Source organism: Symphalangus syndactylus, chromosome 7 (genome assembly GCF_028878055.3).
Source record: "Symphalangus syndactylus isolate Jambi chromosome 7, NHGRI_mSymSyn1-v2.1_pri, whole genome shotgun sequence".
Taxonomy (NCBI): domain Eukaryota; kingdom Metazoa; phylum Chordata; class Mammalia; order Primates; family Hylobatidae; genus Symphalangus; species Symphalangus syndactylus.
The window spans coordinates 71,574,139-71,718,317 of NC_072429.2; the positions used below are offsets into that span (position 1 = coordinate 71,574,139).

General features: G+C 41.0%; 3 protein-coding genes and 2 pseudogenes across 3 annotated transcripts; 1 reads left to right on the plus strand and 4 right to left on the minus strand.

Annotated features, from left to right (window-relative positions):
* Positions 1-20,285: 20,285 nt before the first annotated feature.
* Positions 20,286-20,974, minus strand: LOC129485745 (putative heat shock protein HSP 90-beta-3; annotated as a pseudogene).
* A 26,324-nt stretch (positions 20,975-47,298) lies between these two features.
* C7H8orf89 (chromosome 7 C8orf89 homolog) lies at positions 47,299-92,693 on the minus strand. The gene is made up of 6 exons (XM_055284793.2): positions 92,676-92,693; positions 92,443-92,579; positions 67,362-67,528; positions 65,011-65,164; positions 61,162-61,217; positions 47,299-47,475 (listed from the first exon to the last, which is right to left on the minus strand). The coding sequence occupies exons 1-6, from the start codon at positions 92,691-92,693 to the stop codon at positions 47,303-47,305; spliced, it is 705 nt and encodes a 234-aa protein (XP_055140768.1). The 3' UTR covers positions 47,299-47,302.
* Positions 84,881-85,913, minus strand: LOC129486503 (peroxiredoxin-like 2A; annotated as a pseudogene).
* Positions 92,694-97,555: 4,862 nt separating the features above from the next.
* RPL7 (ribosomal protein L7) lies at positions 97,556-100,974 on the minus strand. The gene is made up of 7 exons (XM_055286508.2): positions 100,541-100,974; positions 99,638-99,746; positions 99,191-99,357; positions 98,672-98,809; positions 98,451-98,560; positions 97,954-98,163; positions 97,556-97,620 (listed from the first exon to the last, which is right to left on the minus strand). Exons 1-6 carry the CDS (start codon positions 100,633-100,635, stop codon positions 97,955-97,957), a joined length of 828 nt encoding a protein of 275 aa, XP_055142483.1. The 5' UTR covers positions 100,636-100,974; the 3' UTR covers positions 97,556-97,620; position 97,954.
* Positions 100,975-101,542: 568 nt separating this feature from the next.
* RDH10 (retinol dehydrogenase 10) lies at positions 101,543-131,077 on the plus strand. Its single transcript, XM_055286507.2, has 6 exons — positions 101,543-102,527; positions 104,164-104,399; positions 125,615-125,713; positions 127,436-127,581; positions 129,185-129,316; positions 129,419-131,077. The coding sequence occupies exons 1-6, from the start codon at positions 102,239-102,241 to the stop codon at positions 129,540-129,542; spliced, it is 1,026 nt and encodes a 341-aa protein (XP_055142482.1). The 5' UTR covers positions 101,543-102,238; the 3' UTR covers positions 129,543-131,077.
* The last annotated feature ends 13,102 nt before the right edge of the window (positions 131,078-144,179 follow it).

Genomic DNA, 144,179 nt, shown 5'->3' on the forward strand with positions numbered 1-144,179 from the left:
AGGAACTCACAAGATATATTATAAAATATTTTTAAGAAGATGAAAACAAATAACATATCAAAATTGGAGGGATATAGCTACAGCAGTTCCTAGAGGGAAATATATAACATTAATGCTTATGTTAAAACATAAGAATGGTCTCAAATCAACAATCTAAGCTTTAACCTTAGGAAATGAGAGAAAGAAAAGAAAATCAAACCCAAGCAAGCAGAGGGAAGAAAATAATAGGGATAAGAGTATAAATCAGGTAAACTGAAAACAAATAGAGATAATTAATGAAATAGCAACTGGCTTTTTGAGATGATGGACAAAATGTATAAACCTTGAACCAATGTAATCGAGAAAAAAACAGACAGAAGACACAAACTACCAATTTCAGGCATGAAAGGAGGGGAATCACTATAGATCTTATAGACATTAAAAGATTAAAAGATTATAAAATTAATAACAAAAAGTCTGGTAAAAGATAAAATAGATTCAGTTCTTGAAAGATACAAACTACAAAGCTCACTCAAGAAGAGTAGATGACTGGAATAGTCCTATATGTATAAAAGAATTGGAATTTGCCATTAAAATTTTGCTTACAAAGAAAAGTCCAGATCCAGATGTGCCACTGGTAAATTCTGGCAAATATTGAAGAAAGAAATCATTGCAACTGTGCACAAACTCTTGCAGAAAATGGAAGTGGAAGGAATATTTCCCAAACTGTTTGATGGAGTCAGCATTCCCCTAATACCAACCTAGACAAAGGCATTAAAGAAAAAACTACAAATCAACAACTGAAAACAATTCGAATGTCATTAACTGGTGAATGAATAAACAAATTGTGCTGTACTATCAAATGGAATACCACTCAGCAGCCAAAAGGAACAAACATGCGACAATGTGCGTAGAAAGCATTATGCCAAGTGCAAGAAGTCAGACATAAAAGGTAACATTCTGTATGACTTCATTTATATGACTTTCTGGAAAAGGCAAAATGAAGACATCAGATTAGGTTGCTGGGGTTAGATTGAGAAAAGGGGATGGACTACATAAAGATCACAAAAGGACTTTTTGTGGTGATTGAAATATTGTATGTCTTGGTTGTGATGATACTACATGCATCCATTTGTTAAACTCATCAGACCACACACCTCAAAAGGGTGACTTTTACTGTACTGCACGTGAATTATTCCTCAATTAGCCTGACTTGGAAAACCTCTCAAAAAAAAAAAAATAAAAAAAAGTAGGGGGTGAAGAAAATCTCTCTAGGGAATTCCCACTGTTTTCAGGAAAAATCTAAACCCCTTGCTGCAGTCTATTAGAATCTATTCTTTGCATGTTTCTCCAGCTTCATGCTTTTCAAGAACATTTAATGAGATGAGGAAAAAAATCTCGTAATAGAATATTAAGTGAAAAATGATGTATGCAAATCAGCTTTTACAGTGGGATATCAACTTTGTATGGGATGTACACCACATGCACAGAGAAATACCTATTGGTAGGAAACATACCAAAAGAATAGCTTCCTTTGGGAAGTACACTTCGTGATTTTTATTATCCTCTTGTGCTTTTGCTTTTGTGTGTTTTCCAAATTTTGCCATGAATTTAATAATAAAATATTAATTTCATTTGTTTATTATGATTACTACTTCTACTGTTATTATTATCTTTTGATCATGGCCTTGGCTTCTAGTGGAATGGTCCATGATCTTTAGCTCTTTCTCTCCTGGGGCTTCTCTTCCCTCCCCTTTTCTCTGATTCTTTCCCACTAGCCCCCACCCTCACCTCCCTTCACCAAAAGCTTCTGGAGCTCCAGGGCAAACACTGAAGACATCTTGGTGTTTAAATTGATGTGCTTTTAAGGTTGACATTTCTAGGAACTCCACAGGGGGCAGGCAGGGAGCAGGGGTGTGGATGTGGGTTCTGGCCTGGCAGAGGGAGTTGCAACCTGCCACGCTGGGGATCTTTGTAGGTAACAGATTGGGGAATAATGAGATCAAAGTGGAGCCTTGACCAATACCATGAAGTTACTTTGTGTATCTTGTATTTGTTTTAAAATCAATGTCTTCAAAGAATAATATTTTTTGGAATATGTGACTTTGTAAGAGAAGTTGCAATGGAGTTTTTTTTTTGCTATTTTCCAACACCTAGAACAATGCCTGCACCTAGCTTCTGATCAATAAATACTTGTTGAATGCAATGGATGGATGAACAAATAAACAAATAAATGAATGACAGTGGAGGCAGTAAACAGAAACTAGACCCAGGGAGGTTGAGGCATGAACAGGACTTGAGGAAGTTGACATAGGAAATGGGGATCATTGTTCAAAAAAAACTTTCCAAAGGAGAAGAGAGATTGGCTAGTAGCTAAAGAAGGACAGAAAACCAAGAGAAGTTTTGGCTTGTTTTTGGTTGATTTGTTTAGGATAGGCGGGTCTTCATCATGTTCATAATCTGAGGAGAATGAGCCAGCAGAGAAAGATCAGAGATTATGAGAGAGGCGATTACTGATGAAGTAGGGTCCCAGGGGATGGCAGGAAAAGAGGTGGAAAGCTTGGTAAGAGTGTTGGTAGCAGGAGAGGCTCCCCAGCCTCTTCAGACCGGAGATCAGTGCAGACTCACAGGAGCCAGGAGGGGATGGCAGAGGGGATTTGACAAATTGTTTAGGTGAAGTAGAAGGTGAGGGCATCTGCTAAGAGGACTGAGTCAGTAATGAACAAAGAACTGATAAGACCAAAGAGAGAGCTTAACAAAGAGAAGCCAAAAAACTGAATGGGGCCAGGCACGGTGGCTCACGCCTGTAATCCCTGCACTTTGGGAGGCCAAGGAGGGTGGATCATCTGAGGAGTTCAAGACCAGCCTGGCCAACATGGGTGAGACCCTGTCTCTACTAAAAGTACAAAAAATTAGCCAAGCGTGGTGGTGGGCACCTGTAATCCCAGCTACTTGGGAGGCTGAGGCAGGAGAATCGCTTGAACCCAGGAGGCGGAGGTTGCAGAGAGCCAAGATCACACCACTGCACCCCAGCCTGGGCAACAAGAGTGAAACTCCATCTCAAAAACAAAAAACAAAAAACTGAATGGCAGCACTGAGGGCCCAGCTGAGCCTAGAAGTGTGAATTTGTGGCCACCCCATTTGACAAAGCTGTGTGGGCTTTTCCAAGAGTTCACTACCACCTGAAGGTAGATGGGTTAGGGTGGCATTGATTCCAGGCTGGAAGTTTGCAAGAGGCATAGAGACAAGAGGCTGGAGAGCAGATAATACTGCAGAGGAAATTCAAGATGTGCTTCTGAGAACCCAGCTCACAGGCTGGTTGCCAGACCACCAAAGTCCTTACCAGGGTGATGTCTAGGAAACTTTGTTCCTGTGTCTCCTGTGAATTCAAAGATAACTCAAATCAACAGATGTGTCCAATGATACTGAGAAACCGTTACTTTTCCTTTAGTCTTTGATTCATTACGGTTAAATTTAATCCTAATTCTCCAATAATATTGGCTACCAATTTGCTGCTGCCCTGTTATGAAATATGAATATGACTCATCTGAACTTGAGTTTCACTTCTTGACATATGTACCAATCAAAATAATGAGAAAAACAGCAAGTCAAATTCCTTTCTAATAAGCATTTGTGAGCTCTTAATTAGTATATAAGGTGAGGTGGTCCAAAAAAGAAGGCCTTGTTATATCTGGTGAAGTTGGTAACACCTAAGAGACTACTTCTCACAATTAACAACAAATCAGAGATAGTCTGGCACAGTAAAAAGAAAACAGCATTAGTAATCAGACAACTTGGATATTAGATTCAGTTCTATAATTAACAGGCTGCACAACCTTGAGAAAATCACCCACTGAACTAGTTTCCTGACATACAAAACAAAAGGATCAAGCAAGGGGTTGGGTGAAATTCCTTCCAATTTTATAGATTTATATTTTCGGGATCTGTATAAAATTTTGGACCCCCATCAGTACATGACTTATAACAGATGCTTCACAGATGGCATTGAACCAAACTGAGGTGAACATGAGGAAATCAAATAGAAAACACAGAGTTTTCTTCTGATAAAGTCATGGCCAAACCTGTGCACACACGTAATGCTAGAAACAATCTTAAAGGTAATCACCAGCCTCTCTCTCGCTCTCTCTCTGTCTTTATTATATTTTGAATATAATAAAAAATATATTTTACATATAAATAAAAACAATATATATTTATATATTATTTAATATACATTTATTAAAATACATTAAAATAATCTTTTATATATGAATAAATAATATAATAAAAATATATATTTGTATATAAAATATACATTATTTTTATAAATAAATAATTGTGTAAATAAATATACACAATTATTTATTTATCAAATATCAGTTAAAAATTTTAAAAAATATGTTTTATTTCCCTCAGTTGTAACTTGATGCATGCTCATGGTAAAAAAAAGAATTTGAGACTCAAGAGTAGAGCAATTTTCCTAGAAGCTCCATTGACTAAAGGCTTTGCTCCTAAAATCCCTGAATCCTAGAGAATAGAGTTAATCCTCCCTGTACTTGAAAGAAGTAATAGAAAGGAAAGTAGAAAGCCATTCATTAATCAGAATCTTTGTAATAGCCAAGCTTATGAACACGTTCAAAATGGGCTGTATCAGTGAGAGTTGCTCAAAGAAGCAGAACCAAGGAAGTGACTTACACAATTGTGGATCTGATGTCTTAGCATGTTCTGCTGCTATAACAAAATACCATAGACTACACAGCTTAGAAAAAATGCTGGTTTATTTGACAAATTTTTACCCAGGTAAAGTAAAATTAACCTGCCCCTTTGCAAGAAAGATGAAATTAGTCGATTAAGATGTGGAGAAAATGTAATTTCCAGTTTAGTTAAATCCAAAGGTGTAAGCTGAAGATACTCTGATTAAACTTCAAGTCCACTCTTGGTGTTTGAACTGTGCCACTGCCTCTCTGTGGAAGTGCTTCAGAATTTTATTGTTACTCTTATTGTTAGTGCCAAATACTGGTGTGATAGTGCTTATATGGGTCATAACCATCATTTTAAAACTTATTTTTTTGTTTTGTTTTTATTTTTTTGAGACAAGGTCTCTCTCTGTCACCCAGGCTAGAATGCAGTGGTGCAATTGACTTCCTGGGCTCAAGTAATCCTCCCACCTCAGCCCCTGCAGGGACTACAGGCGTGCACCACCACACCTGGCTAATTTTTTTTTTTTTTTTAAGAGACGGAGTTTTGCCATGTTGCCCAGCCTGGTCTAAAACTCCTAGGCTCAAGGGATCCGCTGGCCTTGGCCTCCCAAAATGCTGGCATTACAGGCATAAGCCACCATGCCTGGCCAAAACTTCAATTCCAGACTCAGCGCATGTCCCCTTGCCTACCTTGCTACCCTGTGTGTCCCTGAAGAAAAGTGTCTGGAACAGCCAGCTCAGAGAATGGCACATAAAGGCTATCAGTGCCTATGTGTAGAATTGAACTGAATTTCTACATCATTGTACACAGATGGAATGTATCTAAAGACTAAAGCACGAACTAAAATCAATTAAAAATCATTTATTAGATCTGTCATCTGAAACCTTTTTAGAAAGAACTAAAGTGTAAATTTAAAAAAATAAATGTTATTTGCACTTCTATTTTTGACATGAATCATCATTATAATGAAAGTCTTCTGCCTCCTTCAGAAGTATGAATAACAGCTGCTAAATCTTTCCATCAATATTTTCACATTGCAACAAAAGCAAGCAGGATCTGGGGGTTTGTTTCATGCAAAAATACCTTTCACTATATCAGCTAAACTAAAATCTACTCATGAATTTGTTAGCAAGTCTTTCCTGTTGTGGATATTACCTTTGTTTGGTCTTTAACCATATTCTTCATTCATCCAAAAGTATTTACGAGGGCAGGACAAGTGTTTGCTGATGACTGCAGGAGGCCAGGTGCTATGGGCAGAGAAACGCACAGGAAGAATCTCACTCATTCAGACACACGTGGGGCCAGTTTACCACACTATGAAAGCAGTACATCACAGTGGTTAAAAGCCCTGGCTTTGGAATCAGGAAGATTTGAATTTGAATTGCAGCTCTGCCACTCATGCTATGTGAGCTGGGGCAAGTTACTTAACCTCTCTGAATCCCATCTGCAATATCAATATCATATTTACATTTTCCTCCCAGGGCTGGTGAAAGATTAAATAAGACGCATATAAAGCATTTCGCATCCTACTAAAAAAAGGTTTAATTGAAGATAGCTGTTATTACTTAATGAAGGGAAAAGTCTGAATTGTGAAATTTTTATTATGGATTTGTTACTTTTATATACATTTAATAACAAGTACACATGATGACCAATATCATAATTTTTAACATAATTATCAATAGATGTTTCTTGAAACCTGGAGAAAGGAGGAGGTAAGTAATTATTTAGCTGAATAAAGTGGTATTAATATAGCCTAGTAAAAGACTTGAAAGAATCATCTTAAATGATTTAGGTAAAAAATGATTTAAATTTGCATGTTGTTTCTGTGTTAGCTAGAGCTTAAAAGTACTTGAAAAAAAATTTCCTGCGTGTTTTATTTACAATTTCCTTTCACTATTAAAATTTTATGACAACTCATTTGATTAGAGGTAGTACAAAACTAAATTCTAGCCAGTACTAGTGTGAATGGCACAAGATTTAAAACCAGCAGAATCCAAGTGGATGTGGTTTTTCTCCTTATGTGCGTTCCCGTGTGTGTAGCATGACATTTATACCCAGCCCACCCAGAGACCAAAACAAAGAGCTCATAGGAGAACCAAGCATCTTGGGGTCAGTCACTTTTAATCAAATTAATGTAAACTTAGCAGAACAAAACCTTCTCTACTAGATAAAAGCTGTTGGGCCTTTGGGCTACTTGGGTTAGAAACATTCTTCAACCTTTTTACAACCGTAGTATAGAACTATGTTTTTATTCCCCTCCCAATAATTCTGGGCATATCTTTGGGTAAGGCACTTATTCTCACGAAGTAGTATCCTGGAGAAAATATCTCCTATTTAGGGTTCAGGAAATAGATCTTTTTTAAAATTCTGGGTTACCACTGAGTACAGACTGTGGGAGAGGAATGACACGACCCCACGCCGTTTACTTTGTCTGTCCTTGGCTGTGGCTCCTCCTTTTGATGGAGTCAGTAATTAGGAATCCAAGTCGGCGCAGAGTTCAGCATTCATAAGGGTTTGGGCGGGCAGCGGCATGGAGTACCCAGGGATTCCAACATATTCTCATGACTGAGACACTTTGAGGGAGCCTGACTGGGTAACAGAGAACAGCCCTGACCTTTCAACCCGATGAATTCAAATGCAATTTGTCATCCAATGTAAAATGAATCTGATCATGTGTAATCTCGTAGGATGGAGAGGCCTTGTCCTGGAAAAACTCCAGAACATGAAAGAGGGGCATTGAAAAATAAAACCCACCAAATGGTTAAGGGCACACATCGATATGCCAATAACAAATTCCTTTTTCCAAAATAATGAACAGCCCTGTGATTCCTTGGGCAGGGGAGACACCATGAACACACACAGGAGTCGAAGTGGGGAGTTGCTGCTCTTTTCTTCTCTCCTTGGAATTTGAAATACGTTTTTATACTTGCTTTTCACTCTCTCCTTTTTAACGTTTAAAATTAAGCCATCCTGTGCTGGTTATTGTGTTCTACTCCTCTTTGTAACCACCAAAGAAGAAAGGTTGAATTGTTACTGTCTCTCTCTTATTTCTGAAACTGCTTTCTCTGGGGACCTTTCTGAATGGATCAGGGCCTGGATCAGGGCAGGATAGAACACACCCTCTGGGAGAGGCTGAGAGAGCCAAACCTGAGATCAAAGCACCCAATCTCTCAAACTCTCTGAGGAAGTGTCCTGGTAGTTCTAGGACCTACTCTGTTTTTTCCACCCAGGGAGCTTTCAGTTGCCTTAGCATTATTTCAAAGAGTATTTTCAAAGTAAATCTACTGGAGCTGGGTGCAGGGGCACATGCCTATAGTCCCAGTTTGGACTGCTTGAGCCAAGCAGTAAGTTATCAAGGCCACAGTGAGCTATGATTGCACCACTACATTCCAGCCTGGGTGACAGAGTGAAACCCAAACTCTGACCGCCCCCCCACCACAAAAAAAGTAAATCTATTTTCTGCTATTGTTTCTAGTATGCTTAAGCGTCACCATTAATTGGGTAGCAGTTATAAAGGCTGGAATGGCCTGCAAGCCCTGTGAATTATGGCATGCATTGTTCCTTTGGCATTTGAATTTCATCATTAATGTCCATTTGAAAGCTTACAATTATGAAATAGAGTGATCTTGTAAATAACTACAAATAATTCACTGTGTGTGAGCACAAGCACACACTTATTCCTAGAAGTCATTTGGTCGATAAGAGTAGAGAAACAAAAACTTCTACAGCTTTGACCTCTGTCCTCTCTGTTTTCTCTTGAAGTGTTTTTGAGTGTCTTCCCTTGCAAGATCAACAAAATATTCAAGTCTGGGGGAGGGGAGAGGCGGAAGACAAGTGGGTTGAAGGGTACAAACATACAGTTAGATAGAAGGGATACATTCAATGTCTGAGGGCAGAGTAGGGTGACTACAGTTAAGAAAAATGTTTTATACTCGGATGATGGATACCCTAAATACCCTGAGTTGATCACTATGCATTATATACATGTAACACAATTTCACATGTACCCCATTAATTTGTATAAATTTTTTTTAAAATTCAAAGATCTCACTCCAACCTGTCAGAGACATTTCTTAAGCCACAGTAAGTTATCATCAGTCTTGCCATTTGTAATTATAGAAGTATCTCCACTTTCTAGACTTTTACTTTCATGAGAAGCTCAGTGGTCAAGAATGGACCATGACCCAATGGAATTGTTATGCTTTGGAATATTTGAAAAGGTGAACTTTTATCTAAACAGAGTGGTCATGAGAACTATGCTGCATTATTTTCTTTCCTGCTTTTATTGTTAAAATAATTGAATTTTGTTACTGTTAAAATATAACAGGAAGAGATTTGCTGCATATCTTTGTTATAAAATATGTTTGCGGCCAGGCGCAGTGACTCACGCCTGTAATCCCAACACTATGGGAGGCCGAGGAGGGCAGATCATGACGTCAGGAGTTCGAGACCAGCCTGGCCAACATGGTGAAATCCTGTCTCTACTAAAAATACAAAAACTAGCCGGACGTGGTGGCAGGTACCTATAGTCTCAGCTTCTCAGGAGGCTGAGGCAGGAAAATCGCTTGGACCCAGGAGGTGGAGGGTGCAGTGAGCCGAGATGGCATCACTGCACTCCAGTCTGGGCGACAGAGACAGACTCCGTCTCAAGAAGAAAAAAAAAGAAAAAAGAAAACCTGTTGGCCTCCCTTCCCCATCTTTCTCACCTCCCCATACAGAGCTGATGTCCCAGTCACTAATTTTTCACAATCCTGCAATAATGACACACATATTCATACCTTCAAGCCAACCAATGGGCTGTGTTTCCTCGACTTGAAATGACCTTCTTGACCTAGCAAAGCCTCCTCCAAATGTTCATACTCTCCTGTAACTCACAAACAGAATTAGGTGCTCTGACCTGTTTTCTCACACAGAATTTCACACACACTTCCATGTCTGCACTTAACCTCTCGATTTGACTTGGCTCCTTACGGGTCTTTCTTTCCCTCAGTGAAGAGCCAAAACACCTATTCATCTCAGCATTCTTATTTTTTTAATTTGTGTCATTTTGATAGAGTATGTCAACCTAAATAACAAACAGAGGGAAACTCTCTAAAGCAAAATGACATTTATTTGGGAATGGGCATTGCAATGGGAATGCATGTGCCATAGTAAACTGTGTGTATTCAGGGAGATAAAGGAAGATTTTTAAAGAAAAAATGAGGAGGATTATATAATTATTTTGCGATAATTATCCTTGGCCACACAGATCAGTAACAAGGTGGTACCAGTCCGAGGCTGGATAGGAAGTTTTTGGGCAAGTGTCCTCAGCAGAAGTTTTTTTTTTTGAAATGTAAGGTTGCAATGGCCTTTGTGCAATGAAAGGTTGTGGTTTTGGTAGAGTCTTGTATTACTTTTTTGCTGTTTTTGCTTTTGAGAAAAGGTCTCACTGTGTTGCCCAGACTGGAGTGCAGTGGTGCAATCACAGCTCATTGCAGCCTCGATCCCCCAGGCTCAAGCAATAAAGCAATCCTCCCACCTCAGCTTCCCGAGGAGCTGGGACTAGAGGTGTGAGACATCACACCTGGTAATTGGTAAATTGTTCTGTAGAGACAAGATTTCATTGTGTTGCCCAGAGTGGTCTTGAACTCCTGAGCTCAAGTGATCTTCCTCCTCGTGCTGGGATTGCAGGCATGAGCCACCGTGCCCGGCCTTGATAGTTCTTGTTATCAGGCATTTGTGCATGAGATTCCTTCCTTCATGGCCTTCCCCAGCTCTGTTTGTCAGAGGTTTTAACCTAATTGACTCCACTTTGATTCTGACAACTTTCACAAGTGCAATGTGATGTTGTGAGATATATATATATACACACACACACAATGTGGAGTGATTTAATAAAGCTAATTATCACATCTATGATCCCACTTGACTTTTTTGTGGTTATACATTTGAACTTTACTTTCTTATTTTGAAATATACATTATTACTGACAATAGTCACTTGCTGTGCAATAGATCTCAAAACTGATTTGTCCTGTCTAACTGAAACTTTGTACCTCTGGACCAGTAATTCCCCATTCTCTCACTCCTCTCCCCCATCAACCCCACCGCCAGCCCAGGTAACCATCATTCCACACTCATTCTATGGTTTCTACTTCTAGATTTCACATGCAAATGAGATAATCAGCATTCTTAATTTCTACCATAGTGCCTACCCTATGTTACCTTCTATAACACAGCTAGTGGTAAATCGTTCTCTGATGGAAGTAAATCAGCAATAATTAGGGAAACCCATCACTCTATCACACTACGGGGTCCACAGCTTTGCTGCTCCTGACGGAAACTGTACTATTCATTTTATAAAAACATATGCACCGCATAACATTTCAGTCAACAATGGACCACATATATGAGAGTGGTCCCACAAAATTATAATGGAGCTGAAAAATTTTTATCGCCTAGCATTTACTATACTATTCTTTTTATCTTTATGACTGTACTCCTTCTACTTATTAAAAACAAAAAAATGAACTGTAAGTCTCAGGCAGGTCCTTCAGGAGGTATCCAGAAGAAGGCACTGTTATCATAGGAAATGACAGCTCTATGCCTGTTAGTGTCCCTGAAGACCTTCCAGTGGGACAAAGAGGTGGGGATGGAAGACAATGACACTGATGATCCTGGCCCTGTGTAGGCCTAGGCTAATGTGTGTGCTTATGTTTTCATTTTTAACAAAAAAATTAGCATAAAAATAGAAAAAAGCTTATAGAATAAGATATAAAGAAAGAAAGTATTTTTGTATAGCCATGCAATGTGTTTTAAGCTAATTGTTACGACAAAACAGCCAAAAAGTTTTTTGAAAGTACAGGCGCATGCCTGTAATCCCAGCACTTGGGGAGGCCGAGGCAGGTGGATCACTTGAGGTCAGGAGTTTGAGCGAGCCTGGCCGACATGGTGAAACTCTGTCTCTACTAAAAATACAAAAAAAGTTAGCCGGGCATGGTGGCGGGAGCCTGTAATCTCAGCTACTCGGGAGGCTGGGGCAGGAGAATAGCTTCAACCTGGGAGGCAGAGGTTGCAGTGAGCAGAAGCTGTACCACTGCACTCCAGCCTGGGTGACAGAGACTCAGTCTCAAAAGAAAAAAAAAAGAAAAACATGTATAAAGTAAAAAAGTTACAGTAAGATAAGGTTAATTTATTATTGAAGAAAAAAATTTTAAATAAATTTTGTGTAGCCTAAGTGTACAGTGTCTGTAGTCTCCAGTAGTTCACGGTAATGTCATAGGCCTTCACAGTCACTTGCCACTTTCTCATTGACACCCAGAGCAACTTCCAGACCTGCAAGCTCCATTCATGGTAAGTGCCCTACAGGTGTACCATTTTTTAAGCCTTTTATACTGTATTTTTACTGTATCTTTTCTATGTTTAGACACACAAATACTTATTGTTGTGTTACAGTTGCCTACAGTATTCAGTACAGTAACATGCTGTGCAGGCTTGTGGCCTAGGAGCAACAGGCTATACCATCTAGCCTTGGTGTGTAGCAGGCTCTGCCATCTAGGTTTGTGTAAATACACACTATAGTGTTTGCATAACGATGAAATTGCCTAAGGACACATTTCCCAGAAGGTATGCCCAATGTTAAGCGATGCATGACTGTATTGAAATCTGTCTGCGACATCTCACAAGCCAAATAATTCCCTCATGCCCAGCCTACCCCAGTCCCCAGGCCACCTTACCTGGAGGTACTACACTAAGTATATCACTTGTGCTTACAGAATAAACATTCAAGCTTCCACACCATTGCCTTTGGGGGAAGTGAATCTAAAATACACTTTGGGAAGTAATTCTATCCGTGTGGATCTTCCCCTGCATGACAAAATCAATCATACTCCATGCATTTTCTGTTGGAAGAGATTATTGGTGAACAGATAGTGAAAATAATTTAAGGTAGAACAGCAAGATACTATTGCATACATACAGTCTAGTTCATTCTAGACTATAAACAGCTTGAGAGAAAAAAGTATATTTTCTATAATCCCACAGAGAGTCCCATGTCCCGGAAGGCTGCAGAGTAGTTAAGAACACAGGCTTTGGGCCTGGCACGGTGGCTTATGCCTGTAATCCCAGCACTTTGGGAGGCTGAGGTGGGTGGATCACAAGGTCAAGAGATTGAGACCATCCTAGCCAACATGGTGAAACCCCATCTCTATTAATAATACAAAAATTAACTGGGCATGGTAGCGCACGCCTGTAGTCCCAGCTACTTGGGAGGTTGAGGCAGGAGAATTGCTTGAACACGGGATACAGAGGTTGCAGTAAGCCGAGATCGCGTCACTGCACTCCAGCCTGGCGAGTGCATATCCAAACAGTACCTGGGCTTGTTGCAAGGAATAAAAGAAATGTTTGTTAAATGTGGAGAAATAGGAATGCTTTTACGTTGTTGATGGGAATGTAAACTAGTTCAACCATTGTGGAAGACAGTGTGGTGATTCCTCAAGGATCTGGAACCAAAAATACCACTTGACCCAGCAATCTCTTTACTGGGTATATACCCAAAGGATTATAAATCATTCTACTATGAAGACACATGCACATGTATGTTTATTGCAGCACGATTTTCACTAGCTAAGACTTGGAACCAACCCAAATGGCCATCAATGATAGACTGGATAAAGAAAATGTGGCAGGCCAGGTGTGGTGGCTCACGCCTGTAATCCCAACACTTTGGAAGGCCAAGGCGGGTGGATCACAAGGTCAGGAGATCGAGACCATCCTGGCTAACATGGTGAAACCTCGTCTCTACTAAAAATACAAAACAAAAAAAACTGGGTGTGGTGGCGGGTGCCTGTAGTCCCAGCTACTCTGGAGGCTGAGGCAGGAGAATGGCGTGAACCCGGGAGGCGGAGCTTTCAGTGAGCCAAGATCGCACCACTGCACTCCAGCCTGGGCAACAGTGCAAAGACTCCATCCAAAAAAAAAAAAAACAAAAAGGAAAGAAGGAAAGAAAATAAATGTGGCATATATACACGATGGAATATTATGCAGTCATAAAAAAGAATGAGTTCATGTCTTTTGCAGGGACATGGATGAAGCTGGAAGCCATCATTCTCAGCAAACTAACACAGGAGCAGAAAAGTGGGAGTTGAACAATGAGAACACATGGACACAGGGAGGGGAACATCACACACCAGGGCCTGTTGGGGAGTGGGGGGCAAAGTGAGGGAGAGCATTAGGACAAATACCTAATGCATGCTGGGCTTAAAACCTAGATGACAGGTTGATAGGCACAGCAAACCACCCTGGCCTATGTATACCTATGTAATAAACCTACACATTCTGCGCATGTATCCCAGAACTTAAAGTAAAATTTAAAAACAAATAAATAAATAAAAAGAAATGTTTGTTAAATACTTAGTACAGTACCTGACATATCAGACAAATGACAATAGCAGTTACTAATCCGTACATCCTCTAGGTTTTAACTGCATTGGACCTATGCTTCTCTCACAGGCCTCAATGGAGATGTCACACTCCTTCTTAGCTATCTAGCAGCTCTATGGTCTACTGTTCTCGGACTCTTAGCACTACTCCCTTGACAACTGGGAGGGCCAAGGGGGATGTCAGTGAAAGTTGTCATCTTCAAGATGGAGGCAGAATATAATAAGTCACTCACGGCTTGACAGTTTTGAGTGCATTACATTTATACGTGTCTTTCCTGCATCAGTGTTAACTACTGGGCAATAAGGCTGTGAATGAAGGAAAAAAACATTGGAAGGAAGGAGAGAGTCATTCTGAAGCTGGCAGAAAGTGGGGTATGGGAGGTAATCTTAGATTCTGTGTGGTTTTCTTGAACCAAAATAGTACAGAAGTTACATATTGGTATTATTTACTTGGAACATAAAGGGAAAGGAAGGGGCCAGTGTAAACACTTATTTAAGAGAATAATATGTATGCACATTTTAATTAAACTCTAATATGAACATTTACTCAGTCTCTTTCAAAAACAGAGCTAGCAATATATGGTTTTTTCCTAAGTCAACTCTAAACTGTTATCAGGCAGTTTAACAAACCAGAGCTGCCACCCTGCTGGAATAGAGCTCAGGAATGTTCACAGGAGTCTTTCTAAAACACACGTATACCACCCACCCCATTTAAACAGCAGCAATTATTGAAAAAGGACTCAAAGTTGAGTTCCTTTTCCCCCTCCTTCATCCCCCTATGGGGAAAGCGAGGTCTTGTTGGCATGCACCAATGTCATCCCTATACTGCACATTCATTAATCTGGATTCCTCAAGATGATCTGAGAAGCTGCAGACACACAAGGGTGGCCTGTGATAGTCTTTGTTATCAGGAGCCTGCAAGCTTCCTTTCATCTTATTAAAATTATACCCTTTCTGCTAAGGTTGAAAAAAACTAAGAAATGTAATTGTACGCCACTCAACCTCATCTGAAAGAGGGGAAAGTGGCCCATCAGACCATCTCAAGTTACAATACGATTCATGTGGTATTTCTATTTCCCACACCAGCCCGGGGACTCCAAGGGTTTTACTCAATCCCTGGGTGGTGGGAACCCCCTTGAAGGGTTTATAAACCTAACATAATTAAGCACCATGTGACAGACACTGTGCTAATGGCTTTACATGCATTATTTTACTTACGTCTCCCAACACCCCCAGCATTATTATTATTTTGGGTTTTTTACATCTCCATTTTGACACTTGGAAAGGCAAAGAAACCTGACAACAGTTAAACAGCTGGCAACTTCCAGAGTGGGAATCTGCCCCCAGGGCATGAATCACAGCCCATGTGGTTAACCTGTATTCTAACATGAACTTCAAAACTCCAGCCTGCTGTGCTAGGGACTAAATGTTCGTGAACCTCCACAATTCATATGTTGAAGCCTTCTCTTCAATACTATGGTATCAGGAGGTGGGCTAAATTGATTAATTAGTGATTTTCTTAGTGGATTTCCTCATAACTCTATTTCATGAGGGTGGTGTCCTCATAAATTGGATCAGCACCCTTTTAAAAAGAGGAGGAGACACGAGATTCTCTTTCTCTCAGTCATGTGAAGACACAGGAAGAAGGCTGTCTCCAAACAAGGGAGCCAGCCCTCACTAAATGCCAGGTCTGCTGGTACCTTGATCTTGGATTTCCCACCCTCCAGAACTGTGAGACAGAATTGTTTGCAACTAAAGCCTCCAGTTTATAGGATTGTTACAATAGCCTGAGCCAAGACATGCTTGGTGAAGATGCCCACTATGTTGCTAGAAGGCCCATGATATTCCACTCAACCCAGCTGCTCTGAAAGCAACAGATGTGGCACTCAGCAACCAGCCAGCCAGGTGAGGCTCTAGTCTGGTCCCTAAGGCTATCTCCCTGACCCCTTGGTTGGACTTCAGAGGGAATGGAAATCAACTCGGGCTGTAGCCATATCCTGTTGGCCTTCCCAGGGCATGGACAAGCTGTGATAATCCTGCAAATAAATAGGGTGGGGAAGATGAATTCAACTGTAGGGTTCACAAACATTCGCAGGCCACTTAGAAGAGCTGCAGTTTTAACCATGCTTTCTTAGAGAGGTTTCAACGTGGCAGAGTGGGCATTGGTGGTGACATGTTCAGACACTTGGAGAATTATCTTCCTTTCTGCCCTTTTTTGCACTGCCCTTCCTCATCCTGTCTACCCAAGCACCATGGGGTTGTGCCTCTCCTTCAGTGATTTTATTAATCAGGATGCTCCAGTGTCCAAGTGGTCCTGGAAATTCCACCCCAAAAAAGGTGTAAAGTCAAGTGGGGGCTGATGCCTCTCCTGATACTGCATTGCCGATGGCTGTCAGTCTCCCTGTCCTGTGTGGCAGCCTTGCAAGAACAGGGACCATGCTTATTTTTCTTTAGCTTTTCAATGACTCAGTGCCTGGTACATGGAAGATCAATATATGTTGAAATAAACTGATTAATTAGTGATTTTCTTAGTGGATTTCCTCATAACTCTATTTCATTTATTGACTTAATATGGCCTCCATGCCAGAAATGAAGTGTTAAAGAAAGTCAGTGCTGTGTATTTACATTAGTTCACAACATTTATGCCATCCCATCACACAGGTATCCATGCTCACTTATCCACACTATCCTGTAAAATCCCTGAAGGCAAAGACCATGTCTTACCCAAGCTTGAATGTCCACTGCAGTTGCCTTCACATGGTAGGCTCGATGGTTTTTCAGCTGATTTGAATAATCTCTCTGCAAGCAAAAACTGTATGTTGAAACAGAAATCTTCACCCAAGACCATTTACAACTTCTGCTAACGAGTTCAGGAGTGCATTTCTCTCTAATCATGCCAAATTATAAGAAATATTTCTTGAGCTACTGAGACGTTCACAGGAATCCACAGGTTCACAATGCAGTGTAACAAGGCTGTCTACTCCCTTTTGCTCTCCTGCTTAGGGGCTCTCCATAGGGCAGAGGCTTGCCAAATCTCTCCACTGTGCGTTGAGCTTTCATCTCAGTATATGACTAGGACTCTCTGCCTTCAGTCCCATTCTGTCTATGTAAGCAATACCAGAGAGCCTCCATACTCTGGCAGCTGGCAAATTTCTCTCTAAGATCAATTTCCATCTATGTTGAAATTATGATAACTCTACTCTTTCCTAAAGCTGTGGGGTTGAGATGGATGGATCCTCTCTGATCTAGCCACTCCTCCTAGGCAGCAGCACAACATTTCGCCAGTCCCAAGCATCTTAGGCCCTATGCCAACTATCAGACCTGTGTCATGTTGGGGTTCGAGCACCTGCACCTCAGGATATAGAAACCCTCCTTCTCTTTCTTCTAGTCATTTTCAGATCAGAGTCCTTCAACACTAAACATCTTATTCCTCTCCTCCTCCTCCATAGAACCTGAGGGCCCATCGGTTAGAGTTTGGCAGTAGAAGAGTCCCAAGGCATAAAAAGGTCTATTTAGCTTCCATAAGGTTGAGGACAACCCTGCCATAGAAACAGAAAAGGCTTCTACCTTTTTCTGGGAAGTTGATGCCTTTCCTCCTCCCACTACTGCCCAGCCCTCCAGCCCCACTGCAGCCCAGGAGAGGGTCCTCCTGCTACCACAGCAGAAGGCAGGGCACAAGTAAAGGCCCCAGCAGCTCACTCCTCCAGTTTCTGAGGAGATAGCCTTCCACAAGTCCTATCGTTCTCTTTCCCCTTTTGTACCAAGCTTCAGAATTTTTTGCCTATTTGTTGGAATGGTAAGAAAGAAGTCAAGAAAAAAAAAATAAACTAAGAGAGAAGAAAGGAAGTCAGTCCTAAACAAAACACCAAGAGAACTCAAGATTATAGATGTGAACATGTTTTTTTTTTTTTGAGACGGAGTCTCGCTTTGTCGCCCAGGCTGGAGTGCAGTGGCGCAATCTCGGCTCACTGCAAGCTCCGCCTCCCAGGTTCACGTCATTCTCCTGCCTCAGCCTCTCCGAGTAGCTGGGACTACAGGCGCCCGCCACCACGCCCGGCTAATTTTTTGTATTTTTAGTAGAGACGGGGTTTCACCGTGGTCTCGATTTCCTGACCTTGTGATCCACCCGCCTCGGCCTCCCAAAGTGCTGGGATTACAAGCGTGAGCCACCGCGCCTGGCCTTGAACATGTTTAATACCACTGAATTGTACACTTAAAAATGGTTAGAATGGTAATTTGGGGGGTTTTTGTTTTTTGAGACATGGTCTCATTCTGTTGCCCAGGCTAAAGGGCAGTGGCACATAGCTCACTGCAGACCCAAACTCCTGAACTGAAGAGATCCTCCTGCCTCAGCCTTCTGAGTAGCTGGGATACAGGCATGCAACACCACACCTGGCTAACTTTTTTTATTTTTTGAAGAGATAGGGTCTTGCTATGTTGCCCAGGCTGTTCTCAAACTTCTGACCTCAAGCAATCCTCCTGCCTCAGTCTCCCAAAGTGCTGGAATTATAGGCGTGAACCAACGTGCCTGTTAATTTTATGTTTTGTATGTTTTATCACAATTAAAAAAAAAAGATTGCAGAAGCACAACCTTAGTTGGAAGGAGAGGGGATAGTTGTCAGAAATTGTTTCAAGTATATATGCCAGGTCTTCTAAAGTGTAAATCAATTTGTGAATATATTTAACCTGCTAAAATACTTTTTTTTTTTTTTTTTGAGATGGAGTTTCGCTCTTGTTGCCCAGGCTGGAGTGCAATGGTGTGATCTTGGGTCACTGCAACCTCCGCCTCCCAGGTTCAAGCAATTCTCCTGCCTCAGCCTCCCTAGTACTGGGATTACAGGCACGTGCCAACACACCTGGCTTATTTTGTATTTTTAGTAGAGACGGGGTTTCTCCGTGTTGGTCAGGCTGGTCTGGAGCTCCTGACCTCGGCCTCCCAAAGTGTTGGGATTACAGGCGTGAGCCACCATGCCCAGCCTAAAATACCTTTATATTAAATGAAATTGGCTTGTTATGAGCCAAAGGCATTTTTCCTTCCATCATTTTTGTTGTCACCAAAACAACACTCTATAAGCCTAGACTCCAAGTCTGTCAGCTACCACAAAAATTATAAGTTCTAGGATAATGTCCCTGATAGTATTATTTCACCAGGCCCAGTTTTTAGAAGGTAGGTTTTTGGTCTCTTCGTGCACACATTACCTCAGATTATACTTAGGCTTGTAGAGTTGTAGGAAAATTACACACTGATGTCTCTTTAGTTTCAGGTAAAAACATGGCACCAGCAAAACACTCTCAATAATCAAAAAGCATTCCTCTCTTTACACATCTATTTTGTGTAGATATCAGCTGTATTCCAAGAACTATAAATTGTGCCCGTAACTGTGAACACACACATTTTCTCTGTTTAGCTTAATATTCTGGTGGGATCAGCAGGTACTGATGGCAATTTCTATACTTCTTTAAACATAAACATCAATCAGGGTACAGACTGTAAGCATTTTGAAAATGCCATACATTAAGAGAAAAGAACTGCTTGAGGAATCACAAATATTTATTCTAAAGCCGGTCTTAAATTCAGCTTTCTTCTGACTTGGACTGTCTGCTGAAATCTGCCCTGCACTCAACATTCTAAGCCCATTCAATTAGAAGCCAGCTCTTCATAATTCCAGGTAGCAGTCCCCCTCATTTTCAAACGCAGAAAAATTCAAACAGAAAAACCAGAGGAATGTTAAGCACTTGAAATTCTATGGCTGATTATATGAGTCTACGATGGACCTAATGGAGGTTTGGAAAGTGTTCCCGATGGCAGTGTGCTGTGGAGAGCGGCCACCTAGAAACCACGTGACACCAAGGGAGCCTCTGGACTTAGGAACACACTTTTGTCTTTATTCACAAAATCACTCATGTGTTTTGGGTTTTGTTAAATAAAAACAGCATATTCTTTATTTTGCATACTTTAGATTCAGAACAAAATGATCAAACAATAAACCCACAATACATAACATCCAATCCTGCTGTCAAAGAAGGGAGGGAATGGGGCTTGAGGCCCTTGTTTCCTGCCTTAGACACAAGGACAGGAGAGGAAAAAACACTAGACATTAGCAGAGGGAGCCATGTAGGACAAGGCACCAAGGCTGCGGGGAGAACCGTGGGGACATTATATGAAGACCCAAGGTATAAACTCCTAATCTTCTATGCGAGACGCATTTTCATTGCCCTCAAAGCTGGAGAATCTCATCAGGAACTGCAGCACTGGGTTCCTCTGCTGCCACTTCATCCTCGATAGACGTAGCTTGATCCTGCAGTCAATCTAGTTGGAGTGAGTTTGGGGGATCCTCAAGGAAGAAGCCAGAAGAGAGCAGCACAGTTTCAAACAGCAGCACCATCAGGTCCTTGACTGCCTTGCTGTTCCTGTCAGCCTCAGCCTTCTGCTGCAGCATCTCCACAATGGGGTGGTTGGGGTTGATCTCCAGGTGCCTTTTGGCCATCATGTAGCCCATCATAGAGTTGTCCCGAAGTGCCTGGGCTTTCATGATCTGCTCCATATTGGCTGTCCAGCCATAGGTGCTGGTCACAATGCAATAGCCTATTGAAGATTGTCATCTTCTCAAACTTTTTATCTAAGATTTTTTTCATGAGCTTGCAGAGATTCTCAAACTTTGCCTTGCTCTCTTCCATTTTCTTCTCCTCCCCATCCTCAGGTAGCTCCACACTCTCCTTTGTAACTGAGACCAGGCTTTTCCCATCAAACTCCTTGAGCTGCTGCACACAGTACTCATCAATGGACTCGGTCATAGAGACTACCTTGAAGCCCCACTTCCACACTCGGTCCGCAAAAGCAGAGTTGGCCACCTGCTCTTTGCTCTCACCAGAAAATTACTCATATGTTACATCCATGTGTAACTTCATTATCCAAGGCTGAAATGAAATCATGTGATTTGAATGTTTCCCCTTCAAAATTCACGTGCTGCCAATGGGATAGTATTAAGAGGTGGAGACTTGGCTGGGTGCGGTGGCTCACGCCTGTAATCCCAGCACTTTGGGAGGCCAAGGTGGGTGGATCACTAGGTCAAGAGAACGAGACCATCCTGGCTAACACAGTGAAACCCCATCTCTACTAAAAATACAAAAAATTAGCCAGGCATGGTGGTGGGCGCTTGTAGTCTCAGCTACTTGGGAGGCTGAGGCAGGAGAATGGCATGAACCTGGGAGGCAGAGTTTGCAGTGAGCTGAGATGGCACCACTGCACTCCAGCCTGGGCCACAGAGGAGACTCCGTCTCAAAAAAAAAAAAAAAGAGGTGGAGCCTTTAAGAGGTGATGAGGCCATGGGGCTCCTGCCTTATGAGTGAGATTAGGTGCCCTTATAAAAGAGATTTACAGAGGGAGTTTGTACCTTTTACCCTTCCACCTTCAGCCATGTGGGCAAACAGCACTCCTCCCATCTGGAGGAGACAAAAATGAGGCACCATCTTGGAAGCAAAGACCAGGCCGTCACCAGACACTGAAACTGCCAGCACCCTGATCTTGAACTTCTCAGCCTCCAGAACTGTGTGAAATAAATTCCTGTTTTTTATGAACTAGCCAGTCTCAGGTATTTTGATGTAGCAGCATAAAACAGACTAAGACCATGATGGAAAACCTTTATTAAACCATAAATAATTGTACAGATGCCAGTAATCACTAATATTTTAAACTATTACTTAGGGTTCTACAATATTTTAACCTATTTTCTGAGATACGGAAGCTAGACTTTTCCTCTTCTAAAACTTGAGGCCCTCAATGCGGTGAGGAAAGGAATTAGTGACAATCAATTTTGTATCCACAGCACTAATTTGATGCCCAACACAAATAGCCCATTAATTATAGGCAAACCTCAGAGATACTGCAGGGTCAGTTCCAGAACACCACGACAAAGTGAGTCACACAATTTTTTTTGGTTCCCCAGTCATATAAAAGTTATGTTTACACTATACTGTAGTCTATTAAGTGTGCAATAGCATAATGTCTTTAAAAGCGAACATAACTGTGATATTATTTGATATGGTTTGGCTCCATGTCCCCGCCCAAATCTCATGTTGAATTGTAATTCCCAATGTTGGAGGAGGGACTTGGTGGGAGGTGATTGGATCATGGGGGCAGGTTTCCCCCATGCTGTTCTCATGATAGTGAATGAGTTCTCACGACAGCTGGTGGTTTAAAAGTGCGTGGTACTTTCCCCCTTGTTCTCTCTCTCTCCTGCCACCATGTGAAGAGGTGCTCATTTCTCCTTCACCTTCCACCATGATTGTAAGTTTCTGACACTATCTCGAGGTAGATAGTGCCAGAATTAAATCAGAGGATACTCAGTTCGTATCTGCAGCAGAATTGATTGCTTATTTTTTGGTGGGGAGTAATCCCCCACATTTGGTCACAGAACTTTTCTGTGTTGATTGTTGTTGTGTTTTGAATGAGAAAAGAGGAAAAACATGGTTTGAATTTTTCCCTACCTTAATTTAAAAATATTTTATTGCTAAAAAATGATAATAATCATCTGAGCCTTCCGTGTGTCATCATCTTTTTGCTGGTGCAAGGTCTTGCCTTGATTCTGATGGCTACTGACTGATCAGGGTGGTGTATCAGGTGAGAGTGACTATGGCAATTTCTTAAAATAAAACCACAATAAAGTTTTCACATTGATTGACTATTCCTTGATTGAGTTCTCTGTAGCATGAGAATGCTATTTCATAGTATTTTCCCACAGGAGAACTTTTTTCTTTTTTAAAAAACACTGTTTTAGTTTTTTTATGTTCCAGGGTACATGTGCAGAATGCAGGTTTGTTACACAGGTAAACATCTATGTAACACAGTTTTGCCGCACCTATCAACCCATCACCTAGGTATTAAGCCAAACATGCATTAGCTCTTTTCCTTAATGCTCTCCCCTTCCCCCACCCTCCCCCAATAGGCTCCAGTGTGTGTTGTTCCCCTCCTGGTGTCCATGTGTTCTCATTGTTCAGTTCCCACTTATAAGTGAGAACATGCAGTGTTTGGTTTTCTATTTCTGCATTAGTTTGCTGAGGATAATGGCTTCCAGCTTCATCCATGTCCCTGCAAAGGACATGATCTCATTCCTTTTTATGGCTGCATAGTATTCCATAGTGTATCATTGATGGGCATTTGGGTTGATTCCATGTCTTTACTACTGTGCATAGTGCTGCAATGAACATATGCATGCATGTATCTTTATAATAGAATGATTTATATTCCTTTGGATATATACCCAGTAATGGGATTGCTGGGTCAAATGGTATTTCTGGTTCTAGATCTTTGAGGAATCACCACACTGTCTTCCACAATGGTTGAACTAATTTGCATTCCCACTAACAGTGTAAAAGCATTCCTGTTTCTCCGCAACTTCACCAACATCTGTTGTTTCTTGACTTTTTAATAATCACCATTCTAATACGAGATGGTATTTCATTGTGGTTTTGATTTGCATGTCTCTAATGATCAGTTATGTTGACCTTTTATTCACGTGTTTGTTGGCCACATATATGTCTTTCTTTAAGGCATGTCTGTTCATATCCTTTGCCCACTTTTTAATGGGGTTGTTTGTTTTTTCTTATAAATTTAAGTTCCTTGTAGATTCTGGATATTAGACCTTTGTCAGATGGATAGACTGCAAAAATTTTCTTCTATTCTGTAGGTTGTCTGTTTACTCTGATGACAGTTTCTTTTGCTGTGTAGAAGCTCTTTAGTTTAATTAGATTCCATTTGTCAATTTTTGCTTTTGTTGCAATTGCCTTTGGCAATTTCATCATAAAATATTTGACCATGTCTATGTCCTGAATGGTATTGCTTAGATTTTCTACTAGGGTTGTTATGGTTTTTTGTTTTACATTTAAGTGTTTAATCCATCTTGAGTTAATTTTTGTATAAGGTATAAGGAAGGGATCCAGTTTCAATTTTCTGCTGGATCTGGCTAGCCAGTTCTCCCAGCACCATTTATTGAATAGGGAATTCATTCCCCATTGCTTGTTTTTGTCAAGTTCATCAAAGATCAGATAATTGTAGGTATGTAGCCTTATTTCTGGGTTCTCTATTCTTTTCCATTGGTCTATGTGTCTGTTTTTGTACCAGTACCATGTTGTTTTGGTTACTGTAGCCTTGTAGTATAGTTTGAATGTAGTATAGCGTGATGCCTCCAGCTTTGTACTTTTTGCTTAGGATTGTCCTGGCTATATGAGCTAATTTTTGGTTCCACGTGAATTTTTAAATAGCTTTTTCTAATTCTGTGAAGAATGTCAATGGTAGTTTAATGGGAATAGCAGCATTGAATCTACAAATTGCTTTGGGCAGTATGGCCATTTTCACGATATTGATTCTTTCTATCCATAAGCATGGAATGTTTGTCCACCTCCTTGTGTCCTCTCTGATTTTATTGAGCAGTGGTTTGTAGTTCTCCTTGAAGAGGTCCTTAATTTCCCTTGTTAGCTGTATTTCTCGGTATTTTATTCCTTTGTGGGAATTGTGAATGGGAGTTCATTCATGATTTGGCTCTCTGCTTGTCTGTTGTTGGTGTATTTCTGCACATTGTGATTGTGATTTCTGCACATTGATTTTGTATCCTGAGACTTTGCTGAAGTTGCTTATCAGCTTAAGAAGCTTTTGGGCTGAGTCGATGGGGTTTTCTAGATATAGGATCCTGTCCTTTTCAAACAAAGACAATTTGACTTCCTCTCTTCCTATTTGAATACCCTTTATTTCTTTCTCTTGCCTGATTGCCCTGGCCAGAACTTCCAATACTATGTTGAGTAAGAGTGGTGACAGAGGGCATCCTTGTCTTGTGCCAGTTTTCAAAGGGAATGCTTCCAGCTTTTGCCCATTAAGTCTGACGTCGGCAGGAGGTTTCTCATAAATGGCTCTTAATATTTTGAGGCATGTTCCTTCAATACCTAGTTTATTGAGAGTTTTTAGCATAAAGGATGTTGAATTTTATAAAAGGCCTTTTCTGCATCTATTGAGATAATCATGTGGTTTTTGTCTTTAGATCTGTTTATGTGATGAATTATGGTAATTGATTTGGGTGTATTGAACCAGTCTTGCATCCCAGGGATGAAGCCAACTTGATCATAGTGGATAAGCTTTTTGATGTGCTGCTGGATTCAGTTTGCCAGTATTTTACTGAGGATTTTTGCATCTATGTTCATCAGGGATATTGGCCTGAAGTTTTCTTTTTTTGTTGTATCTCTGCCAGGTTTTGGTATCAGGATGATGCTAGCCTCATAAAATGAATTAGGGAAGAGTCCATCCTTTTCAATTGTTTAGAATAGTTTCAGAAGAAATGGTACCAGCTCCTCTTTGTACCTCTGGTAAAATTCAGCTATAAATCCATCTGGACCTGGGCTAAGCTATTGGTTGGTAGGCTATTTATTACTGTCTCAATTTCAGAACTTGTTATTGTTATTAGTCTCGTCAGGGATTCAACTTCTTCCTGGTTCAGTCTTAGGAGGGTGTATGTGTCCAGGAATTTATCCATTTCTTCTATATTTTCCAGTTTATTTGGATAGAGATGTTTATAGTATTTTTTGATGGTTGTTCGTATTTCTGTGGGGTCAGTGGTGGTATCCCTCTTGTCATTTCTGATTGTAAGTATTTGAATCTTCTCTCTTTTCTTCTTTATTAGTCTCATTAGCAGTCTATCTATTTCATTGTGTGTTTCAGAAAACCAGCTCCTGGATTCGTTGAATTTTTGAAAGATTTTTCATTTCTCTATGTCCTTCAGTTTCCCTCTGAGCTTTCTTATTTCTTGTCTTCAGTTAGCTCTGGGGTTTGCTTGCTCTTGGTTCTCTAGTTCTTTTAGTTGTGATGTTAGGGTGTCAATTTGAGATCTTTTTAGCTTTTTGATGTGGGCATTTAGTGCTACAAATTTCCCTCTTAGCACTGCTTTAGCTGTGTCCCAGAGATTTTGGTATGTTATCTCTTTGTTAGGAGAACTTTTTTCAAAATTTCAGTCAATTTTCTCAAATCTTGCTGCTGCTTTATCAACTAAGTTTATATTACATTCTAAATTTTTTTTTTTGAGACAGAGTCTCGTTCTGTCTTCCAGGCTGGAGTGCAGTGGCACGATCTCGGCTCACTGCAAGCTCCGCCTCCTGGGTTCACGCCATTCTCCTGCCTCAGCCTCCTGAGTAGCTGGGACTACAGGCGCCTGCCAACATGCCCGGCTAATTTTTTGTATTTTTAGTAGAGACGGGGTTTCACTGTGTTAGCCAGGATGGTCTCGATCTCCTGACCTCGTGATCCGCCCACCTCGGCCTCCCAAAGTGCTGGGATTATAGGCTTGAGCCACCGCGCCCAGCCTCTAAATTTTTAATTGTCGTTTCAACAATGTTCACAGCATTTTTGACAGGCGTAGATTCCATCTCAAGAAACTACTTTCTTTGGTTATCTATAAAAAGCAACTCCTCATCCATTCAAGTTTTGTCATGAGATTGCTGCAATGCCCTGGCAAGTACCACATCTGCAGTTACTTCCTCCACTGAAGTCTTGAACCCCTCCAAGTTACCCTTGAGGGTGCAAATCAACTTCTTCCAAACTCCTGTTAATGATGATAGTATGACCTCCTCTTGTGAATCATGAATGTTCTTAACAGTATGTAGAATGATGACTTTCTAGGAGCTTTCCAATGTACTCTGCCCAAATCCAAGAAAGGAATCCAATCTATGGCAACCAAAGCCTTACTAAATATATTTTTTAAATAATAAGACTTACAATTCAAAATTACTCCTTAATCCATAGGCTGCAGAATGGATGTTGTGTTAGCAGGCATGAAAACAATGCTTATTTCTCTGTACATCTCCACCAGAACTCTTGGGTAACTAGGTGCATGGTCAATGAGCAGTAATATTTTGAAAGAAATCTCTATTTTTTCCTGTGGAGTAGGTCTCAATAGCAGACTTAAAATATTCACCAAACCATGCTGTAAACACGTGCTGTCATCCAGACTTTGTTGTTCCATTTCTAGAGCACAGGCAGAGCAGATTTAGTGTAATTCTTAAGGACCATAGGATTTTCAGAATGGGAAATGAACAATGGCTTCAAGTTAAAGTCACCACTATATCAGTGCCTAACAAGAGAATCAATCTATGTGTTGAAGCTTTAAAGCCAGGCATATTAGGCTGGTCTTATGTTGCTATAAAAAAATACCTGAGGTGGCTGGGCATGGTGGCTCATGCCTGTAATCCCAGCATTTTGGGAGGCCAAGGCGGGTGGATCACTTGAGGTCAGGAGTTTGAGACAAGCCTGGCCAATATGGCAAAACCCCATCTCTACTAACAAAAATTAGTTGGGCGCGGTGGCGCACATATGTAATTCCAGCTACTTGGGAGGCTGAGGCAGGAGAATCGCTTGAATCCGGGAGGTGGAGGCTGCAGTGAGCCGAGATTGCACCACTGCACTCCAGCCTGGGTGACAGAGCGAGACTCCGTCTCAAAAAAAAAAAAAAACTGAGGCTGGGTAATTTATAAAGAAAGGAGGCCTAATTGGCTCATGGTTCTGCAGGCTTTATAAGAAGCATGGTGCTGGCATCTGCTTGCCTTCTAGGGAGGCCTCAGGAAACTTACAATCATGGCAGAAGGCAAAGCAGGAGAAAGAGAAGGCAGGGGAGGTGCCACACAATTGTCAACAACCAGATCTCGTGAGAAATCCCTCACTATTACAGCAACAGTACCAAGGGTATGGCACTAAGTCATTCATGAGAAATACACCCCTATGATCCAATCACTTTCCACCAGGCCCCACCTCCAACATTGGGGATTACATTTCAACATGAGATTTGGGTGGGGGCAAATATCTAAACTATTTCACCAGACATCAACTTCTCATTTGTAGCTATGAAAGTCCTAGATGGCATCTTCTCACAACATATGGTTGTTTCATCTACATTGAAAATTTATTGTTTAGTGTAGCCACCTTCATCAATGTCTTAGCTAGATCTTCTGGATAACCTGCTGCCCCTCCTCCATCATCACTTGCTGCTTCACCTTGCACTTTTATGTTATGGAGATGGTTTCTTTCCTTAAATTTCATGAACCAACAACCTCTGCTAGCTTCACACTTTTCTTCTGCAGTTTCCTCACCTCTCTCAGCCCTCATGGAATTGAAGAGAGTTGGGCCTTGCTCTGGGTCAGGCTTTGGCTTAAGGGAACGTTGCAGCTGGTTTGATCTTCTATACAGACTGCTAAAACTTTCTGTATATTCGCAATAAGACTGTTTCACTTTCCTACTGATTGTGTGTTCACTGGACTAGCACTTTTAATTTCCTTCAAGAACTTTTCCTTTGCATTCACAGAAGGGCTAACTGGTGCAAGACACCTAGCTTTCTACTTATCTTGAGTTCCGACATGCCTTCCTAACTAAGCTTAATCATTTCTAGCTTTTGACATAACTCTGACATGTGATGCTTCTTTTCAGTTGAACACCTAGAAGCTATTGTAGGGTTATTAATTGGCCTAATTTCAATATTGCTGTGTCTCAGGGAATAGGGAGTTTGAGGAGAGGGAGAGAGATGAGGAATGACTGGTCAGTGGAGCAGTCGGAACACACACAGCTATCAATTAAGTTCACCCTCTTATATGGGTGCAGTTTGTGATGCCCCAAAACAATTACAATAGTAACATCAAAGATCACTGATCACAGATCACTGTAACAGAAATAATAATAAAGAGAAACTTTGAAATATTGCAAGAGTCACCAAAATGTGACACATAGACATGAAGTGAGCACATGCTATTGGAAAAATGATGCTGATAGACTTGCCCAATGTAGGGTTACCACAAATCTTCAGTTTTTAAAAAGTGCAGTATCTGTGAGATGCAATAAAGCAAAGTGCCATAAAGTGAGGTGTGCCTGTAAATGTTACTGAGTGAATGAGTATGACTGGGGCAAGCAGAGATGTGCCCATGAGTCAGGACTGCAGAAGAGCACTTTTTGCATGGAAAGGACATCAGAAATGAAATACTCAAAGAGAACTGCATCATGAAGGAGAAACTTGGATTTGGGATTCAGGCAAGTCCAGGTTCAAATCCTGGCTCTGCAATTTACCAGCTGCAGAAACTTGGGTAAGTTACTAACTTGCAATTTATTTGCCTATAAAATGGGGGAAAAAATTCCTTCATCTTACCAGTCACTGTAAGGATTAGAAATAACACATGTAAACATTAGTTTTAGATTCCTAGAGCCACCAAAACCAATAAACACAAACTGGGTGGCTTAAAACAACAGGAATTTATTCTCTTGAAGTTCCAGAGGCTAGAAGTGTGAGATCAAGGGGACATGCTCCCTCTGAAGGCCATAGGAGAGAATCACTCCCCTATTCCAGCTTCTGGTGGTTTAGGAGATCCCTGGCTGGCAGTTGCATCACTTCAGTCTCTTCTCCTGTCTCCACATGGTCTTCTCCTCTTCTCCTGGATCCCTTTATCTGTCTCTTATAAGGGCACTATACTTGTCTTTGGATTTAGGGTCCACCCAGATAATCCAGGATGATCTCATTTTGAGATCCTTAACTTAACAATATTTGCAAAGGCCCTTTTTCCAAATAAGTTTACGTTCATGGGTTCTAGGCGTTAGGATATAAACATATCTTTTGGGAGGGCCACCATTCAAGCCACAATAGTACAGGTTGAGTATCCCTCATATTCAACTTGTGGAAGTGAGTTGGGACCAGAAGTGTCTTGGATTTTGAATTTTTCCAGATTTTGGAATATTTGCATTACCCTATGGATATCATGCAGCCTTTTTTGACATTTTCAACAATATCTTTATACCACAGAGCATACACCAAAAAACAGTGAACAATGCACGTAAGCCTTAGCCCCACGTGGGGCATCATGAGGAAGCTGCTGTTGGTGTGTCCAGCTGGCACACGTACCATTTTATTGCTTTTTGTGGTTGTGCTTGCATGGGGAATTTGAGTCTGCACAGACATATTGCAGCTGAAATGGACTGGGTCTTTTTTTCCTTGAGGACACCGAATACACTGTGTCACGCACCAGTGTGTTGCCTGTGATCCATCACATGAGGTCAGGTCTGGGATTTTCCACTTGTGGGGTCAGGTCACGTCAGTGCTCGAAAAGTTTTGGATTTTGCAGCACTTTCAATTTTCCCATTAGGGATATTCAACATGCATTTAATATGTACCTGACATAGAGTAGCCACAGAATAGATGAACCACTGCTCAATAATAGCCCACTAGAGTAATAATTATTATCACTATTTTTCACGTGGAAGGACAAGGCTTTTCTCTCCCTCACCACCACCCCCCAGCCCTCCACCACCACCCTTTTTTTGGCTCCTGCCCTCACCCTTGTTTGGAAGGGAGCTTCACTTGAGTAACACATCAAAGAAGTGTGTGGGAGCGGCCTCATTTGCCAGGAGGGAAATGTGTTTGTCTTCTAGGTGTTCCACTGTGAAAAGACTAAAAGACCAGGATTACCTCTAAGGAGGAGGACCATTTACAAGCTGCTGCCGTCCCATCTCCTCAGGAAAAATAATCTCCAGAACCTTGATCTCCCCTGCCAAGGCGGGGGAGCAGGGAGGCTACAGAGGTTAAAAACAAAGAGGGAGGACACCAGGAAGACAGGATTCCTGGATGCCCAATTCACTCCGACTATATGAGTAAAGTCAAAAGCATTTTCCACTACCATTTGGCCTCCATAAGTGTTGATTACCGGATGCTCACAAGACTTTTTTATGGTGATGGGCAGTGACACACGGCCTTTCCATAGGAAGATGTTGCTCCCATCCAGCCCAACTCCTTACTGTAAAGGTTCCCTTCTCTCCCCACTCCCTCTCCCTGCATTTCACAGGTTGTTCAGGCTGAAGGGCACTTCCAAGTTCACTAGTTCAAGTGCCCCTGGAAGGAAGATCTGGTCCTCCATCTGATCTCTGTGTTAGAGACCTCAGCTAGAACCAAACAAAAACAACAGACTTGGTGGGACTGGAGGCAACGTCAAATGGCCTCAGGGTTCTGTGTGGGTTTCATTGAGTTTTTGCTTTCTTGGGCGTCATATTCTCCTCCTTGTCTCTTTTCCCCTCTATCCCTCCCACCTTCCCACCTGGGAACACTTAGCCATGCCTACCACTCAAAATTGCCCTCAATTTTGCATTCAATCCTCACACTAGGGACCCATCCCCAACTCAGCCACACCCAGACTCTACTTCAGCCTCAGTCTCAGTCAGTAGAAAAGCCTGGAAGGCAGAGCAGAGTAGCGTCTCAGATGCACCCGTGGCCCCCGGTTCCAATACCTGTACTGCTTTTACCTTGTGATCTCTGCTGATTATTCTCCATCTCCTTACCCACATCCACTCTCTGTTCACCCTGCTCTGCACCCCAAGAAGCTGACTCCTGTGGAATGAAGAACCCGCGCTCCATTATCAACAGACTGTGAACAGGGGTTGGCCACAGGAGGCACACAGGCAGGAGGTGGAAAGAGGGAATAGAAAGAGTCAGGAACTTCCCTGCTCCCCGTGCGGCACCATCTCTGGCGTCCCTCATAACCACAGCTCCTACCAGGCAGCGCTTCTTCTGCAGTGCCTGTTCCTACTGGCTCTCCCTTTGGCCCGTTAGCCCTAAGGGTGGCAAGAGCTTTTCACTGTGTTAGTCTCCAGGTACATCACAATCGTGTCTGCTTCTTTAACCCTGTCCATAAAGTCTCTTCATTTGAGCCATTTCCTAAGTGGAGCCCTACCAATACATGGTCAAGCCATCTTCTTCTTCTACTCCTGGGTGCTTATCTTCATTCCTACCTAATACTGTACTTTGGTTTCTCTGGGGAGAGGTGTAGTGAATACTGCAGTGTGCCATCCAGATTGCATCTTGAGAGCTGCAGTACTTGCTCCTCAGTTGCCGAGAGTGTTCACAAGAGAGGGCCTCCTGAGAAATTTCCCTCGGCAGAAGAGAACCACCTTGCCCAGGGTCGCACCCCATGATCCATGATCCCACAATCTTGTGGCTGACCAGTGCAGGGAGGGGTGGAGTTTATAAAGGTGAAATCTCCTTGCCTCACAGCAGGAAAATCTTGAAGGTCTTTTCCAGTTCCACAGATCCATGTGGGATTGGTGAAAGCCTTCACTGACGCTGCACTGCTGTTCAAGTCCTCTGCCCAATCATTTTGCTTGCCCACCCTCCTTGAAACTGTTATTGAAGGCATACCCAGTAAAATTCTGGCACATGCGGAGTTCTCTTCCCTGGGAACATGTCCTTAGGCAATGAGTTCTTGACTAAAGACCAGGAAGTGGTCTCTCAACTATATGCTCCTAGTCTTTGAAGACAGGGCCTGCCGGACTAGATTCAATTTCCTTCTTCCATCTGGTCCTACCCTACGTTTGCCGCTTAGCTCTCCAGGTCTGCTACCTGTTCTCCACCCTTTGGAAATTCCATCCCATTTCCCTCACCTTACTCAGAGTCCAGCATCTCTGATCTGAACCATCTCATCGCCAACTAACATCCTTTCTTGCAAAATAATAAAGATTCTTCTCAGTTCACATGAGGTGCTGGGGATAGTGCTAGGTACTAGAGACATAGAAATGAGTAAGAAGCAGTTTCTGCCTTGGAGGAGTTCGAATCCCACATGTGCCAATTTGCCAGCTGTAGACTTTGTTAAGGAGAATGAGAAGAAGTGGCTTGAAAAGTAAAAGGAGAAAGAAAATAATGCTCTGGAAGCCTCCTCAAGGAAGAGAGATGCACTGTGTCAAAAGGTGCTTGACAGGGCAAATAAAGACTGAGAATTGTCACTGGCTTTGGCCACATGGAAGTTACCAGAAACCTTGACAAGAGCTGTTTTAGTGCAGTGGTGATGCCAACTGCCTAATTGGAGTGGGTTCAAGAGAGCCAGGAGGTTGAGGAAGGAAGACTGAGTCCAGGGCACTCTGGAGTTTTGCTATAAAGGGAAGCAAAGAAATGAAGTAGCAGGTGACAAGAGGGATGCTTGTTCATTTAAGACAGATTTTGTAGCAAGTTTCTATGCTGGTGGAAATGATCAAATTCAGAGGAAAAACTGTGATGGTCCGGGGATACATTGCTGCAGCAAGAGGAGATCGAGATGTATTTGCTGCACAAGTGAAGAGGTTGCTCTTGGGAACATGGGTAGTGCATGTCCGAGAACAGAAGCAGGTAGGGTTATAGATTAGCATTTGGGGTGCTGGAAGTTCTCTTCTGACTCCGTCTATTTAATATTTTCTTAGTGAAATAAAGAGATGGGTCATAAGCTCAGAATAGGAGGCTGAGGGAAGGCATTGGTGATTTGAAAAGAAAAGAAGTGCCTAATAGTCACCCAGGGGAATGGAGTAAGGATGAGTTGACTAGGAATTGTAAAATTGGGTTGCTGGGAAGTTTCAACAAGATAGTAGATGAAAAGCATTTAGTGCAATGGCCTGTACATAATTCGCCTGCAACATTAGTTATTATTAAATCAACCTGGTGATGATCATGCTGCCTGTAAACAAAGTGTTCTGAGAACAGAGAAGAAGCATCCACTTTAGGAAGAATTAGGAAACTATCCCCAGAGGCAGTGAATTAAGAGCTGGTCTTGAAAAGAGGGAGGAGGAAGATTACAATTACTTAAAGAACACTATGTGCTAAACATACTACTGCCACTGAGAATGAGCTAGCCAGCAGCTTGTTTTTGTAAATAACATGTTATTGGAACACAGTCATGCCCATTAATTTACAGATTGTCTGTAACCGTTTTCATCCTATAATGTCAGAGTTAAGTAGCTGCAATAGAGACTGTATGGTCAGCAAAGCCTGAAATATTTACCCTCTAGCCTTTTACCAAAAAAAAAGTTTGCCAATCTCTGGACATAGAATTAAATAAAGAGTGATTGTAGATCTAAGAAAATAAATTGGACTCACAATATCATTACAGAATTAATAAATTAGAAACAGCAAGGAAGAAGAGTCACAACTAGAAACTGAACTGCTGACTTAGAAGAAATGCAAGATAATCAACAGTGAATGCACCCGTGGGAGAAAAAAATTCCACAGATTCAAGGAATCAGAAAGAAAATAGAAAATATTGACAAATTCTTGTTCTCCAATTCTCTAGATATTTAGAACAGATGAAGATGATCCCAAATAAGGATATTTGGTGTCCCTGAAGTAGAGAACTCAAAAATATGGAATAGAAAGAGTGAGTATTCAAAGATTTAATAAAAGAAAAATTTCCAAAAATGCAGAAAGAATTGACTGTACAGCCTTGAAAGAATACACCGTGTTCCAGGACATCTTGAACTGATACTACCTACAGTGAATCATACTTTAATTCGGTTTCAAAAATCAAGAAAATCTTGAGGCATCCCCACAGAAACAGCCAATAATCTACAAGGGACAAAACATGGTGAGGAATCAGATTTCTCCATGGTAACAATTAATACCAGAAGACAGCGGAAAACATCCATATAGCTCTGAAGGGAAGAAAAATGAGACGGAGTTTCGCTCTTGTTGCCCAGGCTAGAGTGCAATGGCGCGATCTCGGCTCACTGCAACTTCCACTTCCCGGGTTCAGGCAGTTCTCCTGTCTCAGCCTCCTGGGTAGCTGGGATTACAGGCGCCCTCCACTATGCCAAGCTAATTTTTGTATTTTTAGTAGAGGCAGAGTTTTGCCATGTTGGCCAGGCTGGTCGTGAGAAGAGCTTTTAAAAATTACCCCAGTTCAAGAGGCCACCCCAAACCAATTAGACCAGAATCTGTGGGGGTAGAACCTGGACAATGGTAATTCGCAGATGTTCGCCAGGTGATTCTGAGTGCAGATGATTCTCAAGCAGGTCTATGGAAAGTGTGGTCTGTGGACAGGCAGCGTCAGCATCACCTGGGAGTCTGTGAGAAATGCAAGTTCTCAGACCCCACTCCAGACCTACAAGTCTGGATATTAACAAGCTCTCCAGGAGATCTGGAGGCATCCTTCAGTTTCAAAAGCCTTACAGAGGAATCTTTAAGGAAAGAAGACCTAGATCTAGGTTTGGAGATAAATCTAAAAATTGACCTAAATATGAATCTATAATATATAATTTTAAAAGTAATAATATTTGAATTTAAGCAATGTCACATTTTTACTGAAGTTTTTCTTATAGCAGAGTAAAAATTAAGTTGAACAACTTTAAGTATAGCATACATAGAATCATCCAATTTTAAATGACATCTGATGTTATTTATGAGTGATGAGATTTGAGGTGCTTTTTAGACTCCTTTTTTGTACTATTCCAAGTTGCTGAAATTCCTAAAAATATCTTTCAAAATTAAATTAAATTCCTAAAAATATCTTTCAAAAAATATTTTTCAAAATTACTAAAGTGATTTTTCTCATTAAAAAAACCCTCTATAATGTTAATCTGATGAGGGTGATCATGATCTGTGTATCAATTCACACCAACCAAATTCACACAGACTGTGAAGCAGAATAGCAATTCATTAATTAACATACTCATTCCCAGATCTAAAACATGTCATGAAGAGAAGGCATCTGATTTTTAGTGGACATATGTACTCGAGAGTCTAAATTACACACTAGAAGGCTGCTTGGTAAGCAGAAAATTACAGAAAAGGAAGTGAGCTGTCTTAGGAAATTTCTTTGAAAATATCACTGCTAATGATTTGTCCTTCACCAAAGTAATTATTCTTTGTAAAGAATTGTTTTCTCGGTCTATGATCAGGAGTCCATCTTCCCATCCTAAATATTTATCATAAGGTACAGTTTCCCAAGGTTATGATTGATATTGCTTACACTGGAGGAATTTCTAAACCACAAATGCAGAAGAGTCATTTTGTTCCATCCCAAGGATGAACATCCATGGCATCTGCAATATCAGAAGTTGGCATCTCATGCTTATCTCTAAATCTTGAGTTTATCTTACTTGAGGGTGATCTGAGCTTTCTGTGAATAAAATATACACTGGTTTTTCTTAAAACTTCATGAGAAACGAAAAGAGTAAATGTGAGGTAAGGAAGTAGAGCCTGTGGTTAAAAAAAAATTAATGAAAAACATAAATCCAATCCCAAGGCTAAAAAGGTGATTAATTATTAATGTCAGCACATCCTGTTTATTAAAAAGAAATAAACATTCCATAAACATTCCACTCCTTTCTTGAATTGGCTTCAGTTAACTCTTTCCTAGGGAAGACTGGGGCAGGGAGCAGACCTACTTTTTCATGTATATGATCCCTGCTTTCCATTCTACCAGTGTAAATGCTCCGTGATGTGTTCGTGTCAGGAACTCAGCTCAATCTTGATTTTTTTTTAAGACAACCTCTCTCTGTCACCCAGGCTGGAGTGCAGTGGCGCAATCTCAGCTCACTGCAACCTCCGCCTCCGAGGCTCAAGTGATTCTTGTGCCTCAGCCTCCTGAGTAGCTGGGATTACAGGCATGTGCCGGCACACCCGAGTAATTTTTATGTATTTTTAATAGGGACAGGTTTCTCCATGTTGGCCAGGCTGGTCTCAAATTCCTGGCCTCAAAATGCTGGGATTACAGGCATGAGCCACCACCACAAGTCCCCGTGAGAGATATTTTTATCTGTGGAAGTGAAACCGACCCATTGGTCCCATAGGTAATTTTATTTTGGATAAACATGGAAATTGATCCTTCTAGTCTTAAAACTTGAAACTTATATTTGTTTTATCTGAATTCCTTCCTCAGGGAAGGACCTTCAATCATCTCAAAACAGAAAGTATCAAAGAACTGAAACTCATCAGATCACCACATCCAGACAGTGAGTCTGGACCAGTAATTCATCATGATTGGTTCCATGCTCCTCCCTAGTTCCCAGTTTCTGTTTTCTTGCATATTGTTACATTTCTTCCCTGCTATATACACCTCTAGTTTTAGTAGTTCAAGGAAGATGGATTTGAGACTAAACTCCCATCTCTTTGGCTGTAGCACCCTATTAAAGCCTTCTTCCTTTGTGATAATCCTTGTCTCAGTGATTGGCTTTCTGTGTGGCAAGTAGCAGAATCTAGACCGAACCCCTGGATTTTCAGTAACAGAAGTACTATCTTGCCCTAAAGTTTAAGTGATTAAACCATTATTACATGTATCAGCTAGGTTTAAGGTTTTAAGAATTATTATTCCATGGAGTTTATTATATCTGCTTTGAATCCTAGTAGATTGAAATCCTAGTTCTCCTGCTTTCTGGCTAGAGACCTAGTGTAAAACAGAGACTCCAAATTTATCTTATTTATGAAGCAGAAATAATATCACCTACTTATTTTTTAGAGTTTTCATAAGATTTATAAATAATATTAAATGTTCAGAGTACATAGTAGGAGTTCAATATTAAATCCATCTGATAATCAAAGGTGTTTAGGAGTGTTCATCCAAAAAATAGTTAAAATTTTCTCTGAAAATTTTCTCCTGCTTCCCATTTCTTAAATCATTGACCACACTTGGAAGAGGTGATCAGAAGATAGAAAGGTAAATCTAAATCATTCTTAACCAAAAATCAGACATAAGCAGAAACATGTCCATTTAAGTGTAGTTAATTATTCTCCTAGGAGCTAATGTATCATAATGCATACAAACACATATGTATTAATAGCATTATATATAAATTAATATAAAGCATGCAAGGACATAGAATATGCTCATTCTCCTATATCTGTGATAGCTGATGCTGCTTCTCCTTCTCCTTCCTCCTTCTTCTTCCCCCTCCCCCTCTTTCTTCTCCTCCTTTTTTCCTTTTCTGTCTTCTGTGTCTTCTGTCTTCTTCCTATTTCCTCTCATCCCTCATGAATTTGGACTCCTTCTCTCTCTACATTTTTATCATGGAAAACTCAGTCTTGGCCGGGTACAGTGGCTCACACTTGTAATCCCAGCACTTTGGGAGGCCGAGGCAGGCGAGTAACGAGGTCAGGAGATCGAGACCACGGTGAAACCCCATCTACCAAAAATACAAAAAAAAATTAGCCGGGCATGGTGGCGGGCGCCTGTAGTCCCAGCTACTCAGGGAGGCTGAGGCAGGAGAATGGCGTGAACCCGGGAGGCGGAGCTTGCAGTGAGCCGAGATCGTGCCACTGCACTCCAGCCTGGGTGACAGAGCAAGACTCCGTCTCAAAAAAAAAGGAAAACTCAGTCTTTGCTGTGCAAATATTTCTCAGAGGTCCAACTCTAGTCAGTGTCTTTTTTCCATAACTACAGAGCTGCTTTTCAAATACCTGCTTGGCATCTCTGTGTGGACATCCTGACGGCACCTTAAACCGAATATGTCTGAAGTTGCATTTATGCTCTTATTCCCCCACAAATTAGCATATCCTTCCTAGATTCTTATCTCTAAGATTGGAAACTTGAGTTTTGATTCTTCCTTTCTTGATATTCTATAGCTAAACATTGATCTTAAGTCCTCTCCCTTGATATCCTAATTATCCAGTCCCTCCTTCCCATTCCTGCTTCCCAATGGTTTCCCAACCTTCACTGTTCCCATTACCATGTAGCCTACAAATTATACTTAGATGAACCTTCATCCTTAATCACTGAAGCAATAACTTACTTGCATTCTCAAAATCTCCCACTGGGAAACATTAAATATAAACTCATGCTTGGCATCTGAGGCTCTCTACCACAGATGATCAAGTTATCTTCTGGGACCTATTGCCCTCTATTCCTTTGTCCCTGAGGTTGTGCATGAATGGCCCCACAAAGCCAGATCTAGCTTGCAGATACAATTTTCTTTGGAAAACAATGGCTTTATGAATTTTAAATTAGCTGCTTATTTCAAATTAGTTGCTAACATTTATACATTGGAAGGTTTTTTCATGTAGAAATCCGGATTCTGGTTTCTGGATCCCAACATGAAAAGTTGGGATGTCTGGCAACTTTGAACCTGCATGGCACAAAGGGCTGAGGGTAGGCAGCCAGAGCCATTTGAAAGGAAGAAACAGGCCCCAGTTCACTACAGCCTTCACCTGACTGGTGTCACTCAATCTGGTGCTGGCTTGGTGCCTTCATGCACGTGGATTTATGACACTTGCTCTAGAATACCTAGTGCTCCAGCCAAGTGCGACATTCCCAAATGCATAGCATCTTTACTTCTGTTTCCCCCTCTTTCTGAAAACGCTCTCTCCTTCCTTCTTTCCTGTCTTTACGGCCCATTTCCAACACCATAGCTTCCTTGAAGCTTTCTGTGAGCACCCTGCTGGATGTGACCGCCCGTTTGTAAACCTCTGTAACACTCTGTGGCTCTCTTATGGCCAGAGCCCACCCTCCTTGGCATCACAGTCATATCCTTGCTTTCTCTCTGTTTCTCAGGAAGGGATAGAGATGTACACTTTTCCCCACTCCTCAGGCTTTTTCGAAAAGGGGTTTTCCTCTTGACCTAGACTTTCTTTCTCCTCTCCATAGAGATGAAGAGCATCTGTCCCCACCTCCCTTTCTCCTCAGGGACCTGCCTGTCTACACAGTGAAGAGGCCCTGTTATGCTTGGCAGTAAAGGCGCTGATGTGCAGGTGAGACTGAGGGTGTTCACACTACCTGTGCGTGTCCATCTGCCCAATTCTGAAGGCCAGTGGGAAGCCCCTTATTGCTACACATCTAAGACAGGGCTTCCTATCCTGCGTTGATCAGCAAACCAAGCTAAATTTTCATTGTCATCTGCTTGAATACTTATCTAGCAACTGTTTCCAAACTCAAGCAGGGAAAAAGAAGAAATTGTTATGACCTCAACAATAAGACCTCACTTTTTATTATTATTATTATCATACTTTAAGTTCTAGGGTACATGTGCACAAGGTGAAGATTTGATACATAGGTACACATGTGTCATGTTGGTTTGTTGCACCCATCAACTCGTCATTTACATTAGGTATTTCTCCTAATGCTATCCCTCCCCCAGATCCCCACCCAGTGACAGGCCCTGGTGTGTGATGTTCCCCGCCCTGTGTCCAAGTGTGCTCATTGTTCAATTCCACTTATGACTGAGAACATGCGGTGTTTGGTTTTCTGTCTTTGTGATAGTTTGCTGAGAATGATAGTTTCCAGCTTCATCCATGTCCCTGCAAAGGACATGAACTCATCCTTTTTTATGGCTGCATAGTATTCCGTGGTGTATATGTGCCACATTTTCTTAATCCAGTCTATGATTGATGGACATTTGGATTGATTCCAAGTCTTTGCTATTGTGAATAGTGCCACAGTAAACATACATGTGCATGTGTCTTTATAGTAGCATGATTTATAATCCTTTGGGTATATACCCAGTAATGGGATTACTGGGTCAAATGGTATTTCTAGTTCTAGATCTATGAGGAGTTGCCACACTGTCTTCCACAATGGTTGAACTAATTTACACTCCCACCAACAGTGTAAAAGCATTCCTATTTCTCCACATCCTCTCTAGCATCTGTTGTTTCCTGACCTTTTAATGATTGCCATTCTAACTGGCATGAGATGGTATCAAACAAATTTACAGGAAAAAAACAAACAACCCCATCAAAAAGTGGGCAAAGGACATGAACAGACACTTCTCAAAAGAAGACATTTATGCAGCCAAAAAACACATGAAGAAATGCTCATCATCACTGGCCATCAGAGAAATGCAAATCAAAACCACAGTGAGATACCATCTCACACCAGTTAGAATGGCCATCATTAAAAAAGCAGGAAACAACAGGTGCTGGAGAGGATGTGGAGAAATAGGAACACTTTTACACTGTTGGTGGGACTGTAAACTAGTTCAACCATTGTGGAAGTCAGTGTGGCGATTCCTCGGGGATCTAGAACTAGAAATACCATTTGACCCAGCCATCCCATTACTGGGTATATACCCAAAAGACTATAAATCATGCTGCTATAAAGACACATGCACACGTATGTTTATTGCGGCACTATTCACAATAGCAAAGAGTTGGAACCAACCCAAATGTCCAACAACAATAGACTGGATTAAGAAAATGTGGCACATATACATCATGGAATACTATGCAGCCATAAAAAATGATGAGTTCGTGTCCTTTGTAGGGACATGGATGAAACTGGAAAACATCATTCTCAGTAAACTATCGCAAGGACAAAAAACCAAACACCGCATGTTCTCACTCATAGGTGGGAATTGAACAATGAGAACTCATGGACACAGGAAGGGGAACATCACACTCCGGGGACAGTTGTGGGGTGGGGGGAGGGAGGAGGGACAGCATTAGGAGATATGCCTAATGCTAAATGACAAGTTAATGGGTACAGGAAATCAACATGGCACATGGATACCTATGTAACAAACCTGCACATTGTGCACATGTACCTTAAAACCTAAATTATAATAAAAAAAAAAAAAAGAGATGGTATCTCATTGTGGTTTTGATTTGCATTTCTCTCATGACCAGTGATGATGAGCCTTTTTTCATGTGTCTGTTGGCTGCATAAATGTCTTCTTTTGAGAAGTGTCTATTCATATCCTTTGCTCACTTTTTGATGGGGTTGTTTGTTTTTTCTTGTAAATTTGTTTGAGTCCTTTGTAGATTCTGGATTTTGGCCCTTTGTCAGATGGGTAGATTGCAAAACCTTTTTCCCATTCTGTAGGTTGCCTGTTCACTCTGATAATAGTTTCTTTTGTTGTGCAAAAGCTCTTTAGTTTAATTAGATCCTATTTGTCTATTTTGGCTTTTGTTGCCATTGCTTTTGGTGTTTTAGTCATGAAGTCCTTGCCCATGCCTATGTCCTGAACAGTATTGCCTAGGTTTTCTTCTAGAGTTTTTATGGTTTTAGGTCTAACATTTCAGTGTTTAATCCATCTTGAATTAATTTTTGTATAAGGTGTAAGGAAGGGATCCAGTTTCAGCTTTCTACATATGGCTATCCAGTTTTCCCAGCACCACTTATTAAATAGGGAATCCTTTCCCCGTTTCTTGTTTTTGTCAGGTTTGTCAAAGATCAGATGGTTGTAGATGTGTGGTGTTATTTCTGAGGCCTCTATTCTGTTCCATTGGTCTATAGCTCTGTTTTGATACCAGTACCATGCTGTTTTGGTTACTGTAGCCTTGCAGTATAGTTTGAAGTCAGGTAGCGTGATGCCTCCAGCTTTGTTCTTTTTGCTTAGGATTGTCTTCGCAATATGGGCTCTTTTTTGGTTCCATATGAAATTTAAAGTAGTTTTTTTCCAGTTGTGTGAAGAAAGTCATTGGTAGCTTAATGCAGATGGCATTGAATCTCTAAATTACCTTGGGGGGGGGGGTATGGCCATTTTCATGATATTGATTCTTCCTATCCATGAGCATGGAATGTTCTTCCATTTGTCTCTGTCCTCTTTAATTTCATTGAGCAGTGGTTTGTAGTTCTCCTTGAAGAGGTCCTTCACATCCCTTGTAAGTTGGATTCCTAGGTATTTTATTCTTTGTAGCAATTGTGAATGGGAGTTCACTCATGATTTGGCTCTCTGTTTGTCTGTTATTGGTGTATAGGAATGCTTGTGATTTTTGCACATTGATTTTGTATTCTGAGATTTTGCTGAAGTTGCTTATCAGCTTAAGGAGATTTTGGGCTGAGACAATGGAGTTTTCTAAATATACAATCCCGTCATCTGCAAACAGGGACAATTTGACTTCCTCTTTTCCTAATTGAATACCCTTTATTTCTTTCTCTTGCCTGATTGCCCTGGCCAGAACTTCCAACACTATGTTGAATAGGAGTGGTGAAAGAGGGCATTCATGTCTTGTGCCGGTTGTCAAAGGGAATGTTTCCAGTTTTTGCCCATTCAGTATGATATTGGCTGTGGGTTTATCTTAAACAGCTCTTATAATTTTGAGATGCGTTCCATCAATACCTAGTTTATTGAGAGTTTTTAGCATGAAGGGGTGTTGAATTTTGTCAAAGGCCTTTTCTGCATCTATTGAGATAATCATGTGGTTTTTGTCGTTGGTTCTGTTTATGTGATAGGTTACATTTGTTGATTTGCATATGTTGAATCAGCCTTGCATCCCAGGGATGAAGCCAACTTGCTCATGGTGGATAAACTTTTTGATGAGCTGCTGGATTTGGTTTGCCAGTATTTTATTGAGGATTTTTGCATTGATGTTCATCAGGGATATTGGTCTAAAATTCTCTTTTTTTGTTGTGTGTCTGCCAGGCTTTGCTATAGGGATGATGCTGGCCTAATAAAATGAGTTAGGGAGGATACCCTCTTTTTCTATTGATTGGAATAGTTTCAGAAGGAATGGTACCAGCTTCTCTTTGTACCTCTGGTAGAATTCAGCTGTGAATCCGTCTGGTCCTGGACTTTTTTTGGTTGGTAGGCTATTAATTATTGCCTCAATTTCAGAGCCTGTTATTGGTCTATTCAGAGATTCAACTCCTTCCTGGTTTAGTCTTGGGAGAGTGTATGGGTCCAGAAATTTATCCATTTCTTCTAGATTTTCTAGTTTATTTGCATAAAGGTATTTATAGTATTCTCTGATGGTAGTTTGTATTTCTGTGGGATCAGTGATCTATCATCTTTTATTGCATCTATTTGATTCTTCTCTTTTTCTTATTAGTCTTGCTAGTGGTCTATCAATTTTGTTGATCTTTTCAAAAAACCAGCTCCTGGATCCATTGATTTTTTGAAGGGTTTTTTATGTCTCTATCTCCTTCAGTTCTGCTCTGATCTTAGTTATTTCTTGCCTTCTTCTAGCTTTTGGATTTGTTTGCTCTTTCTTCTCTAATTCTTTTAATTGTGATGTTAGGGTGTCAATTTTAGATCTTTCCTGCTTTCTCTTGTGAGCATTTAGTGCTATAAATTTCCCTCTACACACGCTTTAAATGTGTCCCAGAGATTCTGGTACATTTTGTCTTTCTTCTCATTGGTTTCAAAGAACATCTTTATTTCTGCCTTCATTTCGTTATTTACCCAGTAGTCATTCAGGAGCAGGTTGTACAGTTTCCACGTAGTTGTGTGGTTTTGAGTGAGTTTCTTAATCCTGAGTTCTAGTTTGATTGCACTGTGGTCCGAGAGACAGTTTGTTGTGATTTCTGTTCTTTTACATTTGCTGAGCAGTGCTTTACTTCCCAATATGTGGTCAATTTTAGAATAAGTCCGATGTGGTGCTGAGAAGAATGTATATTCTGTTGATTTGGAGTGTGGAGTTCTGTAGATGTCTATTAGGTCTGCTTGGTGCAGAGCTGAGTTCAAGTCCTGGGTATTCTTGTTAACCTTCTGTCTCGTTGATCTGTCTAATATTGACAGTGGGGTGTTAAAGTCTACCATTATTATTGTGTGGGAATCTAAGTCTCTTTGTAGGTCTCTAAGGACTTGCTTTATGAATCTGGGTGCTCCTGTATTGGGTGCATATATATTTAGGATAGTTAGCTCTTCTTGTTGAAATGATCCCTTCACCATTATGTAATGGCCTTCTTTGTCTCTTTCGATCTTTGTTGGTTTAAAGTCTGTTTTATCAGAGACTAGGATGGCAACCCCTGCCTTTTTTGCTTTCCATTTGCTTGATAGATCTTCCTCCATCCCTTTATTTTGAGCTTATGTGTGTCTCTGCATGTGAGATGGGTCTCCTGAATATAGCACACTGATGGATCTTGACTCTTTATCCAATTTGCCAGTCTATGTCTTTTAATTGGGGCATTTAGCCCATTTACATTTAAGGTTAATATTGTTATGTGTGAATTTGATCCTGTCATTATGATGTTAGCTGGTTATTTTGCCCATTAATTGATGCAGTTTCTTCACAGCATCAATGGTCTTTACTATTTGGCATGTTTTTGCAGTGGCTGGTACTGGTTGTTTCTTTCCATATTTAGTGCTTCCTTCAGGAGCTCTTGTAAGGCAGGCCTGCTGGTGACGAAATCTCTCAGTATTTGCTTGTCTGCAAAGGATTTTTTTCTCCTTCACTTATGAAACTTAGTTTGGCTGGATATGAAATTCTGGGTTGAAAATTATTTTCTTTAAGAATGCTGAATATTGGCCCCCACTCTCTTCCGGCTTGTAAGCTTTCTGCCAAAAGATCCACTGTTAGTCTGAGGGGTTTCCCTTTGTGGGTAACCCAACCTTTCTCTCTGGCTGCCCTTAAGATTTTTTCCTTCATTTCAACCTTGGTGAATCTGACAATGTCTTGGGGTTTCTCTTCTTGAGGAATATCTTTGTGGTGTTCTCTGTATTTCCTGAATTTGAATGTTGGCCTGCCTTGCTAGGTTGGAGAAGTTCTCCTGGATAATATCCTGCAGAGTGTTTTCCAACTTAGTTCCATTCTCCCCATCAGTTTCAGATACCCCAGTGAAACATAGATTTGGTCTTTTCACATAGTCCCATATTTCTTGGAGGTTTGTTTGTTTCTTTTTATTCTTTTTTCTCTAAACTTCTCTTCTTGCTTTATTTCATTAATTTGATCTTCAATCACTGATACCCTTTCTTCCACTTGATCAAATCGGCTATTGAAACTTGTGCATGTGCCACGAAGTTCTCGTGCCATGGTTTTCAGCTCCATCAGGTCATTTAAGGTCTCCTCTACACTGTTTATTCTAGGTAGCCAGTCATCTAACCTTTTTTCAAGGTTTTTAGCTTCCTTGCGATGGATTTGAACATGCTCCTTTAGCTCAGAGAAGTTTGTTATTACCAACCTTCTGAAGCCTACTTCTGTCAACTAGTCAAAATCATTCTCCATCCAGCTTTGTTCCATTGCTGGCAAGGAGCTGCAATCCTTTGGAGGAGAAGAGGCGCTCTGGTTTTTAGAATTTTCAGCTTTTCTGCTCTGGTTTCTCCCCATCTTTGTGGTTTTGTCTACCTTTGGTCTTTGATGTTGGTGACCTACAGGTGGGGTTTTGGTGTAGATATCCTTTTTGTTGATGTTGGTGCTATTCCTTTCTGTTTGTTAGTTTTCCTTCCAATAGTTAGGTCCCTCAGCTGCAGGTCTGTTGGAGTTTGCTGGAGGTCCATGCCAGACCCTGTTTGCCTGGGAGGTCCACTCCAGACCCTGTTCACCAGCAGAGCCTGCAGAACAGCTGCAACAGCTGCAGGTCTGTTGGAGTTTGCTGGAGGTCCACTCTAGACCCTGTTCACCAGCAGAGGCTGCAGAACAGCAAATGTTGCAGAACAGCAAATATTGCTGCCTGATCCTTCCTCTGGAAGCTTAGTCCCAGAGGGGCCCCCACCTATATGAGGTGTCTGTCGGCCCCTATTGGGAGGTGTCTTCCAGTTAGGCTACACGGGAGTCAGGGACTCACTTGAGAAGGCAGTCTGTCCCTTCTCAGAGCTCAAACACCATGCTAGGAGAACCACTCCTGTCTTCAGAGCTGTCAAACAGGGACATTTAAGTCTGCGGAAGCTGTCTGCTGCCTTTTGTTCAGCTATGCCCCGCCCACAGAGGTGGAGTCTCCAGAGGCCTTGCTGAGCTGTGGTGGGCTCCGCCCAGTTCGAGCTTCCTGGCTGCTTTGTTTATCTACTCAAGCCTCAGCAATGGCAGACGCCCCTCCCCCAGCCAGACTGCCACCTCGCAGTTAGATCTCAGACTGCTTCACTTGCAGTGAGCAAGGTTCCGTGGGCATGGGACTTGCCAAGCCAGGCACAGGAGAGAATCTCCTTGTCTGCCAGTTGCTAAGACCATGGGAAAAGCACAGTATTTGGGCAGGAGTGTCCCATTTTTCCAGGTACAGTCTGTCACAGCTTCCCTTGGCTAGGAAAGGGAAATCCCCTGACCCCTTGCAATTCCCGGGTGAGGCGATGCCCTGCCCTGCTTCAGTTCATCCTCCATGGGCTGCACCCACTGTTCAACCAGTCCCAATGAGATGAACCAGGTACCTCAGTTGGAAATGCAGAAATCATCCGTCTTCTATGTCAATCACGCTGGGAACTGCAGACCAGAGCTGTTCCTATTCGGCCATCTTGCACTGCCCTCAAACCTCACTTTTTCTTCAATCTTCCCCAGCAGCTAGCCAAGGTCATTGCACAAAATAGACGCTCAAGAGTATCAAATTGAATCAAAACACACAATCAATGTACATAAAATTCACAGAATAAAATTTATCTTATGCTTATTTTCCCATAAACCATAATTTATTGCCCTTCAACATAAATAAGGAAAAAATATAATTTGTCTCTGTAATGTTAACAAAATACAAATGATTCATCTATAACATAAAATATCTATTTCTTATTTCCATTTCCATTTTTATATAAATCATTTTGCATCATATCACATAAAAAAAGAAAATATAAAGCTTAAAGGTCACTGAAGACAGCATCACATTGTACGACATTTTTCAGCAGTCTCGGAGGTCTCGTTTCTTGCTTTTTTTTGATTTTTTGGTTGTTTCCTGACGAATGGTATCATATTCCAATATGGCTATTTTGGAAAGTCTCTCTAAGTATTGAGATGGTGCTCCAGTGAGAGGATCACTGAAGCCAGAACCTGGAGGAGTAAGTGGGGAGTCAGCTATAAAAATGAATTAAGCTCACATGAATAATATTCTATTAAATATAATGTGACTGAAATATTTCTTCCACAAATGACTATTACACACTGCTAGTTCTTATACTACAGAGCTATACAAACCAAAAAAAAAGCATGGTACTGGCATAAAAACAGACACACAGACCAATGGAACAGAATAGACAACCCAGAAACAAATGTATACATCTATAGTGGATTCATTTTCAACAAAAGTGCCATGAATATACACTAGGGAAAAGACAGTCTCATCAATAAATGGTGCTGGGAAAACTGGAGATTATGCAGAAAAATGAAACCAGACCCCATCTTTCGCCATATAAAAAAATAAAATCAAAACGGATTAAAGACTTAAATCTAAGACCTCAAACTACGAATACTAAAAGAAAACATTGGGGAAACTCTCCAGGACATGGGAGTGGTCAAAGATTTCCTGAGTAATATCCCAGAAGCACAGGCATTCAAAGCAAAAATGGACAAATGGGATCACATCAAGTTATTAATAAAAAGCGTCTGCACAGCAAAGGAAACAATCAACAAAATGAAAAGAACCTACAGAATGGGAGAAAATATTTGCAAACTACCCATCTGACAAGGAATTAACAACCAGAATATATAAGGAGCTTAAACAACTCTATGGGAAAAGTCTAATAATCCCATTTTAAAATGGGCAAAAGAGGTGGCTCACGTCTATAATCCCAGCACTTTGGGAGCCTGAGGTGAGCAGATCCCTTGAGCTCAGAAGTTCAAGACCAGCCTGGGCAACATAGCAAGACTCTGTCTCATTTAAACTCTCATGTTAATAATAATTAATTAATTAATTAATTAAATGGGCCAAAAGACCTGAATAGACATTTCCAAAAAGAAGACATGCAAACAGCAAACAGGCATATGAAATGTGGTCAACATCACTGATTATCAGAGACATCAAAACTACAATGAGATATCATTTCACCCCAATTAAAATGGCTTTTATCTAAAAGACAGGAAATAACACATGCTGGCGAGGATGCAGAGAAAAAAGGGAACCCTCATTCACTGTTAGTGAGAATGTAAATTAGTACAACCACTGTGGAGAACAGTTTGGAGGTTTCTCAGAAAACCAAAAATGGAGCTACCATATGGTCCAGCAATCCCATTGCTAGACATACACCCAAAAGAAAGGAAATCAGTATATCAAAGAGGTCTCTGCACTCCTGTGTTTACTGCAGCACTGTTCACAATGGCCAAGATTTGGAAGCAACTGAAGTGTCCATCAACAGATGAATGGATGAAGAAAATGTGGTACATATACACAATGGAGTACTATTCAGCCATAAAAAAACTGAGATCCTGTCATTTGCAACATTATGGTTGGAACTGGAGATCATTATGTTAGGTTAAATAAGCCAGGTACAGAAAGACAAATTTCACATATTCTCAGTTATTTGTGGGTGCTGAAAACTAGAACAATTGAACTCATGGAGGGAGAGACCAGAAGGATGGTTACCAGAGGCTGGGAAGGATAGTGGTGGAGAGATGGCAGGGAAGAGTGGGGATGGTCTATAGGTACAAAAAATACAATGAATAAGAACATGTATTTGATAGCACAACAGGGCAATTATAGTCAATAATGATCTAATTGTACATTTAAAAATAACTAAAAGAGTATAATTTGATTGTTTGTAACACAAAGGATAAATGCCTGAGGGGATGGATACTCCATTCACGTGAATGTGATTATTACACGTTGTACACCTGTATCAAAATATCTCATATACCTCATAAACATATACACCTACTATGTACCCAGAAAATTTAAAAAAAAAACCATGACTAGTTTTTGATATAACACATATTTTGAATTAAAAATGTCATGTTTACTTTCTTTTTCTTTTCTTTTTTTTGAGATAGAGGATGGAATCTTGCTCTGTCACCCAGGCTGGAGTGCAGTGGTGCAATCTCGGCTAACTGCAACCTACACTTCCCAGGTTCAAGTGATTCTCATGCCTCAGCCCCCTGAGTAGCTGGGACTACAGGCGTGTGCCATCATGCCCAGCTAGTTTTTGTATTTTTAGTAGAGATGGGGTTTCACCATGTTATCCAGGCAGATCTCAAACTCCTGGCCTCAAGTGACCTGCCCACCTCAGCCTCCCAAAGTGCTGGGATTACAGGCATGAGCCACCGCACTTGGTTTTTTTTTTTTGAGACGGAGTCTTGCTCTGTCACCCAGGCTGGAGTGCAGTGGTGCGATCTCGGCTCACTGCAAGCTCTGCCTCCCGGGTTCACGCCATTCTCCTGCCTCAGCCTCTCCGAGTAGCTGGGACTACAGGCGCCCGCCACCACGCCCAGCTAATTTTTTGTATTTTTAGTAGAGATGGGGTTTCACTGTGTTAGCCAGGATGGTCTCGATCTCCTGACCTCATGATCCGCCCACCTCGGCCTCCCAAAGTGCTGGGATTACAAGCATGAGCCACCGCACCCGGCCCGCACTTGGTTTTAATGCTACTTTATAAAATGACTATGTGCCTCAAAAAATATTTATCTAAAAAACCTTTAAGGCTTGTATTTAATTACATAAAATTACGTTGGTGCAAAAGTAATTGCAGTTCTAAAAACCGCAATTACTTTTGCACCAACTTAATCTGATTTTGTACAATACTTTTTAAAATATGGGACAACTGTGAGATTTATTTCAAAGTAAAAGGCATAATCTCCATAAATAATTAACTCATTTCATATTTTACATGCCTATCAAGTTGTTTCCTTCAAATAAAAACATTTCTCATAAATGCTAAAGTGAAGTAAAATTGTAAAGTAAAATAAAATCGTTCACTTAACTGAAATAGCGTTAATCAAGTTTCTATCATAGCGTGGTAGTAATAACAACAGATAGCATTTGTTGAATGATCTTTGTCAAGTACTTCACATCTATTTTATCCATACAACAACACTATGAAATAGTCATCTATACTATCTCGAGTTACAGATTTTAAAAAGACAATTTAGGGATGCTAAATAACTTGCCCAAGTGCATATACTTAATAATTATCAGAGTTAGGATTTGAACCTAGATTCATCAAAGTTCCAATCACTACATATTACCCCTAAAAACATAAACATGTAGAAATATTTCTATTTAAAAACATATATGCAGCTTTGAAAATAATATACTGACCTATATTGCTTTAAAATATTATTATTTAACTTCAGTTTCAAGTGTCAAAAAAAGCACTATCTTCAATTATCCAATGTAGTTGTTATTTTTCTGTTTGTTTTGTTTTGTTTGCAGGGGTAATATGAGTGAGAAGTTCAGAGAGAAACAGCTGAGAGTTAAGAATATGATCAGGACTTCTGTTCTTAGCAGTACAATGGACTTGACACTTTAAAAGACCCTCTGGCAGCAAAATAACTAGATTCCAGGCATTAGGCAAACCTGAAAAAACTTCAAAGAATCAGTATCATACGCACAAATGCAATTAAGTTGGAAGTTGTTAATAATAAGATAAATTTAAAATTCTGAAATATTTAGAAATTTGTACACATGTATTAGTCCATTTTTATGCTGCTGATAAGGACATAACTGAAACTGGGTAATTTGTAAAGAAAAAGAGGTTTTTGTTTATATGCTGGATTACATTTATTGATTTGCGTATGTTGAACCAGCCTTGCATCCCAGGGATGAAGCCCACTTGATCATGGTGGATAAGCTTTTTGATGTGCTGCTGGATTCGGTTTGCCAGTATTTTATTGAGGATTTTTGCATCAATGTTCATCAAGGATATTGGTCTAAAATTCTCTTTTTTGGTTGTGTCTCTGCCTGGCTTTGGTATCAGGACGATGCTGGCTTCATAAAATGTGTTAGGGAGGATTCCCTCTTTTTCTGTCGATTGGAATAGTTTCAGAAGGAATGGTACCAGTTCCTCCTTGTACCTCTGGTAGAATTCAGCTGTGAATCCATCAGGTCCTGGACTCTTTTTGGTTGGTAAGCTATTGATTATTGCCACAATTTCAGAACCTGTTATTGGTCTATTCAGAGATTCGACTTCTTCCTGATTTAGTCTTGGGAGGGTGTATTTGTCGAGGAATTTATCCATTTCTTCTAGATTTTCTAGTTTATTTGCATAGAGGTGTTTGTAGTATTCTCTGATGGTAGATTGTATTTCTGTGGGATCGGTGGTGATATCCCCTTTTTCATTTTTTATCGCATCTATTTGATTCTTCTCTCTTTTCTTCTTTATTAGTCTTGCTAGCGGTCTATCAATTTTGTTGATCTTCTCAAAAAACCAGCTCCTGGATTCATTAATTTTTTGAAGGGTTTTTTGTGTCTCTATTTCCTTCAGTTCTGCTCTGATTTTAGTTATTTCTAGCCTTCTGCTAGCTTTTGAATGTGTTTGCTCTTGCTTTTCTAGTTCTTTTAATTGTGATGTTAGGGTGTCAATTTTGGATCTTTCCTGCTTTCTCTTGTGGGCATTTAGTGCTATAAATTTCCCTCTACACACTGCTTTGAATGTGTCCCAGAGATTCTGGTATGTTGTGTCTTTGTTCTCGTTGGTTTCAAAGAACATCTTTATTTCTGCCTTCATTTCATTATGTACCCAATAGTCATTCAGGAGCAGGTTGTTCAGTTTCCATGTAGTTGAGCGGTTTTGAGTGAGTTTCTTAATCCTGAGTTCTAGTTTGATTGCACTGTGGTCTGAGAGACAGTTTGTTATAATCTCTGTTCTTTTACATTTGCTGAGGAGAGCTTTACTTCCAACTATGTGGTCAATTTTGGAATAGGTGTGGTGTGGTGCTGAAAAAAATGTATATTCTGTTGATTTGGGGTGGAGAGTTCTGTAGATGTCTACTAGGTCCACTTTGTTTAGAGCTGAGTTCAATTCCTGGATATCCTTGTTAACTTTCTGTCTCGATGATCTGTCTAATGTTGACAGTGGGGTGTTAAAATCTCCCATTATTATTGTGTGGGAGTTTAAGTCCCTTTGTAGGTCACTGAGGACTTGCTTTATGAATCTGGGTGCTCCTGTGTTGGGTGCATATATATTTAGGATAGTTAGCTCTTCTTGTTGAATTGATCCCTTTACCATTATGTAATGGCCTTCTTTGTCTCTTTTGATCTTTGTTGGTTTAAAGTCTATTTTATCAGAGACTAGGATTGCAACCCCTGCCTTTTTTTGTTTTCCATTTGCTTGATAGATCTTCCTCCATCCCATTATTTTGAGTCTATGTGTGTCTCTGCATGTGAGATGGGTTTCCTGAATACAGCACACTGATGGGTCCTGACTCCTTATCCAGTTTGCCAGTCTGTGTCTTTTAATTGGAGCATTTAGCCCATTTACATTTAACGTTAATATTGTTATGTGTGAATCTGATCCTGTCATTATGATGTTAGTTGATTATTTTGCTCATTAGTTGATGCAGTTTCTTCCTAGCCTCGATGGTCTTTACGATTTGGCATGTTTTTGCAGTGGCTGGTACTGGTTGTTCCTTTCCATGTTTAGTGCTTCCTTCAGGAGCTCTTTTAGGGCAGGCCTGGTGGTGACAAAATCACTCAGCGTTTGCTTGTCTGTAAAGTATTTTATTTCTCCTTCACTTATGAAGCTTAGTTTGGCTGGATAGGAAATTCTGGGTTGAAAATTCTTTTCTTTAAGAATGTTGAATATCGGCCCCCACTCTCTTCTGGCTTGTAGAGTTTCTGCCGAGAGATCAGCTGTTAGTCTGATGGGCTTCCCTTTGTGGGTAACCCGACCTTTCTCTCTGGCTGCCCTTAACATTTTTTCCTTCATTTCAACTTTGGTGAATCTGACAATTATGTGTCTTGGAGTTGCTCTTCTCGAGGAGTATCTTTGTGGCGTTCTCTGTATTTCCTGAATCTGAATGTTGGCCTGCCTTGCTAGATTGGGGAAGTTCTCCTGGATAATATCTTGCAGAGTGTTTTCCAACTTGGTTCCATTCTCCCCATCATTTTCAGGTATACCAAACCACATGATTATCTCAATAGATGCAGAAAAGGCTTTTGACAAAATTCAACAACCCTTCATGCTAAAAACTCTCAATAAATTAGGTATTGATTGGACGTATCTCAAAATAATAAGAGCTATATACGACAAACCCACAGCCAATATCATACTGAATGGGCAAAAACTGGAAGCATTCCCTCTGAAAACTGGCACAAGACAGGGATGCCCTCTTTCACCGCTCCTATTCAACATAGTGCTGGAAGTTCTGGCCAGAGCAATCAGGCAGGAGAAGGAAATAAAGGGTATTCAATTAGGAAAAGAGGAAGTCAAACTGTCCCTGTTTGCAGATGACATGATTGTATATCTAGAAAATCCCATTGTCTCAGCCCAAAATCTCCTTAAGCTGATTAGCAACTTCAGCAAAGTCTCAGGATACAAAATCAATGTACAAAAATCACAAGCATTCTTGTACACCAATCACAGACAAACAGAGAGCCAAATCATGAGTGAACTCCCATTCACAATTGCTTCAAAGAGAATAAAATACCTAGGAATCCAACTTACAAGGGATGTGAAGGACCTCTTCAAGGAGAACTACAAACCACTGCTCAATGAAATAAAAGAGGATACAAACAAATGGAAGAACATTCCATGCTCATGGGTTGGAAGAATCAATATCATGAAAATGGCCATACTGCCCAAAGTAATTTATAGATTCAATGCCATTCTCATCAAGCTACCAATGACTTTCTTCACAGAATTGGAAAAAACTACTTTAAAGTTCATATGGAACCAAAAAAGAGCCCGCATTGCCAAGTCAATCCTAAGCCAAAAGAACAAAGCTGGAGGCATCACGCTACCTAACTTCAAACTATACTACAAGGCTACAGTAACCAAAACATCATGGTACTGGTACCACAACAGAGATATAGATCAATGGAACAGAACAGAGCCCTCAGAAATGATGCCGCATATCTACAACTATCTGATCTTTGACAAACCTGACAAAAACAAGAAATGGGGAAAGGATTCCCTATTTAATAAATGGTGCTGGGAAAACTGGCTAGCCATATGTAGAAAGCTGAAACTGGATCCCTTCCTTACACCTTATACAAAAATTAATTCAAGATGGATTAAAGACTTAAATGTTAGACCTAAAACCATTAAAATCCTACAAGAAAACCTAGGCAATACCATTCAGGCCATAGGCGTGGGCAAGGACTTCATGTCTAAAACACCAAAAGCAATGGCAACAAAAGCCAAAATTGACAAATGGGATCTAATTAAACTAAAGAGCTTCTGCACAGCAAAAGAAACTACCATCAGAGTGAACAGGCAACCTACAGAATGGGAGAAAATTTTTGCAACCTACTCATCTGACAAAGGGCTAATATCCAGAATCTACGATGAACTCAAACAAATTTACAAGAAAAAAACAAACAACCCCATCAAAAAGTGGGCAAAGGACATGAACAGACACTTCTCAAAAGAAGACATTTATGCAACCAAAAAACACATGAAGAAATGCTCATCATCACTGGCCATCAGAGAAATGCAAATCAAAACCACAGTGAGATACCATCTCACACCAGTTAGAACGGCCATCATTAAAAAAGCAGGAAACAACAGGTGCTGGAGAGGATGTGGAGAAATAGGAACACTTTTACACTGTTGGTGGGACTGTAAACTAGTTCAACCATTGTGGAAGTCAGTGTGGCGATTCCTCAGGGATCTAGAACTAGAAATACCATTTGACCCAGCCATCCCATTACTGGGTATATACCCAAAGGACTATAAATCATGCTGCTATAAAGACACATGCACACGTATGTTTATTGCGGCACTATTCACAATAGCAAAGAGTTGGAACCAACCCAAATGTCCAACAACAATAGACTGGATTAAGAAAATGTGGCACATATACACCATGGAATACTATGCAGCCATAAAAAATGATGAGTTCATGTCCTTTGTAGGGACATGGATGAAACTGGAAAACATCATTCTCAGTAAACTATCGCAAGGACAAAAAACCAAACACCGCATGTTCTCACTCATAGGTGGGAATTGAACAATGAGAACTCATGGACATTGGAAGGGGAACATCACATTCCGGGGACTGTTGTGGGGTGGGGGGAGGGGGGGGGACAGCATTAGGAGATATACCTAATGCTAAATGACGAGTTAATGGGTGCAGGAAATCAACATGGCACATGGATACATATGTAACAAACCTGCACATTGTGCACATGTACCCTAAAACCTAAAGTATAATAAAAAAAAAAAAAAATAAATAAATAAATAAAATCATAGTACTTATTGTAGTTTAAAAAAAAAAAAGAAAAAGAGGTTTAATGGACTCACAGTTCCACATGGCTTGGGAGGCCTCACAATCACACCAGAAGGCAAAAGGCATGTCTTACATGGCGGCAGATAAGACAGAATGAGAACCAAGCAAAAGGGGTTTCCTCTTATAAAACCATCAGATCTCGTGAGACTTACTCACTACCATGAGAATGGTATTGGGGAACCGCCCCCATGATTCAATTATCTCCCACGGAGTCCATCCCACAACACATGGGAACTACGGGAACTAAAATTCAAGATGAGATTTCGATGGGGACACAGTCAAACCGTAACAACACATTTTCTAAATTATCAGTCAAAAAACAAATCATAATAAACATACAAATATTTGTTGCTACATGATAAATATCACAAAAGTTGTGTAATGGAGCAAAAGTTTTATACAGAGAGGTTTATACCCTAAAATGTCTATGTTAGAAAAGAAGGTTGAAAATTTAAAACATAGGTATTAGATACACAGTAAGAAAAGAGTAAACCCAAAGAACATGGAGGAAAAAGATAATATAGGAAAGGGGAGAAATCAATGAAGTAGAAAACCAAGTTACAATAAAAGGGATTTTTTAAAAAGACAAAAGCTCTTCATTGAAAAAACTAATAAAAAAGGAAAGCCTCTGGTGACATTACTTAAGAAAATAAAAGAAGGCACAAATATATAGTATTGAGAAAAGAGGAACAGAATTACAGATAAAGCAAAGACTAAACTTTATGCTAATAAATTTTTAAAACTTAGATAAAATGCAAGTTTCTAGAAAATATAACTTACCAAAACTGATTGAAAAATTAGAATACCTTAACAGCCCTAAATTTAAAATGATTGAGCCAATATTAAAAGATTCTCCCAAAGAAAACAACCCAAATGAATTTTACAAACAAATTTCCTCAAACTTTCAAGAGAAAAATCATTCCAATTTCAGGTCATATACTTCAGAGAATAGAAAGAGAAGGAATAGTCCCCAATTCATTCCACAAGGCCATTATAATGTGGACACTGAATCCAGACAAGGACAGAACAAAAAAGAAAATTCATGGCAATCTCACTCCATTTACCAGCATTGGTAAAAAATTCCAAATGAGATATTAGCAAATTAAATGTGGCAGAATATAAACAAATAATAAATCATTTCTAAATTGGGTGTATTTCAGGAATGCAAGAGTGACTTAACATTAAAAAATCTGTAAATGTTATTCTTCACATTAAAATAAGTAATAATAAGTATTTACTGAAGACTACTTTGTTGCAGAAACTAGTGTAGGCACTGTAGGCATATGAAGGTGAGTGAATAAGACACAAAAGCCATAATGTTAGAAAAGAGGCTGGCAAGTGTTCGTTTGGGCAGAGATTCAAAGCAATGTCTTTTGGGTTTTTTGTTTGTTTGTTTGAGACAGAGTCTCGCTCTGTTGCCCAGGCTAGAGTGCAGTGGCACAATCTCGGCTCACTTCAACCTCCGCCTCCCAGGTTCAAGCTATTCTCCTGCCTCAGCTCCCTGAGTAGCTGAGATTACAGGCACACGCCATCACGCCCGGCTAATTTTTGTATTTTTAGTAGAGACAGGGTTTCACCATGTTGGCCAGGCTGGTCTCAAATTCCTGACCTCATGATCTGCTCGCCCCGGCCTCCCAAAGCGTTAGGATTACAGGCGTGAGCCACCGCGCCCAGCCAGCAATGTCTTTTGTTCTAATTAACATTTATATTTTTATTTTACACTGTCTGTTGATTACAGAAGTTGTTTTAGTATATGAAATTAAGAGAGAGAAAACATCCAAGGAAAAGTTCATGAACATTTAAATTTATAAACTTCCATAGACTGAGCTTGCAGAGCTACTAACAAGTCAATTCTGACAGCTACCTATAATGTCAATAGAAGCATTACTTAGTAATGTTAGTTTTGGTTGTTTGTTTGGAGGTGTTCAGTTAACTCCATTATTCCATAAGCCAAAGTCATGGAAGTATGAGTGTATTAGAGGAAGACAAGTATGATTATAATAAAAATTTAAAATAAGGTTTTAAAAATCTTTAACTTTCTTTTTAACTTTTAAGTTCAGGGGTACATGTGTAGGTTTGTTATATAGGTAAACTTGTGTCACAGGGATTTGTTGCATAGATTATTTCTTCACCTGAGTAATGAGCCTAGTACCCACTAGTTATTCTTCCTGATTCTCTCCCACCTCCCACCCTCCACACTCAGGTAAGCCCCAGTATCTGTTGCTCCTGTCTGTGTGTCCATGTGTTCTCATCACTTAGCTACCACTTATAAGTGAGAACATGTGGTATTTGGTTTTCTCTTCCTGCGTTAGTTTGCTAAGGATAATGGCCTCCAGCTCCATCCATGTTCCTGCAAAGGACATGATCTTGTTCTTTTTTATGGCTGCATAGTATTCCATGGTGTATTTGTACCACATTTTCCTTATCCAGTCTACCATTGATGGGCATTTAGGTTGATTCCATGTCTTTGCTATTGTGAATAGTGCTGCAGTGAACATACACATGCATGTGTGTTTATGACAGAAGGATTTATAGTCCTTTGGGTACATACCCAGTAATGGGATCTCTGGGTCAAATGGCATTTCTGTTTTTAGGTCTTTGAGGAATCACCACACTGTTTCCTACAATAGTTGAACGAATTTACATTCCCACCAATAGTGTATAAGTGTTCCTTTTTCTATAAGTGTTCCTTTTTCTTTTTAACCTCTCCAGCATGTTATTTTTTTTACTTTTTGATAGTAGCCATTCTGACTCACGTGAGATGGTATCTCATTGAGGTTTTGATTTGCATTTCTCTAATGATCAGTGATGTTGAGCTTTTTTTTTCATATGCTTGTTTGGCTGCATGTATGTCTTCTTTTGAAAAGTGTCTGTTCATGTCCTTTGTCCACTTTTTAATGAGGTTATTTTTTTCCTGTAAATTGTTTAAATTCCTTATAGATGCTGGATATTAGACCTTTGTCAGATACATAGTTTGCAAAATTTTTCTTCCATTCTCTAGGTTGTCTGTTTACTCTGTTGATAGTTTATTTTGCTGTGCAGAAGCACTTTAGTTTAATTAGATCCCATTTGTCAATTTTTGCTTTTGTGGCATTGCTTTTGGCATCTTCATCATGAAATCTTTGCCTGTTCCTATGTCTAGAATGGTATTGCCTACGTTGTCGTCCAATGTTTTTATAGTTTTGGGTTTTACATTTAAGTCTTTAATCTATCTTGAGTTGATTTTTGTATATGGTGTAAGAAAGGGGTCCAGTTTTAATCTTCTGCATATGGCTAGCCAGTTAGCCCAGCATCATTTATTGAATAGGGAGAGCTTTCCCCATTGCTTGTTTTTGTCAGCTTTGTTGAAAATCAGATAGTTGTAGGTGTGTGGCCTTATTTCTGATCTCTCTATTGTGTTCCATTTATCTATGTGTCTGTTTTTGTAACAGTACCATGCTGTTTTGGTTACCATAGCCCTGTACCATGGTTTGAAGTTGGGTTGTGTGATACCTCCAGCTTTCTTCTTTTTGCTTAGGATTGCTTTGGCTATTTTGGCTATTTTTGGTTCCATATGAATTTTAAAATAGTTTTTTCTAGTTCTATGAAGAATGTCATTGGTAGTTTAACAGGAATCACATTGAATCTATAAATTGCTTTGGGTAGTATAGTTATTTTAACTATATTGAGTCTTCCTATCCATGAACATGGAATGTTTTTCCACTTGTTTGTGTCATCTCTGATTTATTTGAGGAGTGTTTTGTAGTTCTCCTTGTAGAGATCTTTCACCTCCCTGGTTAGCTCTATTCCTAGGTATATTATTCTTTTTGTGCCAATTGTAAATGGGATTGTGTTCCTGATTTGGCTCTTGGCTTGACTGTTGTTGGTGTATAGGAATGCTATCAATTTTCGCACATTGATTTTGTATCTTGAAATTTTGCTGAAGTTGTTTATCAGCTTAAGGAGCTTTTGGGCCAAGACTATGGGGTTTTCTGGATATAGGATCATGTCATCTACAAACAGGGATAGTTTGACTTTCTCTCTTCCTATTGGAATGTACTTTATTTCTCTCCCTTGCCTGATTGCTCTGGTCAGAACTTCCAGTTGTGTGTTGAATAAGAGTGGTGAGTGTCTTGTGCTGGTTTTCAGGTTTTCAAGCTTTTGCCCATTCAGTATGATGTTGGCTGTGGGTTTGTCATAGAGGGCTCTTATTATTTTATGGTATGTCCTTCAATACCTAGTTTATTGAGAGTTTTTAATAGGAAGGGTGTTGAATTTTATCAAAAGACTTTTCCGCATCTGTTGAGATAATCATGTGGTTTTTGTCTTTAGCTCTGTTTATGTGGTACATCACCTTATTGATTTGGGTATGTTGAAACAACCTTGCACTGCAGGGATAAAGCCTACTTAATTGTGGTGGATTAGCTTTTTGGTGTGCTGCTGGATTCAGCTTGCCAGTATTTTGTTGAGGATTTTTACATTAATGTTCATCAGGGATATTGACCTGCAGTTTTCTTTTTTTGTTGTATCTCTGCATATTTCAGTATCAGGATGATGCTTGTCTCATAGAATGAGTTACAGAGGAACCCCTCATCTTCAAATTTTTAGATAGTTTCAGTGTGAATGGTACCAGCTCTTCTTTGTACATCTGGTAGAATTCAGCTGTGAATCTGTCTGGTCCTGGTCTTTTCTTGGATGGTAGGCTATTTGTACTGATTCAATAAAAAACTTAAGCTTTTAATGAAATAATTGTTGCACACAGGAAAGGATGAATCATTTGATAGACTGAAGGACAAATGGCAAATAACATACACCTTAGTACCATAAACCCTTTTAGTCACCATGAACTTAGGAGTAACTTGACTTAAAAGTAATTTTTTGGGACCAAAACTGTTGGTATATAGATAAGTTTCTGTATTAGATATCATAAGTACACAGGATTCACAAAAATAGCAATTAGAAGATAAAGCTAGAAAGGAAAGCTGAGGGAAGATGGTAAGGGGTTCAATGTCAAGCTAAAGAGTTCATACTCAGTCTGTGGGTAACGAGGGAGTCATTGTTTTTGAAGAAGAGACTAATGTGATTAGAAGTCAAAGTTTTAGGCTTTTTTTGTGGCATTGAAGGATTTGAAAAATCAGACATTCAAAACAAGAAGACCAGTTTGCAGGCACTAAATGGCCCAAGCGAGATATGATGAGGGCCTACCCTTGAGTCCTGAAATTATAAAAGTATGTTTATAATGAACCCAACGTCCACTTAGTTTATAAAATAAACAAAGCTTAAAAGAAGTAGTAACAAAACAAAGATAATTAAATCAATGAAAGGAAAGGAATTTTTTTTTAAAAAAAGATAAGGTATATGACACCCAAGAGAGGTGGTAGAAAAAAGGACGAGCCAGCTTACCTTTTGATTTCTCCCAAAGTGGTGCCACACTGCATGTCTCCTTAGTCTTCTTTAGCCTGAATATTATATATTATCATAAAATTACTTACACAGAAATTCAGGGTACAGTGAAACACTTGTTGAATAACATCACATGGACATTAAATAAATGTTAAGGAAAGGAAAGTCTTTCCATTATAACTAATTCCATCAGAAGCAGATATGAGCCAACCCAACATCTTGCTAGCAAATTTTACCAGTGGCTGAGTGCCAGGTCTAACTTCTCCCACAGACCTTTATCATACCTCTCACTAGTCATGACTCAAGCAATGCTAAGTGGGAGGGAATCAAGATAAACAGGCCGTTTGGACATGTTGAATACCAACTATCACTTTTTTTGTACACTTTTTACCTATCAATCACTTCAATCTGAATTTTGTCATAATTTTGTTCCCACTGAAATACATCTAGATAATAAGTAGATTATTAGGGGAAATATATCATGATTGAATCTGCCGTGGGTGAGATAATCCATTATAAAAATCCCAAATTTCGTGTAACAATATATTTTTTTGAGACAAGGTCTCACTCTCTCCCAGGCTGGAGTGGCACAATCATATAGCTCACTGTAACTTTGAAATCCTAGGCTCAAGCAATTTTCCTGCATCAGCTTCTTGAGTAGCTGGGATGGTAGGTGCATGTCACCACACAAGGCTAAATAAAAAAAAAAAAGTTTGTAAAGACAGGGTCTCACTATGTTACCCAAGCTGGCCTCAAAATGCTGGCCTCAAGCAATCCTCCTGCCTCAGCCTCCCAAAATGGGTTTCCAAGCATGAGCCCCTGCGCCCAGCCTCTTGAAACTATTTTACACTTTAAAAGTCAGCAGCAACTTTTAAGTACTCCACCTCTAGGATTACTATTATTATTTATATTACTAGAGTGTGCTTTGAGATTCACTAAAATATTTTGCTTACCAATAAGGAAATTTGAAAAAATATTACACTTTCAATCAAATATTCACACAAGGAGGGAAAAAAGAGAGTAAGGGGTTGTACATAAAATGAACAAAAATGAGTACTTCTCTGCTTTTCCAAAACCACTCCTTCACAGGCCGCTGTGCCATGTGCACAGGAGAATAAAATACTTGCAGGCAATTTGACATGTTCTCACTACAACAGCTAAAATGAAGACACTTGAATTAAAGGCAGGGAAAAGAACTAACATTTATGTTTGCCAAGCACTTCATATACATTATGTCACTTAGCCATTACTATTCCACTTTATATATGAAGAACACTTGTCATAACATGAATAAAATATATTCAATTATCCTTCATTGACCTAAGTGAATTCACACTCAAATCAATGTAAAATGTTTAGAAATAATTTCACAGTGAAATCACAAATGAAAAACAGAAACAAACAAACAAAAACCTGAATAGGGTGGAAACAATGAGAAGCAAAATAAAGACTCCAAATTAAGAGTCAGAAAGGGCTAATTCATGGGTATTTTCCAGGCTTCCAGTATCTTTGAGATCATCACGTTACCCTTTGAGGAAGGGTAACAAGACAGCTCCATACTGATACAAAGTCCATTGGCACAGGCAGCCCTACACACTCCTACCTCCTCCCCAAAGGGCACTGTGACCCTTGATGAAAATGACATAAGTCGACAGTCAGGGACACAAGTGTCTTGGTTACAATGTAACTGACTGTCCTTAGTAGCTTTATAGTCATGTTTCAAATGGTCCCTCTTTTTTCTGCACCCCGCCATTTTCCACTTTGACTTCAGTTACCATCTGGTAGCAACTCTCTCTCTCTTCCATTTCTAATTCTGCCTTATTTTATTCTAACCTTACTTCAGAAAGAACAATTTTGTGTTTTATATGTTTATAGCTTGAAAATGTTTCTTCAGATAATATTAAAAATGATGAGAAAAGCTATATGTATGATATTGTTTATTGTGATGTTACTTACAAAACCAAAAAAATCAAAGCATTTTAAAAATCCAACAATAGGAAGTGATGAAGTAAACTGTGGATCCGTCAGTGAAATATAATGTGGTTGGTAAGACTGTTAAAAGAACATATAGTTGGCATGACAAAATGCATATATATAAAGTTTTTTAAAAGGCAGGATAAAAATTTTAAGTACACTAAAATCACAACGAAAATGAAATCCATGAAAAAGAATTTTTTCTTTCTTTTGAAAGAAGGGAATATCCAAACAATAAAAATGGATATGTTATGATGGGTAGATTATCAAATAATTATTTTTCTTTTTTTCTGCAAAGTTCTTATTCTTAGTTTCATAATTTAAATAAAAATTATCAACTTTTCATTTTAACCTGTTCCAGCTCTCTATTTATATTACCAGAATTTATTTCAAGAGTACTTAAAAAGAACAATAGTATTAGCTGGAAAACTCAAGAAACATATTTTGAAACTTCAATCTTGTGTGCTAGGCATAACTGGATGACTTTAAAGTTCATTATAATAGGAAGATAATATAAAAATATAAATCTTCCCCTAAAGAGAGGTGCAACTCAGACTACTATAAGTGCTTCACTTTTTTAAATACTACCAGAGTGAATAAGAACTAGACATTCGGCCCGGCGCGGTGGCTCACGCCTGTAATCCCAGCACTTTGGGAGGCCCAGGCGGGTGGATCATGAGGTCAGGAGATCGACACCATCCTGGCTAACACAGTGAAACCCCGTCTCTACTAAAAAAATACAAAAAGTTAGCCGGGTGTGGTGGTGGGTGCCTGTAGTCCCAGCTACTCGGGAGGCTGAGGCAGGAGAATTGCTTGAACCCGGCAGGCAGAGCTTGCAGCGAGCCAAGATCGCGCCACTGCACTCTAACCTGGACGACAGAGCTAGACTCCGTCTCAAAAAAAAAAGAAAAAAGAACTAGACATTCAACAAATATCTGAAGAACAAATAAATAAACCAAAGCAGAAGCTGAGTAGAATGTGAGACTATCTTACTAACTTAGAGATCCCTTTGGAGAGTTTTCTTTTAATGGTATGTCAGTCAGTCTGATTTCCAGCAGGAAAAGTATTTGTAATAATGTTTTCAAATGTCAGTATTCAAAGTCAGGGAGACTATTCTGGCTGAAAAATTCATTTCTGATAGTCAGTGCAGGATGTTAATTATGCCAACATCTCATTCAGAATCTTCCTTCACATTACTTCAGTCAGACCAGAAATGAAGAACAAGGTTCTATATACAGGGTACAGAAACTTTTTAATATTGCAGAGAGTTATTTTTTTTTTCTAATGCTAAAAATTCCAGTGCTCTCATGGGCATGATCTAGGCTAGGGCAATCAAGGTTTTTTTTAAAATGCCCTTAAATCGGGGCCGGGTGCAATGGCTCACACCTGTAATCCCAGCACTTTGGGAGGCTGACGCGGGCGGATCACGAGGTCGAGATCGAGACCATCCTGGCCAACTTGGTGAAACTCCGTCTCTACTAAAAATACAAAAATTAGCTGGGCGTGGTGGCGGGCGCCTGTAATCCCAGCTACTCAGGAGGCTGAGGCAGGAGAATCGCTGGAATCTGGGAGGCGGAGGTTGCAGTGAGCCGAGATCACACCACTGCACTCCAGCCTGGCGAAACAGCGAGACTCTGTCTAAAAAGAAAAAAAAAAGCCCTTAAGTCTTTTCTGGTAACATCATTCGAAAACAGAGAAAAGTGCCGAGTTGTCAAACTGAATAAAATGGCTGAGATTTTAAAAATTAAATCCTTTATGTAAAAAAAAACAACAGGCAAAAATGAATGCAATTCACTGGCCAGAAAAACCTCTACATTCAGCAGTATTACTACAAATACACATTCAACAAATGAGAATTAAATAGCAATGATCTACCTGACTGCAGACACCTCGGCATCAGCATGTGGCAGTCTTTTAGGAACCTCTAGTGGAGTTGAACTTATGCTTTTTTGGCAACTTTGCGGTCCTGGTAAATATGGCATTTTGATACATTCTTTGAGCTCTCCTAGACCAAATGCTGTGGTATATTCTGGTTAAAAATATGTAAGAATCATCTTGATTAAATGCATACTACTTGTTTTACTACATACTAAAACACATAATAAAATACATAAAATCAGTTATTAAGTAAAGAAAATTAAGCAACTGTAATTTATCTAGCATCTTTCCCAAGAGAATGGCTTTCCTTCTACATCCTGACTATAGGGACTGCAGGAAGGAGTAGATTAAGGGGATGATTAACAGTGGAATAAGGAAAAAGAAGAGCTTCACAGATCTTCCACAGTCGTCACTATCCTCTGCTTTCATTATTTCATATAGTTAGAATTCCCAGAATATTAGATACCTTCACACTGAAATAAAAGGCACTTTCAAGAGTCTGATAGTATCTAGCACTTAGAGTCTTTCCATTTTCCTGCTTTTATGTAAATAAGAGGTGTAAACACATGATTGTCTTAGCTAGCAATGAAAGTCAAAGAATTCTACTTGAGGCACTGATTTTAATTTTCTGTCCACAAAATTCCATACCAAGTCTGTAAACTATAACCTTGAAGAATCAAGATTGTTTCTTCAACTAACCTCACATATCCATGCACAGAGAGACGGTCAAATTATTTTTAAAAATTTTCAAGGCATTAAATGAAAAGAAAAAGGAGATTAAGAGGTTAAAGTTTTGAGTATTCTTTGAACTAAACATAAAGAATTTTTTTAAAAGTATTCTCTACAAAGCAAGTGTAGCACAGCAACAAAAATGGTATTTAATGGGACTAAAATTATTATATTGGATGTTCAAAATGTTACTTTGTAACTTTTGATTTTTTCCTCTTTTGGAAAAAATAGTTTCTCTTGGTCAAAAAGCATATAGACTCTCTTTTCATCAATTAGATTTGGGGGGTAGAAGGGTGGATAAACTGTTGTCTGAGTACCTTTAATGGGAACCTGGTAAGAAAGTTGAAGAAAAAGTATAGCAACACATTGAAAGCCAAAGAGGGATAAATCATTGAGTAGTTTGCATTTTACTATTTTCAAGAATTATTGGCTGGGCGTGGTGGCTTACGCCTGTAATCCCAGCACTTTGGGAGTCCGAGGTGGGCAGATCACAAGGTCAGGAGATCGAGACCATCCTGGCCAACATGGTGAAACAAACCCCATCTCTACTAAAAATACAAAAATGTGCTGGGCATGGCAGCGCGTGCCTGTAATCCCAGCTACTCAGGAGGCTGAGGCAGGAGAATCACTTGAACTCAGGAGGTGGAGGCTGCCGTGAGCCAACATCACACCACTGCACTCCAGCCTGGTGACAAAGCTAGACTCCATCTCAAAAAAAAAAGAATTATTTCTCCATTAATAAAGATGGAAGTAGAATTCAGAATAAACAAGAAATATAATTAACTTGAAAGTAAGGGGGAATAACTATTAATGTACTCATCTACATGTCAAAAGTTCTCGAACTAGTCTTCATTGAGCAACTATGGGATGTAAGATACTCTCCACATAACTCACTCAAAAATAAAGTTTTGGTTAGAATTTTTTTTTTTTTTTTTTTTTGAGACAGGGTATCACTTTGTTGCCCAGACTGACGTACAGTGGCATGGTCATGGCTCACTGCAGCCTCACCCTCTCCAGGCTCAGGTGATCCTCCTACCCTCAGCCTCCCAAGTAGCTGGGATCACAGGCACACACCAACACGCTCAGCTAATTTTTGTGTTTTTTGTAGAGCTGGGGTATCAACATGTTGCCCAGGCTGATCTCTAACTACTGGGCTCAAGCGATCCACCTGCCTTGGCCTCCCAAAGTGCTCAAATTACAGGCTAAGCCACTGCGCCTGGCTTTGGTTAGAATTATTAATACATAAAAGCACTGGTAAAGATTTGGATGTCTTAAAATATACAAATCTCCTTGAGTTATTTAAAAGAAAATGCCATTTATAAAATGGAGTGTGATTCAACAGAGACTACTGCAATGGATATTAAGAAATGCAGTTCTTTCAGACAAATTTGAGTTTAAAAAAAAAGAAATGTAGCTCTTTAAAATTTGTTTCCATCATGAGTCACAGAATTACATTAACTAAATTAATTTTAGTTTGCTTCCATTTTTCTTTTTCATCAACTTAAGATATAATTCTTATATAAATGTCACAGAAAATGTCTCTTGCCTGATGAAAAAATACATGTAAATTCAAGGCACTATTTCTGTTTTCTTAAGGAAAATGATAATAATAAACTTACCTTTCTTAATCTTTTGTGTTTCTAAAACTGCTTTCTTCCAACTACTCTCAAAAATAAAACAACTGCCAAAGGAACTTCTGGTGACTTTAGAAGTCTCACATTTGATTTCAGGAGATAGCACTGACGTTTTTTCTTCTTTCAAGAGTGCTGACGAGAGGGAGAGGCTGCTGCAGAGACAGGAGACACAAAACACAAAAAAAACAAGGCACGTCCGAGACAAGGCAAACAGATGTGTCATAATGTTTCTCTTTCAAACTTTGAACATTTTAATGAATTCTTTCAAATTCTAGGTTACAGACATTGGGTAATATTTTAAAAAGTAAAGTCCAATAGCAAGTTATCACCTATAAGACAATGGAATACTTGGATTCTCTCAAAAACATTATCATTATAAAATGCATTTGTGCCCAAAAAAAAGACAAATTTTATCCTCCATGGAAAATAAACGTGTTCTCTAGATAATCATCACTTTTATACTAAACATGTACACAGAAGGAAAATCAATCATGTACTCTGCTTACTTAATATATTAAACACATATTCAATTCAGTCATATACATTATCTATTACATGCAAGGCATGACTACATCCAAAGAGTACAACCATGAGCAACTCTGAGGAGTCCCATGGGAATGGTGAGGAGTGACATCACCATGACAGCTACCATTTGTAAAATGCCTATTTTTCCAGGATCCTTGCTGGGCATTTTGCATCCATTTTTTTTCAGTGATCACAACAAAGAATTAGAGATAGCCAGATTCAGCTATGCTTATTCATTCATACAAAATAAATTATTTACTGAGTGTCGATTTTATGCCAAGAATTACACAAAGCCTTAGAGAAACATGCTAAGCAAAACAGTTCCTGCCCTTGAGGAGCTTAGAATCTAGTAAAAGAAACACAGATAAGAAAATGGATAATACAGTTTTAGTAAATTCTATGATGGGGGGCAAAAAATAAGGGTGCCATGGGAGCACACAGGAGGGATTCCCACCCCAATCTTGGGCATTAGGGAAGCCTTTCTGGAGGAAGCTGACAAAGCAAGGACATGGGAGAGCAGAAGGAGGAGGATATGGCTCCCAGCAGAGGAAGAGCATTGCGATGGTTAATATTCAGTGTCAACTTCATTGGATTGAAGGATGCAAAGTATTTTTCCTGGGTATGTCTGTGAGGGTGTCGTCAAAGGAGATAAACATTTAAGTCAGTGGACTGAGAGAGGCAGATCCACCCTGAATCTGGGTGGGCACGATCTAATCAGCTGCCAACGTAGCTGGAATAAAGCAGGCAAACGCGGAAGGACTTGACCTGTTGAGTCTTCTGGACTTCATCTTTCTCCCATGCTGGATGCTTCCTGCCCTCGAACATTAGACTCCAAGTTCTTCAGATTTTGGACTCGTGGACTTACACCCAGTGATTTGTCAGGGGCTCTCGGTACTGTCAGTTTCCCTACTTTTAAGGTTTTGGGAATCAGACTGGCTTCCTTGCTCCTCAGCTGGCAGGCAGCTTTTTGCGAGACTTTCCCTTGTGATCGCGTGAGTCAATACTCCTTCATAAACTCCCCTTCATATATACATCTATCCTATTAGTTCTGTCCCTCTAGAGAACCCTGACTAATACAAGCACATAAAAAGCAAGCCTTTCTCAGGTGAGAGACAGCAGGGTTCCAGAATGTAGTTTAACACAGCAGCAGTGTGTGTGCTGCACACCAGCAGGGAGGCAAGGGGAAAAACAAGAATGTGGCCCAGAACGTGGGGAGAGAGGGCAAACGGTGAGGGCAAAGGGGAGAAAAGAAAGAGGGAGAAGGGGAGGGAAGAGAGGAGGGGGAGACACAGAGGTAGCCTCAGTAATGGGGGAGTAGGGAGAGGCAAGCCCTCTCCAAGAAGCTACTCCTGAGGGGCCACTGCCTCAGATTCTGGAAAGTTATTTATTACAAAGTGAGAAATTAGCTAAAAATAAAGGAGGGAAAGTCTTTAGATTTTGTGATGAGATCTTGGACATGCTTTTTACACTGCTTGAAATGGCAGTGTTGGGAGTTAAAAGTGAGGATGGAGATCAGACAGTAAGGTGCTACAGAGCACAGGTGAAGAGCATTAGGAAATGTAGTAAGCGGCAGCAAAGGGAAGGGGAGAATCCAGCTCAGCCCTGGTTCCAAAGGCTCGTTTTGGCAGCTCCAACCTGTCCTGCCAGGTCCTCTAGGCCCAGCCCACGCTTCCTTCCCTGCAGCAAAGCTCCAGGCTTGTTCTCTAATGCTGCCACCACCCTCTCTATTCTTGGGGTTGATCCTCTTTCCAAGCAACAAAGAAAGAAGGTGGCTCCTTCTTTCTTTGATGTACTTGAAGACAAGCTCTTTTGATTTCACAGAATTTGTTGCTAAAGACTTGAGAAAACAAGTAAGACAATTATGAGCGCAACAACAATAATGAAAATGACAACAAAACTAACTAAACTATGGAGTAAATTATAATTTCCAGTCTTAAAGAACTCAGAATCATGATCCAGACTCTATTCTAACAGTTTCTTTCTCATTTTATTTGTAAAGGTGAAGATGACCAGACAACTTTCTTTGAGCTTTAAGTCAGCCTCTTCTCCCTCTTCAAAGCCCCTCTTCTAGGACAGAAGAGGCCATCAGGGACTAACAATAAATGCCTCACACCCTCCAGTGGACATCTGCATTTCTGAACATTCCAGACCAAGGTTACACCAAAGAACAGCGCTCTTAGTGGCATTTTATTCTATCAGGCCAAGATAAAGCTTTCCTAAAACTGGCTTTTTAATAAAAGTTCACATGATAAATACACATTCATTATACTGTTGTTATATTTATGCTTTTGTATTTGAAATTTTCCAAAATAAAAAAAATTATTTTAAGTAACAACTGGCTGGGCATAATGGCTCACACATGTAATCCCAGCACTTTGAGAGGCTGAGGCACGAGGATGGCTTGAGGCCAGAAGTTTAAGACCAACCCAGGCAACATAGTGAGACCCCCTAATCTACAAAAAATTTTAAAACAGCCAAGCATAGTGGCATACATCTGTAGTCCCAGCTACTGAGGAGGATGAGGTGGTAGGACTGCTTGAGCCCAGGAGTTCTAGGCTGCAGTGAGCCATGATCATGCCACTGCATTCTAGCTTGGGCAACAGAGTAAGATCCTGGCTCAAAAAAAAAAAAAAAAAAAAAATGAAAAAATCAAAATAAAAGAACCACATCTGCAAGAATATATAACTTAAGGAATATGCTGAAATCATGAAAAACCAAATATTTTTGATGTGATGTTTCCTGTAAACATGGTCTCTACCTAATTCTAGTGGAAAGAGAAAAATTAAAGATACTTTACAGAACTAATAAAAAGGCCATTTAAAACATACACACACGTATGAAGAGATAATAAAAAGAACAAAGTACTTATGTTCTAGGGCAAGCAATTAAAAACTCACTGAAAAAATGCTTTCTCAAATTACCAGTAAAGAGAATTAGTGTTGAGATAAACTTGTTTAACACTAACAGCTGTGAAAAAATTACTGTATTTTTAAGGCACCCCCAAATATGAGTGTGAACATTTTAAAAATATTTCAGCTGGGCATGGTGGCTCATACCTGTAATCTCAACAATTTGGGAGGCTCAGGTGGGTGGATCAGTTGAGGCCAGGAGTTCAAGACCGGTCTGGTCAACATGGCAAAACCTCATCTGTACCAAAAATACAAAAATTGAGCCATGGGTGGTGGTGCACACCTGTAATTCCAGCTACTCAGAGGCTGAGGCATGAGAATTGCTTGAACCTGAGAGGTAGAGGTTGCAGTGAGCCGAGATCACACAACTGCACTCCAGCCTGGGTGACAGAGAGAGACTTCATCTCAAAAAATAATAATAAAATATTTCAAATATTTTTAAATTAAGATTTCCTTTTATCACCTAGCTTAGAACTCAAAGGAAACGTTAAATATTGGCTCACATATTTATTATTCATCCACCCATTCGTTCACTCACTTAGCAAAATGTATTGAACATCTGTCATGTCAGGCATGGAAGATGTAATAGTGAACCCAAGGTGATGAGGTCCCTGCTCTCCTGAAGCTTAATTGGGGGAGTCAGACAATAGGTAAGTAAATGAATGAACCAAGTTTATTTCAGATAAAGTACAATACAAGTAGAGTTCTATATTGGTGATGGTTAAGTTCTATAAAGTCAGTGTGAACACTGAATTAGCACATACTGAACCATTGTTCCTGGGGGAATTATAAGGGTAGGTTCCTATGAGCCTCTGGTCCCAACATTTTCATCAACCAGTCCATACATAACTTTGTTATATTTGTGTTTCTGTTTAAAGACACCTTATTTAATGTATACATTATTGATTCATTAACATGGAACTCATGGTCAAAGAAGTTAATCTCACACACGTATTTTTTCCCCAAGATACATCACAGCCTTCTTGTGCTTAGGAACGCTGCACAGCACTTCAGTGTAACTATACTCGGGGGTCTTCTTAAATAGAAAAATCAGCAGAAAAAGGACAGAAATGCAAAAAACCTGGTACTAAACAGTGAAAAAGACACTTGTTTGCAGTATGGGAGCTAAAACGAGCACTGCCTTGTTCGACTTCAGCTGGGAAAGTATACATCTGGTGAATTTTTCACTGCTCTGCACATGTCTGTAGGAGACCAGGAAAGCACCACAAGTATTGACTTTGGGGTTACAAATACATTTTAGTGAGCAGATGAATCTGTAAGGGCAGAACCTGTGAATAATGAGGGTTGACTTGGCAATGTGCTGAGGGGCAGGAAGCTCTTCAGACTCGGTGGCTAAGGAAGGTCTCATTGACAAAGTGATCTTTTTTTTTTTTTTTTTTTTTGAGAAGGAGTTTTGCTCTTGTCACCCAGGCTGGAGTGCAGTGGTGCGATCTTGGCTCACTGCAACCTCCGCCTCCCGGGTTCAGGTGATTCTCCTGCCTCAGTCTCCCCAGTAGCTGGGATTACAGGTGTCCACCAGCACACCCAGCTAATTTTTGTATTTTTAGTAGAGACAGTGTTTTGCCATGTTGACCAGGCTGGTCTCAAACTCCAGACCTCAAGTGATCCACCTGACTCAACCTCCCAAAGTGCTGGGATTACAGGCGTGAGCCACCACACCTGGCAATAAGGTGATCCTGAGCTGAGATCTCAATGGACCAGAGTAGCCACAGATATCTGGAGGAATATCTAAAAGTGAAGAGCTCTCTTCACAAAGAGAACAGTGAGTGCAAAGCCTATAAAACCAGAATGAGGCTGGCATGTTCTATAGGTAGACAAGCTCTGTGTATCACAGCTATGGTATCCAATATGGTAGACCCTACTCATAGGTGGCTACTGAGCACTTAAAACATGCTAGTCAGAATTGTGATGTGCTATAAGTGTAAAATATACATCAGATTGCAAACACTTCTTGTGGAAAAAAAAAGAATCTAAAATATCTCATTAATAATTTATATGCTGTATTGATTTTATGTTGAAATGATACTAGTTTGGATACGTTGGATTAAATAAGGTTATTTACATTAATTTCACCTGTCTCTTTTTGCGTTTTTAATGTGGCTTTCAGAAATTTTTAAATTACATATGAAGCTAGCAAAGGGGAGAGGAGAATAAGACAAGGTTTGAAAGATAGCAGATATCAAGTATTTTAGGGCTTTATAAGTCATAACAGAGTTTGGATTTTATTCTAAGTGCATCAAAAATCCATCAGAAGGCTTTGAATAGGAAGAAACATCTTAGAGTTGGGTTAAAAGCAAATCTCTGGTTTAAAGGCACATAAAGGATACAGTGGAACACAAAGAAGGGAGTTGTTAATTCTCAGGAAAGGCTTTAAGGAGATGACCCCCCTAAGCTAAGTCCAGGTTGGAGGACTGATCAGACCTCTTTATAGAGTCGTTGCTGGGCAATGACACAGAAGTATCAAAAGAACTTCTCTGTTCAAGGAATGTAAGCAGTTAAATATGGCTAGCATGGTGATCTCTCCCATGCCATTCTTCAAAGAATCCTAAATCTGTATCTTCAGGCATCTCTTCTGAGCAATCAGCATACAAAAAGAACTGCTTATTAGAGAGCTTTACCTGGATGTCTCAAGGGCATCTCAAATTCAGAATGCCCCCAAACTAGCCACGTTTTCCAACTGAAATATGTTTCCTTCCAGATTCCCTAACAGTACCTGACATTATCATGCTCCAGTAACAAAAGATAGAAACCTGGATGCCAACATGGACACCTCTCTTTCCTCCTAAATGTAGGTTCATTTTATCTCTTACATATCTCTTAATCTGTCTACTTCTCTCCATCTCCACCCTACTCCAAGCTACTGTCATTTCATGCCTGGGTTGTTGTATTAGGATTTAACTGATCTCCTCACATCCAGTCACATTCCCACAGTCTAAAATTTGAATTTCAAAACACTAATGAAGGTATCTTAACTTTTAAAAAATGATTCTTACCTTTTCTTGTATCTCCATTCATCTGGAGAACAGAAAAGAAATTGATAAAGAAAGAGACAGAAGAGTGAAAACCTTCGGCCACCTCTGGCTCATTTAGGATGACTGTGTACCTGGCAGGCAGCCTTCTGGGCTTTACAGTGAGTGAATGGACCTGCTCATGGTCCCTCACAGAACTCTGAGATGGAGCAGTCTATGAAGCCCTTCTATCTTGGGATAGATTGCTCAAAGTTTCTATCCACTCATTTGAGGTGTCATCATGACATGGGAAATGATGGTTGGAATATGAATGGCTTACACAAGAATATTTTCTCCCATATAAAAGCCTGGCCAGACCTCTCAGGGCTGGTGCCAGGATGTCAGGGAGCCAGACTACTTCTATCTTACTGCTCTACCTCCCTGAACATACAGGATCTACCTTATGGTTCGAGATGGCTTTTCAGTAAGTGAATGTTTATATGGTGCTGATGGCAACCAAAGTTTCCAGTGTTGGAGAAAAACATAAAGATTTAAGATCAATAAGATTAAGTGAAAACTCCCAAAGTCCTAAACATGAATTGGAAGTATCATTATACTGGCTTTTATTTAAAATAACCATGAAAAAATGTTTCCTAGCACTGTCCACTGGACAGCAGGGGCCCAGAAACAATCACCAAACCAAGAGCATTAAAAACCCCTAATAACCAGGCTGTGATCTCATTCCTGAAAAAAAAAAAACTAGGGCCCCTGGAAAAAGTAGCTGATTCCAGGTCTGTGGTAGGAAATATACAAAATGAACGTGTAATAACTTGTCATTTCGGAAGTCTAGGAATCTATCAAAGACAACTGCAATCATGGCAGTCACCAATTTAATGAGGCGCCAACTGACCAAAGATACGACTATAAACATTAATAAGAATATTAACTTTAATGGATTAAAATATGTTAAGCATGTAGAATACATAAATGTGTAAATATACAGTAATCCCCCCTTATCCCTGGGGAATACAGCTCAAGACTTCCAGTGTGTGGCTGAAACTGTGGATAGTACTGAACCCTATATATACTATGTTTTTTCCTATATATACATACCTATGATAATTTATAAATTAGGCACAGTAAGAGATTAATCACAATAGCTAATAATAAAATAGAGCAATTATAACAATGTACTATAATAAAAGTTATGTGAATGTGCCCTTTCTCTTTCTCTCAAAATATTTTATTGTATGTAATATTTTCTGACCTCAGTTGATGATAGATAACTAAAACCAGAAACTGAAGATGAGGGGGAACTGCTGTACAGCACTTAAAAACAAAACAACAACAAAAACAAATGAAAACTTTACTCATCTTTGGAGGATACTAAAGAATCAACTTAATTTGAAACCCAATACATATCAGGAAATAACCAAGCGTTTATTCAAATAAATGATGATAGGAAAGTTTCTCACAGTATCTCAACTAATAAATGAAGGAATTAGAGTATTATTATAAAATATTACCATTTTGCAAACCTTAATAAGTGGAGCTTGGCAATTATGAGGGTTAATGTTTTGTTTCAGCTTGATTAGGCTACATAGTACCTAGTTATCTAATTAAACACTAATCTAGGTGTTGCTGGAACAGTATTTTGTAGATGTAGTTACCATCTACCGTCAGTCGACTTTAAGTAAAGGAGATTTTCCTCAATAATCTGAGTGGGCTTTATCTAATTAGTTGAAAGTCCCTAGAGAAAAACTGATGTTTCCTTGAGGAAGGAAATTCTACCTCAACACTGCAGTACTAACTCCTGCCGAAGATGTGTCTCTGGCAGAACACCACCATCCATATAGTATTCTTGCCAGAAAAAAAATCAAACCCAACTCTGATGAAGCCTTTAGATCTAACTCCTGATTTTAGAGGACTAGAGAGACAAAACAACATATTATATGGCATCGCGGAGATACAATCAGCAAAATCAGACTGCAGTTTTGACTTGAGACAAATAAACTGTTTCTTTCCACAAATAAATTACAATTAATCAGCCAATCATCAGTAGAGGGGGAAGGGATAATCTATAGATTAAAAGAGATTTAAGAAACATAGCAGGCTGGGCATGGTGCCTCATGCCTGTAATCCCAGCACTTTGGGAGGCCGAGGCAGGCAGATCACGAGGTCGGGAGTTTGAGACCAGCCTGGCCAACATGGTGAGACCCCATCTCTACTAAAGATAAAAAAAATTAGCCAGGCATGGTGGCATGCACCTGTAATCCCAGCTACTTAGGAGGCTGGGGCAGGAGAACTGCTTGAACCTGGGAGGCAGAGGTTGCAGTGAACCAAGACTGTGCTATTGCACTCCAGCCTGGGTGACAGGGTGAGACTCTGTCTCAAAAAAAAAAAAAAAAAAGAAAGAAACATAGCAAACAATTGCAGTGTATGAACTTTGCATGAATTGCTTTTTAAAAGATACTCTATGAGACAATCAGGGTAATCTGAGCACTGACAGGATATCTGATAACATTAAAGAATTATGATTAATTTTTTAAGATGTCATAATGGCTTGTGTTTTCAAAAGAACTCTCATCTTTCCAGATATATATGGAAATATTTATGGATAAAATGATGCAATGTTTGTGATTTGCTTCCATATAATGGGCGTGGGAAAGAGAGGGTAGTGGTGACAGTATGGGTAAAACCACATCAGCCATGAGTTGCTAATTGTTGCAATGAGTGACTGGAACATTGGGCCTTATTATATAACTCTTTCTACTTTGGGATGTTCTGAGCATATTCCACAATTGAAAAACAAAACAAAACAGCTTGAGCTCCTGCCTACAGGAAGAAGGAACAGGAGAGACATTCTCTTTCCCTTTAAGGTCACTTTCCAGAAGTCATACAGAGTTTTGATTATATGCTGTTGATTAGAACTTAGCCATGTGGTCACACCAAGCTGCAAAACAAGGTGGAAAATGTAGACTTTATTGTGGGGATCGAGCATCCAGCAAAAATGTCAGGAATCTTTTTACTGAAAAAAAAGAAGGAACAGGTAGTGTGAGAAAACTTTAGCAATCCCTGTTACACTGGCTAGGGCAAAATCTCTATTTAAAAATTAGTCTAAACATGTCATTCCCTCCCTTTATGTCTCATAATATAATACGGGGAATACTTAATAATGGTCATGTCGAATTTGAGGAAAAGTGATTACGAGTATAACAGATATTTTGTTGTTATGCCACAATCTCCCTAAAAAACTGACAGTAAGTTTTTGCTCTCCTAAAATGAAACGATGAAAACCTCTCGGTTAACCACTACTGTCATAAATCACATTGAAACAATAGTCTCTGCTCTAATACAGAATTTTTCCAAACCTAATACAATATAAAACTTTGAACATTCATTACAGTCTGATCTGCACTGGGTGAGAAGCAATGGCAGATGCACAATGTTCTTTTCCATTAGCAGAACCACCAACCGTTACAGGGATGCTGGGCTGCCTCAGGATAAATTCATCCACCCAGCAAACCTTCAAAGCACTTAATATATGCAGGTAGCTTTAAGCAATCATGTATTGTATTCAGCATTCCTGCAGGCTGTGCACTAAGATACTACTGTCTGCCTCCTCCAATAATGCAAAACAAACCCAGCTCCTTAGGGGCTCCCATGACATAATAACTCAATATAGTATGTAAACAGAGTAAGCTTCAAAAAGCTGTAGCTTTCACTGTTATTTTAAAAATCAGCACTACTCAGCACTTGACACATATTGTTGTAAAAGCAGAATTCTTAAACAAAAATTTTAAAATGTATTAAAAGGTGACCTCAACATAGAGATCTGATTATATTTATCTATATTTTTGAAGATATTAAGAAGGTAAGGGGTTCCTATTTATGGAGATTAAACTCACTGAAGCAACACTAGCATGTTAATGGAAAGTTGTTCCTGTTAATATAAGAACCTTCATTAAAAACTTACAGTAGCAAGAAAATCTTCTATTACTTAGTGAAAGAGAATAGAATCATTGAGTGAAATGAAAAACAACAAAGTTTTTTTTTCAAATCTTCATTTTTAAAACCTCAGTCATTATAATAAAAATGTATTTTGTGCAAGATTTCTGGAATTAGAATTGCCCATGCACCCCCATCCCAATACCAAACGTCTAAAAATAAGCAAGGAGATAAGTGAAAGTCATTGAAAATTTAATAGCGTACTAACCAGTTTTTCAAAGTCAGGTCTACATATCTGTATAAAAAGAATATCTAAATCCTGTCTGAATTGAGATCCTTACTTGAAAATTAACAGAATAGTTCAGCAGAAATCACTGATTAAGAGACCTAATCCCCTAATTTTTTAGTTAAACAAACTGGGATTTGGGGAGGTTAAATGGTTTGCATCAAATGTTATACAACAGAAAACAAAACAAAACAAAAACTATTACTTTTATCAAATTATCTTTCAGGAAGGAGGGGAGATGGCCGAAGGAACACAACTAAAGAAGAAATATTAAAATGAAGCTCTAACAAAACTTAAAAAATAGTCCAGACGTGGTGGCTTACACCTGTAATCCCAGAACTTTGGGAGGCCAGGGCGGGCAGATCACTGGAGCCCAGGAGTTCGAGCCCAGCCTGGGAAACACAGGGAGATCTGGTCTCTAATCTTATAAATAAATAAATAAATAAATAAATAAATAAATAAATAAATAAATAAAAATTAACAAAATAAGCAGCATTCAGAAAAATTAGGAAAAACACTTGCAAAGTGCTTATCTGAACAAAAATATTTCCCACTTCCAAAATCTGAAAGCAATTAATTTGCTTATTTGTGTCTAAATATTCAACTTATAGGAAAAGTTACATTTAAGCTTTCCTTAAATAAAGTTCTGTGAAATAAAACTTCACAGCCTGTGAATCAATAAATGAACTGACGAATGAATGTAGATGCAACGGTGAGTGATATATACATCCCCATCCATGCCACCTCAAAGCCCTTTGCAATCCCCAATTCCTGCCACCCCTTCCTGGATAGGGCAGCCATTTATTTTCATGTCAACCTGTCTATGCCTCAGTCTCCCAATCTTGGGAACCAGCACAGAGTCATTGCTAGTTCTGCCTTACAGAGTAATTGTGAAGTTTAAAGGTAACTTAAGGAAAACACCTGCTGTGGCTTGAATATGGTTTGTTTCCTCCCCAAATCTCATGTTGACTTTTACCCCCAGTGTGGTGGTGTCGGGAGGTGAGGCCTAGTGGGAGGCGTTTGGGTCATGGGAGTGGATCTCTCATGAATGGCTGGGTGCCTCTTCTCCTGGCAGTGAGTGAGTTCTCACTCTTATGAGACTGGATTGGCTCTGGGGAAATGGATTACATCTCAGGAGAGGGAGTTGTGATAAAGCCAGGATGCCCCTTGGGTTAGGTCCCTCTTTGCACGTGCCCACTTCCCCTTAGACTTTCTCTGCCATTTTTTGATGCAACACAAAAGCCCTTGCCAGAAGCCAACCAGATGCCAGAGCCACACTTCTTGTGCAGCTTGCAGAAACATGAGTGAAATAAACCACTTTCCTTTATAAATTACCCAGCCTCAGGTATTCTTTTATAGCAACACATACTAAGACAGCACCTAACTAAATGCCTAGTGTATTAGTCCATTTTCATGCTGCTGATAAAGACATACCTGAGACTGTGCAATTTACAAAAGAAAGAGGATTATTGGGCTTACAATTTCATGTGGCTGGAGAGGCCTAACAATCATGGCGGAAGGTGAAAGGCACATCTCATATGGTGGCAGCAAGAGAGAGAATGAGAATCAAGTGAAACAGCTTTCCCCTTATCAAACCATGAGACCTCGTGAGACTTATTTACAACCATGAGAACAGCATGGGGGAAACCACCCCCATGATTCAAGTATCTCCCACCAGGTCCCTCCCACAACATGTGGAAATTATGGGAGAACAATTCAAGATGAGCTCTGGATGGGGACACAGAGCCAAACCATATAACCTAGTACACTGCTTTAATTCTCAAGTAAGAATCTTCATTTCAGACCACAGTAAGGGATCCTTCTTATGCACAGAAACAAATGACAGCTGCAATTATTATCATAATCATCATGATTATTATTATAGGCCAATAATCAACTAATGGCTGGAGTAGGGGAGGTATAGCTTGACTCAGTGCCTCTTCCTCTTTCCTTTCAGGGTGAAACTACAAACTTAGATCTCTACCTTTTCCCCCTTTACCACTGGCAATTCAATTAATTCCTAATGAGAGAAGTATATCTTTCTTGCAGATTAAGAAACATTTTCTAAGTTCCTTTTTCCTTTCTCCTTTCTCCCACCTTTGACCAGTTAACTCAGGAAAATTGTCCATTTCTATGCCCATTTGTGAAAGGACCTAATCAGGGCTTAATATACTTATTATTGTAATCATAATAAAATTAAAACATCTAACATTCCTTGAATACTCACCATACCAAGCACCATGACATGTACATTATATCAGCCCACTTAATTCTTTTTTTAATATATATATATTTTGATTATACTTTAAGTTCTAGGGTACATGTGCACAACGTGCGGGTTCATTACATATGTATGAATGTGCCATGTTGGTGTGCTGCACCCATTAACTCGTCATTTACATTAGGTATATCTCCTAATGCTATCCCTCCCCACTCCCCCCACCCCACGATAGGCCCCGGTGTGTGATGTTCCCCTTCCTGTGTCCAAGTGTTCTCATTGTTCAATTCCCACCTATGAGTGAGAACATGCGGTGTTTGGTTTTTTGTCCTTGTGATAGTTTGCTGAGAATGATGGTTTCCAGCTTCATCCACGTCCCTACAAAGGACATGAATTCATCATTTTTTATGGCTGCTTAATTCTTGTAAAGTGTTAATATTGAGCCTACCTTGGAGGATGGCACTATTATTATTATCATCTCTATTTTACATTGAGAAACCTGGGGTTTAGATAACAAAATCCCATAGCTACTAATTGTTTGAAATGGAAATCTAACTCAGGCCATCTTCCCTACTGCAAAGACGATGCCCTTAATCTCTCTCCTATAATGCCAAGGAAAAAGGCAAGTAAAATCAGAGAAATTAGGAGCCTCAAAAGTTCTCAGAATTTTGTTCAAAACTTCTGATGGCAGCGGCAACCGGTCTGGAGTGGTCACTGCCATGATGCCAGTTGCAGTGGGGGAGGTGCAGCCAGGGCTGCATGCTCCATGGAGCCAGTGGGAGCCAGGAACAGGCAGAAGCCATGCCCCTTTCTGAGTCGGCGGGGCAGAAGCCCCATGTTCCTGGGCACGGCTGCAGCCACCCAGCCATGGCTGCAGACCTGGGCATCCCTGCACTCTCAGGGCCCCGGAAACCACTTGCCCCTTTAGGCTTGAAAGTGCTTGCTTCCCCTGCCTGGCCTCTCCCAGCTCCCAGTGCCCACTCTGCTTTTAGAGCAAAGTTATGGCCGAGCCCGGGCACTGTCACAACCTGGCTGGGCGTGTGCTCACTCAGGGTGGCACTAATATGCCAGCCGCCTGCCACCTTGGCCCTCTCCAGACTGTGGTCACTGATGAGCACAGGAGGGAGGCCGAGGTGGGGCTGAGGGCAGCTCAGTTTGGCCCTGCAGGAACTCCTCTGCATGAATAGCCTGGGCGCCATGGGCACCATGGATGGCAGGTTGATGGCGGCAAGAGTCAGGCTCCTAGGTGAAAAGAGGCGGTCCCCAGTGCAGCCTGAAGCCTGGGGCCCAGGCTGTCAGTTCCACGTGAAGTCTGCGCTCAGAGTGAGAACTTGTGGTGCTTTTTTGTTGGTGATGCCAGTTTTTTTTTTTTTCTGAAAGATACTTCAAACTTCAACATTTAAATGGGAGATTGATACATAAGGTGGTCTTCTTAATATCCAACTGTTTATCTTGCTTAACCTTAGTAACTATATGGAATGTATTCTAATTATTTTATTTCTTAGTTAAGTATATTTTGTGACTCTTAAAACTACTAAATAGAACTAAGAAATACCATTAAAAGGTCAAAATGTTATATTTTGTAATGATATATCATCCAAATTATGCTTTTCTGAAACGTTCATCTAATTTTTTTTTACCACCTTGAGATAACTGTTAACTATTTTCTTTTTTATATTATGTTGCTTGTCAAAAGGACTTTTTTTGGATGGGGGGAGAGAGGTGCTTACCTGACACTATAATATTATTTGGTATGCAGCAGACCATATTTCATCTTTTTTTTTTTTTTTTGAGTTGGAATCGCTTTGTCGCCCAGGCTGGAGTGCAGTGGCGCGATCTCGGCTCACTGTAAGCTCCGCCTCTGGGGTTCACGCCCTTCTCGTGACTCAGCCTCCCGAGTAGCTGGGACTACAGGCACCCGCCACCACGCCCGGCTAATTTTTTGTATTTTTAGTAGACATGGGGTTTCACCGTGTTAGCCAGGATGGTCTCAATCTCCTGAACTTGTGATCCGCCCACCTCGGCCTCCCAAAGTGCTGGGATTACAGGCGTGAGCCACCGTGCCTGGCCATTTCATCTTTTTTAGGTTATCTTTTGTTTGTTTTAAAAAATGCATTGGTACAGAGAGAAATGTAGCACTTTTTTCCCTATAACCCTAATATTATGCTAAATATATGCTAATATTTGCTTAAATATTAGCAAAATTTAAGAATTTGCATGTTTGCTTCCTATGTTTTTAAGGGAAAGACAGCAAATATTTTTCCATCCCCCTATCATGCTCCTTTTCCAGAGGCAACCACTCTCATAAATTTGGTGTGAATCCTTGAAGTCTGCTTTTATACTTTAACTGCAGGTAGGTATAGGAGAAAAGATACTGAGTTGTCTGATATTTTATTAGTTTTACATAAATAAGTTACATATATCTTCTGCAACTCTTTTTCACTTGAGATTGAGTCATTGAGATTGAGTCACATGAGACTGAGATTGAGTGTACATATAGATTTAGTTTATTCATTTTAGCTGCTGTCTACATCATATCAATTATATGAATATGTAATTATCCATCTTCCTACAGGTGGTCAGGTGAATTGTTTAGAATTTTCTAATATTACAAACAATATGACAGTTAATGTCTTTGTATATGACTCCTAATACACATGTGTTTCTGCAGGGCAATATACCTAAAATTGGATTCACTGGTTTGTAAGATGTGCAGATATTTAACTTTACTTACTACTAATAGATTATTCACCATGTACTAATCTTAATTTATACTGAATAAGTGGTTATCTCTACCTGTATTCCTGTAATTTTTGTTTACCCACATTCTTATGTACACTTGTACTAGTTCTTTTTTTTTTTTCTTTTCTTTTTTTTGAGACAGAGTCTTGCTGTCACCCAGCCTGGAATGCAGTGGCTTGATCTCAGGTCACTGCAACCTCTGGCTTCCAGGTTCAAGCAATTCTCCTGTCTCAGCCTCCCGAGTAGCTGGAATTACAGACATGCCCCACCACACCTGGCTAATATTTTGTATTTTTAGTACAGACAGGTTTTCACCATGTTGGCCAGGCTGGTCTCAAACTCCTGACCTCAAGTGATCAACCCACCTCAGCCTCCCAAGTGTTGGAATTACGGACATGAGCCACTGTACCCTGCCAATTAAGCTATTTTAATTTTTGCTAATCTTTGGATGTTTATTGGTACCTTGTTAATTTTTATTTCCCTAAAAGTGTTTATTTGCCACTTAGGTTTCCTCTTCTGTGAAATGCCTATTTCTATGCTTTGCCCATTTTTGTACAGGGTTTTGCTTTATTCTTATTTGTAGTGCTTTATATTTGTGAGTACTAATTCTTTATATGTTAATATGTTGCAAATATCTCTCCCACTATTAGTTTATTTTTAACCTGTTTATATCTTTTAGTTTATCAGAAACTTTCAATTTTGATATAGTCAAATTTGTCTATTTCTTTTTCTATAATATCATATTGAAGAAATCCTCTTTCCTACTCTAAGACAAAAAGATAAAGCCAAGATCCCCTAATATTTGAGTCTCATTTTGATACTGTTTCTCTGATCTTATTAACTACCCCTGAGACAATATCACATTGCCTTAATTTCTAAAAATTATGTATGCATTTATGTGTGAACATAAGCTTATTTTTGTTTGGTTTTTGTTGCTCCCTTGTTTTATGAAGCTTCCTGAGAAAGCGTTCATAGGAAGTAAAATTTTTTATGGTAAATATATTTTTATTATTAGTTGTATCAGAAAAGCTTGTACATACAGGTGATTTCTGATGCTTTTTTTTTTTTTTTTTTGAGACGGAGTCTTTCTCTGTCACCCAGACTGGGGTGCAGTGGTGCAATCTCAGCTCACTGCAACCTCCACCTCCCAGGTTCAAGCGATTCTCCTGCCTCAGCCTCCCAAGTAGCTGGGATCACAGGTGCATGCCACCACGCCCTGCTAATTTTTTGTATTTTTAGTAGAGACGGGGTTTCACCATGTTGGCCAGCCTATTCTTGAACGCCTGACCTCAGGCGATCCACCCGCCTCCCAGAGTGCTGAGATTACAGGAGTGAGCCACCACACCCAGCCTTCTGATACTTTTATTAAAGCCAGAGAAGGTTATTTATTCTAGAGAAACAAATCTCTGAGGTTAAAATGGAAGACAATGAAACAAGATGTTTCACTTTATAATTTACCTTTGTCAAACTATCCCAGAGCATGTCAATTCTATTATGAAATTATTACTTTGACATTATATAACAAATTATTAGTAGAAAACACACAAGCCAAAAAACCTTAAATTCTGTAATCTTCAAGTCAACCATCAACTTTTCTTAGACTTTTGAAGACCTGAAAAGAAAAATAATTTCAAACAACAGCACCCAAACACCATATACATTTGTAATGAGGCACAGCAGTCAATTTTTTTTTTTTTTTTTTTGAGAGGGAGTCTCAGTCATCCAGGCTGGAGTGCAGTGGCGTAATCTTGGCTCACTGCAACCTCCACCTCCCAGGTTCAAGTGATTCTCCTGCCTCAGCCTCCTGAATAGCTGGGACTACAGGTGCACGCCACACCATGCCCCGGCTGATTTTTGTATTTTTAGTAGAGGCAGAGTTTTGCCATGTAACCCAGGCTTGTCCAGAACTCCTGACCTCAAGTGACCTGCCCACCTTGGCCTCCCAAAGTGCTGGGATTACAGGCATGAGCCACCGCGCCCATCCCGGCAGTCAATTTTAAGCCTCAAATCTTCCAGGTTTTAGCTTAGTAATCCTCATTAGTTTTTTAGATTTTTGTCAGTTGGGGCTATTTTGCCTTACTGGGCCTAAACAGAATATTAAAATACATTAATAATCCATACTGAGAATAGAGTATAAATGGGTTTCTCACTCCTTAGGGACACAAGTGGAAGCAACACATCCAATGAACGCAGATGAATGCCCCTGGTTATCCCTGAGCTGGGCAGTTTCACACGATCATTTTTTCTCTGAGGCGAAAGTCTGTGGTTTGATCATCTTAGCAGCTTCCAGAACCAGACAAAGTAGGTTTACTTTGTCTCCAAATTCTTTTCCTTGGTGCGTGAGAAGAATCCCCTGGTTTCCTGATGCCACCACGAAAACTTCCCTGAGGATGAAGCCGCCTCCTTCCAGGTTTCCAGAGAAGCCTCCATTCTAGGCTCAGAAGAAGTACCACACTCCCAGACAGATAAATCCCATAAACATCATCTTCTGCCTTTGTGGACCATAGAACTTTTTCTTTTCATCCAGGAAGATTTCTCTTTTAAAATAAGGCTGGAAATCCTTCACTTCAGTCCTGATGTGCTCCTTTACCACTGCACAGAAGGGGACACCCAGCTCATCCAACATGGGTTTCAGGGAGGAGGGATCCACAGCTTCCTCTCAACAGAGGAAACAGCCTGGCCTCCGCACAGCCATAATCACAGATCCATTTTTTTTTTTTTTTTTTTTTCCCATAGCTCCTTTGCTTTCAAAGTCCTTGGTTCCTTCTCCAGCATTTTCAGGTCTATATCCTCCAGGTACTCCAGTGCCGCTTTCTGGGGCTTAGACAGAAACATGTCTGTGTTGGCCAGCAGCAATGCCAAGGCAGCAGTCCCCAGGGCTCCTGCACCAATGGACCACATGCCCATGGTGAGGAAACTTGGGTCCTGGAGGAAAGACATTTCTGCCTCAGTCTCCAACTCTCAGCTCTGCTCCTTGGGGTGTGTGTCTGCCTGGTTCTGGCCCAGCCCTACTCTCAAATGCCAGATTCAGAAACCTCTGAATAGATGCTTACAAAAAGTGCCAGAATACGATGTATAATTCTTTCTCATTTCTAAAACAATGATTACCCCCTAAAACGTTATTTGTACACAAAATGGAGAGTTTTCTGATGAATGAGTATGGTAAGGAGTCAGGGCTTGCAGTCAGAATCCCAATTCTCACTCTCCAAGGCTGAACCTAAGCAGGAGCATTCAAGACTATTCAAGCTGACTCCTTCACAATGCTTTTCAAAATAAATCCTCATTATTTTCTTTTTAAAAACCACCACAAGTGCCTCCCTTCTGCTAGCCTTCTCCTACCCTGATGCTCAGGTGCTGAGGGGCCAAACCACCTGGCCCCAAGGGTCCCAGGGGTAGGCCCCTGAAAGTAAAACTTTTTAAGATCCTGTGTGTCTGAAAATTTTCTATGTTTTACCCCCATACTTATTGATAACTTGGGAGGAGAACAGGATCTCAGATTATAAATTGTTTTTCCAAGAATGTTGAAAGGACTATTCCATAGTCTACATGTTTTCTTATTGTTGAGAAGCCCAATACTGTTCTGATTCCAACTTCCAAATTTTGTTGATACTATCTCTATTATTCTCTAAGTTCTTATAAATCCATGCTATTAAAAAGTTTTTTAAACCCTTTCCTATCATTTCAATAGAATTTTAGAAGGAAGTGAGTTAATGAGTGTGTTCAGTGACTATCTTTAACTATAGTCATTTTAGTGATCCGTAACTCCCCCTACTTTCTATACTGAGAGTCTCAACCCAAGCATCTTAGATAGGACAACTCTTTTTTTCATTCTTTTTTTCCCCCTTTTTAATTCTCATTTTAGCTACCCTGTTAATTAAAAGGACAATTCTTTGTTGTACCAAACTGTCCTAAGTATTACAGGACATTTTCCCAGTCCTTCTGCTCTTCTTCATATGGTCTTGTTCTTGTCTTATGGTTTCCATTCCTTCACCTTCTTGAATATGAAAACTTTAAATTTTTTTCTATGCCATTCTATTTAGTTTTAGGGTACAAATCTCCCGTTTGCAGCATCTGTGAAGTCTGCTTCCTTGCAGTTAATTTCCTTACATATTCTGTAATCTTTACAAACTCATCTGTAGAGAGATCGATATCTACAGAAGTTAAGGATTCCTTGAATTACGGGAACTTTGCTATACAGAGAGGTTTTCCATTGATCATTGCCTGGCCCTGGGTGTCAGAGATACCAGACCAGCTAAAATGTCAATTTCTTGGACTACAGTCGTGACCATGTAGTAATATGAATTCAGACCCCAGACTTGAGCTAGTATGGACTATTAATCTCTAATCTCTAGCAGCTGACTCTTTTCTTACCATAGCTCAAGTAGATGGCAAGCTTCCTTCTATCCTCCTCAGGTCAATAAGGTGATGTTTTTCTAGTTATCATCTTAGGGTCAAAGGGTCCTTGTGGTAGATTTTATTTTTCAAAGATAGGTGTACTAATGCATATGCAGTCCCACATGCTCTTTCTTCACTGTGATGTTCCTCCTCTCCTCCACCAAGAGGTGAGATCTGTTTCTTTCCCTGAAACCAACTTCCTCAGCCAAACAAAAAACAGCAGAAACCACACTATGTGATTTCCAAAGCTAGGTCATAAAAGTGATATGACTTCCACTTGGAATATATATATTTTAAGATATATATATCTTAAAATCAAAAAATAAAAGAAAAATAATCCTACTGAGAGTGCATTTATTAAAGACCAGGCAACTTATTGCAGAGAAAACACAGTCAATAAAAAATTCATTCTCTCTAGTACTCACATAAAAGGCAGAAAATAAAATGAGCTACTTTCACCAATCAAAATGGCAGGGATTTTTTTCTTTACTATTAATAGAGTAAGATGGAGTGCAAGGAATAAGGTTTCAGTGGGAGTATATATTGGTGTAATATTTCCAGCGAATAATCTAGTAATATACATGTCCTTATAACTGTATATATTTTTGACCCAGCAATTCTACTTCTGGGAATTTATCCTAAAGAAATAATCACTGGCCAGGTGTGGTGGCTCACACCTGTCATCCTAGCATTTTAGAAGGCAGAGACAGAAGAATCTCTTGAGCCCAGGAGTTTGAGACAAGCCTAGGCAATATAGTGAGACCCTGTCCCCACAAAAAGAAAAAGAAATAATCATTGATACATGAATATCAATTCCTGTATTTCTTATAATAGAAAAGAGAATGAAAATAACTCAAATGTCAAACAGCAGGTGGCAAAATAATCTTTAATTTTAGGGTTTGAACCAAAATAATTACCAAGTGAACATAAAGAAAGATGAGTTATAGATTCATTGAGAAAGATATTTATTTATTCATGTCATGCATTGTGCTAGGAGTTGTAATACAACAATGATTAAAAATAAAGCATACAGTCTATGGGAGGGAGTGGGGAGGAGTAATTAGTTCATTATGATAAAGCTACTTTCAAATTCTATGGCACAACAGAACTTTTGCTGACCTTAACCAGACTGGAGAAGTAGGAGGGTTTTTTTTTTTTGCTTTTTGAGCAAGTGATGTTCAAGCTAAGTCCCAAAGGTTTTCACAAGTAGAAATTAACTGTGGGAGAGAAGGTTGTTTGTCCACTAAAATCTTGGCTCCTCCTCCAGAGAACAGCATTTGTTCTAGGAAGTGGCTGCCTCCTTGTGACTGGAATGTGAGCGAACGTAATATGTAACACTGCAAAAAGCTTCTAAGAAGCTAAGCAAGTATGCTTTCTTCATACTTTCTCCTTGCCTTTCTGCTGACTGGATTTAGACAAGAGTGAAGTGCTGACGAATGGCAGAGTCTGGGTCCTTCTACCAAGTGAAAGCAAGCCGCTTTCTGACCAGGGACGCTTACCCTGAAATTGTTATGTGAGCAAGAAATAACTTTTCTATGTTAAATCAAGAAAATGTTGGGATCTGTTTGTCACTACAGCTAGCAATAGGCTAATACGTGTGACTTTTTAATTCTCAAATAATGTAGTAACTAACTTAAATATATTCATTAAGCATGTACGATATACACATAAATGTGTCACATGCACAAAAAACACAAAAATAACTAAAGAGAGATTCTGCCTGCACAGAATTTCCAGTCCAGAAGAAAAAACAGTAGCCACTTATACAACTATAATACAAAGCGGTGTGTATAAATTAAATCCTTAGGAGATATATAAAGTAGTAGAAGAGTTAAAAGGAGGGAGATATTACTTTCAGGGGGAGATTAAAAAAAGACTTTAAAGAAATTAGAAAATGGCATTTAAATAAGATTTAAACAGCAGAAATATAGGTAGAGGCATTCCAGGAAAAGATATAGATGGGAAAGATGTCACAGGGGATGTAATGTAAGTACTCTGGATTGCCTGGAGGGAGGGGTTCAGATAAAGGCAGTGTGAGAAATAATGAAATGATAAATTGGATGAGATTACAGACAAATCTGAATGCTGGACAAAGTGGTCTATATTTTCTTGAGTAACATGGAACCACAGAACAGACATATGGTATATATTCTGAACAGAGGTATGGTTTCTATTCACAGCTATGCTTTAGAAAAATTAATATGGCAGAGACTGGAGCCCAACAGAGAAATTACAAGGCAATCATAATAGTCCAGAGTATTTAGAGTGGTCACAGTGAGAATGCAAGATTGATTATTGAATTTGGGAGATTCGGCAGAGAGAAAGGAGACAAAGCTGACTGAGGCTGGGAATTGAGGTGACTGAGAGAATTATGGAACCATGAATTAAATTCAAAGAGGACATGCTAGTCTGGAGGTGGAGGGCAACAAGGAGTTCTGTTTTAGAAAAAAGTGGGTACAGGACATCCAATGGAGATATATTATCTGGATCTATGCAGTACGAATTGAGGTGCACAGGTTTGAAGATGCAAATGTTAAGAGTTATCTATTTATGCGTGAGAAATAAGGCCAGAGACTGTAATAAAGTTGGCAAAGGAGATTTGAGAGAAAGAAGAAAAGCCAGAGATTTCCTTAAAATATATGCAAGGCAGGAAGAAGAAAAGGCAGAGAAGGAATGGAGAGGCAGACAGTTCAGGGGAACCAGCATCATAGGAAGCATTGGACCATGTCCAATTGTGCAAGTTCCTGGAGAAGGGAAATATTAATGACATTACTGTAACAGCAAATACACAATCCAATTTAATCCTTAAGTCACCCAATGAAATACAGATTCCAGTCAATGACTGAGCAGGGATTCAGACCCTGCAAAGAACCCAGGCACTGAAGCAAAATGAACTTGGATTCTAATCTTAAATGTGCCCCTCAAGAGCTACAGAACCACAGGGTCATGAAGAAAATAATTCTGCCTCTGACTCTCATAAGGTGAGGATTACATTTTAAAATGCATGTGAAGTGTTCAGCACAGTACCTGACATGTTATAAACACTAAGTGGCAGCTATTCTCTTCTTTTAAAGAATAATACAGATTTTTCTCAATACAGTCTGTTGATAAAAAGGTCATTCAAGATTCTTGAAGGCAAGATTCTATCAAAATTTTTTAATGTGCCTATATCTGACTTAGCACTTCTGCTTCAAGGAATTCATTCTGTAGAACTGTTCCCATGTGTAAGAATGTCTATTGTGGCTGGGCATGGTGGCTCATACCTGTAATCCCAGCAGTTTGGGAGCCCAAGGCAGGCAGATCACCTGATGTCAGGAGTTCGAGACCACCCTGGCCAACATGGTGAAACCCCATCTCTATTAAAAATACAAAAAAATTACTCGAGCGTGGTGGCACACGCCTGTAATCCCAGCTACTCGGGAGGCTGAGGCAGAACTGCTTGAACCTGGAAGTGGAGGTTGCAGTGAGCCAGGACCGCGCCATGGCACTCCAGCCTGGGCAACAAGAACGAAACTGTCTTAAAAAAAAAAAAAAAAAAAGAATGTCTATTGTTGCATTGTTTGTAACAGGGAAAAATTGAAACCAATCTCAATGAGGGATGGTCACATAAACTGATACATCTGTACTATGAAATACTCAGTGTGGACCTAAGTAAACTGATATGAATGGTATTCTCCATCTTTTTTTTTTTTTGAGACGGAGTCTTACTCTGTCACTCAGGCTGGAGTGCAGTGGCACCATCTTGGCTCACTGCAACCTCCGCCTCCCGGTTTCAAGCGATTCTCCTGCCTCAGCCTCCTGAGTAGCTGGGATTACAGGCACGCGCCACCATGCCCAGTTAATTTTTGTATTTTTAGTGGAGATGGGGGTTTCACCATGTTGGTCAGGCTGGTCTCAAAACTCCTGGTCTTGTGATCTGCCCACCTCGGCCTCTTAAAGTGCTGGGATTACAGGCATGTGCCACCACACCTGGCCCTCTCCATCATAAGTGAAAAAAGATATTTCTCAAAATAATTCATGATATGATTCCATTATGACCAAAAAACAAAGGAAAAAAGAAGGAAGAATGAACACCAAATGAATTCTAACAAGGATTAAAAAGTAAAGAAAGGCATAGACCTCTCGTTTCTAACTCCATATACTTCTGTACTGTTTGAATAAGTACTAATACATTATAATGTAATTTGAAAAATGTAAGGAAGAACTTAAAAAAGGAAATGTCAGAGTATTTCTTAAGAAACACCATTGTAACAAGAGATTTTAACTTGTTAACAATGTACATAACAAGTCAATAAAGAGGAGCAAGAATTCTTGTGCTTTAGGGATTATAATACCCTAAAAGTGCTCACAAAGTTGTTTGCATTTGTCTGGAGACTCCGGTTTTTATGATGCCTATGACCCCAAAAAGGTTGTATGGGAAAATGACCAGTACAATAGAAAAGACTACCTATGTTACACAAATAATTTCTAGTACTTTTAACTCCTGGTGAGAAAAGTAACACACACACAAATTACAGGTAAATCAGAAATGGTTCAAAGTAAAATTGGCAACAGAAACAGGGTTACAACAATCTAACTGGGTTGGTCTCCCATGTCCCACTGCATGGCTGGGTGCAAGTGTGGGAGAAGGGAGACACAGGGGTAGGCAAGGTAAGAAAAGTAAACACGTCCCCCCCACTCCAGTTTAAGCCTGGGAGGGTCAATCTGTAAGGGTGTGTCCACTTAAGGGATAGATGTAAGCACTTACTTACCAGAAGTAAGGGGTGCAGAAAGAATATACAGATCCGGCAGGCAGACCCGCTTCCCTCAATCTCATGCCCCGACCCCACCTGGTAGCCTTCCTCAGGTCCTCATGCCCAGGTGTTTCTGCCAGCTCCCATCATAAAGTGCATCTAGAGCACCCTCGGAGTGACCCACGAGCCTCTCTGAGACTTAGTGTCCCCTTCGTGGGAGGGAGTGGGACTAGATGACCTCCGGACCCGACCTCCCACCCAGCCCTGACCTGGCAAGTCCCCTGGGCCTCCCGCTCCTTGGCCAGGGCTCGTCCTGAGACCGGCCAGCCGCCCGCACTCACTGTGCCCGCAGCTGCACCGAGGGGCGGGGCTTCTTTGCGATCCTGGCGGTTGCGGCCCAGGTAGGAGGCTCCGGCAGCAGGGGTGGCTGGGGCAGCGGGCACAGCGGGCAGTATGGGAGCCAGCGGAAGCCCAGTGCCTACCTGAGCCCCCCGCCCAGTCCGGCCTTGTCGCAGGGCTGGCCACGGCGGCAGGGCGGGACAGGTGATGCAGGTGGCCGCGAGCTCCCATTCACCGCTCCAGGAGCTGGCATGCCCCGCGGCCAGCAGCCCTGCCTGCCCTAGGCACACCAGTTGCTAGGCGACCGGGGCCTCGGGCCTCAGTTCCATAGGGCAAGGGGCCCAGTGTTAGGGTTCAGGGCCATGACGGGTGCTCGGACAGCTTGGGCAGCGGAGGCCACCGTGACTCCTCGACCAGCACTAGCGCCTCTGCCTTCAGGTCACTGCTGCCGGGTATGGGCGGTAATGTGGGGGAGCGAGCTGAATCAAAGCTGGGTGAACACTGGTCAGTGATGACACAAGGTGAGGGGCCCAATGGCAAACAGCACCAGGAAGCACGTCTAGGGCAAGGAGAGGGCAGTTAGGCAAGCTTGGTGTAATTCAGTTTTCTGGGTTGTTTGCACATCAGCTTGTATCAAAGACTTATTTTTCAGGTTCAAAATAACCAGGCTTTCCAGAGTACTGATGAGCTGTACCTTTTAAATATTAGCCACTTAATACCTGACTAGCCCAATTTTAGGTAAATGACAACAAGGACGAGTTCCCTCACGAGTCCGCCCAAATTCCATGTTCTGACTCCTTTGTTCTGGTTCCTTTATAAAAGGTTAGGTGTGTGTGTCCTCTCTGGCTTGGACACCTAGCACCCTGTCTTGCACAGTGGGATCTTAGTATCTGTACTCTTGCCAGATTATCATATAAAGCCTCTGCCTTCATGATTTGACTCCCCACTAGAGCTGCAAGCTTATCCCCTGGTAATAAGGTTTCAGATCCCACAAAAACTCCTGAAACTGCTCTCAACACACTTTTCTCCATTCTTATTAAGCTCTACACTAACCTCTCCTAGGTCATTTGGTTATTTTTTTTAACACTCAAATTAGGCCTGGAATCGTAACACTGGCCCCACAACTTAGTTATGTGATCCTGGGTGAGGGAAAGTTAACCCACCTAACAAGAGGACTAGGCTGCATATTAAAAATCACGTGGAGTACTTAATTAGAAAAAAGTCTAGGGCTCATCCCAAAACCAATTAAGAATTTAGTTCTGGGGTTGCAATCAAAGTGGAGAAACACTAACCTAGGATTATGTGGATCAAGTGATACACTGGCACTCAGCAAGTGATCAAATGTTTATTAAATGCTCTCCTGTTTAGTTTTGCCATCACACCCCTACCTGACACTTCCCAAACTCCATGCCATTTCTCAAACTGTTCCTATCATCAGGTGACCGAATTCTACCTCTTCTGTGAAACTTGCCAAATCTTCACAGCATGAAACATCTCCTATACTCTCCTAACATGGTTTTCTACTATTACAAATCATTATTCCTACAAAATGCAATTTCTGAGTCCTCCAAAGTAAATTATATATACAGAAATATATATATATAAATCCACACTCTACCCCATTCCTCCTGTCACCATCCCCCATCACCAAATACTCAAGGACTACAATATGCCATTAATTGAAGTCTCAAGATTTTAAATATCTATTTTCCTGATGAGGTTAGATTCCCTTAAAAAAGTGAAGTGCCTACAATGCACCAGGCATTGTTCTAAGTGTCAGAACAGAGAAAGCTAAGACTCAAACCTTACTTACATTGGAGAATGGCTGGGAAAAGCAAGTCAACAGTTTCAGATAGTAATTAATGCTATGAAAAAAGGTGATATATGAAGATGTGTCAGAAAAGACCTTTTTCCAGAATGAAAAAGCCAAGTACCCAGGCCTGGAGGCTGAAGTCACTTTTGAGGAACAAAGAATATAGCTGGGGAGTCAGAAATAAAATATCAAATAATAGGCCTCCCAATTTCCATGCTCTAATTACAGGGACCTGTAAATATATTACCTTATGTAGCAACAAAAGGGATTTTGTAGATGTGTGCTTGAATTAAGGATTTTGAGATGGGGAGATTATCCTCAATTATTCAAGTAGCCCAACGTAATCACAAAAGTTGTTATATCAAAAGGCAAAGAAAAGGAGTCTTCAGAAGGAACACAGGCCTGCTGACCCCTTGATTTGGCTGTGAAACCTATTTTAGATTTCCGACCTCCAAAAAGTTAAATAATAAATTCACTTAAGTTTATGGTCATTTGTTACAGCAGCAAAAGAAAACTAATACATTCACTTAACACTGAGTGCCTACATGTCAGCAAATGGGCAGAAATTAAAAGGCCTGGCCTTAAAGTTTACTACCTAACAGAAGGGAAGCACATGAGAGGAATGTTTTGGCTCTGACACCAAATCCCTAAGGAAAAACAGTGGGAGTAGAAAGCTGTCAATCTTCCCAAGGAGGTGGGCCCACAAAGACACCAGACACCCCCAAGAGGCTCTATCACATCCTATACATCCCCAGGGCACTCATTTCATTGTATCTGTTGCCTGTCTTCCCATCAGACTGACACCTGAAAGCAGAGGCTATTTTCCATAATTCACTGTTGGGGGCCCACATTAAGTGCTGAAGCTATACTGCACAGCAGCATTGAGCACTTTCGAGCGAGGCACTGCTCTACGCATTTTACATGACCTGTAACATTTAATCATTAAAATCCTATGAAATTAGGCACAATTATCTCCATTTTGCTGACATGGAAACCGAGACAGATTATTTATTGGCCCAAGCTAACAAATAAGTGGAGATTAGATATGAACCCAGTCTGGCTCCGAAGCCAACACTCCTAATCCAGTCAACCACAAATGAACCTTCAAAGAAGTTACTAACTAGGTTAACACTGGTTAAAGGCCAGTGAGTCCAAGACAACTTTATAAAAACTGAGATAGCTAGGGGACCATCCACTAGAGAAAGCCAGACCTTAGAAGCATAAACAGTAAATAAACATATATGAGGCAAAATCTTGTAGGAGAACCTACTGGGTGCCCAGACCCCTAAGGTTGGTTAGGCCTTCCAGAGGAGGATCCCCTGAAAGCAATGACATTTGTAAGAGGTGAGTTTCCTAATCAGGTGTTAATCTGCATTTGAATAGGTTCCACCAGCTCACAAACATTTTCATATCTATTATTGTTCCTCACAATCCTCTTATAAAACCAGATTGGTTATCCCACTTTACTCAGTTATCTATGGGAATCCTGGTTCTCTGCAACCCCTCCCACATTTCCCCATCCTCCCTGACCCCAGGCCACAGTTACAGTTATGTGTCTGCACAGGCTATATAGTCAATACTTTGCCCACTTCATTTGAGGTATTCCTACACAATCTTATCCCTCCCTGACCAGCTGAGACAGTTTTACCATTTTGGGTGAAAATGTGTCAACACAGGTTGATTGACTGTAACAAATGTACTGTGGTGGTGGGGAGTCAACAGAGGAGGCGGTTGTACCTGTGAATACTGGGTATATGGGAACCCTCTCTACTTTCCACTCAGTTTTACTGTGAAATGAAAACTGCTCTAAAAAATAAAGACAATTAAAAAAAAAAAAAAAGCTTTGCTAAGTATCACTCTGTATATAAAGTGCTTATTCCTATCCCAATGAAGACTTCCCACATTTCATGCACCCACCCACCTGCACCTAGATTAAGCAATATGCCATCTGTACAACTTCATTCCATAATTAGTCTTAATTCTGACCCTGCAGAGGCCACTGATGGCCCTCACTATTCCTCTAAAACCTGGAAGCCAAACAGGCTCCAACATCTTCTGAGGCACAACTACCCTTCACGACACTGGATGTGTAAACACTGGGAACTGTACTCTCTACCAAAGGAGTAAAACAAAACTGAATTTTAAACCTTAAAAACCCTCTGGAGGCAGTGGGTCATGCCTGCAATCCCAACTATTCAGGGAGCTGAGGCAGTAGGATTGCTTGAGGCCAGGAGTTCAACAACATGCTGGGACAGGCTGGCGTGGACCTCATCTCTACAAAGTTAAAAAATAAACTCTTTGGCTCTACCTAGATATCCATGTACTATTTCAAAATATTGACCCAACTGCTAAGACAAAAAAAATCTAGCAAAACACCGATACAATCATAAACATGTAAAACTATTTTTATAAACTATCATCTTGATTTCTCTCCAAAATTCACTGACCCTAAACAAACTTACTAATCCAGAGAAATAGGTCCCAAAACCAGGAACAAAGAACTCAAAGAAATTCTACTTGTCTAGCAACGTTCAAATATTAAAAAGCAATAAATGACTGTGGAGCAGTAGTACCAAAACCATTACTAAGGGAGCTGTTTCACAGTGCGTCAGACCTTTGACACAACTAAATGAGGACCACAAAAATTTTTACTCTCATTCTATGTACTTCATGTTACACTCTACATTGTTCACTAGTCTAGGTGAAACAATACATAAAGTATAAAAGAATTTTATTAAAAAACCTTTTAAGTTTTTGCCCATTAATTTTACCAGATGCTCTGAAATAATTTGCATCCCTCGGCACAAATTTCATGCCTTCCTTCAAAATACCCACAGTATGTAACAATTATTAGTAACTCACCTAAGTATGGCAAAAGATGCAAAACAAGAACACAAAAATGGAATGCAAAAGGAAAATAACACATTTACATGGCAGTTTATAAACAAGCGATGGCCCGAGAAAGAAATTTTAGCAACTAAATTCAATTTTTTCCATAAACCAAAGTTGGATTACCTTACCTACAAAACACGTACAAATGCTTGTGAAACAGGCTTTCTTAGAATAAACCCATTTTGAATCACTCAGCACAGTTAAACAAAAAATTAAGATCTTCTGTAGTAGAGAAAAGCCTTTTAAGAACCCAAGAGATGTCTTTCACACAGACTCGACCCTGATTTTGCACGAAATGGGCTGTTGATTTGGCTTAATTTTATCACACACCAGACTTGCCACAGTAGTTAAGGGAAGACAGAGGCAGGCTAACAACAACAACAACAAAACATCACAAATACAACAATATATTTCAATTTGAGAGCAGGTACTGTTTATTAACCAACCAGCTTAGAAAAATAATCATGGTAGACACCTGAAAGGAAAAAAGAAAACCATTAGAAAACACTTTAGGCAGCTAACAACATAAACTAAGCAGTTATAAAGTAACGATTGAGTTTACATTTTTAAGATCACCCAATTTCCATCTCTGAAGACTCCCCAAAACAGGCTTTTCCTTTCCTCCAGAAAGGTCCTCAAAAGCAGTAAACAAACCAACTGTAACCATTAAGATAGTTGATCCCCACTCCCCACAAAAGCACTGATTAAAATTCAAACCCCCATCAATATTTAATGGGAAAAGCATTCAAGATTACCACCACTTATACTCTAACATTAACTCAACCTTTCTCAGGATGAGGTCTCTCACCTTAGTTCATTCTTCTAATAAGCCTGTTGATCTGGTCCTCCCTGTTGCCAGCATCTCCACCTTCTACAAAATGGGTTGTCTTTTTCTTCATTCCACCTCGTGGAGAAGACAATTTGAAGGGCCACAGGAAGTTATTTGCCTCTTTGAAGCGTTTTCCAACAGTATAGATCTCATGAATCAGATCCTCCATGCAGATGATGCCGTATTTACCTAAATATTTTAAGGTTATTTAAGATTATTAAAGTTGCAAAAAGTTTTGAAATAATTATTGAATAGGCTGTGAGATAAAAACATAACCAGGAATAAATAAGGTAAATGCATGGCTTTACAAAGATAAGGTTCAAGCTAATGAAACCATGTCTTACGTTTTCTTTTAAGCTAAATCAAGAATCATAAGGAATATATGAAGATTCACAATAGTGAGAAATATACGGCCACAAGAGGATAAAAAATTATCGCATGGTCTAATACCAAACTTTCCCCCAAACAGAACCTACCAAGAGATCGAGCAATCAAAGCGTTATCTGTCAAAGCAATTCGCTTCTTATTGATTTTGCCATAACCACGTTTGTAGATTAGTTCATTTACTGACTTCAGATTGGGGTACCTGAAGTGAAAAAGCAAACATAAATATGGTGACCACTGTTAAAACATCTAAAATTCATGTTGCTACATAACCAATTTATCAAATAGAAATCAAAGGAGAGAAGAGACTTACCCCCATGCAATATATGGCTCTACAATCCTCAGCATGTTAATCGAAGCCTTGTTGAGCTTCACAAAGGTTCCATTGAAGATTTGACGAAGGCGAAGCAGCTGCAACACCTTTCGAACCTTTGGGCTCACGCCGTTGATACTGTGGTGAAAAGGGACCAGAAATGCATTTGCCTTTCATCGAAATTTTTATTAACACTAACCATTATAGTTTTGAATATCGAATCCTACCTAAACAGATAGGAATCCTCTCATGTTACACACTGAACTTCTGTATTCTATTAAGAGAAGGGATAGGGCTTGGGGAACGAACATAGCTTGCAACTAAACCATTAGTGATCAGCACCCTCCTTGTTCTAGCTTCCCCTAAAATATTGTTACTCCAGTGTTTCAGAATCAGGGCTCCCAGAAGTAATGTGAAGTTGCTTTTTTTTTTTTTTTTTTTTTTTTTTTTTTTTTTTTTTTTTTTTTTACCAGTGCTAACTCTCCCTTTCAAACCCGAATGCAGTAAAACTGAACTTACCCTCTGATTCTGATGACAAACGCCAATTTGGGTTCTGCAGGTACATAGAAGTTGCCAGCTTTTCTTGCCATCCTCGCCATTCGAATTTCAGTTCTGTACATTTGCCTATATTCCTTGTGATAGTGCTTTGCTTTTTCATAGATAAGCTTCCTCCTTGCCTTTCGAAGCTGAAAACCAATCATCAGTTATTCATGATTTTTAGCTCTCAATCACAATTAGCAACGCCAATTATTAAAGACAACTAAAACACGTTTCCATTCAATCTTTTCTTGCCACAGTATGCAATTATATCCCCCACCAAAAAAACCCACTACCTTCAGACTGTAACATTAGGGAGCTAAGCAATTACTCGGTAGAGTTAGGAAGTAAATCTTGCCAAGAACATTCACCTCATCCTCAATCCCAAGGCATCTCCTTATGTGCTAGTGCCTCAAAAAGTTTACTTACCATCTTTTGGGCAAATTTCTTTCTCAGGCGCTTGATCTTCAGCTCTGCGAAATTCTTTCGCTTTTTCTTAAGGGTTTCTGGCACAGCAGGAACCTCCTTCTTCTTCTCTCTAACGTTAATAAACAAAAATGTTATCAATACCTCAAAAAGCTCACAGCGCTGTATTACTCCCGTACTGAGCAGTGTTGTTTACCAGAAATGGTGTCACTGACTTTAGTCACTAGTAACTTTACTTGCTCTGGCATGCTACAGTGTACGATGCACATTTTAGCTCCATGTCAATAACCTTTAACACCATGTTGCCTAAAACGCAATCACAAATAGGACAATAGCAATACGCTCTTCCCTATTTCAACCAAGAGGCCCGGCCTCCGACGACTAATTAAGAAAAAGCAAAAAACACACCAACAGCCGAATAACAAAATGTTCTAGCTGAAAGACTACTGCAAGGCACTGACTCCCAGACTTTAAGCGCAAAAATTAAAAAATAAAAATAAAAAAAACAAGCCACCATCACTCTGGTTCAATCAGGATCCACATGTTGAAAGCAAAGGCCTGACGGCAGGGAAGCCTGTGCCAAGCACCAGCCAAGAACGAACCCAATTCAGAGGTTCTGCGCCTCCCCCGAAAGACCCTCTACCGAGGACTGGGCCGTCAGCCAACCGACGGGTTCCACACACATTCCAACCCGACATCTCGTTCCCGGGAACTCCGAAACCTCAGTCCTAAGACCGCCCGCATCCCAACCCTAGCCTCGGGTCCCCACTGGTGTCACAAAGCGTCACAATCAAGCAGGGAGGTGGGCAAAGGTGCAAGCTACGGCCAGAGAGAGAAAACGTGACACAAAATGGATCTGGCTCTGGAGATGGAGAAGGATTCTCAAGAGGACGAGAAACGACTTACTCTACACCCTCCATGGTTCCAGCCGGAAAAAAGAGGAAGTTGGCGCATGCGTACTGTCCACTTAAAGACTTCGCGAGAGAAGCCCCACGACTCATAGGTGTCTTAGAATAAGCCGGAAAAGAATCCAGAACTAAAAAGTCGCCTTGCAGACGCAAAATTAGGAACTCCCTGATTTAGCCTCTTTCAACAAACTTTCGGGTAAAACTTGTTTGAAGAAAATATATGCCTTTGATTAGACTTTTTAATCAATTCAAGAGCAAAGAGTGCTGACACCTTGGCAACTCCGGGTCCTAATCCCCAGGCTTCGCTGACAGGATTAGGCTCTGGTTCCTCCCTATAATGTTCCCAGGACGAGCCTCATGGGGACGAACTACAAATCCCAGCATGCACCACTCCTCGCCCGCCCGGCGGGTGGGCAGCGGCTGACCAGGACCTCAGGCAAGCACCGCGGCGACGGTTCCAGCCAGGAAAATGAGAGCCTTTTGGGCCACGTTCCAAACGGCTAGCTGCAATTCGAAGTCACTTTTGGCCGCCCTCCCGGCTCCCTGCCGCGGTAGTCGCAGAATACACCCCTTTCGCCGCGCCGCGAGGTCCTTGTCGTCGCTCCAGCCCACAGGGCTGTCTTCCGCAGCGCCTGATCGCAGGCGGGGCGGTCCGGAGTGCCCTGGTTTACGAAAAGTGGCTAGCCAGGGACCAGCGGGGACCGGACGGCCGGAGGAGGATGGCCAGGGCTCTGCTGACTGACGAGATCGGCAGGCGGAGGCCAGGACACCCCACAGGAGGGGGCGTGAGCTGCAAAGGGAGGTGCGAGGAGGGCTGAGGTTGCGGCCACGGCCGTGTGAGAGGGGCTACCCCGCTCGTCTCCGCGGACGGCTGGCAGGCTGGGGGCTGGGCCGGGGGCGGGGTGCGCCCGGGGGCGGAGAGGCCGGGCGGAGGGAGGGCCGATGCCGAGGCTGGCGCGGGCTCTTCCCGGTCGCGGGGTTATATAGCGCGGAGCGTGGAACCGGCTCAGAGCCGGCCCGGAGCGCTCCGACTTGCAAGCGGGCTGCGCTGCGGAGCCCGGTGCCCGAGTGACAGCCGCGGGGAGTGCAGGGTCGGGGGACGTGAGCCCTCGGGGGCAGCTGCAAGGCGTTGGGCAGCGCTTGCCTGCGCCAAGCGAGTCTCCCTTTCCCGGCGCTCCGCCGCCCCGCACCCCACTCTCCCACCTTCTGGCAACTTGGGTCGAGTTGACAACTCCCGCGGCGGCCCGCTGGCCCGTGCCGCCTCCGCTGCGCACTCCTCCCCCGGGGTGAGAGGGAGCCGGCGCGCCGGTTCCGGGGACGCTCGGGCGGCAGCAGCTTGGCCATGAGGGCAGTGTGAGTCGTCTAACTCGCGGCTGTCACCGCCACTGCAGCGGAGCCGGCCGGCCGGGCGCTGCGGGACGGGCGGGCGGCTGCCGGCAGGAGGCGCCGAGCCGGGTGACTGCCGCGGCGGGCACAGTCCGGGTTCACAGCGCCGATCCCGGGCGGGAGTGGCCCCGCGCAGGCAGGGAGTGGCGCCGCGCACTCCAACCCGGCGGGCACCTCGGGGGCGGGCGCGGGGCGCAGCCTTCTCGTCCCGGCCTCTGTGACAAGCGCCCCGGGGCCGGGAGCCCGACTGCCGGGCTCGGGGTGGGCGCGGACGCAAGCACTGGGCTCGTGCGGGACCCCGGGCGTCGCGATGAACATCGTGGTGGAGTTCTTCGTGGTCACTTTCAAAGTGCTCTGGGCGTTCGTGCTGGCCGCGGCGCGCTGGCTGGTGCGGCCCAAGGAGAAGAGCGTGGCGGGCCAGGTGTGCCTCATCACCGGCGCCGGCAGCGGCCTGGGCCGCCTCTTCGCGCTGGAGTTCGCCCGGCGCCGGGCGCTGCTGGTGCTGTGGGACATCAACACGCAGAGCAACGAGGAGACGGCTGGCATGGTGCGCCACATCTACCGCGACCTGGAGGCGGCCGACGCCGCCGCGCTGCAAGGTAACCTGGACCCGCGCGGGAGCATTGTTGGGTCAAGCCTCTTTCCACCCCGCGCCCTACCACAGCAGGCCCCAAACCCCGCTGCCTGGTCAGCCCCGCTGCCTGGTCAGCCCCGCTGTGGAGGAAAGGAACACCCCACCGGTCTTTTGGGAGACGAGTGGAATTCGCTCCCTGATAAAGGAACCCGATCACTTCTGTATTACCAGGGAGAAGGTGCCCAGTCCTCGGGGAGGTTCGGTCTCTGGGGACCACGGTGGGGGCGGGGGGGGGGGCAGCGTTTCCTAAGCCCTCTGGGGTAGGGAAGGCGGAGGGAACTTGTTACCACAGGTTTGGATCCCAAAGAAATGTCTCGCTCCGACTTACAAGCGGCGCGATGGGAAACTGAAGCGTCTTTGGGAAGTTGTTCTGACTAGTCTGAAGAAGTGTCTGTGTTACTGTGGTCTGAACCCCTTAGACGAGGGCAGTATTGACGGTTTCACTGTAAGTTTAGCCTGAGGAACATAATTACATTGTTTCGCCAGCGATAAGTGCTTTAGTTACATTCCCTAAGTGTGATTGAAAGACGCCTTGCTTCCTAAGAGAAAGCTCTTGGAGGATTTAGGCTTCGTTGTAAATTTCTTCCATGTTTTTGGTCACTCCAGGAAATCTGCATTTCTGAATACTTATTAACTAACCTGAATCTGAGGTTTTTTTTTTAAGCCAAAGCAAAGTCCTTAACCAACCATAAATATTGGTCCAGGAAATTTGATAATGGCTGTTGCTTTTTAACAAAATTTTTCATTTTTAGGGAAAACATTTACCTGTACGGAGAAAATTGACTTGGGCACTTCTCCCCCGTATGGATAATTTATCATCAAACTTATTGATATTGCGTTTTTAATTTAAGGGTGAAAATGTACCATTTCCATTGGTGGTATGGAGGTGTAGCAAATATAGATTGTTGTGCTCCCTGCCAAAACCTAAAAGATAAGGGTATTCATTTTCCAGGATACCGATTTTGGTTTTTAAATTGTCAAGTTCTTATGTGGTAAAATTGCATATTTACCTGTAACTTGATTTGTGAGAGTACTTCTTAGAGGAGTCAGCTAGCCTAGTTAGGACAAGCCAGTGATCCCTACTTCTTCATTAAAAATTGTGGATTCATTTCTTGGCTTTGGATGAATTCAGATTATTAATTGCAGTTTTGATTTGTGAGCCTTGAAGTGAGTTTCCATTTTGAGGGTTCTCATACTAAAGACTAAGAGCTGTTTCTCTTGGGCCACTGTTTCCCAAAAAAAAGAGGAGTGTGTAGTGTGTGTGTGTTGTTCTCTGAGCTCTGGGCTGAGATCAGTTCTTTGCAGGTGTCTAGCTCCAGCAAGCTGATCCCATGTGGTCTACTTGTATTGGGCTTGTCACAATTACATGACTTTCCCCTAAGCAAAGTTATCCAGTAAATTGCTGTAATTCCCAAAGACTTCATGGGAGGAAGGCAGCTGTAAAGCTCAGTCGTTGGCAAGCCTTGCAGCGTTAGAAATTTGAAGCTCACTGTAGTATTTTTGTTTTGTGTGATCTTTGTCCTACTGATCGCCATGTGACTCACTTTCTGCACTTCCTTCTCTTTTGCATGTTTTCTCCTCATCTGGACTTCTGAGGACAGCTGGGAATGGTGAGGAAGAAATTCTGCCCCACTGTAACTTGCAGGTTTTTACCTACACCTGTGATGTAGGGAAGAGGGAGAATGTCTACCTGACGGCTGAAAGAGTCCGCAAGGAGGTTGGCGAAGTCTCAGTCCTGGTCAATAATGCTGGTGTGGTCTCTGGGCATCACCTTCTGGAATGTCCTGATGAGCTCATTGAGAGAACCATGATGGTCAATTGCCATGCGCACTTCTGGGTAAATATAAACATCCTTGTTTTCTTTGCTGGGCCCTCCTCAATGAGAAGGTTGGGAAGGAGAGAGACTTCAGTACCAGCCTGAAAGCAACCTGTACTCTTTCGACACGAGGTCTCCTCAGCTCTTCCCTGTGGTAAACTGCAGTGTATGCTGGTTACTATTAGTCGTTTTGTCCTCGCCCACCCCCCGCTGCCCCTAACTCAGTATTTTTGAGAGGGCAGAGGATTGAACATTTTGAACTAGTTTGAAAGATTGCCATAAAAATAACAAGAAGGAGTGTAAAACCCTGGGTTTGTTTATTTTGCTTTCTGTTGAGTTTATAAAACATTGGTTGTTCTTATGAGTTCTTAAAGTCAGGATTTAGGCTTCCAAATTACTGCTCAGCCACATTTTGGAAAGTGCCAAAGATTCTGAAATCAACATTTGTGGTCTTTTGGGAGTGGCCAGGCCACCCTGGCAGTCACTTCGCATCCCCTGACCATCCACAGGGTCCAGGGCATCTTCCTGTTGCAGGACACCTTGGGACTCTCTTGGGTTAGACAGTGCCTCGCAAATAGCACCCTAATAGGACCCTAGAGAGGGAAGCGAGGTGGTGAAACCTGGTAAGCTGGGGATGTAAACAATGTCCGCTTCTAACCATTAAACAATGTCACGATCTACGGAGGGGAGCAGGGCCTTCTGCTGCTCTAGGGGCAAAAGTAACCCCAGTTTTTCATCTCAACTTCAGTAAAAGTAGGTGTGACTCTCTCCCCTATAACTGCACACTGCTGACCCACTTTATGCTGTTTTTCCTCACAGTATTTTCCCTTTACTTTTGTAGACAGGTAAGATTCAATAAAGAAGGAGTAAAGAAATAGGATTCTACTTTTTTTTTTCCATAGGCAGATTAGCCTTCTAATAGAACACAACAAAGAACTGTTTCTCCTAAATAGGTCACATTAAACCTCATTAATTTTTTAGCAACTGCTTAAAAACTTAATCTAGCTTTAAAAGTACTTATTCAAATGTTGCACCTCAAGCATCAAACCTTTTCTCTGCTCTTGGAGGAAGCTTATTTTAATGTTTTATTTTTAAACATGAACTTTATTTATTTATTTATTTACTTATTTTTTGAGATGGAGTCTCACTTTGTCACCCAGGCTGAATGCAGTGGCGCGATCTTGGCTCACTGCAACCTCTGCCTCCCAAGTTCAAGCAATTCTCCTGCCTCAGCCTCTCGAGTAGCTGGCACATGCCGCCACACCTGGCTAATTTTTTGTATTTTAGTAGAGACGGGGTTTCATGGTGTTGCCCAGGCTGGTCGCGAACTCCTGAGCTCAGGCAATCCACCCACCTCAGCCTCCCAAAGTGCTGGGATTGCAGGCGTGAGCCACCGCACCCAGCCTATTTATTTATTTTGAGATGGAATTTTGCTCTTGTTGCCCAGGCTGGAGTACAATGGCGTGATCTCGGCTCACTGCAACCTCCACTTCCTGGGTTCAAGCAATTCTCCTGTCTCAGTCTTCCGAGTAGCTGGGATTGCAGGCATGCGCCACCACGCCCGGCTAATTTTGTATTTTTAGTAGAGGCAGGGTTTCACCATGTTGATCAGGCTGGTCTCGAACTCCTGACCTCAGGTGATCCACCCGCCTCAGCCTCCCAAAGTGCTGGGATTACAGGTGTAAGCCACTGCACCCAGCCAACATGATCTTTATTTAATTCATTTACAAACCTCTAGAAATGAATATATAAATGACCTGAGCTTATATATGTTTTAAACAAGTAAGGAAATCACCAAATACAGTTTGGGGAACTTCAGCTTGCCTGTAGGTGTGTGTTGTGTTCAGTGGGGGTGGGGAACTGAATTAAAGTCCTTGCTGTGGCTGGGTCCCCAGGAACAGGCAGCAGGTGTCAAAGGGATGGTTAGATGAATAAAAGGCAGTCCAACCAAATAAACTTGACATAAAATTTATCAAGAATCTTGTGTGTTTATGACTAATCCTGAGTAAAACAACTACCATTTGAAATAAAAGACATACATAAGTGGGAGGCGGAGTGTCATTTTCATATCTGAAGAATGGTAAAGATGAAGCTGCCGTAAAAACTGCAGTTGATTTAAGTCAGGCCTAAACAGTTACAGCACTATCAGTAGGTTCATTATGAACCGCAGACACTGACTGGGATTGTTTTCTCCAGTAACCTTTGACTAAGATGATGCAAGATTACATAACTGTAAACTTTTACCTACACCAGGTATTCCAAAGTTTAGCCATCTTGCCTACTTTCTCTGCATGATTATTTTGCTTAATTGTAAAATTTCAAGTGTCATCAGGTTTTTAAGAAACCCCATATAATCTGTAGTTAAATACTTAAACCAAGAAACCAGCTCCAGGAAGCCATCTGATAAAATGAGTGCTAATGTAGTGTGTGTAAAGCACAGAAAATTCATAGCCTTAGCTTTGAAAATGCACATAAATTGATATACCATCTTTCTAATACTAGGCTACTTTTTAACATAAGGAGGAAGTCAAATCAAATCTCTAAATAGAAAAACTATTCTGGACCTGAATCTGTATACCAAGGAGGAGCATAGCACCTTGCTAGAGTCATCACTGTGCTTTGAGATGTTGCTTAACCACACAATTTAAGGAGTTCTTGGAAGCCTTGATGGTAATGACGTCACTTTGTATTAAAATATGGGAGGCTCCTGAGTTCTCCAGCTGTTTTTCCCCTAAGCATCTAAACTTAAGAATTTATTTTCAATATTGAGTCAGAAAATTCATTTTAGAGTTGGAATTTCTGACTTCTTGCTGAAATTTACAAATCTTTTGAGAAGTTTTGATTCAGCAACCAAAATTTAAAGGAAAATTCAGTATAATTTTTACAGTGAATTTTTTAACAGGGGTCAAGGAGTGTCTCAAGAGCCACCTGAATTCAGCTTCCCTTCCAGTAGTCCTCTTAGGCGAAGTGTTGGTGGCAACTTTTCAAAGATATGTTGACGTTGGCATGTGCTGTTTTCCTTCCAGAAAAAATGAGTGTGTCTTTTTACTGTATCTGGGTATGGAAAATAAGTTACCCCATACATTTTTAAAAGTCCATCAGCTGAGCAAAGAACTGTTCAGTCATTTGAACAGATCATCCTGAGCCAGACATTTAAGTAACAGTTAATATCTGTTTTCATAACTAACAAATAGTATGTTGATCCTGACTCAGAGCAAAAGTGAGTGAAATAGAAAACCATGTGGACTTTTTCACTGAAAAGCTGTGGGCGCTCCCAAACCAGTCCGCATACTATTCCCCCTACCTGAAACACCCTCTTCCTCCATTCCACGTGTCTTTTAAGGCGTAGCTCAAGTCTCAATATAACCTTTCCTCCCCACTGCAGCACTTCTGGCCTTTTTGGATATTAGAGTTGCAAGAATCCAGAGACCTTCTTGTTCAACCCTTTGTTTTCCAGTGAAGTAGGGGTTAAATGACTGATCTAAGGTTTTTCTTTTCTTTCCATTAATCTCTCACAGCATTTGTTATCATTCTCCCAAAGTAGATGGCAAGCTGTCTGAAGGCAGTTTGTTATATACATCTTTCATTTTCCTTTGCCTGGAACAAAACTCTATTCTTAAGTCACTCAATAAATATTTGATAATAATAGACTTAAATATTTAGAAGATAACCTATTCAGAGAATACTCACATGGGTCTATGTTCTGAAGTTTTAAAAGGTAAGCATTATGGGCCGGGCACGGTGGCTCACACCTGTAATCCCAGCACTTTGGAAGGCCAAGGCAGGCGGATCACTTGATGTCAGGAGTTCGAGACCAGCCTGGTCAACATGGAGAAACCCTGTCTCTACTAAAAATACAAAAAAATTAGCCAGCCATGGTGGTGCTAGCCTGTAATCCCAGCTACTCAGGAGGCTGAGGCAGGAGAATTGTTTGAACTCAGGAGGCCGAGGTTGCAGTGAGCAGACATGGCGCCGCTGCACTCCAGCCTGGGTGACAGAACAATACTCCATCTCAAGAAAGAAAAAGGTGAGCATTATGTTGGACTAAAGCTGTGTAAGACCATTATTGCAAACCAGGGCTGTCTCACCCTTGTTATCACTTATATTTTCTTTTGCTTTCCTACATAACTTTCCATTCTCCCTGTCCCACATGTGTTCTGATTTTTACTATTTTGTGTTAGAACTCTGCTCATTGGTGTGAGGCTAGTGACTTGATAATGCTGGTGATGGTGTGCCAATTTGAATCAAGCTCACATTGAATGTGTAACAGCCATTCATATTTACCAATGATCAGTCCTCAAAAAGAGGAACCCCGTAGCAATTCTTTCCTTCCCTCTTAACCATGTACCATTTCTGTACCCTTTGGAAGCCTTTCCTCAGCCTGGCATAATTCTGTACAGCCTTCCAGGCTGCTGTGACACCTCATCTTCCAATGTTGTTCCATCACCAGTAGTTCTCCTAGGAACCTTCTCCTGGTCACCAGTCAAGACCTAGTGATAGACTTGGGGTAGATTCTAGTCAGCATAATCTACTGTGAAACACCCAGTACAAGACCATGGAAAATGAATGCACTATCATGCGCTTTAACACCAGCATAGAAATTATTCATGTGGGATGTTTGTATCTGGGTGAGATGTAAAAACTTGAAAGATACCTGTCTTGGGCAGGGTGCAGTGACTCAAGCCTGCAATCCCAACACTTTGGGAGGCCAAGGAGGGTGGATTGCTTGAACCCAGGAGTTCAAGACCAGCGTTGGCAACATGGCAAAACCCTGTCTCTACCAAAATGCAAAAATTAGCTGGGCGTGGTGGCACGTGCCTGTAGTCCCAGCTCCTCAGGAGGCTGAGGCAGGAGGATGGCTTGAGCCCAGGGGTTGTAGACTGCAGTGAGCTGAGATCACAACACTGCACTCCAGCTTGGGTGACGAGAGCCAGACTCTGTCTCAAAAAAAGGAAAAGAAAAATACCTCTCTGTATTCTACTTTGAAATATGGAAAGTTGGTCTCCATGCAAACCCATGTTTCCCTCAAAATACTAACATTGCTTTACTTGTTATTTTTTAAGAGAAGTAGAATCTTAGCTTGCTATTTCTAAAAGCCAAAGTTTATCTGTAGATCCTTTTTAACCAAAGAGCTGCATTTGGCCTTTATACGTGAGCAGCAAATTGATCCCTGATTAACCAAAAGGGGGAAGCAAAAGCATTTAACTCCAGGCCTTTTATATTCTGAAGAATTTTTGCATGGTAAAGGACTAAATCTGTCAAATAGCTAGTAGGTAATTTACTTCTATTGATATGGTAGTCAGACAAGATAATTGGTAGTTAATTAATAGACCACTTAACTTAAAAGGTTTCACAGTTTTAAAATACTAATTACTGAATTCAGCATTTATCTATATCCAAATGTCTAAAGTCTATTTAGTTAAAATCTATCCAGGAAAAGTAAAAGCCCACCAGCTAGATCTGAGTAATGTAGCACTTAAAGACATTAGTGCTGCGGTTGTACCTAATATCTCATGAATGGTCCCTAATCATTAATGTTTAGGTTCTTATGTGATTTACTGGTTTTTAATCTCACATACTGCATTCCTCTGTTCTCTGGTTACAGAAACTAGTTTTGTTCAAGGCTTCTTACATTTAGAATTTTAAAAATCATTTCTAAAGTATTCATAAAAATATTTGGCCAGTATTTCTTTCTCCTTACCATAATAACTGTAAGACTAATTAGTTTATAGAGAGTATTGATTTCCTATCTTAAGATAGCTACTAAACACTTGGAATTCATGGCCTATTTTTAAGTCTCCACTAGAACTGGTTTCTGTTATTAAATATATGTCATATGTATAAAAATATTTGAACTTTAGAAGTACTTTCAATGTCTTAGAGTTGTAAATTGACCTGGGGTCAATTTTATCTTATTCTCGTAGTCACAGTTGAAAACTGAGTAAAACATCTCTTTTGATAGGAACTGCTTGGTACCTGGGACTGTATACCTATATACACCAAATAGGATCACATGCTCATTGAACTTTGAGTTTCTGTATTTGATACATTACATGCTGGGCCCAAATCTGTTGCTACTGGGAATCAAAATCTATGACATGATAAAATATCACTTTACGTAGCCGGTGTGAATAGGGAACCAGATACTATATCAGATAAAAAGTTCTCCAACATCTTCAATATGTTCTAATCTGTGTCTGTTTTTCTCAGTTGTTTTAAAAATACTGCTAAATAACCAATGTCATAATTTCTAACCTAAATGAAAAAAACAGCAATGCTCCCCTCATTGCCAAATCCAGTGCGCAGCTTCATCTTTCTACAGAATGTGACCCTCTTGACCGTCTCCTTGAAACTCAAGTGCTTTAGCTTCCATGATAAGCCCACTTTGTCATGCTTCTCTGTCTGCCTTCAACTACCTTGACTGCGCCACACATTCTCTTAAAGCAGCATGTCACAAAACTGAACAAACTCCTCTTTGCTCCTTGCATTCCCTGGTCACCAGGCTTAGAAACATCAGCATTATCTTCACCTCTCCAGCCTGCACACATTCATGGGTCCCCAAATCCTGACTATTCTCTTGTGCCCCTGTGCTTTGATCGATTGCCCTTTTCCTTTCCTACTTCATCCTGTGTGCCTCCATCACCTCTTGCCTGGACTCTTGAAAGTGCCTCTGATCTTCTTTTCCTGTATTTGCTTTTGGCTTTCCAACCTAGGGTCATCTAAGCAGCCTTGAGTTTGTTATCTGCCTGCTTAAAACGCTTATATGACCATATTGCTCACAGCGTGAAGTCCAGGCTCATTAGCATGGCATCCTGGGCCTTCCAAAGCTGATTTCCACCTGCTTTTCCGGGTCAGCACCTATTTTATCCCCTCCTGTACTGTAAACTTCAGACGAGCTGGACTCCTCACTGTGCCTGGAGAGAGCCTTGCACACACTTGTGCTTCACACAAGAGCCTCTGCTTAGCTGTTCTGCCATTTGAGTCCTGTTTTACTTGAAGACAACAGAAGTTGAATAGTTCAGAAAAAAATCTGTCCCTATTCCTGAGAAAGAAAAACAAATTCAAAATATTTTCATGTTCACTTAATAATATGTTTATATATTAAGATGGCAGTCCCTATAAAATAGTCATGAAATTCTTGGCCCAAGGAATGGCCCTTTCTTGTTTGATCATGGAGTGAGTTGTGCTGTTTATCTCAATTCCTGGAAGGAAGCAAACTTGGTATTTGTTCTTTTCTGCCTCATTATTTCTACATCCCAGGCTTTATCCATTTTCTGCCCAAATAGAAATTAATCTATAGGATATGTCAAAGTGGAAGCATTGTGTAGCCTGTGCTAATGCTAACACTGACTGAATAGCTTTCTCAAAAAGATTGAATGCAGAGTGCCCCGGCAGAGTCCTTAGCCATTCATTGCACAAACCCTATAGTTTAATACTTAACTGCTCACACTCCGCTTATTCTCTTCTCCTACATTTGTTTTTACACTGATCATGCTTCAGATTTTCGAGATCTTTGGCAAATTCTAGTGAATCGGTTTTAGTAACTTGAATATATCTAACCCATAACAATCTGAGAAAATTTAATAGCCTCACTTGAGAGTTAGAAGAATTTTAAGTAGGAAACCCCTTTACATTTAAGTTTTGTCTTGAGTTGAGAAATATTAATAGCAAATTCATCTAAAATTTCTGCTTTAGTTCTTTCAGAAACTAAAATTAAGCCTCTTTCAATTATGATAAGTAGTCTATTTGCATGTGTCTAATCCACATGTCTGCCTATATGGATAAATGTGCAGATGACATGGTATGTTTGTTTGCTTGCTTGTTTTCCTATGCTCAGTCATAAGTAGAAGACATGATTATGGCGCAGTTACAGCCACTGGACCTGGGAAAGTCCTAAATACCTGGGATGTTTTTGGACCCCTAAACTGTATTATGCTGAAGTTCCACTAGGGGGTGTACTGGCAGGGTGGATTTGTATCTTATTTCCTGCACATAGAACCAGTATTTTCCTGAGAGAAAGGGTCTTTTGTAACTAATGTTTGGAGTATGACAAAATTTAATAGTCCTTAAGAAACAGAGAACTATTTCCTGCCTCAGCTGAATGGGTTAAGTTCAATGTTTTGAGCCTGTAACTCCAGAGATCAGATTAAAATGTGTTAACCTTTCTTATCAGAAGTTGGTATAGTAGTTAGCTATTCAAAGAACTAACGCTTCTAGATTCTATCAACTCACCTAGAAGCTCCTTTAGGCTGAGACCCCATATAGACATAATTGGAAGATAACTCAGAAGATGGGGGTTTCTGATTCTTTCTAAAGCATACAGCTGGTCCCCATAATAGGTAGCCTCCAGAAGGTTCCCTGTATTGTGAATTATCATTCTGTTAAGATACCATTGTTCAGAGCCTAGGCTGACAGAGCCTAGGCTGACATGGCCTTGGGATTCGGTCACATTTGCCTTGACATACCTGGCTGGCCAGTTTCAGTCACCTGCATCCCTGGGTTTATGCAGGCCTATGCCATCCCCACACTGGAGTGGATGCGAGCGGATGCACACCTTTTCATGTGGTCTGAAGGAATGCTAACATTTTTTACTTGAAGAGCTTCCCCAGTGTATTTCATTCTTGAATTTTTTTTTCTTCTTTTTTACTTTATTTGTCAATTCTCTTAAAACTTAGGTTCACACCTGTCAGGGACCATTTTCCTAAATGCTCTGAAACTAAAATGAAGTGAGCCACAGGGGGAAAAAATGAATATCCTCTTATAATCTTCATAAAACTTTCAACACTGCAGCAAATGCTGCTAGAATATTTAACAAGTAAGGGCAATTACTGCCACAACCTTGAGTGCTGTCAAATTAGCCCCTTACAATGACAAGCCACTTACGATTAATTCACATTTGGAAACAAAACATTACTTGGTCTGTGAAACTTTCAAAGATCACACAAAGATGTGTGAAAGTGGCAGTGGTGTTAGCATTGTATTTTTTGGTTTGGAAAAAACCACAAGTGTTTCTTATATGCTGCTTGCATAAAATGTGAATTTCTTGCCTTTCCTTCAAATAGTTTAGTCCTGGAATTTTTGAATATTAACATGGTGCAGCTTCTTAGTGTTATCCTAAACAATAGGGCTCAAAATAACGTAAGTGTTACTTATGAAAACACATGGGTATTTTGAGGACAAGTGAAACTTAAAATTCAAAGCCTGAATTTTCCCACCTGTAAGTTGTAATTAACATACTGCCCCCTACTGATTTCTTAAGGGTTTTTTACATGGGCTAGTCCTACAGTCTCTTGGGAAAGAGAAGCATAAGGTGTAATGAATTACTTTTAAATGATTTCGTATTGTATTTTTATTATGTTTGCTGGACTCTTCAAGTGTTGCAATTTTTTCTTACAACAGTCGTTTTTTACCTATAGTAAAACGGGACTGATATAAGAAGGATTAGAAAAGAGGTGGTGTTGGAAAGTTTCGTTGTTTTCCAGCGTCATCTAGGACTCGAGATGAAAGGGACTAGGCAGCTGAAGCAACTGCTTAGCAATGTTTTTGCGACTTCTTAGGTCAGATACTGTGTTTTAAACGGAAGTATGGTCTGCGTGGAGGGCAGGGAGGACTGGGAGCCATACATAGTAAGAACCAGGACTTGCAGGAACTTGAGGAAACAACCTAACTAAAAATAGATAGCACTTATAACAAAAATAGTCTATAAATACATGCTTAATGAGCCTTGTGTACATTTACTGAATTTTTATATAGCACTTAAATTTACAAAGCCTTTTCATAAACACTTCTTTCATTTGAGCCTCACAGCAACTCTGAATTAAGTAGAGCCGCTATCCTCATGTTTATGGATGAGGAAACAAACCCAGAGAGGTGAAGGGACTTCCCTAAGGTCACTGCCAGGGAAGGAAGAAACTGGGACCCAAACCCTCAGCCTAGGCTTCCAGGTTAGAGCCTGTACAAATACTTAGCTGTGGGCTACAAGTTCAAAGCTCCTGGTACAGTAGGTAGATTTTCCTATGAGTCACTTAGGAGTTTTGCCCTGTGGTATAATATAAGAATTAATCTTCAAATGTTGATTTTTTATTAGCATGGTTAGTTTAGCAATAACTGATTAACCCTAGCTTAATATCCCCAGGAAGCTTGCCCTGTAGATTAGACAAGCATGTAACATTCAAGCCCGAAGAACCAATACTATACTAGAATTTTATTACCAAAGCCCAACTTGTGTGTTTCTGGGCCTTTTCTGTACTTTTCCATAGCTTGTATTGGAGAGAGTTATTATTTCCTTGAGAATAGTGTAGTGCATCCTTGGTCACCCAGCTTCCTTCTTTCTCTTCCTAGTTTGCATATCAGCATTGACAAATTAGACACAAAAAAAGTCACGAATGGAAAGGGCTGTTCTACAAGGACTGGCTGAACAAAGTTCTATGAATAATTGGTACCAAAATATCAGTTAAGTGTGGTTTTAGTTTAGTTCATTTTGTTAGCTTATCTCCTAACAAAATGTAAAACCTTCATTCTGTTATATAATATTCTTATGGGATCAGAATTCCAGATAGCTTCATAAGCTTTGCCTTTGAAATGTTAATCATGGATTTTCAAAATTGTGCACTTTGGGCCACTGGTAGTGTCCAAACTTATAGTCCAAGCATGTGATCTATAAAGGGGTAATTATTCCCTAAATGAGGTTTTCTCACAGGCTTACCAGAGTATAAAAGCCTCTGTGGGTCACTTGTCCAAGGTAAAGTTGGAAAGCCAGTGAGGTAAGTGCCAACACTGTTGGAGTCTACGGTCCCTGTCTTGAAAGCTAAGCCTTCAAAGCCTCTGTGGATGTGGGGAGAAGGATTTGAAGTCTTTTAGGTTTCTTCTTTACGAACTTTGTTCTAATGGGATTGGGTGGCTTCCTAGTGCTAAAAATGGATCCAAGGCAACTAGACACAGAGTCAGTCCACAAAGTCCCATGGTCATTCATACTAGGGGCTCTTGCACTAGGGGCTCTTGGCATTGATTTGAACCAGGCTTTACCTGATAAATGCTAGGGGTAGGAGGAACTGGGAACAGAAAGAGGATCAATTATATTGCCTGTTTCGCTGAACTCTTAGGAGAGTTGATCTGAAGTCACGTGAGGTTGGGAGTAGACAGATTGTTCAGGCTCACTCTAGAACCTTTTTCTCGGCTTGTGGTCCTGAGCAGCCACAGCAGCACCACCAACTACTGAATCCGAGTCTGCATTTGATTCAGAGCCCAGGTGATTCCTACGTGCATGTGCGTCAAAGTTTGAAGAGGAACTACTCTTCCCACTTTTTCAATATTCCATCTCCCCCTTACCCACATACACACACTTTTTTTTTCCTGAGCTAACCAGCCCTTTAGGAATCTTGTACCTAGGAAGATGTCAACCCGCACACTCTGGGGCCCACTCTGATCTAGGTTTATTTTTTAAATTTTGATTCAGGTCCAGTATCTGAATGGTTGCTCTGCCCAGGGTGGAGTTTTCGCAGCCCTAAGCACCACAGCAGAAAGTCAGGGCCAGCCAGTGAAGAACTGTGTGGCATTGCTGGATAATGGAAGGAATGGTGTCTCACTTATATTTGCTGTCCTTAAAAGGAAGTTTTCTTTTTTCAGTTCTCATAATTTAGTAATAATATTTTCGGTGATTTAACCAGAGTTGTGATTGGTAAGTGATTGGTGTGATCTTCTATTACATTTCAATATTGTTCCTCTGTGAGGTAGCTAGAATATATCAGACTTATTGGATCAGTATTATTGTCCTTCAAGGTACTTCTTAATTTCATGGTGGAGTGGTGGTTTGAAGTATAGAAACTAAAAGTGATGAAGTTTTGAGTCCATATTTAAGTTTGTTGGCTTTTTTTTTTTTTTTTAATCAATTTCCAGCCCCAAATATATTCCAAACCTGGAAAATGTCATTACAATATGAGAATGAAAAGGGAAAATCATCACTGGAGTATATGGGACTTCCTTTCCTAATGTACATGTTCTTTCTAATGAGTAGTTCTCATGTGGGTGATTTTGCCCCCAGGGGACATTGGTAACATCTGGAGACATTTTTCTTGTCAGACTGGTGGAGCTGCTGCTGGCATCTAGTGGAGAGAGGTCAGGGATGCTGCTTAAATTTTAAGCATAGGGCAATCCTATGGCTTAAAATTACCCAGCCCCAAATGTAATGGTGCTGAGATTGAGAAACGCTGTTCTAGAGCACTGGTTCCCAAACTCAGCTACAAATGGGAACCACCTGAGGGACGTTGCCTCCCGATGCCTGATTCTCCCATTGGAGATTCTGGTATAATTGGTCTGAGATGTGTCCTGAACACAAGGAGGAAAAGCTCCCCAGGTGATTCTAATGTAGCAAACCACTGATTTATAGGAAAGTTGCCATCTGCAATCTTTAAAATCCTTTAAGAGGTTCACAAATATTTATTTTTGTTTTTTAACAATGCCTATCCCAATGTAGGTACCTCATATACCCTCATATATGTTGAGTGAATTCTAAGTTCTAACAGTGCATGTTTAAAAACAATAAGTTTTCAGGTGTAATCTCTTGAATATATTTACCCTTCATTTAGGTAAAGATTTTAACTTTTCAAAGATTTCACAGTAAGCAAACTAGAAAGCAGGGAAGAATTTGAACTATTTACACTTAGGAATTACAGGGGTTGTTGATGATGGGGACATTGAGAGCTGTGCTGTTGGAACAGGGGCTAAGAAGTTCGCCACTGCAGATGGCCTGAGCAGTGGCTAAGCTCACATGCATGTGTTTATGCGTCATGGAAGTAGTTACTGGTCACTAGAGCAGAACCGAAGCCTCTGCCCTTTGGAAGATCTGTCTTTATTACAATTTCTGAGATGCAATTTGAGTTTGGGGCAAAGGAAAGAGATTAATGACAGCCTGTTGTTTGGCAAGCTTTTTGGCTGCAATTTTGTGGGTTATTTTCATTAGTCCATAAAGAGTTATTAAATAGGGGGAGGGGCCTGAGGCTGAAGGAGATCATTGAACACTCATTTGATCATCAAGGGCCCGGCAGGGGAAAGATCAGGGAAGACAGCATTTCAGAAACACTGTTCAGCATTCATTGTTTAACACATTGAGCCTCCATGGACTCAAGTAAAACAAAGAAAAATGATGATTGTTTCAAACAAATAATTTGTAATTTTTTAAATAGGCATACATTCAAGTTATATTATGTTAAAAGGCACAGCCGTGACATCATAGAAATACTCAATGAGATATGTTTGCCGATCACTCAATGCTGGCCACTGCACTAATGGAGTTGATCCCTTATTGAGTCATTTACGAGAGTCTTAGGCAAATAATACCTCAGTGCGACCTCAGTATTTGGGGTGTGTGGTAGGAATTGGAAAAATAATTGTTGAATATAAATCGTAACATATTTGAGATGAAAAAACTTTGGAGATCTCTTTTGTCTCACAAATGAGTTCAGTCAAGATCCAGAGAGGTCAAGTAACAAAAGGAAGGTCAAGTAATTGGCAGTCAGGACCAAGTGGGTTTCTGGATTCCAAAGGCCAGTGTATTTTACAGACAAATTGAGTTTTAAGTCACCTTATTTCTTGTATTTCTGCATAGTGAGCCCTAAAATGTAAGGGAATGTTAATATCTGAGTTGCTGCCTTGAGGTAAATTCATCCTATCCTTTAACAGTGGGAAGACAAGTTAATGAAGCATTTATTTTTGCTGAATAACTAATGGTGTCATCATCGAGGTGTTCATTTGAAAAGCCTGGCTCTTTTATTAGCTTCTTGGTTGCAGGGCAACTGTAGGAGTATTCTTGTGCATGTGTGTTAAGTACTAACTGCTGATGCTGTTCAAATGTTACACTAATCCCTGTGGCCTCACAATCATACATGTTTTTAAAGGGATAGATTTAACATTGGCATAAATTTGACTATTATGACATGTTCTTTAGTCTCTCCTCTATTATCTGAAGAGTGAATGTTTTGTCTCAATATGATAGAAATTAAGATGAACATTTTGTTAAGTCTGAGAGAGTAGTTCCAGGCTTAAGCATCTTGGGGCTCTATTGCACAATTGGTCAGGGGACCTTTCGGTCTCTACAAACATACCCAACTAGGAAAAAGAGGCTATTACGCAACAACATTTGCATGTTAGAATTTCTGTTGTCAGCTGCAACTAGAATATTTAAAGTTGGTATTGCTAGTAAATACAGATTTAGGTTTTACTTCCTAATTAAATATATAATTTTGTAATGAAGATTGTTTTTTTCAAATAATATGGTCAAAGTAAAATGTCTGAAGTTTGGTCAGTATACTTAATAAGTAGATAACCTTTAGAGGTACTTTAGCCATATTTTCCTTACCCAGGTGAGCTGATAGTATGTCACCATTTTACATTTTTGAACACACTAATGATGTATCCTATTAATTTTAACACAGTTCACTATATTTTAAGCACCTTCAGGCGTTATAGGATGTATGGTCCCCTTTGGAAGTGAATGTCTACTCTTTCTTGGATGTTCAAATAAAAGATAAACACTTCAAAATGATTCTTTTAAAAGATGGCTTTTTTGAATTGATCACAGAACAATGAATAAAACATCATGAGGCCACAGGGACTAGTGGAACATTTGAGCAACATCAGCAGTTAGTACTTAACACACATGCACAAGAATACTCCTACAGTTGCCCTGCAAAAGTTTGTGCTTTTGAATCATTTTCCAGGAACAGTGACTGAGTTCCCAGAGAAGAGCGCCACCAGATGTCATTTTAGCCTTGTAAATAAGCAGGAGAGTGTTCCTTTGTGATTCTGATAAAGATAAGTTAACTCTGGCAGCTGCACAGGCAGAAGGGGTGGAACAGTAGAGGAAAGTTGCCCAACCATGTGAAGGGTGCCGTAAGCATTTCCGGTCAGATGTTCTTTGTTCACTGGAGTCTTGATGGTGTTCTTTCTTATTCAAAGTTTACATCATGCTATTATTTGGAGATTCTGAAAATCCTTAAGCATACGTGAGAAAACTGTATTGTGCTGGTGGTGTTGACCTTTCTCCCAGCATTATATGATTTATGGTCCTCTTTGGAAATGAATGTCTACTCTCTTTCTTGGATTTCAAATAAGGGATAAACATTTCAAAATGATTCTTTTAAAAGATGCCTTTTCTTGATCACAGGACAGTCCTGTATGTCCACAAAAATAATGAGGCCTTCTCCTACGGTGAGAAATTAACTTTGCTTTTCTCTTAGTGCTCAGGAACGTAGAATTGCTTACAAATATGGAAAACACATTCTGTTGTACCTACACCTTTAAAATGTCATCAATCTCAGAATTTCAAAAGTCAGACCTCGCCGGATACCACATTTCTTCACATTGACTTTTGTTCCACTTTAGGCTAATTTGTCCTGACACTGCAGCTGCAGGCTTTGGGCTGCACAGTCTGTCATTAAGAGTACCAAGAATGGTCTGGAGAGTCGGAGCTGTTGGAAGTTAATTTGGCGTAAACTTTACTTTAAAAGATTTCTCGAGCTATGACATGTCATGTCTATGTGCAGTTACTTACACGTCTGTTTAAGAAGTTCTTGCTTATATTACAAATGTGACCTTTACAGTTATCTTTCAAAGTGCCCAGTGCCTTGAAGAGGAACCCTGAGGAGCTAAGGAGATATTAGACTTGTTAAGCATGTTTCATAGGAATGTCAGTGTCCATTTGAATGTCCTTCCCCCCTTTTTTTTTTTTTAATCACACAGCAACCTGGTCAGCTGGTAGCAGATTATGGTATTGGAATCTTGTGATCAAATTAATCATGGTAATCAAAGTTCTAGCTCTACATTTAATAGCCAAAGTCAGTTATTAAAGTTTTCTCTTTTGCAAATAAGAAAATCCCTAGGCCCCTTCCAACTCTAAATTCTGTAAACTTCCTGATTCATATATTGGTTATTGACTTTGAGATCCCCTAAGTCAAGAATCAACCATATTTTCCTGCCGAAGAACTTGATGTCCTCTTCTGTTTTTTGGACAGTCAAGAGGACACTGCGATAGAGTGCAATTCTCTGACTTATATTTAGCATCTAGCAAACCTTGCCAACCAGCATGGCCACGAGCTCACTCTGGAGACTGATCACATGTACTGCATTTAGAGACCCCTTTATTAGATGATAACTCCTGATCTATCCGTCATTATACTTGATGTAACACAGCAGTCCTATTGGTCAGCAAATTATCTGTGCTGCCCTCTCAGATCCACCCATGCCTCACAGGCATTAATCTATACCGAAGCCGTTTGGCTGTGTGTTTCAGATTTGCCCTTTATGTTCTTCTGACGACTCTTTGAGACAAAGTTAAAGATTATGAACCTTAGCTTGAACTGACTGGTGTCATGGCAACTAGCACTTCACCTTTTGCTGGTCTCTACCTCATACATGCTACAATATTTGTGCACATTAATAATTCATTGCAAAGTGCCAGATTTCTTTGTGCTGTCAAGCAGTGTCAAGGACAGAATATGCTGTGCTATCTCAAATGTCATCTACCAGACTGTTGAGGGCAAGAGTAATTAGAAAAGAAAACTAGTCAGGTTACTTGGGAAAATTCCTGAAAATGTGATGCTTTCTAGTCACCCAACTATAGCATTTTTCTTGCAAAGTATGGAATAGAATTCATGTTGATCAAAGTTTATTTAATAATGCGCCCCAGACATAAGGCAGGAGTTTGGAGTAATTGCTCGCCTCTATTCAGGCAGCAAAGGAAATGATTAACAGCCTTCGTGCTCAGTCACGTGTACTGGGCTCCAGCGGGAACCTGAGCACAGGCTTAAAAGAAACCCGAGTGGTCCTGATGTGGGTGCTCCTACCCCAAGCCTGCCTTTGCCCGACACAGAGCAGAGCTCAGTAAATGTTTGACACCAGCTTTAGAAACAAGCCGTCTGGGATCTCAGGCTGATTAGTGGCCCTGGATAGCTTTCTTCACCTCTCAGTTCCCTCCGCGCAGCTCTTTGGTGGTTGTTGACGCTGTGAGTGGTTGTTATAGTAATTGCAGTGTTGTCTGTAATTAATGAGCCTTTCAAATAAAAAATATGAATCTTTGTCTTAAAAATGTAGAAACTGCAAAGATACATTGGATTTAATTTATACAGAAGGCCAGATTTGTCCTTGATTAGGCAAAGAAATCACATATTTTAAACTGAACATTGACCCACCTGTGCTTTACAGAACAAAACAATCTCCCTCTCAAAAGAAAGCTTCATATTACAACCAGCCAACATGTGTCATACTTTACTCTTTAAAATTGGAATGTATTTCTCCAAATGTGTGTAGCCCATAGTTGGAAAAGATTTTTTTCACATAGCCATATCTGGATTGTTTGGTTTCTCTATCTCTCTGCCTTCCTCTCCCCACCAGCCTTCTCTCTCTCTCTCCCCGCCCCCCCCGCCCTTTTTTGCTTCCTTTTCCTTTAAACCAGTAGCTTAATTCCTCTTCAGATAATTTGGGGGTGGGGGGAGGGTCCCACAGAGGGAAGTGTGTCCCCACCTCACATTTTTTAGAATATGCAGCCATACTACCCTCTTTATGGACAAACTGGAACTATTTTATGTAACTCAGTACCACCAGATTCATTTCGGGGCAAGAAGGGGAGGGGATATTAATCAATTTCAGAACCTTGCAACAAATTACACTTAAAGAACAGTTAGGAACTTGTTAATCTTCTGTCACCTACCTTGATGTGGTGCTGGGGATCTGGATTAGTCATTTAACACCTGCAGGCAAGACCAGAGCACGTGAATACAGGGAAGTCATTAGCCAATCTGCTATGGTGTCAGAGTTTCTAGTCAGAGCCAGCCGCTGGCTGGAGTTAGAGTGGACATGTGAGTTGAGTGATTCAGATTTGTCAGGTAACCAAATAGCAGGTTCTGATAGGAATTTGATATTGGATGTAATTTCTTAGGATTTAATATTGTGTCCTTATACTTTAACTTTTAAACAGAAAGATAACTAAGACCCTTTATGTTAAGTTTATTGCTGTCTTCCAAGACTAGGCAAATTTTCAAAACTTAAAAATGATCTCTGGTTAATATCAATAATATGTTTTATACTTTTTGGCTAATCTGGGAACAATTAATCATAACTAGATACTTTTAAAAGACATATAGGCTTGATTACTTAAGGATATGTTTTCTAGTTGTTTGAGGCAGGGTCTCGCTCTGTCGCCTAGGCTGGGGGGCAGTAACACAATCACGGCTCACTGTAGCCTCGACCTCCTGGGCTCAAGCGATCTGTCTACCCCAGCCTCCCAAGTAGCTGAGACTACAGGCACACATCACCATGCCCGGCTAATTTTTTGTAGAGGCAGGGTTTCACAATGTTTCCTAGGGTGGTCTTGAACTCCTGGGCTCAAGTGATCCTCCCGCCTTAACCTCCCCCAAAGCTTGGGGATTATAAGTGTGAGCCACTGTGCCCAGCTGTTTTCTAGTTTAGATTGGAATATATAAACTCCATTGTGATGTTACTTTATTTCAATTCTGTGATATAATGCCCATGTATAAATTATAGAGTCTAAAGTTGAACCCATAATAACCTGAAGTACCAGTTTTTGACTTTTTCTGGTAACAGATCAAAATAATAATTACTGTCATAATTACTCTTTCTGTTTTTACTACTACAAAGAAATACAATCAAGTTGAAACATGTGTCTCTCTTCCTCAGCAGTGTACTTGGGCACTGTAGTAATGAGAAGTGTGTTCACTTGCTGTATTAGTCTGTTCTCATACTGCCATACAGAAATACGTGAGACTGGGTAATTTACAAAGAAAAGAAGTCTAATTGGCTCACGGTTCTGCAGGCTGTACAGGAAGCATAGAGGCTTCTGCTCCATTTCTGGGGAAGACTCAGGGAGCTTTCAATCACGGTAGAAGGCAAAGGGGGTGCAGCAATAAACACAGCAGAAGCAGGAGGAAGCGAGGGGGTGGGTGGGGATGGGGGCTGCACACATTTAAACAACCCGATCTCGCAGGAACTCACTCATCACTAGAGCAGCACCAGGAGATGGTGCTGAACCATACATGAAAGATCACTCCCATGATCCAGTCACCTCCCACCAGGCCATACCTCTGACATTGAGGATTATAGTTGACATGAGATTTGGGTGGGGGCACAGATCCAAACCGTATCACTAGCTCTCCTCCACAGTGCCTGTCTCAGTGTAGCAAAGTAATTCTCCCTTAATATTTGGAAGATTGATCTGGGTCTTCCAGCGTGGTCTGGGACAGTCAGACAAATAAGTATAAGGTAATCAAAATCAAAACACTATACAACACATAATCGCATTAAGGTGAATGGTACTGACTATACATCTTAGAGAAATATAGACAAAGTCAGGCTGGCCTAGAATAATATTAGATAAAGGTTTAATACCCTAACTACCTTCAATAAAGAATTATTAGGGGGCTCCAGTGACATAAAGCACTTTGAAAAGTACGAGAGACTATATAAATACGTGATGAATATTACACTTTGATTTACATAGGAAGGATCTGGGATAGATTATCAGAAGAGTTCATGGGTCAAATGACACAGGTGAGAATAAGCATTTCATGGGTACTGATGAGGAAACTCAAACAGGATGTGAGTTGGGGGTGGGGTACTACATGATGACTGGGGAAGACCTTGGGATACTTCACAAAAATTCATGTGGCACCTGTATGAATAATTGATGGGGGCACAGAAAAACATCAGAATTAATGGAATTGCTGTTTTCAATCTTTACACACAAAAATTATAACAAATTAGATAGGACCAAGGGCAGTGGCTCACGCCTATAATCCCAGCACTTTAGGAGGCCGAGATGGGAGGATCACTTGAGCCCAGGAGTTCAAGACTGGCCTAGACAACATAGTGAGACCCGTTCTCTACAAAAAATTAAAAACTAGCTGGGCATGGTGACGTGCACCTCTAGTCCCAGCTACTCGGGAGGCTGAGGCAGAAGGATCGCTTGAGCCCAGGAGTTCGAGGCTGCAGTAAGCTATGATTATGCCATTGCACTCCAACCTGGGCAACACCACAAAACCCTGTTCCCCACCCAAAAAAAAAAAAAAAAAAAAACCACAAACCCATATTAGGTATTCATGCAAAAACTCAGTGATACCTTAGCTGGCAAATCATCTGAGAAGGGACTGCAGCTCTTCCTTAAGTCTGCTCTGTAGTGTTTGGTTGTGTGGGTTTTTTTAACTTCATAAATCATGGGAAGCTGTGCTGGCAGTAGGAGATAACTCAGCAGTAGACAGATTGCTCTTCACTGCTTTCTTTTAAGAAGCAGGTTATAAAACTGTTGGGAGCCTGGTAGAGTAGTTAATAGATCATCGTAAGCAATTTGAAGTAATTTTTTTTTTTTTTTGATACAGCCTTGCATTTTGAAGGCAAGCGAGCTAGAGAGAAAAGAGTTTAGTGAGTAAGAAATCAGTGCCACCTCTGATTTTGTGCCACCTCTGGCACAAGTTCCAGGGCCTCTGGGTCCCCCACCCTGGAACTTGTGCCACACTCTGTGCCTCACTGTGTAGCCAGTCACCTGCATCTGTGGCAGAGTCCCTGCAGTGAAACCCATGTTGGAATGTGACTGTTCAGAGTGATACACGTTCTTGTCAGTGCACAGTTGGCATTATGATATGTTTTTCACAAAAATAGTTCTATAATTTACCCTGTTTTTTACATCCTAAAATACTTTGTCTCCTGCTAGTACATTTTGGTAATAAGCCTTGGAATCCCAGAGCACGCTGCTGGAGTGTCTCTTCATTGATGGGTCTATTGCTATGTAGACATGGCCATAAGGCACACATTAATACAAGGCAATGTTTGTAGTAGGCTGTGGTCCCTCCCAAACCATGAGATAGCTGCATTGAAGTGTCATGAGCAGAAACAAATCCCTGGCTTGGGAGTACTTTAAATTAGCAGATAACTGTCACTTGAAAGATGATTAAGAATCTTCTGTCAACGGCTCTCTTTTTATCTCTAGACACTGTCCCCAAAAGCTCTTAAGTTACAGTCTTGTTGGTCACAACTTATAATAGGCCTGCCATGCCGATGATACAGTGCCAAGTTAGCCAGACACTTAAAAGATCTTTTTGATAAATATAAAATATTTTTAAAAGAATTGGGAAACGTAACATCATGTGAATAAAAATTTGTTTTGTGATCGTGGATTGGGTTTTAGATGAAATTCATGACATCAGTTCTAAAACTTGAATCTTACTTTGTTTCAGACCACTAAGGCTTTTCTTCCTACGATGCTGGAGATTAATCATGGTCATATTGTGACAGTTGCAAGTTCCTTGGGATTGTTCAGTACTGCCGGAGTTGAGGTTTGTCAGATATGTAGCATTTCTTTCGTTCAATCTGTTTATCCTGTGACAAGTACATCAGAACCTCCAGGAGAGCACCTGCTGTCCCTCCATTCATGAAAGCTGCATGAAGGCACTCTGCATGTGTGCTGCGTGTAGGATGTCCACAGGAACCCAGGGCCAGCCACTGGAATGGAATTCTAAGTCAGGTGTGGTGGCGCACACCTGTAGTCCTAGCTACTTGGGAGGCTGAGGTGGAAGAATCGCTTGAGCCCAGGTGTTCAAGACCGCAGTGAGCTATGATGGCACCACTGCACTTCAGCCTGGGAGACAGAGCAAGACCCTGTCTCTAAAACAAAACAAAAAAAGGGAATGGACTTCTGCCTCTTCTGCCATAAAATCTCTTACACTAGTTTGACAAAGCAGCAGCGACAAGAAAAGTAGATGGGCCAGCCCTCAGTGTGCCCATTTTCATTAGCAGCTTCACTTGACGATGGCAGGAGGCACAGGGCCAAGAATGGAACCATGGAAGCCTGTGGGGAACAGAATAATGAGGCCAGAGGTTGACATTCAGTTGTGGTCACCTTGCCAAAACTGAGCTATCTTGTATTAATTAGCCCATCAATGAGGTGGTCAGGTATCCTGCATTGTAAGTTTGTAGAATTGTAGAACTGGATTTCATCAAACCCTCTTCTTCACGATACTCAGATTATAAAGTATGAGTATGTATATTGTTCTATCCTGTTTGTCCTCTGCATGCCTGTAAAACTGAAAACATCACTCCATGCAAATATGCAAAAGGACACATTATTTAAATAGCACCTATATCAAGGGATTCCATTTCTGAAGTTGGGCCATGGACAATAACTTTTTTTCTATATTCTGTGCCTTTAGGTTAAGTTCTAGTTTAAGATTACAAGGCGTGGTTATCATTTTCATTTTAACTTCACCGTACAAAGAAAGTCAAATCATAACAATTTATAGCCTAAGCTAGATTTGCCTTTATTCTTCTTGCATTAATTTAAACAAACTGGTTTTTCTTTCTCCTTTACTGAACAAGAGACCATTTGTAAATTTTCCAGACACTTCAAAGTGAACCTCTCTCCATTTTAACTTCAGCTTGTTAGCTTTCATAGAATCCTTTATGGTAACTTTCCCAAAGTAATATGATACTTAGTTGATGTGACAAAATGTATTCATCTGTTTCTGCTGTTGCTTTGAAAATACTATTTCTGCACTGAACCACATCAGGTATCTGTCTTTTGTTTTTTTTCGGTTTTTTTTTTTTTTTTGAGACGGAGTCTCACTCTATCACCCAGGCTGGAGTGCAGTGGCGTGATCTCGGCTCACTGCAACCTCTACCTCCCAGGTTCAAGCAATTCTCCTGCCTCACCCTCCTGAGTAGCTGGGACTACAGGCACGGGCCCACCGTGCCCAGCTAATTTTTGTATTTTTAGTAGAGGCGGGGTTTCACCATTTTGGCCAGGCTGGTCTCAAACTCCTGACCTTAAGTGATCCAGCCACCTCGGCCTCCCAAAGTGCTGGGATTACAGGTGTGAGCCACTGCGCCAAGCCAGGTATCTGTCTTTTAAAATGATTTCCTTTTCTTTGTGTAGTCACCTTATGTGTAGTAACCTTATGTATTAGATGTCTAACCATAGTAATAGGACCAGGGAAGCTTCAGTTTGGTTGGGGATAGGGGCATATGCTTAGTATTTCTACTTTCTCCCCTCTTTAACTCAGGATTACTGTGCCAGTAAATTTGGAGTTGTGGGTTTTCATGAATCCCTGAGCCATGAACTAAAGGCTGCTGAAAAGGATGGAATTAAAACAACCTTGGTTTGCCCTTATCTTGTAGACACTGGCATGTTCAGAGGCTGCCGAATCAGGTCAGTGAGAACCTATATTATTACTGATAAAAAAAATAGTATTGGGAGAATATGTGGAATTGGACTTTCAAACATAACCTTGTATTTTAACTATCATTTGACAACTAATCTGTGGCTTTTGTTGGTCAAGATTTGTAAAGTTTGTAAAATTGGTGTATAAGATTTGCAAAGGAGAGACTGGTGCTACACGCTGATACTAATTTGCAGAAATTAATCCAGAATCATTAGATAGGAAATGGCTTCTCTGTAAAGAGAAAACATAAGTATCCAGTCCTTTCCTTAGAAGCTCATCTTTTGGAGTTATTTTGTTTCTTTAAAATTGGTATTGGTAAATAAGGATTCCAGAAGAAAATTCCTTCATGTGACTTGGGTCTGGATATGAAGCAATGTTACTGTCACAGAGAGTAACGTGCCTTTCTTCTGAAAAGACCATTGAATATTACACTCCAGATTTGGAAACTTCCTTTTTGCAGCAAGCGTATGTAACTAGATTCACTCTGGCAGAATGAGAAGAACCATTTAGATATACTGAAAAATGAAATAAAATACCCACACACATAAAAAGGAGGTATGTGGGAATATAAATGTCAAGTTACATCTGACTTGAGCTCAGCAGAATAAACAAAACCATGAATCATTAAGAGGATGCTTGTGAAGACATGTTTACTTTGAAATTTTTGCTTGGGTGAATTTGAAAGGCAAAGGAAGATAACCAAACCAGTTCCCTGTTGGTTGGGGGCCATTCTTAACATGTACTGAATTGAACAAGCAGCAAAATAGGTGGAAAGTGATTTGAATCACTCCAAAGTCAGGCTGACTCCAAGTCTGAACTGGAAAATGGACTCTAGCTCTGCCTCTTATCCCACACGTGTGTGTGTCTGTGTGAACATGTGTGTGTGTTGGTGGTTTGGTTTGTTTTGTTTTCCTCTTATGTACTTGGGAAGCAGTTCCTGAGGGTCTTGTGGAGCTCTGTTTCCTCCAGTGTAGCATAGCAGCAGGTGCAGGGGTCCAAAGCTATGGTGGCACAATGAAGAATGAAAGGAATAAATTGCACACCATCATTTCAACATGTAACCCAGTGAATCAGACTGAAGGTAGGATGTCTATATGCCCTTCATTTCAGGCGCCCCTAGAGAATATACCTTAGCTTTCCCTGTTCCGGCATCCTGGAAAGTGGATACCCGGCCTTCCTTTCACTTTGAAAGCTTACACCCTCATTTTGACTACAACTAATACTAAAAGCTTGGCATCTTGCTTGAGATTAGTGTTTGCTATGCCAAACACCCTCTCCTCTTTCTGTTGAACGCAAAACATAGGAAAATAATTTGAAATACATTTTAAGGCATCTTTAAAACATGACTTTTTCATCTTATGGAGAAGCAGACCAATTTTGCTTTTTTTTCCCAACTTGTTTTCCAGACTGTGCCAATAAAATGTGTTCATAGCAGGAAAATTTGGAAAATACAGAAAAGCACTATGAAGAAAACAAAATGTACCCAAAATCCCATCACTCAGATAACGTCACTGTTAATGTTTTGATATGTTTTCTAGTCTTTTCTATTGTGTTAATTCTTCATTTTGTTTTTGAATAAATAACTTTCAGGAAAGAAATTGAGCCTTTTCTGCCACCTCTGAAGCCTGATTACTGTGTGAAGCAGGCCATGAAGGCCATCCTCACTGACCAGCCCATGATCTGCACCCCCCGCCTCATGTACATCGTGACCTTCATGAAGAGGTAACTGGGAGGGGTTCCCTCACTGACTGGGTCTCTCCATGCCTGCCTGATGTCTTAATTGAAACTTCAAGTTTGCTAACAGCTGTGACTTCCCTTTTTCAGCATCCTACCATTTGAAGCAGTTGTGTGCATGTATCGGTTCCTAGGAGCAGACAAGTGTATGTACCCCTTTATTGCTCAAAGGAAGCAAGCCACAAACAATAATGAAGCAAAAAATGGAATCTAAGAATCTTTTTTGTATGGAATATTACTTCTATCAGAAGATGATCAAGATGTTTCAGTCCAATGCACATCAGCATTGCTGACATTTTATGGATTCTAAACTTGCGTTGTTTCTTTTTTTAATCAACTTTTTAAAACAATAAAGTGTAAATTAACCGACTAGAGTACTTGGAAAATGTGATCAGTACAAGTGAACTTAGGTTGTTGCCAACAGGGTCCTTTTAGGCAGAACCCAAAAACCAGTCAAATCTGTAGAGAAGCACTGTGTGACATCTTCAGGTTACCATTATTATTTTTTTTAATGAGCAGGAAGTCTAGAAATGATAACTAGACTGTATGTTTCATGTGTGTGATTTTTCAGAATTCCCATAGAGTTTACTCATTCTTGTTATTAAACTCTAGCCGGTTGACATCTTCGCAATTTCAAGGACTGATAGTGCTGTATTTTCTCATGTTTTCTAAGTTTCCGTTTTGCAAGGCCTAGGTGGCTTTTTCATGGTGTTTGTATGTTTAACTCTTTTGAAAAGGAATTTTGAAATCTCCATCAACTGAAGTAAATGATGTCTGAGTGTTACAGTAAAGGTGACCAAGTCTCTTTCTTAAAGTCACGATGACTAAAGTATTAGCTGATTTTTTTTTTTTTTTTTTTTTTTTTACGGAGTCTCGCTCTGTCACCAGGCTGGAGTGCAGTAGCACAATCTCAGCTCACTACAATCTCTGCCTCCCAGGTTCAAGTGATTCTCCTGCCTCAGCCTCCCAAGTAGCTGGGACTATAGGCATGCGCCACCACGCCCAGCTAATTTTTGTATTTTTAGTAGAGATGGGGTTTCACCATGTTGGTCAGGATGGTCTCCATCTCTTGACATCGTGATCCACCTGCCTCGGCCTCCCAGAGTGCTGGGATTACAGGCATGAGCCACTGCGCCCAGCCTTGAATTTTTAATTTTATCTCTGAAATACTTCATTAAGTGTCTGGAGACCTAATTATCCTAAAAGATCATACATTTTCTACCTATGAATTTTGCTGCATACAGAAAGTGCCCTTTCCTCAGGAAGTTGCTGTGTTTCATTTCTTTGGATGGACTCTTATCTAGAATACATAGCAGCTCTGCAAAGAAACAGTTTTAAAAAATGGGGGCTTCTACATTGAAAAGTCCCCATTTTTGTGCCAACTATGAATAGTGAGAGGGAGAAATCTTATTCTATGGCATATGTATGGAAGGGTGTAAAGATTCTTTTGAAAGGTTTATTCACATTGTAGAACAGCAAATGACATTTTTACAGTATTTTTTTGTAAAGCAAACTATTTTGTGCCTTGAATTTGGTATATGTGTATTAGTGAAACATTGTAAAAGTGAATTTCTACCTCTGTATCTAAATGTATACCATCCACTTGTAAATTACTATGAACTATTATGTGATTGCTTCTTTTTTTAGAATGTCTTGTTTAAATAGTGGCCAATGTTTAAGGCTGTTAAGCCAACTTTTACTAATTGGGGAGTTTTATAAATGACTGATTAAATTTAAAGAATTAACTTACATGCAATTGTGTGATTATTAGTTATCAGCAGTGTTGTAAGGAAAATTATTGTGTTCTTTTTTAGGATCATTATCCCACTTTAGGTAAAGAAAAATGCTGGAATGGAATAGTGTTGGGAAACAGACATTAACAACCTAGGGTGCCTGCACTCAAATAGCCAATGTTACTGTCCCTAGATTAGACACTTGATTAAGGGTTTGTTTGTACCAAAAGTGGGGAAACAATGCCATGACCTGTGTTTTAGTTTGGCTGCACCACAGATCAAAACTGCACTGTGTCTACATATAGGAAAGTTCCTGGTGTGTGCTAATGTTCCCAATGCAGGACTTGAGGAAGAGCTCTGTTACATGTTTCCATTTCTCTTTATAAAAGATAACCAAACCTTGTGGCCCTTATAACAATGGAGGTACTGGCTGCCTCTTAAGTTTCAATCATGGACCTAAAGAAGTACTCTGAAGGAGTCTCAAGAATGCCAGGTGCTGACAGATATACTCAGAGGTTATCCAGGTCTGCCTCCCAGCGAACCTGGAGAACACCAGACCCTCCTAGAGAAATCTGTTATAATTTAACAACCCATTTATCCACCTTAAAACTGAGGAAAGTCTTCTTTACATCTAATTTTATTCTTGTGTGTTGTAACTTAAACCTATTTCTATTTTTGTTTGTTATTGCCCTAATAAGGGTGTCCATCTCCAAGTTCAATAAACCTAATTCATTTAACTTTTTTGTAGAAGTCTTTCATTCCCATGTCCCAGCCCAGTTCAATCACTTCTGTGGCTCTTCCTTGAATGTTGTCCAAATTCTCCCTCCCATCTTTAGCTGTGGAGTTTGGAAAGGGATACAGTTAATGCAGGTTTAGAACTATGGAATTCCTACAAGTTGCATTTCTTCATCCCAGTATCACATTCTTATTAATGCTACATTGCTGATTGTGTGTGTTATTGTTTCTAAACATGAAATCTCTTCTAGACAAGTCTGCCTGTTTGTGTTGATCACTTATGTAATTGCCAAGTTTGCTTTTCTGGCTGGTTATTTATCTACACCTGCCCCCACCCCTTAACGTGAATGCTGACTTTGAATATGTTCTCTTTTTTGTCATCTGGCCCATTCATGTGAACGTTCAGGGCCACTGGACTCAAGGCTGATCCCCTAAGGAGCACCAACTCTGTGAGCACCACCCCCAGCTCATACTGGCACTCTCCCTTTCTCTAACCTTTCAACCAATTTAATGATAATTATATTGAGTGGGACCCAGGAATCAAAAGTTTTGAAGCCAGCAAAGATAAATTCCAACTATTGTTTTCCCCCCTTGATCTACCAGGTCTGCTGCTCTGTCACAAAAGATTAGATTAGCCTGACAGGATTGAGCTATGTAAAGCCAGGCTGGGTGTGTGTGTGTGTGTGTGTGTGTGTGTGTGTGTGTGTGTGTGTTAGGTATCCTGTTTCCTTAGAAGGCTGTAGCTTTCAAATTTTCTCAAGTTAAAAGAAAATGTTTTCCAACTGGCAGAAATAATTCTAAATAGACGTTGACCTGAATCTTGGAAATTTGCTTTTGCCTCCAACAAAATATGAACTCAGTAGGGGTTGGGGGAACAGGGTCGTTCTTTCTATGCCAAATGTATTGCCTGTGCCTGAATCAGAAGAGTAGGGAAAGCAAGGATGTAATAGTTCCGAAGTGGTGAGATGTGGGCCCTGGGCGCACATAGTCAGCATTTGCACACCAGGTATCTGCCGAAGCGCCCATCCCAGGGACTCAAGGAGCCTGCAGGTAACTCACAAGTACACATATAAGTATCTATGTGCACATGTCACAAATGAAGCCTCCGAGTATGATGACATCTCAGTAAGGAAGGGAGAGGTGGCCTGGAAGGTTGGTGATGCAATGGATGGATTTGGGAATGGGAGTTTGCAGATTCCAGGGAACAGATTCTCAGGAAAGGCCCAGAGATCAAAAAAGGTAGATTATACTCATTATGACTGAAGCATAGAACATGGGAAGAGAATGACATGCGTTCCCTAAGGAGATCCCATCTTGAGAATGGCCTTCATTCCAGGCTGGGGAATGGGCCCTTCATTTGATATAGAAGAGAGAAGCCCTAGAAAGTTTTTTTTAGCAGGAAAGTAACAGGAGCAGAGTTGTGAGTTAATAGGATCAATGAAGCCACTGTGAAGAATTTCAAGGCACAAGAAGCAGGGAGCAGTGAGGAAGGAAGTTATTGCAGTAGTCCACGGGGAGGTGGTAAGAATGCGCCGGCAGGAGAGGGGGACAGGGAATGGAGGGAAGAGCCCAGGCTGAGCAACTGATGCCACAGGAGGCTGAACTTGCAAGCCCAGGTGACTGAAGATAGCTTATCACTCAAGATGAGCCAAGTGGTTTTAAGTGGGAAGAACAGAATTCACCAACAGTGAATCGGATTTAGAAATGTTGCATTTGAGATGCCGGGTGACAATAGCTGGCAGACAGGCGGATGTTAACTCTGGTCCTCTGGAAACAGGTTGGTGCTGGGATCCTGAAGTCATCCACATAGAGGCTGTGAAGTGAACAAACCTGGGAGGGGGAAAGCACAGAATGAGTGAAGATCCAAGGACCCAGCTTGGGGAATGTGGGGGAACAGCAGCAGAAGGTGTAAAAGGTGATGGAGTAAAGTTAAGAAGGGAACTTCCTCCTCCCAAGGAGAAACCAGACTAGAAACAATTATCTCCTCTGCTTGGACCCAGACCCCAGGCTGAGTCACACTTGAGAAACTTCAGTCTGGCCCAAGAAAAAGAGTTTGTGTGGGCAGCCCTGGGGCACAGGCCCAAAAGGTGAAGGGCAGTGTTAACAGATAGCACATGGAGGCTTCGACCGTGCACTCGGGTTTCTAGTAACTGAATCCATTGTTAAAAGGACCAAAGGAAAATTCCTGAGTGAACCCTGGAAACTGTTGTTCTTTGGCGATTTTCTTTGCTTGGCCTCAGAAGCATGACTTGCTTAAATGCGCAGGCAATGTTTCATCAGAACCCTGGGGAAAAACAAAATGCACTTCGAGTATCACCAAATGGATACATGTTAGTGCAAATGAACTATTTTTATGTGCCAAAAAGAGGAGACAGGACCAGCTTCTATCAGGGTGCTCAAAAAGACGGGTTCCTATCTGGTCCTTGAAGCACTAAACTCACGGTGGGCCAAGAACCTCTCAGGCAGGTCCTGGGTCAAGGTGGACATGCAGTGACCCCGAGCTTTCCCAGGAAATGTCACAGCAGAGCAGTGTGGAACCACAGTCTTGCTACTGTTTATTATGACGTTTTCTGGGGATTGCAGTTCCTGCATTACAATAGCTATACCAAAGCACTTATACATTTCACAACTCATCGATTATTTGGGGGAAAGCATTGACAACACACAGCCACACAGGCCAGAAAATCCTTCTCATTGAGTAATTATTTCTCATTTAACTTGCTCCGCTGGTGTAGAGAACTTAATGTCTTCCAGGAGCTCCTCACAGGCTTTTGAGCTGTGACTGTTGAAACATTTTTACCACTAGCAAAACATAAGAGAATTGATTAGCAAGAAAAACAAAGCATCTTCAGCCCAGATTCTAAGTTTGAGGTTTTCCTGTCAAGGTGATTGAAACCATGCTGCAGGGAGAAATGTGTGTGCATAGCAGCCATGAAGAATGCCCCTCTCCTTGTCCATACCTCATGGGTGGTCCACCTGAATGCCACTCAGCAGGCATCCCCTCCCCCTTGGGAGGAACCCGAGCCCGGCTCCTCCACCCTAGCCCTCTGCTAGCAGGTGGCCATCTCCTGGCCAGCCCAGCTTATCCAGGGCCTGAGTGGTCCAGGAGGCTAATAGCAGATGGGAGTCCTGTCTGGACACAGGCATACTTACGTATGTTAACAGCACAGTATCTGGCAGCCACAGAGTTCCTGCTTAAGAGCTCAGTGTTGTGGATTGGATCATGTCCCCTCAAAAGATATGTTGAAATCCTAACCCCTAGTCCCTGCAAATGTGTCCTTATTTGGAAATAGGGTCTTTGCAGATGTAATCAAGATGAGATCATTTTGGTCAGGCTCAGTGGCTCATGCCTGTAATCCCAGCACTTTGGGAGGCTGAGGTGGGAGGATCACTTGAGTCCAGGAGTTCAAGACCAGCCTGGATGACATAGTGAGATACCATGTCTACAACAAATGAGAAAATCAGCTGGGTGTGGTGGTGCACACCTGTAGTCCGAAGACTCGCTTAAGCCCAGGAGTTTGAGGTTGCAGTGAGTCGTGATCATGCCGCTGCACTCCAGCATGGGCGACAGAGGGAGGCCCTGTCTCAACAATGAAAAAAGATGAGGTAATTTTGGATTAGAATAAGCCATAAATCCCATCACTGGTGTTCTTATATAAAGAGACACAGACACACACAGAGAGAAGATGCCATGTAACAACAGGCAGAGATCGGACTGACATAGCTGCAAGCCATGGAATGCCAAGAATTGTATCAAGGACCAGCAGCTAGAAAAGAGGCATGGAGCAGACCCTTCCTCCGTGCCTCCAAAAAGGAACCAACCCTGCTGACACCTTGATTTCAGACATGTAGCCTCTAGAACTGTGAAAGCATAGATTTCTGTTATTTTAAGTATCACCCAGTTTGTGATGCTTTGGTACAGCAGCCCTAGCAAACGAATACACTCAGGGTCTGTTGTCAGACAGCCTGAGTGCAAGTCCAGCTCTGCATCTCCCTAGCCATGGATCCCAGGTCTTTGTCTTAACCTTCATAAGTCTCAGTCTCCTCATGGGTACACTGGGAATAACAGCAGTACCTATATCAAGAGCATCATGAGGAATGTGGGAGGACACAGATAAGCACTTAGGACTGTGCCTACCACACCTTGGAGGTGTGCAATAGATTGCGTTAGGTTGAATCATATGAAATTGCTGTGACTGAATTCTTTTGACCTACAAAAAAGGCACTTTTATCTCGTTCAACATAACAGTGACGATGAGGGATGGATAGTGACAGCACCTAGATCAGAGTCTCTATTTATAGTACTATTTTGTGTTTCCAGCAATTCTCACTTCCTGACACCCACTGGATGTCCTACAGTTCAGTCCAATTCTGACACTTCCCAGAGTTAGTGCAGGCCCCACAGGTTAAGGTTTCGATCCCACAAGACTGCCTCCACTTCAGATGCCGGCCAGAGAATCGCAAATGGGGTCCCCAGGCTACCCATGCTTCTGCCCAGCTGACTACAAATTCAGGGGTTCACAAGACCCCTGCTCAGGTTTGATAATTCACTAGAATGATCCAGAACTCAGGAAAACACTATGCAGTCCTTGATTACAGTTTATTAGAAGGGCTGCATAGGCACAGCCAGCTGGAAGCGATGCACAGAGCAAGCCCTGTGGGAAGGGCACCTCCCAGCACCTCCGTGTGTTCACCAACCCAGAAGTTCTCCAAATCTCCTCGTTAAAGAGTTTTTACTGAAGTTTTATTATGTAGACATGATTGATCAAACCATCGGCCACAGGTGAATCAATTCAGTCTCCACCCCTTTTTCTCTCCCCAGAAGTGACGGGGTTTGAAACTTCAACTCCTCCCTTGAAACTTTCTAAGGGCCCACCCTGTCCACCTCATTAGCATAGACTCAGGTAAGATGTAAAGAGGCCGGTTATGAATAACAAGAAACACTCGTGTCACTCTGGAAATTCCAAGGGTGTTAGGATCTCTGTGCCAGAAACTAGGGACAAAGACCAAATATAGTCTTCACTCTACTGCAAGTACCTAGAGTGTTGCAATTAGTTATTGGTACATCTGAAGACAAGTGTCCTGTTCTATTGATCTCAGTAGTCTCAGTTCCAACACCTCACATAGACCCAAGCACACAGTAGATGCTCAATAAATGTTGATTTTCATGGCCCTTTGTGCTCTTCAGATACTTGGTGGTCTGTGAAATAGGAATACCCAAGCATGGGGCTTTCCCAAGTCTGTGCACCAAAGAATTTTTTTTCCTGCCCTGTTGCTCCTAAACAAACTATGAGGACATAGGAATTTACTACTTATGTGCTCTTTGAGCCTTTGCTCTGATCAACATCACCCGTATGCAAGAGGTTACCGAAGGCCAGAAAGGTTTGTAAGGCAACCGCGCAGATGCTGCTTCTACCAAAATTAAACAAGGAGAGTGCTCCCAAGCCTTCAGAATATCTGGCCAGTCTTGGAGAGTTCAGAGAGTAAAACAAGTTAGCCAGGTTCTGAATAGAACAAACACTGAGACAGATGCAAACAGAGAGAACTTCCATCTGACCCCTATAAACACCATTTTCTTCTGGCTTGCAGTGACAATGGAAAGCTTATCCTTTCAGGGGGAAAAAAAAAAAAAAGAATAAATAGTGGTCTCTGTTCTCCAGAAGCCACCTTTATTTTCTACCCTTTTCTCTGACTTTGGCGATGGTTTGGCGTTGTCAGATTTCCTCAGACTCACTGCAGTATGCTGAGGGGGTCTTTGAAACACCCCCAGAAGTGGACCTGAGATGCTTTTCTCATGACCACTCTGGGAGCCCAATCCACTGCCCTGAGCGCTCCTGAAGCGGGGGCCCTTGAGGACTGAGAGCCGGGAAATGCAGAACCTGGCCAGGGAGTGAAGAAATGAATACCGCTGTCAGGGAAGGAAGTAGATGGAGCAAAAGCTGCAGCCCCGGGGGAGATTCCCTAACCACAGTTCCTCCAGCTGCTCCAACTTCCTGCTCCACCACCGCCTGGAGTCTGTCCCTGAAGACCTTCCCACAGCCAGCTGAAAGCCCAGGAACCATTTCTCCTTACCTGCTACAGAGGCCATAGGGAACTGAGCACATTCTGGAGAAGAGGGATCCGCCAGATTTCCCTCTCTGGGACTGGGCTTTTGGGATTGAGTTTCACTTGCACCTCAAGGTTTTAGCTCGGTGAGCCATGAATAAGAAATTTGTGCAGTGTGGGTGCTTCTGGCTTATTCTTCATGAGGAAATGTCAGTTTGAAATGATTTATCTTAGAAGGGAAGAAGTATTTTATGTATGAGAAAAAGAATTTAAGTAACTTCAGAGATCAGTGAAATGTCAGCTTAAAAGGAAAAGGAGAGGTTCTGGTGGACTGGAGAGAAAAATGCACAAAATTGCAGGGTTCACCAGGCCAGTTTGCTTTGCTCTCCCTGGCAGTGGAGGCTTGCAGGCTGAAGCTGATTGCTTTATCAGCCTTGGGGTTTCTAGTGTTTTCTCACTGTATCAGGCCCCTAAAATTAGATCCATTTGCGATCAAAAGTATTGACATATTGGGAATTTTGGAAAGCACAAAGTTGTAAGAGACGCAGAGAAGAAAATGGTCTATATTTCCAACTTCAAGTGAAACCTATTTAGAGAACATACTCTGCTCTTAGAAGAGCTATTAAAAGACTAGAACCCCTCTGTACTTTTGGAGGGAATGTAAGATGGTGCCACTGCTGTAAAAAATAGTATGGCAGTTCCTCAAAAAATTAAACCTTGGAAGTGCCATATGATTTAGCAATTCCATGTCTGTGTATATATCCAAGGGATTGCAAGCAGAGTCTTGAAGAGATCATTCATACACCCATATTTACAGCAACACTATTCACAGTTAACTAAAAGTTGGAACCACCACATAGATCCATTGGTGCATGAATGGCTTAAACAAGATGTGTCATATACTTACTGTGAAATATTATTCACCCTTAAAAAAGAAGGACATTCCTACACATACCACAAGGATGCACCTTGAGATTATACCAAGTGAAATAAACCAGTCATAAAAGGGTGAGTATCATGAGATTCCACTTCTATGAAGTACTTAGAGTAGTCAAAATCATAGACACAGAAAGTAGAATGGTTGTTGCCAAGAACTGATGGGAAAGCAGGAATGGGGAGTTATTGTTTAATGGGTACAAAATTTCAGCTGTGCAAGATGAAAAAAAAATTCTGGAGATTGGTTGCACAACAGTGTAAATATACTTAACTCTGCTGAACTATACACTTTAAAATGATCCAGATGGTATGTTTTATGTTATGTGTATTTTACTGCAGTTTTTCTTTTTTTAAGAAAAGACTAGAGTGACCTGGCCTTTGGAGCCACTATTGAGAAGACAGCTTTCCATCTATAAGCAGCTGCAGCAGATGGTCTGTTAACTCTATATCATGTTTCTCTATGACAAGACAGGACAGATCACAGAACAAACACTATTAGCTGATGCCACATGCTGGGGACTGAAAACCGAAAGGGGGCCAGGACAGAGAAGTCCCCTGTTCTCAGGGCGCCAAAGGCCAAAATATTTAGATGAAATAATTTCTCTATGAACAGTACAAAGACTTTTGCTATGTGTATATTCTAAGCCATGTAGCAATGTCTTCCCTGGCTTCCACGGTTTCTCCAGCTCCCCTGACCACTCCTAGGCTGCACCTGTTACAGGTAGTTAGACAGGCATGAGCAGAACAGGAGAGGGCCTTCCCCCACCCACTAGGAATGGCGAGTGACGGTTTGGGAATTACTGCTTTGCCTCTCTAAAAGTGACAAACTGGCAGCCAGGGCTAGGGAGAGGCCATTTCCTGATGGTCCACACCTATTGCACTAAAGTGTTAACTGAATGCAGCTGCCAGGGAGAAGCAACTTCCTGGGCATGTGCATTAAGGGACAAAATGGCAGAGTATGACCTTCTAGGGCACTCCACTGGAAACGGGAAGAAAGCCTCAGATGTGCACGTGTGCAACTTCCTAAACACACTGCGCATGCTCACTTTCCAAGGGTAAGGAGGGCACTGCACATGTGGGCAGACCACACAAAGGGAAGAAGCATGGGAAAGGGGTCAGCCTATAAAGTCCTAGGATCAAGGTTAAATATCGCACTTGACCTCTGTGTCCCTCTTGGGTCTCTTCTAAGTGTATTTTCCTTTCTTGTTCTAAAGCCATTTTAAATAAACTTTCACTCCTCCTCTGAAACTTGCCTCAGTGTCCTTTTCTGCCTTATCCCCTCAGTCGAATTCTTTCTTCTGAGGAGCTAAGAATTGAGGTTGCCGCAGACCTGTACGGATTCACTGCTGGTAACTCAGATACCTTCCACTGGTAGCACACCCAGACATAAGGTCAAGCATGTACAAGAGGCCATAAGATACCATTTCCCAAGTTTGTCACTTGGAGCATTAGTCTCACAAGATGCTACTAGAAAAGCACTCCATGGGCCAGGCGCTGTGGCTCATGCCTGTAATCCCGGCACTTTGGGAGGCCCAGGTGGGTGGATCACCTCAGGTCAGGAGTTCGAGACCAACCTGGCCAACATGGTGAAACCCTATCTCTACTAAAAATACAAAAATTAGCCAGGCATGGTGGTGCACACCTGTTTAATCCCAGCTACTCGGAGGCTGAGGTAGGAGGCGGAGGTCGCAAAGAGCCAAGATCGCACCATTGCATTCCAGCCTGGGCAACAGAGCGAGACTCTGTCTCAAAAAAAGAGAAGACAAGCACTCCATGGCCAAAGACTGTTCCCAGTCACACCGTGAACACCCCTCAGTGCTGAGGGGCACTCGTGTAGAGGAAAAAGTAACTGCATCTTGGATGCTGATCCGCCATGTTGACTTCTAATTAACCCCAGTTCCGGGAATGCCTCTAAGGTTTCTATTGTGTCTAGGGTTCCTTGTGTCAGAGCACGTACTTACTGTAAATCCTGCCCTTAGGTCAAAACAACCTTAACCATAAATCCTGCCCTTGGGCAGATTCCCATAGCATTCTTGCTTTTCCCTGAGGTGTCAGCTTCAGCTTCTTTTTCTATGGTATATAGGTTTTGAGTTTGAGAGGTAATGCCGAGCAGATCCACCATCTTGTCACAGACATGGTTTCTGTTTCTAAGTCCTTATTAAAGGTTTCCTTCTGAGAAATGGATATATCAGCCTCTTTCTTGGGCCTCTCAGTTTCTTCAGACTTTGAGGTAGGTTTGCATAGACCTGCCCACTGGAACAACTCCGCCCTGAGCAACCCTGCGAATGCAGCTTTTATGCATCCTGGTGTGTTTGATCCTGGCTGGACTGGGTAGCCTTTTGGAGTCAGGGTGGAGTCTTGCTCTCCTTCCTCCCCTTGAAGTGGTTGGTACCCAGTAGGTATTCAGGGCACATGAGCTACTGTCCTTCACACCTGTCTTCCTGCCAAGATAAGGAGGGAGTTTACCCAGTTGGAAATTAGTTCTCTGACTGGCCTAGGGTGGAAAGTAACGAAGCCAGGCTGACTTTTCCCACAAGTTTTCTGGTCCTTCACCTCTGTAGGTGAAGATGTGTAGATGACCTAAGATTTAACAAGGAGCCGTGAGGCTGAGGCACTACTGGGGAACTGACAGTGCAAAGGCAGCCAGCAGAGCCAGCTGTGGCTCCAGAGAAGCTGAGCAGAGACCCTGGGGACAGGGAGTGAGGCCACACCAACCATTCTAGGCCTCGCAAACCAGCCCAGCTATTAATGCAGACACTCCCTAGTAAGAAACAGGACACCTCTAGGCTCCAAGGTATTTGGGCCACCTTTTCTTGGGCATACTCGTATACTTGAGTATAACAGCCCAACCACAGGTCAGTACAACCCACTTGTTGCTACATCTACAGGCAATTCTTGGCACCTTGTTACTCATGATCCAGGCACTTAATGGTCATCAGGCAAAACTTCCCATTCATTTTTTTTCTTTTTGGTAGCTTTACCTTGTCTTTTATTTATTTATTTTTTTACAAACAGGGTCTCACTTTGTTGCCCAGGCTGGAGTGCAGTGGTCATTCATAGGCCCCACCACAGTACACACTGCAGCTTCAAACCCCTGTTCTCAAGCAATCTGCTCACCTCAGCCTCCTGAGTAGCTGGAGCTACAGGCTACAGCTGCACCCGGCTCCCTGTCAATTTTTTTTTTTTTTTTTAGACAGAGTCTCTCTCTGTCACCCAGGATGGAGTGCAGTGACATGACCTCAGCTCACTACAACCTCCACCTCCCAGGTTCAGGTGATCCTCCTGCCTCAGCCTCCAGAGTAGCTGGGATTACAGGAGTGCATCACCATGCCCAGCTATTTTTTAGTAGAGTCACAGTTTCACCATGTTGACCAGGCTGGTCTCAAACTCCTGACCTCAGGTGATCCACCCACCTCGCCCTCCCAAAGTGCTGGGATTACAGGCGTGAGCCACTGCGCCTGGCCTCTCTGTCAATTTTTAACTGTGTATCATCTCATTTATGCATTTTCCTCTACCCATGTACCTTCCTCCACCTCTACACTTGACATCCTCTTGGATTCACTGTCTCCCTGGGGAGCCCTGGGCTCTGGCCAGGCATTCCTACTGTTTTCCCACCTCCAACTTTGGCTCCCAAGTTCACTCAGCTCCCATTTCCCTGGGCCTACCTCAGGCCTTACTCCTTCCACAGAGCCCCAGAATTGGCCAGGTGGAAGTGCCATCTCTTTCCCTTCACTGAACTCTCAGCGTGCAGGGTCCCTTGCTAGAGTCACTCACTGTGCACATGACAGCTGAAGGCAGCTGTGAGACAGGAGCTGTACCTTATTCATCTTTGCATTCCTCCTCCCAAGTGCCACAGCCCCATGCCTGTCACACAATTTGTGCTCAGAAAATGTTAACTGAAGAATGCATGCCACTCAACAACAAAATTTCAAACAGCCCAATTAGAAGGTTGGCAGAAGACTTGAATATATATTTCTCCAAAGGAGATATATAAATGGCTAAAAAGCACGTGAAAAGATGTTCAATATCATTAGTCATTAGAAAAATACAAATCAAAACCACAATGAGATACCACTTCACATCTACTAAGGTGTTTATAATAATATTTTTTGAAAAACAGAAAATAAGTGTTGGCAAGGATGTGGAGAAATTGGAACACTTGTTCATTGGTGATGGGAATGTAAAATGGTGCATCTGCTATGGAAATCTGTTTGGTGGTGCCTCAAAAAGTTAAACACAGAATTATCAAATGATCCAGCAATTCCACTCCTAGCTATATACCCAAAATAATTAAGAATACATATTCAAATAAAAGTTTGTACACAAATGTTTGTAGCAGCACTATTCACAATAGTTAAAAGGTGGAAACAATCCAAATGTCTGTCAGTGTATGAATAGATAAAGAAAACGTGGTACATCCATACAATGGGATATTATTTGGCCATTAAAAGGAATGAAGTACTATACCTGCTATAGCATGAATAAGCCTTGAAAACATTATGCTTAATAAAAGAAGTCAGACACAAAAGACCTTATATTATATACAATTCCATTTATACGAAATGTTCAGAATAGGCAAAACCTATAGAGACAGAAAGATCAGTGGCTATGCAGGACCAGACGTGGGAAGATGGGAGTGTGATAGCTAAAGGGTATGGGGTTCCTCTTTGGGGTGATAAAATTGTTCTGAAATTGACTGTGGTAATGGTTGCACATATCTGTGACTATACTAAAAAATCATTGAATCACACTTCTTAAATGGGTAAATTGTATAGTATGTAAATTGTATTCCAATAGAGCATTTTCTTAAAGGCAGAATGAATGGACATATTTAATAAACTTTCAACATTCAAGTTTTAGCATTTGTGTCTAAGAATATGCATGTAATACCCCAGAGTTCTATGATATGCCATCATTTAAAATTGCTGAGGTCCAATTTGAATTCCATAAGCTAAGAGGCTGCCATACTCTAGGGAGTCCCTGGGCCAAGTGGGGAGACTGGATGCCAGCCATATTCCTTCACCCACACAACATCAGTGTGCTTTATAAATTAAGATAAAAGAGCAGAGATACAAACTCCAATACTACTTTTTTTTTCTTTTCTTTTTTTTTTTTTGAGATGGAGTCTCACTGTGTTGCCCAAGCTGGAGGGCAGTGGTGCCATCTTGGCTCACTGCAACCTTTGCCTCCCAGGTTTAAGCGATCCTCCTGACTCAGCCTTCCAAGTAGCTAGGATTGTAAGCATGCACCACCATGCTCGGCTGATTTTTGTATTTTTAGTAGAGATGGGGTTTCACCATGTTGGCCAGGATGATCTCAAACTCCTGACCTCAGGTGATCCACCCATCTCGGCCTACCAAAGTGCTGGGATTACAGGCGTGAGCCACCAGGCCCAGTCTCTA

Excerpts from the sequence above, each read along its gene's own strand:
- C7H8orf89 (XM_055284793.2), bottom strand. Across the intron at positions 65,165-67,361 it reads AACACAAAAGATTAAGAAAG|AATATACCACAGCATTTGGT; the intron begins GTAAGTTTATTA and ends ATTTTTAACCAG. Across the intron at positions 47,476-61,161 it reads ACTTTGGGAGAAATCAAAAG|CTGACTCCCCACTTACTCCT; the intron begins GTAAGCTGGCTC and ends TCATTTTTATAG.
- RPL7 (XM_055286508.2), bottom strand. The coding sequence starts at position 100,635 with ATGAGTCGTGGGGCTTCTCTCGCGAAGTCTTTAAGTGGACAGTACGCA. Across the intron at positions 99,747-100,540 it reads GGAACCATGGAGGGTGTAGA|AGAGAAGAAGAAGGAGGTTC; the intron begins GTAAGTCGTTTC and ends TATTAACGTTAG. Across the intron at positions 99,358-99,637 it reads AGAAATTTGCCCAAAAGATG|CTTCGAAAGGCAAGGAGGAA; the intron begins GTAAGTAAACTT and ends ATTGGTTTTCAG.
- RDH10 (XM_055286507.2), top strand. The coding sequence starts at position 102,239 with ATGAACATCGTGGTGGAGTTCTTCGTGGTCACTTTCAAAGTGCTCTGG. Across the intron at positions 102,528-104,163 it reads CGACGCCGCCGCGCTGCAAG|CTGGGAATGGTGAGGAAGAA; the intron begins GTAACCTGGACC and ends TTCTGAGGACAG. Across the intron at positions 129,317-129,418 it reads ATCGTGACCTTCATGAAGAG|CATCCTACCATTTGAAGCAG; the intron begins GTAACTGGGAGG and ends TCCCTTTTTCAG.